Raw genomic sequence first — 133,514 nt, forward strand, 5'->3', positions numbered from 1 at the left:
ACAGTGGAAGTGAGAAATAGATTTAAGGGCCTAGATCTGATACACAGAGTGCCTGATGAACTATGGAATGAGGTTCGTGACACTGTACAGGAGACAGGGATCAAGACCATCCCCATGGAAAAGAAATGCAAAAAAGCAAAACGGCTGTCTGGGGAGGCCTTACAAATAGCTGTGAAAAGAAGTGAAGCGAAAAGCAAAGGAGAAAAGGAAAGATATAAACATCTGAATGCAGAGTTCCAAAGAATAGCAAGAAGAGATAAGAAAGCCTTCTTCAGCGATCAATGCAAAGAAATAGAGGAAAACAACAGAATGGGAAAGACTAGAGATCTCTTCAAGAAAATCAGAGATACCAAGGGAACATTTCATGCAAAGATGGGCTCGATAAAGGACAGAAATGGTATGGACCTAACAGAAGCAGAAGATATTAAGAAGAGATGGCAAGAATACACAGAACTGTACAAAAAAGATCTTCATGACCCAGATAATCACGATGGTGTGATCACTGACCTAGAGCCACACATCCTGGAATGTGAAGTCAAGTGGGCCTTAGAAAGCATCACTACGAACAAAGCTAGTGGAGGTGATAGAATTCCAGTTGAGCTATTGCAAATCCTGAAAGATGATGCTGTGAAAGTGCTGCACTCAATATGCCAGCAAATTTGGAAAACTCAGCAGTGGCCACAGGACTGGAAAAGGTCAGTTTTCATTCCAATCCCAAAGAAAGGCAATGCCAAAGAATGCTCAAACTACCACACAATTGCACTCATCTCACATGCTAGTAAAGTAATGCTCAAAATTCTCCAAGCCAGGCTTCAGCAATATGTGAACCGTGAACTTCCTGATGTTCAAGCTGGTTTTAGAAAAGACAGAGGAACCAGAGATCAAATTGCCAACATCCGATGGATCATGGAAAAAGCAAGAGAGTTCCAGAAAAACATCTATTTCTGCTTCATTGACTATGCCAAAGCCTTTGACTGTGTGGATCACAATAAACTGTGGAAAATTCTGAAAGAGATGGGAATACCAGACCACCTGACCTGCCTCTTGAGAAATTTGTATGCAGGTCAGGAAGCAACAGTTAGAACTGGACATGGAACAACAGACTGGTTCCAAATAGGAAAAGGAGTACGTCAAGGCTGTATATTGTCACCCTGTTTATTTAACCTATATGCAGAGTACATCATGAGAAATGCTGGACTGGAAGAAACACAAACTGGAATCAAGATTGCTGGGAGAAATATCAATAACCTCAGATATGCAGATGACACCACCCTTATGGCAGAAAGTGAAGAGGAACTCAAAAGCCTCTTGATGAAAGTGAAAGTGGAGAGTGAAAAAGTTGGCTTAAAGCTCAACATTCAGAAAACGAAGATCATGGCATCCAGTCCCATCACTTCATGGGAAATAGATGGGGAAACAGTGGAAACAGTGTCAGACTTTATTTTTGGGGGCTCCAAAATCACTGCAGATGGTGACTGCAGCCATGAAATTAAAAGACACTCCTTGGAAGAAAAGTTATGACCAACCTAGATAGCATATTCAAAAGCAGAGACATTACTTTGCCAACAAAGGTTCGTCTAGTCAAGGCTATGGTTTTTCCTGTGGTCATGTATGGATGTGAGAGTTGGACTGTGAAGAAGGCTGAGCACCAAAGAATTGATGCTTTTGAAGTGTGGTGTTGGAGAAGACTCTTGAGAGTCCCTTGGACTGCAAGGAGATCCAACCAATCCATTCTGAAGGAGATCAGCCCTGGGATTTCTTTGGAAGGAATGATGCTAAAGCTGAAACTCCAGTACTCTGGCCACCTCATGCGAAGAGTTGACTCATTGGAAAAGACTCTGATGCTGGGAGGGATTGGGGGCAAGAGGAGAAGGGGATGACAGAAGATGAGATGGCTGGATGGCATCACTGACTCGATGGATGTGAGTCTCAGTGAACTCCAGGAGCTGGTGATGGACAGGGAGGCCTGGCGTGCTGCGATTCACAGGGTTGCAAAGAGTCGGACACGACTGAGTGACTGATCTGATCTGATGTATGAAACAAATAACTAATGAGAACCGACTGCATAGCACAGGGAACTCTACTCAATGTTCTGTGGTTACCTAAGTGGGAAGGAAATCTAAAAACGAAGGGATACACTTTGTTGATTCACTTTGATTCACTTTGTTGTACAGCAGAAACTGACACAACATTATAAAGCAATTATAATCAATAAAAGTTAATAAAAGAAAATAAAGTCAATGTCTGACATTTGTTTCTTCTTCCAAAAAAGGGGGGAAATCACTAGGCTACTCATCTTTCTTGCTCTGCTCTCTTTTACGGAAGACAGCACCATCCTCCCCACTTCCGGTCTTTATTGTCACTGGACTTGGCCTGTGTGAGGTTCAGGCGACACACCCACCCTCACGAGCACACCTGATAAGCAGAACCTTCCTTCTCAGGGCCCAGCTGGGCACGAAGCAATGCCACAGGTGACAGAGTGGTTTGGGCAGGTTTGGAGTTTATTTGCTGCAGTTCCTTGGCGCTAGTTTACAATGCAAAAAACAAACAAAAAGAAATTGGAATAATAATTATAATTTTTTAAAAACCCTGTCAACAACTTTCAGTCATTTCTTTACATTTGACAAAACTTTTTTTTAAAACAAATACAAAATAATCTAAAAGGAGAAAAACTATACATGGATTATTTACACCTCTGATAAATAGACTAATACTGATCCAGGTGCCTCTCTGTCTGTAATGTTCATGAGAACCCGGGCCAAGGACTCAGATCACCAGAGGGGCTCCAGCACCGGCCCAGACTCCCTGGATCCGGCTGGCCCTGCCCCGGCTCTCTCACCCAGAAAGGTCAGGTTACCAGCCTGGACCCTCTTCCGTCACCTCCACAAGCTCCGGCATTAAAACGCCTGAAGCCACTCCAGGGAGGACCTACACAAAGGTGGGCCCAGAAAGCCCCCTACTCCCCTTTACCAAAGCTATTTCCAGAGATGCGAGCCTGCCTGGAAGGAGTCAGAGGAGCCGGGGTCACACAGCCTGGGAGGGGTCTGGCGACGATGGCCCGGCCGGCCTTGCTCTGCCTGGACTGGGTGCCGGGCCCGGACGAAAGTCCCTGAGAGAACAGCAGGAGAGCAGTGGCCGCGGCTCCTTCCGGCCACACGTCAGGAGTGGGGGCCGAGCCCTCACCCCCTGGCTCCCCCTGTCCTGGCCCTGCCACGCAGCAGGTGAAGGCCCACTCCCCTCTGAGGGCCACCACTAAACCCACAGCGTGGTCCAGGTGAGGGCCAGTTCTGAGGCAGAGAAGGCTGAAGCCCTCGGGTGATCGGGTCAGACCTGCTCCTTCCTCTAAAACGAGGAATGGAGTGTAGGGGCAGAAGGAAGAAAAACCAAATAAGAAACAGGTCATCCCAGAACCTCTGATGGGACTGCCTTCCTCACAGTTTTGGTTATTAGGTATGTCGCTCAAGGAAAGATGCTGACTTTCTATTTAAAAGCCCGACAAGAATGAATCCTGAAAGAGAAAGAAGAGCGCAGGCGGCAGGCGGACTCCCTTCTTCTCCCTGCAGCGCTCCCCAGGCACCAGGAAGGACAAGCACCGACTGGAGTGGCTGGCGCTACCCTGCAGACCCCAAGGCCGTCCTCGACGCATGGCCCCCTCCACCCTCTCGCCAAGCCCTCTCCCACCCAGCCAAGCCCCCACGAGCACGGGGAGGCGGTCTGCCCAGCCCCTGCCCTGGGCTGCCACCTGCAGCAGTGGTGCAGAGAGCTTCTTCTCCAGGGAGAAGCTTCCTGAAGCACACGGGACAGAACGCAGCTGCACAGCTCTACTTTCTCTCTTTCTTTAAAAAACAAAAATATATCTTTATAGTATGTGGCTTCTCTTCCATTCCCCCTTTCTCCTTAACATATAATAAGATAGATACACGTATTTATGGTGCAGGGTTGAAGGCTTCTTCCCAGGGAATAACCGAGAGGTAAACGGTCGGCTCTGAGCTCTGCTCTCAGACCTGCTGAGCGGAGACCTGCAGGGGGTGGCCTGGCCGACAGGAGCTCTGTTCTTTTTTAGAGAGAAAGGCTCAAAACCCAAGTGTGAAGGCGTCAGGCCCCCTTCCTCAGGGGTGACCACCTACCCTTCTCCCACTTAAAAAAATTAGCAAAAGCTGAAGCTAGTCTCTAGGAATTCAGGATGACGCCTGGCCAGACGCTCCCACTCTCGGAGGCTCGGCAGCCACCCTGGGCCTCACTGGCTGGGAAGCACTCGCCGGGCATGCAGGCCCCGCTGGCTGTGCAGACTCAGTGTCTTTTCGTGGAGGACACTTTCTTCTTCCGCGCGGCCAGCATCTCGTAGAAAGGGTCCCTGCTGATGGCCGCCCTGCAGCACAGAAAAGGAGAGACATCAGCGGGGACCGAGGAACAGGAAAGGAGATACAACCCCAGGCCCAGGCTTCCTAGTGGCAGCCGCGCCCACACACTCCCCTCAGCTGCCTGACCGTCCCTATAAAGGCCACGTCGTGGCATCAGCCTTCACTGGACCCACATGTGGTGCAAAAGACAAGTCTTGAGGGAGATGAGGTACAGGTAACAAGGTAACGGTGGGGCGCTTGTTGCCTGTTTCAACCAAGTAATCAACGTAGGTTCAGGAGTCCTCTTCAGCTCACAGCTGAGCTCTGACTCAGGGAAACAATCGCGATGCTTCAGTTCTGTGATGACAGTGGCGTCTGTGGGGCACTGACTGCCACACAACCCTGTGTGTCACCTGGCACATGCTGCACCTGGTTGGCATCTGCAGTCTGTACTGAGCGACTTCTGAGTCCCCAAGTGCACTAGCTCAACAGCCAAGACCCATCACTGGGCAGCAGGGGCCTGAGCAGCGGCCAGCAGCCTGCCTGGCGTCCACAGTCCGGTGGGGAGAGAGGCCGGGCAGCCCCCACACTGGCCCCAGAGACCCGCACAGGTGGTGACGGCAGGCCACGGCCCCCTGCGGCCCTTATACTGCTCCTTCTCTACTTTCAAGCAAGCTGTGAACCACTATTTGAACTTTCATTTGCTTTTCCAGAGAAGTGGTATTCCAAGTGCCGACAGTTTCCGGGCTTGTCACAAGCCCATGTGACTGCAGACTCCGCACCTGACCAGGCGCACAATGGCTCCTGCAAGCTGACCAGGCCCTGTTCACAGAGAGGACGTGTGCCCGGGAGGTAGGGGCACAGGGCCGGGACACATCCCAAGGGACTCTGCCATGTGGGTGTCTGACCACGTGGAGAGGTCGGGAGGGAATCCTGCTTCCGTCTTCGGAGCGTCAGGGCGAGGAGTCCACCTCGGCTTCCTGGGTGGGCCAAGCCCCAGGGACGCCACGGGACAGCTCCGGCCCATGTGAGGGGCTCAGGACACATGACATGCTCAGGTCTGGAAGCCCCGCCCAGCTGCACACGTAGGTGTGCTCCCCTGTGGCCATCCTCGCTCTGGTCCCGGCGATACCTGGGAGACGGCTGGGTCACGCCTGATGAACGCAGCATCAGTGGCGAGACTGAGGACGTGCTCCCAGGAGGAAGAGCCACGGAGACAAGCATAGTGATGGGGAGTGGGCATGACGGTGGAGGGGACAGGGTTTGCAGAAGCCCCAGGGGGAGTGGAGAAGAGGGGCTGCAGCAGGATACCTCCCCTGTGATAAAGTCGGTGACACAGGCAGAGCAGGGACCAGGAAGAGCCCTGGATCCGAGGCTCTGTTTACACCGGCCTTCTCCCAGACCTTCTCTTCTTCACAGCTCAGTGGGGAGTGTGGGGCTCTGCTTTATGACCCTGGATCACTGCCACATGACTTCGACAAGCGTTCACCATTTAGCCTCAACAGGCCTCAGTTTGCCCATCTGTAAATGGGACAACAGTGTCTTGCAGGATTAAGGAATTATAAAAGGGAATGGTTACAATTTCCACCGAGCTGTCACCATGAGGATGAGACCTGCTTCCAAAGACATGAGAAGGCCAGTCCAGCCAGTGGCGTCTGTGCCTGTAAGCCTGCTCACCAGTCCCCTCCATGGGGCCAGGAGCTGCTCTTGGGAAACCAATACGTGAGGTACTCTCTTAAAAATGTCCAAGGGTCAAGAATCCAGGGACCCAGTGAAAAGTCAGCTGGGAATCACAGTCAAACTACCCACTATGGATTCAGCACCAGGGGTGCCGAGGTAGGGCAGGCAGCACACAGCAGCTGGGCGGGACTGTGAGACACAAGGCCCAAACTGTCATATGTCACCTACTTGATGCACTTGATCCAGTCCTCCTTCTCCTCGGGCGTTGGGGCCGAGATACGGTAGACTGTGTGGTTCCCCTCAACCACGCGCCCATCCGCCTCTGTCTTACAGGCCTTAATCACTTGGTCTTTATTGTCGGGGATGTAAAGTTCAAAGCAGTTCTGAGAATTAAGAAAGCAAGAGAGAGCGATAAAGATCTAAGAAAGCTGCTTACCAAGAAAAAAAAAAGGTTATTTTCCCAAAAAGAAATTTTGTTAATTTCTTTATTCTGACTTTCATAAAATATAGGAAACATACATTTCCTTTGGAAAAGAGTAACCTAAAAGTGGAATCCCGGAGAACATACATTGTATATAAATAGGTCTTACTAGCAAAGATACCAAGCAGATACACATTAGCTCTATTCCTAAGGTATAGAAAATATGGAGATAACTGCAGGTAACCGAATGCCTTTTACAGCCAAGTCAGCAATACAATAATCCAAAACAAAGGAAAAATATTTATAAGCCATCTGAAGATCATAAAATAAGTGGCCCAATCATGAGAGCTTGCTAAAGTCTTTTAAGGCAGGATAATCCTATACGTCGTGTGATAGTTAGAAAGTGACACTAAAGCAGATGGACAGAATGAAAGACGTTCTTTAGTTTCTTTCACCTTTGCCTTACCTGTAAAGATAATTTTAAAAGTTAGGCTAAATTAAATTAGTACTTTTGGAGTTTTTTGAAGTCCTTGGCCCTTGAGTAAGACGGGGGTGAGCACCGACCTTCTGCACATTAAGAGACCACGCCTGACTGACAGGTGGCCTCCGTCTATGCAGCAGAGGCTCAGCCTCCGAGGACTCGGCCCAACACAGACACTGCTCTACTGCAGCAGTTACCACTGAGAACAGTCCGCTTGTAAGGGGACCTGCGCAGCCCCAACCGTGTTGCCCAAGGTCAATGGCAAACCTTTGTGACTTCATCTTGTGTCGAACAGCTGCTACGCCCATCTCTTCTGTCCCCCCGAAACAGCTCATCAAAAATACTCACTGGTTTTTTGGAGTCTTCCACCTCCCGGATGCTCAGGTTCTCTAGCGGAATAATTCCCCGGGGCTCCTTATCCTGCACAAGAGATGGAGAGAGACCTCACTGCTTCCGAACACCCGTTCTGTTACCTTCACACAGTGGCTCAGCCAGGCTCCTGCACCTCTCCATGACCTGAAGTCTACAAATCAGCTCTAGAGCCCACACCCTATGTTCTAAAACAAGAATAGGGTCAAGAAACGTGTGGGTGTTGTCAACATATCAACAGATGTAGATGAACCCCTACAACCGAGAGGCCTTTGGAAGAGGTGCTTCCGCAGACGCTCTGAACGAATGAGTGTGACAAGAGCTGTGTGGCCTTTCAATGGGGAACGTGTAAGTCCCTTTCACACAAAAACTTCTTGCTTCTTTGCCTAACTCATCTCTCAAGCCTCAGTTCTAGTGTCAGCAAAGCTAGGAAGTCCTAGTCTGGCCCTGGGTGCCCCTGTTCTGTGCCCCCAGCATCTGGACTACAGCTGTATCATGTGTCACTACCTTATCATTACTTCCGGCACCGTCTTCCTTCTCCAGGCTGTAGGATCCTCAAAGAGACACTGACTGCCTGACAACTCCACTTGGACCAAAAAGGCGCCTAGACTCCTGTCCAGAACAGAGCCCCGCGTCCCCTCACCCCCGACTAGCCCTCCTCCAGGGCTTCCCATCTCAGCCAAGGCCACTCCCACACCTGCCGGCACTTGACCAGCAGCCCTCACCTCCTCTCTCAAACGTCCAGACAGTGATGGCCAAAGACTGTGTTCCAAGGGCAACAGTTTAACTGGGTCATGCCACACTTCCTAGAGCAAATGTTCCTAAAATACCATGTGCACCCTTTTGATCTGCAGACTCAGGTTTCTTTCTCCTTTTCAGGGCAGTAATCTCATGACCTGTCTTTGCATCCGCAGGTCCTAGTGTTCTGGCACTGGGAGATTCTCACCTGTCCTCTGCACCTGTTAGCTTTCTCCCCCGCCCCATATTTTATTTGGCTGTACCAGATCTTAGTTGTGGCACACAGGATCTTTAGTTGTGGCATGCGAACTCTTAGTTGCAGCCACGTGGGATCTAGTTCCCTGACCAGGGATTGAACCCAGGCCCCCTGCATTAGGAGCTTGGAGTCTAAACCACTGGATCACCAGGGAAGTCCCACTAATTGCTTTAATGCTCATCTTTCAATCTCTGGGACTATCTCAAGTCTTTCCTCTAGAACAGGAATTACATTTCTGGCTGCTGCTGCTGCTACGTCGCTTCAGTCGTGTCTGACTCTGTGCGACTCCGTAGACGGCAGCCCACCAGGCTCCCCCGTCCCTGGGATTCTCCAGGCAAGACACTGAAGTAGGTTGCCATTTCCTTCTCCAATGCATGAAAGTGAAAAGTGAAAGTGAAGTCGCTCAGTTGTGTCCGACTCTTCATGATCCCATGGACTGCAGCCTACCAGGCTCCTCCGCCCATGGGATTTTCCAGGCAAGAGTACTGGAGTGGGTTGCCATTGCCTTCTCCAACATTTCTGGCTAATCATTCCTTAAAGTTTTAACTTATTTGTTAATAAATAAGTTATAATTCCACAATTATATAGCTATATTTTGAATATGCAGTTTTGGTTCTTATTTGTTTTTAGTCTGAAACTTCTGGAGGGCTGGATATTTTGTATTGTGGCCACTTCAGACCCTCAGGAGAGAAGTGAGTGGAGAGAGCGCCCCCCTCAGACACCCTGAGCCCTGACTCTCCCCTGAGGCTGCTGGAATCCAGCACGTGTTGGAGCTGACGCGTACTGCAGACCCTCCACGGACAGTCTTCTCACATGAACACATACTCGGAGCTTTTACTGATATAGTGAGTCCCGTTTTTCCACTTTTCCCTGGTTTCTATTCTCCCTACTCCTCCATCCAAAGCGGTAAAGGGAAGAACTCCTACTGATTTTGCTTCTCCTAGACTTGGGCACAGGGCGGGGAGGTCTGGGGTTCGTTGTGCCTGGCTGCACAGCAGGGGCCCTTCTGATGGTTCCAGGATGCATCGCGGCCCCTTCTGCCAAATGGGAAGCGTGCTGACTAAGTTCTGCTTTTTCCTTATCCGGCTGCTTTGTTCCCACTTATCTACTAGATTTTCCCTCTTTGTTAGGTAATTCCATGAAGACATCTCCACCTACCATCTCAAGCCCGAGGCCCCCCGTCAGCATCTTTGGGAGCGTTTTCTCCGGTCCCCACTGCCTGATAAAATGCTGCTGCACTGCTAGACTGAATTCAGGTACCACCAGCATGGTCGGTGTCATTTTAAGAACCACAAGATTCTAGAATCTCACTGCACTACCACTGAGACCACCGGGGGCCCAGAGGTGCACTGTTGAGATGCCTGCATTGAGCTCATTTTAACCAGAGACCAATGAAAAAGATCTAAACAACATTTAAGAGATGTCATCAGTCTAGAAGAAAAAGGGCAATACATGTGGGGGGAACAGGGGCAAAACAGAAAGAAATTTACCAACTGTTCATAGTGGTACTTTGATGGGGTGAAAAAAAATGTTCGTACTGTTTTTGGTATTTGAAATACATTACTTTCGTATTTGGAAGGATTTTCGTAACAGAAAAGCAAAGCTGCAGAATTTCTGTGGCATGAGTTTAGCCCCTGTTACACACAAAATCCTGGTCAGTCTTCCTTGAAAACTGCTGAGTGGCTGAGTCACCAGCTGACACTGTCATGACACTCACTCCCAGCTGAGAAGCCACATCCACACGACATCTACCAGCTGAAGAACCACCGTGCGGGACACAGTGGAACCTGCTTACCCCCAAGCTGCAAAGGGTCAGGCGTGGACCTGCCTCCTGGCTCCCACTGGGCGTCCCACAAACGCTGCCAGGACGCTTGTCCCATCGTGCCCCACCTTTATCATACAAGACACTTCTAAAACCCCACTCTCTCAGGAGGATCTCAGCCGCCCTGACTCAGGTGAGACAGCCGCCAGAGCTGCCAGCAGCGCGTGTTTTCTCTTCTGGTGACCAGGGGACAGGGCAGAAGCAAGGGCGCCCAGCCGCGGGGAGCCTGTCTGAGAGGGCTCCAACCTGAGGCCACCAACCTGCCAGGCCTCCTGGGGGCTCTGATAGAGGGAGCTTCAGAAAAGGTTTACTGTACCATCTTTATGCCCGTAGGTCTTGTTACAAACAGGACTTGTATGTAACAAGTATTTGTATTGTGTTACAATTTCATTCCCACTGAATAAAAACCAACAAAATTTTCAATTTAGGTAAAGGTCAGTTCCTTAAAACTCCAGGTAGTCTCTAACTCTCCTCATTTCATTTCACTTTCTTTTCCTCTGTTATACATTGTGCCCTTTGGCTGTTCCTTCTAAATCAAGTGCTTCAGTATTCCAGCTACCACAGATATGCCTTCTCTAAATCACAATACCTCTGTATCCCTTTCAGTGGGGCCACAAACTCTCTCCTGGCCATGGATCCAAACTCATTAGCTGGGCTCCATGACCCCTTTCTAACGCCATGTATGACGTTCTCTGCCACTGTCTCCCAGCCAGGCACCAGCTGGACATTGGCTCTGAAGTATGGTTCCTGTGCCCAGACACTGCACACCATGCCCAGGCCCCAGTTTTGAGATTCCTCTTAGCCCTTCCACTTCACTTAAACTCTTCTCCCGCCCTAAGATGCAGTATCCGACTGTCACCCCCACCTCCTCCAATCTTATCTGATTAGAGCTGTTTAACCACAAGGCCGGCCCACCCCTCGTCCCAGCCGACCAGCAGGCACTCACCGTCGTGTATTCAAAGTAGTAAAGGCAGTTGTCAGTCAGAATGAACCAGCGTCTTTTCCAAGTCTTTACCCTGCCACCTGGAGAGCAAAGAGAGATGCGTATTGGATAGGAGTCCACTGGCCAGGGTGTGGGATGAGGAAGCGAAGGCAGGGCGCCAGGACACTGAGACCATGGCAGATTTACATCAGTAACGAGACACAGAGCCAAAACAGAAGCACCTTTCACAGTGTGAAAGTCTGTGGGTACAAGCAGAGCAAGCAAGTTGGGTGGCCCCCTGCAGATGACATCAGGACAGCAGATGAGCGCACGGGCTGGGGAGGGAGCCGGGACAGTGATGAACCAGAGAAGCATCAGCAGAAGCCTATGGATGCAGTGGAAATGGGCGCACACAGAGGAGGGGAGAGGGTCAGCCCCCTGGCCACACTACACTGCCGGTCCACCAGCCCAGGGTTTTATCAGAAGAGGGCAGGAGAAGAACTGGGAAGTAAGACATCTTAATCCCCTCACAATCAAATCCAGTTTTCCTGGAACAAGGAACCCACAGTCCTGCAGTTTCACCTTCTAGCCCAGCTTCCTGATCGTAGTATATTTCTACTCTAGCTTTTTAGGTTTCTGGGCCAGTGTCCTAAATTCCCCCAGAGTCCTGGGTGGGACAAAGCAGGATTCCTGGAACAGGGAAGAATCCACTGGTGGGCTGAGGTACCTATTCAACTGTGGACTTCTCACTAGAAGCTTGAAACAAAAATAACTGGAAGAGGAAGCCACGAGCCAAGTGAGCTCTCAGGGGTGGCGGCGAGCTGGTGGAGGCTCCTTTAGTCCTTTTAAATGTTGCTCAATCGAAGGAAACATCAGAGTTGTGATGTTGTCCTGAGAGGACGTGAAGGAAGGGAAACTTCACCATGACCTTGGTGAGGGAAGGCACACCCTATTCTCAGCCTGCCTCTGAGCACAGCCGTTCTCCTCAGCGCACACCAGGTCCAGGAAAAGTTTTCTGAATACGAACCAAATGAAAGGCCTTCACGTGGTAAGATACGCAGGCCGTTTCACAAACACCTCACGCTGCCCTGGACAGGAGGCGCGCCCTCTGCCAACGGGACCTACAGAGAGCACCGCTTCTCCGATCCTCAAAGAAAACAAGGACCACAAGGTGTGAATCCAATGACCCCAGTCACACTTCCTCGCTTGCCCCTCTCCCCCAACAGATGAGCAGGGGCTTTAGAGGGAGTATCTCCAGCTTCCAGGATGTGGCTCCTGGTTTCCTCAAAGGATCCGGTTGCTGGAGCAATGCAAATCCTGTCCCCGAAATAAAGGGTCCAGCATAGGTCCTGGCAGCAACTCTAAGGGCTACCCAACTTTTGGGCTCCTGGCATGGCTCTGCTTGGGCGCCCAAACTCTGAGAGGTTAAGCGACTGATCATGAACCATCGAGGTTCTCAATGGCACAGACCTGGTTAGGGAAGGCGCTTGGCCGTAAGCCAGCACGCCCCCTACCCCGCACCCCCCGTCCCGTGCTGGTGTCAAGCAAAGACTGACTCTCTCCCCCATAGTGACTGCCAGCTTCTGTGAGCACGTGCTTCTGGCCCCTGAGGCCCTAGGGCATGAATCAGGAAAACCATGGATGGAAATATGACATGCATGAGGAAATGGGAGAGGCTGGGCAGAACCAAAATAAATAAGGAGAAGGAAGACAAGGATATACTTAGAACTTGAGCTGATTTGCTGTGAAAAGGAAGCCCGCCCCCGTCAGCATCTGAGGAAGTGGCTCTTCTGCCTCTTGGACCTGCACCCCACGTGGGGCCCCCTGACACAGGACACCTCAGCCCACGCCCACTGCTGTGCGCTCTCCTCACAGGACCACCCTGGGGGCCCTCGGATCTTGGGAGGTTGTGGAAGAGGGGTCAGATGCCAAAAGGAGGAAGACGGGAGGAAATCCAGGACAGAAAGCAAAGCCGGACAAAGCCTCTCCCTGGTGATGATAGCCTGGCTATTCCCAACGACCTGCTGCGTTAATGAGCTCCTACCAGGGAGCATCGTGCGGTCCCAGGGGCATGTTTTATGTTGGAAGGAGAACAGACATGAAACAAGCAGACAGACCGATGCACGCACCTAAGACAGTCCCTGAGGAACTCACAGGACCACTGCCCGGCCCGCTGGCCTCCACCCCATAGGTATAAAGGCCTGACTCTTGGCTCCCCGGGAGCTGGGAACCACCTGACAAGGCCCCAAAACGTTCTATAAACATCAGTGTTGGGGCTGTTCTTTCCTGTGTGGCTCTGCTCAAGTGCCGCTGAAGCAGACATCCAGGGACTCCTCATCTGGAAAACATGTGCCCTGAAACCAGCAAGGGGAGGGCAGATACCAGCGACATAACTAAGAGGCCAATTTGGGGGTCTGAACGATGACTCATTGAAAAAGAGGCGGGATAAAAACAAAACATAAAAAACAGAGCCGAGGTTGTAATGCCCTCCCCCAAAACAGGAAATTAAACGGAAGGCCTTCAAGAAGGGGTTTTGGGGTTTTTGTCTTCTTTTTTTTTAAACTTTACTTGGCCTCATTCTGAGTTTAAGAAACACCATTTCCCTTTTTCATGCAAAGGCAAATGCCCTACATTGTCTAATTTAATTCTTTTCCTAGTTTGCTTCTCCGGTCATGGGAGGTGTGCCAGAAGCACACGGTCGTGGGAGTCACCTCCTTCTCCTCCTCCTCTCCTCCACTTGAGAAATCTCGGAAATTCATGGGTGTCAATTTCAATCAATAATATAGCATCCGCCTAACCAATAAAGTCGAAGATAGAATTCAGTGACTGCTTTGCTTGCTTTTATAAACCCACTCTTACTGTGTTTTCTTACACTACTGCCCTCAGGAAAGTTCAAATTATTCCACATCTGGGCCCAGCTGTTGGACACACCATGCACCACCTCTACCAGGGAAAGATGAAAATCCCTCCACACCCCCAAGCCTGACCAGTTCCCGAGGGACTGTATGGTAAGTTAGAAGCAGCATTAACACTACCACCAGCAATTAAAAAACAAAATAACCAAAAATAACAAAAATAAGAAAACGCTGCAGCGATTACAGTGGCCTGGGCAGAGCGAGCGAGCAGGGTGAGGGGATTACATACCTCCTGGAGTTTGGGGCAAGGAAAAGGAGAGCCAAAATCATGGAAACATACAAATGAGGGAGAAAAGAAAATTAAAACAAAGAAATTAAACCCGACTCCTTAATCTTAAGGTGCCCTGTATTAGTCATTCATGTCTGCCTGGGTGGGGGATGGGGACATAAAAACAGTCACGGGGCAAACGCCGCTGTCTGGCGTGGGAATAAGGGGCCTGCCTCATCTGCCATGTCCTACCTGGTAAAGGCAAGATCTGAGGCACCACCCAAATCCTGGCCCCAAAGATGCCACCAATCAGTTCTCACTGAGCTGACATTTATTACTATATCCAGAATCCAGAGCAAACACAGTGATGATCACTTTGGGAAGAATTAAATGTCTCTCTTCGGATGGCTACTCCTTTTTAAAGTGTGTGTGAAAATGCACACTCACAAGCCTGTGAATACATATGTACATATGTGTATACACAAGAATACACATTCTTACAGTTATATGCATACACAGACATACACAAACAACTAGAGACGGCCGGAAGGCCCACCTTCCGTGGCACACACATGAAGGGGTGATTCTAAGTGTGCTACGATGAAAACACGACAGGAAGAGTTTAGAAGGGTTTGATGGAGGTTCAGAAAAAGTAATGCAATGACCTAAAAATGAGTTTCACATTTAGTTAAATTTTTTTCTTCTTTAAAAATATGGGATGTCTCATGAATTTACATGTCATCATGGTGTAAGAACCAAGATAATCTTCATACTGCTCTAAATTTAGTATCTGGGCTGTCAAAGCTAACACTTAGTATTAGCATTTAAACAAATCTCACTGGAGGGGAAAGCAAACCCAAACTTGGATATACTTCTTACATTTCCAGCAGGTTTCCTTTTAACTCTGTCCACTTAGCAATCAGGACGCAGAGCAGAGTGGCTGCCTCTGGGGTAAGTAATTTTAGAGCCTTGACTTCAAAGATTCTACTGGCTTAAATATATATGGTATGCTGACCAATTTGAGAGACATTAAAAACTCTGATCAGTGAGATAGTGCTTTAAGGAGAATTTATGAATTAAGTCATTATGTATAAACACAAGGACATAGTTTTAAAAGGGGATACAAATCCTCCTGAATGAGACAGAAATTGAAGATTCCATTTCAGCACTTCCTAGATGTGTCAGTAACAGCCTAGAGTAAAATAAGGACTTCTAATCTCACTGGGACCTACAGCTGGAATGGTGACAGGAGGATCACCCCAATGACACCTTCTGAGAATGCAGGAACCCTCGCATCAAAAGGCCAAGGGAAAAGAAAACGGAGGAATGTACTCTCTCAGTGGCCAAAAAATTAGCATCATTATGTCTGGGGGCTCTCTCTGCGTGCTGAAACTGTCAATGAAACAGTCAGAGGTGCATATGAATGTGCGTAAAAATCTACTGATCCTTTTGGTCACTCCTGTCCCTCTGATGGCGTATCATGACCACACATCTCAGCGATGCCAGCTCACTTTTGGCAGAGGGAAGGGGAGCAACTTTTAGTTTTTCTGAATGAACAAAATCATTAATGTGGCTGATTTGGATTGGAAAGGAGGGGGAAAAAAAACCAGCGCCCGAGAATGAGTAAGAGTGCCGTGGATCGCGCTGCAGCCAGGGCCCTGGGTTTGCCATGCACGCTGCCTGTGGGGAGCCAGATGCAGAAGGAAGTGGTGATGCACTGGGGGTGGGCGAGGCGGGAGCACGGGGCACAAACTTGTGATGGGAAGTAGAGAGGTGGGCACAGCTGGCCACCCTCCCAGTGGTCAGGGGGGCTGGGAAGGGAAAAGGACCAGGTCCTCGGGGAACCGCCTTGAAACGAACCCTCCTCAATCCACCCCAGAGAGGAAACGTGGAGCGCAAACACCCGTGGGCAATATTTATGTGGGCAAGTCTGTCCCCAGGAGTCTGTGTGTCCCGTGGGGTGCTGGCCGTGCATTCACTGTCTTTTGGGAGGCAATTCTGTTAGAACAGTAGGAACTCATACCAAAGTCTCTCCTTAAAGCCTCCTGTACCAAACCCCCTTTCCCCATAGTGCATGCATGAGTGTGCACACACACGTCCTTTCTAAGCTTCTGTAAGGAGCCCTGACCCAGAGGGCATCACTTACCGAGCTTCAATAGCCAGCCTTCTCGGTCTGGGTTGAAAAAAGTGTGGGTGAGGTCATTCCCATCATCTTCAGGGATTTTAAAGGGTTCATTTTTTATGCTTTCATACAGATTCTGGAAGAAGAGATGACATTGCATGTCTCTGATCCTAGAAAGACCTCTCCCCCCGCCTTTCCTGTCACTCATGCAACAAGCATCACTGCGTGCCATGGCGGCATGAGAACCCCTCTGCCTTCAGGACCCAGAGACAAAAGAAACAGAGGCCTAACCGGTGAGCAAGAAAGAAGAGATATCAGCCTGACCTCCGCTTGAGCCTTTAGTCTCAGAGTTATAAATCACTTTCCCCCACTGATTCCTCACTGGGCCTCGCTACCAGTTTCTTAATGCAATTCATGTAGCTGAGTGGATGGTCCGAGCAGACACTGGATTGACCCCGCGTCCCTCCCATCCCCTCCATCAGCATCGCCTGAGCGCATGGCCTTGAAGGAGAGCTGAGCTTACCCGTAGCAGCTCCTCGGGCAGGTCTCCCCCATCGTTGATGCCTCGATTCATGGCTATGAACCTCTCCACAGTGGGCTTATCTTTGACATTGGGGTTATGCAGGCTGGTGTTCAACATGATAATGGCAAATGAGAGGACGTAACAAGTGTCTAAAAGGGAAAACCAAAATCCAGTCAGAAACATCCCACCAGAAAGAACAAGAAGCGCCAAGTGAGACTGAGAATGCAAAGCAGTGCTCTCAAAGAGAAAGCAAAATCCACGCATCTGGGTCCACTAACTGCAAAGGGCAAGGCATGAGAAAGAATGTAAAGCACTCACGACTTAAAAGGGTTTTATTTTTTTCAGATTGTAAAAGAAGAACATGTACAGAAAAGCACAATATATGAAAAAGAACATATAAACTACCTACAATCCCACTACCTAGGAATAACTTATTTTGCTTTCTTACATAAATGTGACTATGTGTAACGTATCACAAAATGTACCTCGGAGGTTTGACAGAAAACAGCAAAGTTCTGTAAAGTGATTATCCTTCAATTAAAAAATAAATAAATTAAAAAAAAATGAACCTCAGAGATAAAGACTGTAACATATCTGTTAAAATTACAATAGATACAGTTTTGAAGTCTGCTTTTTGGCCAATCTTATTAGCATTTTTCCATGTCAATAAAGCCTCTTTATAAAAACATAATTTTTAATAGTTGTACACTTCATAATTCAGAGGTGCCCTTACTTAGACGCCTACTACCTTACTGGCAGACTTTGGATAGTTTCCAACTTTTTACCATTATAAATACCCTTTAAAGCGATGTTCTTAGGCAGGAACCCAACGCCCCTGGTGTCAGGAAGGCCCAGTGCCTAGCAGCGCGCCGGGCGGGCGCTGGCAGCCGGGGGCGGCCCGCACTCACCTGTGGACTGGAACACCCCGTGGTTGCACTGGCAGTAGCGCTGGGCAAACGCCTCCATCATGCGGTCGATCTTCTGGGCCTCGCCCGGCAGCCGGAAGCTCCACAGGAACTGCCTGGGGGGAGGACAGGGCGTGTGTCGGGACTGGGGGAGATAACCCGTGTGTGAGAGGTTTCTGCAGCCAAGGGGGATGTCGGGGGCTTCAGCCTTCTGTCAGATGCAGGCTAACCATGCCACATCTCTGTCCTCTCGATAGGAGGGAATGTATTTATGAAAAGAAAAAAGAGAAAAAGACTTTCCTATTCAAAAGAATGGTTCACCTCTTCAGACTGATACATAAGAACTCCAATGAAAACAACTCCAATTTCCAGAAAGAAAAAAAAAATGACATAGCAGGAAAAGAGATTTTCCATCAAAGCAGTCACAACTGAGCCCTTTAAGTCAAACAGAAACCCACGGCCAACAGGTTTAATTCTGGATTTTTTTCACCTACCTAAACAACACAAAACATGATATTATTTACACTTAAACAGCAATGAAAATACCAAATTACAATTTCTCAAAAAGCACAAAGGGACTAGATTTAGCAAAAAAAAAAAATTAAATGTTGACTTTTTTCCTTCTAATACGAAGGGCACGCTACCCATTTCCTGTTCCAGGGCAAGAAATATAAAGGATTTTCTTGAGTGAAATTGGGAAAGATTCAAAGTAGAAGTATTCATCAATTTCCATATGTTAACTGAAAGATCTGAGGAAGAGTTTTACAAATTTTGCTTTCAATTTAATCCCCTTTAACCAGGTCAGGAAGCAACAGTTAGAACTGGACATGGAACAACAGATTGGTTCCAAATAGGAAAAGGAGTACATCAAGGCTGTCTACTGTTACCCTGCTTATTTAACTTATATGCAGAGTACATCATGAGAAACGCTGGGCTGGATGAAGCACAAGCTGGAATCAAGACTGCCAGGAAAAATATCAATAACTTCAGATATGCAGATGATACCACCCTTATGGCAGAAAGTGAAGAAGAACTAAAGAGCCTCTTGATGAAAGTGAAAGAGGAGAGTGAAAAAGTTGACTTAAAGCTCAACATTCAGAAAACTAAGATCATGGCATCCGGTCCCATCACTTTGTGGCAAATACATGGGGAAACAGTGGAAACAGTGGCTGACTTTATTTTTGGGGGCTCCAAAATCACTGTAGATGGTGATTGCAGCCATGAAATTAAAAGACGCTTACTCCTTGGAAGCAAAGTTATGACCAACCTAGACAGCATATTAAAAAGCAGAGACATCATTCTGTCAACAAAGGTCTGTCTAGTCAAGGCTATGGTTTTTCCAGTGGTCATGTATGGATGTGAGAGCTGGACTATAAAAAAAGCTGAGCACAGAAGAATTGATTCTTTTGAAGTATGGTGTTGGAGAATACTCTTGAGAGTCCCTTGGACGACAAGGAGATCCAACCAGTCCATCCTAAAGGAGATCAGTCCTGGATGTTCATTGGAAGGACTGATGTCTTGAAGCTGAAACTCCAATACTTTGGCCACCTGATGCAAAGAGCTGACTCATTTGAAAAGACCTTGATACTGGGAAAGATTGAAGACAGGACGAGAGGGGGATGACAGAGGATGAGAGTGTTGGATGGCATCACCAACTCAATGGACATGAGTTTGGGTGAACTCCGGGAGTTGGTGATGGACAGGGAGGCCTGGCACGCTGCGGTTCATGGAGTCGAAAAGAGTCAGACATGACTGAGAGACGGAACTGAACTGAACCATCCAATCATTTCAATCACAGATACTCAAATCACCACCCAAGGTACAATTTAACTAAAACGCCAGGTTGTGCAGGATCCATGGGGTCGCAAAGAGTTGGACACAATCGAGCGACTGGACTGACCTGAACTGAACTGTGCAGGACAGATCTACAACCAAAGACCTGTCTCCCTCAGCAAGGTACTGGTTGCAAACATACTCACCGTAAGGCCTGGACGAGGTTGAGATCAGTGAACTCATGCAGCTCCACAAACGCGTGAAGAACTTGGATGTTAAACTCATCTCTAGCAAGAGAAACAGAAGACAAAAGTCAGACAATGATGTTGAGAATCCAAGGTCGTGCAGAGCCCCAATCAGGCTGCCTCCTAGGCTGAGCGCTGAGACCCCCCACAGCCCAGGAGGCAGCCAAATGTTAAATGAAAGATCTAAAAAAAAAAAAAAAAAGAAAGATCTGCAGCCTCTGTGTACTGGCTGAACACAGGATACCAGCTGCTGGACACCTCCACCTGTCCCAGGACAAAGCTCGGGGCATCTTGGAGTTTCTCTCTCTAGGTAACTGCCAACCAATCTTCTCTACTCGGGTCTCCCAAGGTCTTACCTCTCCCCCAGGTAGTCACCAATGGCTGTTTTGTTGAGCCCTTCACCTTTATACAAGAACTGGGCAATGTCTTCACAGGTGTTCTTCAGCAGATCATTCTCTATTAAGAACTGGATCCCCTGGAAATACAGCGAAGACACCAATAGTGCTTCAGACACCAGGAACATCCAGAAAGGAGGTGGGGGCACAGGAAGAATGGGTGTAGGTGCTCTGCACACAGAGTTAGTGTCCAATAAGTACTTCCTCAGAGTAAGTATCCAATAAGTACTTCCTATGTTCTGCAGGAGGCAGGGCTTATGACATGAGCTGCACTCTACAAAAGGGAAGGGAGGCTGTCTCAAATGCCCCAGGTTGCAGCTGACAATGTGGAAACCGCCACTTTGCAGGCTGCAGGCTCTGGATGCTGGCTTTTGACACTTACTTTTTTAGGATCCATGTTGAATTTTTTCCTGCCCATGGCTACCTGTTTGTTCCTCTGCATGTTCTTCCTGTAAAACAACCATCACAGCCACTTCAGTACTCTGGGTAATGGGGAATTTGTGAAAGACTGACGTAACTCTCACATGTGTCAGTGAAGTGCAGTGATGTCTGAGATTTATTCAGTGAAGTTCAGGCACACCTGGGTCTAACTATGGAAGGTCAACTGAAATCCTGACCCTGGTCCTAGGCTCCTTTGTTTCTTCTACTAAAGTGGGTTTCTTTTTTTTTTCATGTCATTTTTGAAACTTTAATGAGGTATAATTTACATATTATATAACATACCCATTTTGAGTGCACACCTGAACAATGTTTAATAAGTTTACTGAGTTGGGCAACTATCACCATAATCCAGTTTTAGAGCATTGTCATAGTTACATATTAACTATGTAAGTTAATAGCTCATGAACTCATCTGTTCAACCGTTCATCTGTTGGGGGACATTAAAGCTAATTCCAGTTTTGGGCTATTTTAAATAAGAACGCTATGGATGCCCTCATGCATGTGGGCATGTTCTCCTTTCTCCTGAGTAAATACTGGGAGCTGAACTGCTGGGCATAGCAGGGGTATACGGTCAACATAAGGCGGAACTGCCAGTTGGTTTTCCCCAATGTTTACACTGCTTGTTCTCACCAGCTCTCTGCAACACGAGGCACCACCTGTCTATTTAACTCTGGCCATCCTAGTGGGTGTAAAGTGGCATCTCCTCATGACTCATGATACTGAGCATTTTTCACGTGTCTATTATACATGTAAAAGCGTTCATGGGGTTTTTTTGCCTGCTTTTTAGTCAAGTTGTCTTTTTATTAGTCAGTTGTATGTGTTCTTTCTATATAGATTCCAGATACAAGTAATGGCAACCCACTCCAGTACCCTTGCCTGGAAAATCCCATGGACGGGGTAGCCTGGTAGGTCTATAGTTCATGGGGTCGCAAAAAGATGGACATGACTAAGCGACTTCACTTCACTTCACTCACTTTCTATATAGATTCCAGATACAAGTCTTTTTACAAATACAGGTAATGCAGGTATTTTCCCCTTATCTATAGCCTGCCTATTCATTTCCTTTTTGAAAAATTTATTTGGCTGCCCTAAGTCTTGGTTGCCAGACGTTCAAGCTGGTTTTAGAAAAGGCAGAGGAACCAGAGATCAAATTGCCAACATACGCTGGATCATCAAAAAAGCAAGAGAGTTCCAGAAAAACATCTATTTCTGCTTCATTGACTATGCCAAAGCCTTTGACTGTGTGGATCACAATAAACCGTGGAAAATTCTGAAAGACGGGAATACCAGATCACTTGATCTGCCTCTTGAGAAACCTATATGCAGGTCAGGAAGCAACAGTCAGAACTGGACATGGAACAACAGACTGGTTCCAAATAGGAAAAGGAGTACGTCAAGGCTGTATATTGTCACCCTGCTTATTTAACTTATATGCAGAGTACATCATGAGAAACGCTGGGCTGGAGGAAGCACAAGCTGGAATCAAGATTACTGGGAGAAATATCAATAACCTCAGATATGCAGGCGACACCACCCTTATGGCAGAAAGTGAAGAGGAACTAAAAGGCCTCTTGATGAAAGTAAAAAAGGAGAGTGAAAAGGTTGGCTTAAAGCTCAACATTCAGAAAACGAAGACCATGGCATCCAGTCCCATTACTTCATGGGAAATAGATGGGGAAACAGTGGAAACAGTGTCAGACTTTATTTTTGGGGGCTCCAAAATCACTGCAGATGGTGACTGCAGCCATGAAATTAAAAGATGCTTATTCCTTGGAAGAAAAGTTATGACCAACCTAAATAGCATGTTGAAAAGCAGAGACATTACTTTGCCAACAGAGGTCCGTCTAGTCAAGGCTATGGTTTTTCCAGTGGTCATGTATGGATGTGAGAGTTGGACTGTGAAGAAAGCTGAGTGCCTTAGAATCGATGCTTTTGAAGTGTGGTGTTGGAGAAGACTCTTGAGAGTCCCTTGGACTGCAAGGAGATCCAACCAGTCCATTTTGAAGGAGATTAGCCCTGGGATTTCTTTGGAAGGAATGATGCTAAAGCTGAAAGTCCAGTACTTTGGCCACCTCATGCGAAGAGTTGACTCATTGGAAAAGACTCTGATGCTGGGAGGGACTGGGGGCAGGAGGAGAAGGGGACGACAGAGGATGAGATGGCTGGATGGCATCACCGACTCGATGGACGTGAGTTTGAGTGAATTCCGGGAGTTGGTGATGGACAGGGAGGCCTGGCATGCTGCGATTCACAGGGTCGCAAAGAGTCGGACACGACTGAGTGACTGAACTGAACTGAGTCTTGGTTGCAGCACACAGGATCTTCAGTTGTGGCATGTGGGATCTAGTTCCCTGAGGTGAGGTGAGGTGAAGTCACTCAGTCGTGTCTGACTCTTTGTGACCCCATGGACTGTAGCCTACCAGGCTCCTCTGTCTATGGGATTTTCCAGGCAAGAGTACTGGAGTGGGTTACCATTTCCTTCTCCAGAGGATCTTCCCCACCCAGGGATCGAACCTGGGTCTCTAGTTCCCTGACCAGGGATCAAACCCAGGCCCACTGCATTGGGAGTGCAGAGTCTCAGCCCCTGGACCACCAGGGAAGTCCCTATTCACTTCTTTTAAGAGTACCCTTTGTAAGAGCAGAAATGGTAAATTCTGACAAACACCAACTTGTCCATTTCTTTGAAGCAGCAAAAATTTTTTTTTTTAATGGCAAGTAAGAAAGCTGTAATTCAGAACTGGCAAAGCAGAGACTGGACATGATAAGCTGGCTGGTTTCTGCTGGACATGCAGCTTCACTAATCCATATGGCCCTGTGCACACAAGTTTAAAATAACAAAATCCAACGGTCTCCTGAAGCTAGACGGGGAGACTTAGGCTTAGAAAAATACAGACATGCAGTGAATTAGAAACAGCCCATTTACGACATTAAGCAGTTAGAAATGGTCTGGGAACCCCATTCAAAATTAAACTCTCAAAGCAACTAACATTTCATGTAGTTAAAGGAAAAAAAGAACCAGCAGACACGCCTTGGCACTTTGTGCTATAATCTCACTTCTGTGTTCTCTTAAGTGTTAGGGAGGCACAAGCAAGCTTGCAGTGATGCCTAGACACAACTGGGCCTCCAGCCTTCTGGAGCTGCATCAGCAGCATCCGTTAAGCTTTTCCTTTATCCAAAGCAAAAAATGGAAACTCTAAAATAGGAACCCAGTGGATAAGAGAAGAGAAGAAATAGTTCACACAACAATTTAAAGGCAGTTTAAGATTTTGGGGGACCTGCCAAGTTCTCCAGTTCAGCCTTTCTAAAAACATCAAAAGCCTTCACATTCAGGAGTCCCTGCATGGAAGGCAGAAAGTATGGCTACATATGTGCTTGCTCAGAAAAGAAGGCAGAAGACGCACTTTCTCCTTAAATACGCGACATGGGCACAATTTCAGGCTGGCACTTGGCGATGCCACAACCACAAAACCACCCAGAAAAGGACAGACTCACCTCTCTTCTGTGGACCCCAGGTTTTCAATTTCATTAGCTACTTCTGCTATCTCATCCTTCAGCCTCTGCAAAACACACAGTCCAGAATCACCCGGAGGAAGATACAGATCAGATAAAAACCACAAAAATCTCCAGTAACTCTCTCTGATCAAAAAGTAAAACAGAGCAAACAAAACAAAGACAACGCCCCCCAAAACCTAAAAATTTTTGGAAAATTCGTCTGTTCAACAAATGTTTCTTGAGTTCCTACCAGACTGTAATCATTCTAGGGAATACAAAGAAGAAAAAGATAACATCCTGACCTCAAGGAGTTTAAAGTCTAGGAAAGAAGTTTATAATCATATACACTATGTAAACTATGTATTTTCCCCTGGAAAACAGCTGCCTGGACAGCCTGTCGCAGTGCATCTGCAGCTCACTGAAGAGGGGACAAACCAGGACAAACCAGTCCCCCAGGCACCCAGCGCCCAGCCAGCAGCGCCTGTACTGGGTCAACACTGCCGCCAAGTGGCCGGCAAGGAGAACGCCACTCCTGGCTGTGCCTTCCACCTCCTGCCCCTTCTAAGCAGGTCTGCACAGCGGACAGAGTTCACTGGCTTTGAGTGAAGAACTGCTATGCTTTTCCAGCATTTACCAGTGAGGTAGGATTCAAAGAACTAGGTAACAGCAAAGTACACTCACACCAGCACTGGAGCAGACCCAGTCTTTCCTCGACATGCTGCAGCTTGGAGTTACAGGGTGTGCCCCCTCCTTCCCTGCCCTTGGGCTTCCAAATGTTTTACAGAGAATTCTAAAAGAAATGGCTTCCCCAAGGCCTAAAATAATTCAACTAATGACAACCTATCAAGAGGTGTTTTCACTCCTATCTTACAGAAGAAGAAACTAAAGTTTAAAGAACCAAAATTCTCCCTCTAGAATTGCCCTGCCAGAAAATGGCCACCAGGATGTGGACGTGGGTCTGCTTAGCCTGAAGCCTGGGTTCAAGTCACAGTCAGGAGACCTGGGGTCACTCTAGCCTGACAGCTGACCAGCTGGGTGCAGCTCACAGAGCACCCTCCACTTTGAGATTCCCTTCTCCCTTGTTGAGCAAAGCTGGTTGTCAATTCCGGCACCTGGTCCGAACTGTGGTGAGAGCAAGTCAGAAGGCGTCATGAGAAGATGTCTGGTCAAGATGCTGCCCAGCTCCTACCTGGATGTCGGCCAGCAGCTCCTGCTTTCTTCGCCGAATGTTCTCCAGCTCCTGGCGCTCCTCTGCAGTCAGGTCACTGGGAACTACAAAAAAGGAGGGAAAGGTTACTAAGAAAGCTTTTACCTTACCAAAAATAAATACAATTCAGACCACAAAAGGACAAAGATACCACAGAAGAGGCAAGAAGCCTGTGTCGGAAATGACCGACTGCTGGGGAGACTCTGGCTCCCATTCACCATCAGGTTGACCAAAGTTAGAAAGGACCACGGATCACAGAGAAAAGCTCTGATAAAGGAACAGCTGTCACACACACACACACACACACACACACACACACACACAAGAAAAGTCTGCCTGTGGTGAGATGAAGTTGGCTAAGAATGAAAGAGGAGGACCATTAATCAGGCCCCAGCCATTTCCATCCCACAGGGTGGGGGGCTCAGGCCCCTGGTTAACCAATCTCTCCGGGTCTCTGCTCCCTCACTGAATCCACCCTGACACGTGACAATGTCTAGGACCCTAGCAGGGAGGGGGAGGCAACTGCAAAGCAATGTGAATGACACTCTTATGCCACTTCTGGAGCGGGGAGGCTAGTATGTACAGAGAAAAAAATCTAGAAGGATACATCCCCAAATTGAAACAATGCTTAACTCTGGGGATGGGGTTATGGGGACTTTTCTCTCTGCTTTTTTGAACATTTTTGAATAATGTTTTAGAACGAGCTCTTATCATCAGAACAATTACTGCGGGCATCCATCTTTCGAGTAGGCGCCTAAGTGAGAACTGCTCCATGTGACGAGGTGGTCACGGGCCACGTGTGGGTAGTAAGCACTTGAAATGTGACTAGCCCAGTTTGAGATGTGCGGTGTATGTAAAAGACACACCAGACTGGACAAAAAAGTAACATATTTCTTTAATACTATTTTATATTGATGACACGTTGAAATAACTTGGTACACAAAATACAGTATTTTAATTGCGCTTGCAGAGGCTGCTAGAGAGGAACACTGCCCTTGTGGCTCGTGTGACATTTCTGCTGGGTGGCACAGAGGAATAGCTCGGCTTGAGAGTGAGGTCAGGGTGCACGACTCACCAGCCGTGCTGCTGAAACTGAACCTACTGCACTCAGAGAGCAGTTCTTCTCCCCGAATGTTTCATACAAATCATGTAAGACAGCGGAAGAAGGTAGAAACAAGAGACCACCATGATTAAGTCTCGGCACAGGTTAGTTAGCTATATCAGAGTCTCAGCTGACTTCTCCCTTTTAATCCAGTTTCCACCCTTGGAGTGGTTAACCAGGGGCCTGAGCCCCTCAGCCTGTGGGATGGAAATGGCTGGGGCCTGATTAATGGTCCTCCTCTTTCATGCCTAGCCACAGAAATGAAATCCACCCTTTCATAGAAAAGCGTCTTTCAAACTTCAAGACCCACAATTACGAAACGCATTTGACTTCACAACCCAATCTGCCCCAAACACAACAGTAACAAAATAATACTCTCATCATGTGAAATCCATTGACATTTCCTACTGTTTTAGTTTTCCTAACAGTAGCTTTAGCCCATGAAATTGATTTCATAGCCTAATAAATGCACTGCAGTTTGAAACACACTCCCAGTACACTAAAGGCTGGAAGACACAGCCACCTAGAGATCCCAACAGACCACCTAAATGCAGCCCAGGCCTTCCACACGAGGCTTCAACCGTGTCTCTGGGAAGCCAGGGAGAGCATTCCAACAGCTACTTAGGGAGAAAGTTAACTAACAACAGCTTAGCTCTAGTTTGAGCAAAAACCACTCTGAGAAACAACACAAATTCTACTGATTCACACCCCATTCTAGAGAAAAGCAAGCCTAAAGGGAATTTATTCTGCTTTTTCTGGACTTAACCAGAAAAATTGCTAGTCCATGAAGATGAGACGTTCCCTTTAAGAAACTAATTTTTTGAGGTTTGAAAAGACAAAGATTCATTCCAACATAACATGGTTTTGAGAATCTGAGGTAATAGTTCATCTCTTTAACAGCTATTCCACAGGGGAATGAACAACCAGGCTTTGACTGTGAACCAGAGATGGCCTCATCAGATCACCAATGAGTCTCACCCCAATCAGAGGCAGGACTACAGTCCCCATAACAAGGTGCATTTAAAGCAGAACCATGATAAGAAAAATTTGTATCTCAAGACTGCTGGGTACCCTAAGAAGTCAAATTTTATTGTTCCAAACTGGAAACTCTCAGTGGTGGCTTTCTTTTCAGAATCTAAGCACTCAGCTATTCTGGGTTAGCCTTCACACAGGACAGTTTTTCTGGAAGGCCATGAGAGAATAAATAGGAAAGAGCTGGAGCGTTTACAATGGAAGAAGGCATCGCTGGGTCTCCTCTCAGCAGAATAACAAGGCAGCTGGAAACAGGAGAAACAGAGGAGAGAGGGCATCAGGGTGCAAGCCACAGGCCAAGGGGAGGCACGGACGGAGAGGCATGACCTTGGTGCTGGGAGCAGCTCAGGAGAGATGATCAGCGCACACTCTGGTCTTGAGCAGCGCTAGTGGAGCACACACAGAGGCTCATCCAGGCTCCACAACAAAAGTGGTATGTAATCAGCTGTCAACTTGTGGAGTGGGGAAAGAGTGGACAGAGGCGAGAGGGCTGGAGGAGGGCAGGGGGCACACGAAGGGCAAGCAGGGTCCCTGCGTTTCCTCCTACAAAGGGGCAGGAGGCACTCATGAAAGACCACAGACGGAAATCAAGGTTGTGAATGTGTGTGTGAAAATCTCAAAGATGAAAATTAAGCGACCAAACATCTGTGATAAAGTATCAGACAGGGAGAGAGTGAGGAAAAAGAATGCTGCGAGTGAAGGAAATCAGGAGAGAGTCTTTAATAAAATAATCAGCAGGACAAGAATATTAATACAGACCTGGCAGCACCTACCAGAAGATCGAAAGTCAGAAAAAGTTAATTCTGAGTGATTGCTTCTGGGAAGGGTGTGTCTGGGAATGGAGAGAGATGGGGAACATAAGCTCCTGAATATCTGCTTTAAAAAAATACAGCTAGGTACAACTGGATTTTTTCTTTTTAATGAAAAATAAAAATGTTAATCTATGGTTATGAGAAAGACAGGCCTCCTATGTCCTGGTAGTCAGATGGACCTCTGTGCAGTTAGAACCAGCAAGATGTTCATTCACCGTTACTGTGAAGCAGTCCCCTGACATTAAGCCCGTGATTTCTAAATCACTTCTCCATTCTACATCTAGTCCCCCTCAAATCACAACACTGCTTCCTTTATGGGTCAATAAATCACCTAAGAACTTACGAAAAAAAGCAGATTTATATTTCATTTTTCTAGTGGAATTTTGTTCTCAGATGAGAAAAAAAAATCCAACATTTTAACAAATGTATTTTCCTTTGATTAAACTTATCAATGCAACACCAATGTTCAACTCAAGGCTTCATTCTCATATTGCCCATGAGGAAAAAAAAATTCACAGACAAAATGCTTAATTTCATTTAACAGCATGAAGAATCAAAACCACGGCTGGAGAGTGGAAGGAAAGAGGGGTCCCGAGGATCCTGGCTGGCATCTCCAGGACCCTGCAAGCCACCACCAGGACAGGAACAGCTGGTACTCAGAACCCGCCACATCCACCCCGAGATTCTGAGGAAGTGGCAGGGGCACCTGGCAAAGGCATCTCTCTGCCCAGGCCCGGGCTCTCCTGCGTAGCCACTGGGGTTAAACTGTAAAATATCTGCTGATGGGCCAGATGGCAGAGCAACAAACAACTCCTCCCTCCCCCGACCGCCACGTGCTGCAGGCACACTTCTGTGCCAGGGAGGCAGCTAAGCCCTCTTCTCCTGAAAAGAATGGCAGCTAGGGAGGCAGCGGCCTGCACAGAAAGGACACAGAGCAGAGGGCCCGGAGGCCTAGGGAATTCATGCCTGCAAAGGTTAATTTACAAGGTGTCCTGCTTCCAGCACGGGGACCATTCCAGCAGCAGCCCCTCACCATTCCCTTGCAAGGCTCCAATCTAATGAAGGGGATTAAAGAGCCTATAACAACAAGGGACCATTGTACTCAGCTGTGAATAGGAAAGCCACACAAGGGGACCCTCTATTTATTTCTTTATTTAAATGTTGCTCTGCAGATTTAACCAGCAGAAACCCAGAGCTGCAACGTGCTCCATCCAGCACATACAAAGGAGGCTGTCTTAAAGGGACAGTGCCCTCCTTCCGGGCTAGGGGCAGGTAGAAATGCACAGGGCGGCATCGCTAGGTCCAGCTTCTCCAGCGCCTGAGGCCACAGGCAGGTGCCCAGAGACCTGCAGTGAAGTCCAACCGAAAAGAGAGATCTATTGACAGCAGTTTCCGTTCCACAAGAATACAGGCCAAAAGGGACCATGCTTGCTCTCTGTCCTTGGTCCCCAGGAGTGACATACATCAAAGTGTTGGAGGTGCGCTTTAGGGCCCAGACACAGCTCCCTCAGAGGCTCCAGCTACACTTGGTCCCACTGCCTAGATTTAAATTTGCCTTACCTTTTCCACCATAATCATTGAGCATCATCCTTCTTATACATAGCCCCTGCCTTTGGTGATAACAAGGGTCCAAATTTAAACCAGGAGAGCAGGACAACATTTTAAAGGGCAGGTCAAGAGTCAGAAGGCCGTCCCTTTCCCCACATGTGGAGAGGGTAGACAGACAGGTCTGGCCCCCATGCAGCCCAGGAGGGTGCCACTGTGCAGACGGGCTTCCATCCCTCCAGAGCCTGCGCCAGGGGGCCCTGCTAAGCAAGGCTGGACGGACCCTTTCCAGGCTGGAGCTTCATGAAACTGAAAACACACGAGGCCTCAGAAACCACCCGCCCGCCTGGAGCCACAGCAGCCGGGTCAAGGATGCCGATTAGCAGATGCAAAAACTATTGTACACAGAATGGATAAGCAACAAGGCCCTACTGCAGAGCACAGGGAACTATATTCAATATATTGTGATAAACCATAATGGAAAGAGTATGAAAGAGAACGTGTATGTATATATACACACAAATATATATATATATGAATCACTCTACTGTATACCAGAAATTAACACAACACTATAATCAACTATACTTAATTGTTTAAAAAAAGAAAGAAAGGTAAATTAAGCACTGGACCTGCCTGTACCCTCTCCAGAAACTGTTACTAGCTCCAGAGGGAACACAAGCTATTTACGAACAGCTTTTGGGCTTAAGAGCACAAATCTGGGAAGCTGCCCATGACTGAGGGCGCTCTGTCCACTGCCTCCAGAGACAAAGATCAAAGAGCCTGCCGTGTGGCGAGTGCTGGTCACACACTGGGCCCTTCCTGACTCAGCCTGTGCAAACAGATCCTCTGGTCAGATCACTTGTTCTGCCCCGCCCTGGGTAAGTCACCTGGTCTCCCAGGAGATCCCAGAGCCTTCCAGTGTGAAAAAATTTTAAGGACTAGAAAAAAGTCAGGCTTTGGGTGACACACACACAGTCAGCAAACTTTCACAAAACTCTCAATTCTGACCTGACATTAGAAATACACAAGGTCAGATATTCTTGACAGGGTAAGAAAACAACCAAAATTCACAGGGTCTTTAACAACAGGCAACGTAGAGATGAGTGAAACAGAAAGATACAATGACTAAGGGGCTTCGCTGCCAGCCTCACACTTAAGAGACAGACCTCAGGGTGTTGTCAGACCAGAGGACACAGAAGGACGAGGAAATGGGATGTGACTGAAACCGGAAACCTGGGGACACATACATGGCCAACTGGGAGCTGACCTGATCACCTCACGACTTTACAGAAAGTATCCCAACCTTGGGGAACAATTCCTTTTCCCTCTGTAAGTCAAACCTATAGCAACCCTTTGTAAAATTTAATACCATATTATTCTGCCTTGAAAAGGAATGAAATCCTGTCACATGCCACAGGACGAAGGAACTCAGAAGACATTACGCTCAGTGAAATAAGCCAGCCACAACAGGACCAATCCTGGATGATTCCACTTACATGAGGTACCCAGAGAAGCCAAGTTCACAGAGACAGAAAGTGAACAGTAGGTGTCTGGGGGAGGGGTGAACGGGGAGCCAAAATTCAACAGGGACAGAGTTTCAGTTTCATAAAAGTTCTAGAGATGGATAATGGTGATGGCTGTACAACTATGTGAATGAATGAACTTACGCTACTGAACTGTGCACTTAAAATGGTAAATTTTGTGTTACATATATTTCACCACAATTAAAAATAAATGAAACAAAAATTTTAATAGCAATATACTGAATTTCTGATTTCTGCTAAGCTTAGTCCCTTTTCTCAGAAGCTATGATCTGATTTTTGTATAAAGCACTGTAAAAGAAGTGTCTCACCACCAATTTACAGCCTGTGCTGTGCTTAGTTGCTCAGTCGTGTCTGACTCTTTGCAACCCCATGGACTGTAGCCCGCCAGGCTCCTCTGTCCATGGGGATTCTCCAGGCAAGCATACTGGAGTGGGTTGCCATGCCCTCCTCCAGGGGATCTTCCCAACCCAGGGATCAAACCCAGGTCTCCCACATTGCAGGTGGATTGTTTACTGTCTGAGCCACCAGGCAAGCAATTTACAGCCTAAGTGACTAAAAGAATGTAGACATACCAACAGGACCAAAAGGAATTAAATTGGCATGTGCTAGCATAACTGAGATTCAACATCAAAGGTGAAAGGCGCTTTCCAGCAAATTACCAATGTAAATATTTACTCTTGTAGCTTAAATTCTTTCCATATAAAAACCACTCAGTCTCCCACCTAGAAGTATATTAAAGATTTTATTCCTGTAGTCTGCATCTTTAAGGAAAACTTTATTCCTGTATCAATCTTATAGACATCTCATCTAACCACTAACCTAAAAATTCAGGCCTCCTTAACTGAGATGAGACACTGCCCAGGAGTTGAGGTTGGGCGCACCTGAGTGCGGCTTCACTGACCAGTGGTTTTGTGACCTGGGAAAAACCACCATCTCGCCCTACCTTGGTTTTCCTTAAGCAGGAATGGGCATGTCAGCATCCTCGCCTTTCCCAGTGAGAGGGTGTCTATTAAACAGCTCCATAAACTGCCTCATGAAAGCAAAGTTTTTTATCATCTTACCTTACTTAGAGAAGGAATGGACACATTTTATCTAATAAAAACGAGAACTTGAAGACAGGTTTTTGTAATCAAAGGGAAATGAGATCAAATTTCAACATAGTAAAAGAGACAAAGTCATAAAATTGTATCCTAAAAGTTTGGTTTAGAAAATAAAGTTAACATCTGCTTTCAATAAAAGCTGAAAACTAGAAAACAATCATTTAAGAACCTCAAGCTTTTTCTAAAACCTGGCAGTGGTAATACGTGGTCCAGCTGGACTTCTGCAGCAGTTTCTTCCCAGTGCTCACACATCCAATCTCTGTCTCCAAGGCTGTTTCTGAAAGGGTCTCATGGACTGAAAGCAGCGTTGGAATCAGCTTGACAAGGAGAACCACGTTCCACCTCTGGCTTCTCGAGAAAGGAGCCCTCCACTCTCAAGGCAAGCCTGGGAGCTCCCATCCCAGCAGACAAACCCCACCGTCATCCGTGCCCTTCTCCTTCCTCCCAGGCAGAGCAAGCACGCCCCCTCCCCAAGCCAGCTGCCATCTGGGCACTGCACAGCTGTGCCACCACACCCCTGCCCTCCAAAAGAGAGGCTCGGTGGGGACCCGAGGCACATGGCTCAGTTCCCTCTCACCTTACTCACCTTCCTAAAACCTACGTGCATGCTGGCCCTTTGTAAAACCCTGACTATTTCTGCAGACTGAAACATTCCCCGTCAGCCGGACAGCTGGAACAGACCCATGGCAGCAAAATAAACAAGGGACTCCAGCTCCTCTTCTACGTGCATTTTTGGGAAGAGGGCTACTCATACCAGGGGAAGGTTCCCAAGTGTTTAATGAGTAAAATAAAAACTCCATGGGTGGGTTGGGAGGGGGATCTCTCAGAATCTGCCCCTCTGCTTTCTGTCCTCCTTTTTTTAACCTCATTCTAGCAGGACCATACAAATTGGTTATTAGCTTATTCCTTTATCTGGGGCCTAGAAGAAACCACACTGAAGGCTGAAACCTCTATAAGAAGCAGCTACTGGAAAAAAGAAACCTAGGAAGAGAGAGCAGAATGCGAAACCACACGACAGACATGCAGAGAAGCAGCTGCTGCACACATCAGGCTTGCCTGGCTCCGGGCTGGGAGAGGCCGGCAGCGGCGCATAGTAATAGCAGAGGGATTCACGCTGCACAGGAAGCTCCACACTGTGGGCTCACCCGCGCCACCCACCCGGCCTCTTACCCGGGGCGAGTCCCCTCTCCGGTGGCCCCAGGATCCCGGCAGCCCTGGGGCAGCGACGTCAACGCCCTGGCAGGTGGCAGCTGTCCGCTTCAGAGGCCATGGTGGCCCGGCACCGCGACCCCCCAGTCCCAGGCCCCCGGCCGCCCCGCCAGCGCCGGGTGGAGGCAGGGACGGAGCCCGCGCGGCATGTGCGCCCGCACTGCCCGGGCAGAGGCGGCAGCCAGGCGGGGACCCAAAAGCTGAGCAGAAACCCGGGTGCGGAGGAAGTCGATCCTGGTGGGGAAGGCTGGCGTGGTTGGAGATGGCCGCAGAGCCAGCGCCAGGCGGACACTTGGAGCGTGTGCTCAGTCCTCCAGGCTTATTTCCATGAATGCAATTACAGCGCCCCGCCCACCGCGCCCCCACTCGAGGCCTCCGAGGGGGAGGGGACGCGCCACGAGCCTTTGCTCACAGGCTGCAGCGGCTTTTTTCTCCCCCTTGGAAGCAAAAGACTGATGGTGGCTTCCCTGGGAGGGTGTTAACCCTTACTTAAGGTACCTCTCCTCCCCGAGTGGATAAACAGGAGGGTAGGATCCAGAACGCAGACTATTCTGTCACCCAAAGCAGAAGGCCACTTCCCGTCTCCCCCTACCCCCTGACTCCCCCCCCCACCCCTCCCACCCCCCCCCCCCCCCGACCGCATCAGCAGACAGGGACACCGACCCTGACCTGCTGCTCCAACGTCCCCCCCCCCACGCCCCACCCCCTTCTGGTCCTCTGCAGCCCTAAGCCCCTTGTCTCCAGGTGACCTGCTCCAGCCTTTTACTAAAACGGCCTGCCTCCTACTCAGGCCACAAGCACCAGAGGCTCCAACCCAGCGCGCCAGTACACGCTGGTTAGGGTGAGTGGCCGGTGGGTCTAGGACAATACTGTAAGACGGCTGGTGACAAGAAACGTCACTACAGCCTGAGGAGTGGCTGTCCACCTCAAGGTGTGAGGATCACCAAGGGCATTGGCAGACACACACACCGGGGACCTCAGGCCCCAGAACTGGAGTCTGGAGGCTTAGGCCCCATGTTAAAGCAGGACATGGGGTGATTGCAGGCTGTGTCTGTGAACTCCTCTGGGAAGCACTGCCTTTGACTAATAAGGGAAGAGATCTAAGGATTAAAACAAGTGCCAAATACACGAGGAGAAAAAGAGAAAATAAACCACTACACTAGATGAAGTTCTCCAATCTCAGCACTTCTGAGGTTTGGGGGCTCCTTCTGTGTGGGAGGGTATCCTGTGCCTTAGAGCACATTTAACTGCACCCTGGCCTCCACTCACTGGATGCCCACAGCAGCATCCCACCCTACCCCCTGAGAAGACAGCCCCACAGGCTTCCAGATATCCCAAATCCCCACAGGGTCAAACCTCCCTGCCTAAGAACCACCACTCCAGACACACAACAAAAAGAGGAAAAAAACTAAAAACCCCACACTCTGGCCTGCCTTCCAGTGCTCTGTCCTCAGGAAACTGCTGATAGACGGCTGACAGACGACTCCCTCCCTCCACTACACTAATGTGAGTTCCTCATCACCAGGACAAGGTCACCAGACTTGACCAACACTTGGGCTTTGCAGGCCCAGCCTGTCTTTAAAGAAACAGTCACAATATGAAAAATTTTATTTTTGTGTCATAAGAGTTCTCATCTAAAAGAATCATACCAAATCTATGAGAAATAAACCCTAAAATTATGAAATCTCTGTTTAAAGCTACAAAGGAAGACAAGTTTTCAACAAACGTGCCAGCTGAGAGTCCCTACTAGATACTGGGTCTGGTAAGCAATCACACACCACCTGGCTCCAGGGAGACAGGTTTCCAACCTATCTCCGTTTCCTTCTTGTTGTTCAGAGGCTCATCCTCCCCAACCATCAAGACCACCTCTTCCAGAAAGAACTCCCTCAGTTCACACAAAAGAACCGTCACTAAAGGGCTTCTTCATCTATACGGTCTCCTCTGAACGTGTTTGTATCACAAAGTTTAACACCTGGTTGGACACTGTCCTATTCGCAGGGGGGTTTCTGTCCATGAAATGAAGCTCTTGCCTTCCAGTAAAATATCATAAATATTCTCACAGCACTCTACACAGTCCTAAGGGCTACATCCCCCTTTTTGAGGTAACATCAAAACAGGCACACAAACCCTCCAGGGATTTAAAGGTCCCAGTAGGTGGATCCTGACATCACTTCCTGTGCACAACTCGGTCCATAAGGCACAGGCTCGCTGTGGCTTGTCCTGAACCCACCAGCTACAACTGAGCAACAGAGGATCCACTGCTGGGGCTGGACTTGCAACGTGTAAACTGGCAAAGACCTCAACGTGCCTCCAGGCCAGACTCGCTGGCAGCAAAGCCTACACCACAGTCAATTCTCTGCACAAACAGTATGATCCGAGGAAGCAAGGAGACAAGAAGTGACAGGGAAAAGCTACCGACAGGAAGTCTGCAGTGTGGCTCGCCTTATATCTACAGACAGATCTCAAATAAATAGCCCCATAATCAAGTTTATGAAATCACAGCGATGATTGGAGAAAAAGACTGGGCACAGGGTAGTAATCTCAGGAAATCTACCAACAGAGAAAATAAAAGCTTTAAAAAATTACTTTCTCAGACTCATACTCCAACAATCTTTTGGGGAAAAAATGGTTACCACCCATAAACTAGGTGCTGTATTAGTTACTGCGAAAGATACAGAGACAGTAAGACGTGGGTTTAGCCCCCAAAGAGCTTCTGTGTTCCTGTTCCTTTTAAAGAAAAAGAATCAAGCAGCGTATGTGCCAATGGAACACTGGTGACAGGTGCTGCGGGGTCAGCAACAGCAAAGCCGGCAAAGCCAGTTGTCCCAGAGGCCTCACGCTGCCCCAGAGGCCTCAGGCTGCCCCTGAGGCCGGGCCAGCGGGGAGAGGGCACAAGAGGCTGGGGACAAAGGACAAATGGGGATACAGAACAAACTGGAAACTCCTGGAAAAGCTGCACTAGTCAGAAATGGTGTCTTCTGAGTCTGGCCTGAAGACATCTGACTGGTGTCTTGGTGTCCTTTGAGTCTGGCCTGAACACAACATCTGACTGTTGTTGGACAGGCGGTGAGGTAGAGTCACAAGGGGTGTGGGCGCACCAGGAGAGAGGGATAGGCAGCATTTCTGGGTGACCAGAGAGAAGTGACAGGGACACAGGGCATTCATCTAAGGCAGCGAAACTTCAGCTCAGGAGTGGGGGCACAGAACTAAGTGTCTTCTGCCCCCTGACAGCTCAGAGCTTCCACGGCCACCCACCTGTGCTTAATTCCACAGACAACTCCTGAGAGGCAATGAATCAGTGTCTTTCAAATTATCAGCAACACAAACTTGTTAATCCTACGCATCCCCAAGCCCCCCATCCTCTGGGCAAAGGCCCCAGGCCAGCCTGCACTCCCACCTGCCCTGCTTCTGCATCACAGGAAATGCAAGCATGGACTTTTCAACCATTCTACTCCATTCCTTCTGCTTTAAAATGCTGAGTTACTCTTTAGTAGAAGCTAGGAGCATATACTGAGCAACTGAACTGAGGAGCGTATATTGGAGAAGGAAATGGCCACCCACTCCAGTATTCTTGCCTGGAGAATCCCAGGGACGGAGGAGCCTGGTGGGCTGCCATCTATAGGGTCGCACAGAGTCAAACACGACTGAAGCAACTTAGCAGCAGCAGGAGCATAAATGCTTCTTCAAAGCAGCCAAGACTGGCTTCTGTTCCCGCTCTGAGAAGGGCCAGAAGCAGTTGAGGGGGTGGCAGTTCCTAACTCTAACCTCAGACTGGAAAAAGCTGGCTCCTGGTGCCAGACATCAACCCTTCTCAGAGCTGCCTGAGGTCCAGAGAAGGCTCTCAAGGTTTGAGAGAAGCCTGAGAGCGGCTGCAGGCACCGACCCAGGCCCCTGCTCTCCAGGTCCCAGCAGCCCTGAGTCCGTTCACAGGCAGCAAAGCTGGGGCAGCAGGCAGCCCGCCTTCCAGATGGGGGCCTGCTCCCAGCCCCAGCACAGGGACTCATTCCTGCTGGGGCCACTCTCGGGGTCCTCTCCCTCCTGCCCTTGGCAGAGGGCACAGTAGGGCGGTAGAAAGGAGGGAGGGAGGCAGGATGCGGGCAGCTCTGCCCCTGGAGACACAGGGCAGCTCTGTGCCCTCCACCGCCAGCTCTGGAAGGCGAGCTGACCTGGGAGAGGGCACGGGCCTCCTCCATCTAATACAAACAGATCCTCACTCTAATCTACCCCCAAAGACCAGCAAATTCCCTGCAAGCTAGCGTGATTACCATGGCTGGAGAAAGCCACCAAGAAAATAAAACGATCTGAGCACAGGCAGGAGGACCCCAGTGGGGGAAGGTGGTCTTCAGTTTGTACATCGCTTTCTAAAAATACTATTTACATTAACAACAAGAGTTTTACAGGAAGTGTGACGGATAAAACGATATTAAAGTTCACATGGAAAATGCGTATGCGAATAGCACAGGCAACTATGAAGAGGAAGAAGGGTAATGTGAGAGAGCTGCTGCCAGAGATTGAAGTGTGGCGGTGGCGGCTAAGTCGCTTCAGTCATGTCGGACTCTGTGCGACCCCATAGACAGCAGCCCGCCAGGATCCCCCGTCCCTGGGATTCTCCAGGCAAGAACACTGGGGTGGGTTGCCATTTCCTTCTCCAAGAGATTAAAGTGAGGAGTCAATAATTTGAAATTTCAGCAATAGAGAAGAAAAACAGCAGAAAAGAAACTCAAGAAATACTGAAACACTTCAAGTCATGAAGTCTCATAAAGAAAGTATTTTTAAAAGATACAAAAATATAAAGAAAAACAGGATTATTCAGTCAATGGTGGTAGGGCAATTAGCTACCCATTTGAGGGAAAGCTAAGCTGAATGCCTACCTCATTTATATCAGAATAAATTCTAGCTGAATCAAAGATTTTAATATAAAAAAAGAAACCACAGAAATTCTAGAATAAAGCATAGATTAATAAGGTCATAATCTCAGAATCTGTTCAATTTGCTATAATAAAGTGAAAGGCTTCAGAATGGAAAATCAAGTTCTATGAGCTAAAAGGTGAACAACCAGGACAGCAGATGTGCAACGCCTGTGACAGAGGCGCACGCATTTCCGAAGGAGAGCACCACACAGAGCTGTGAGACCACGGCGCACAAGCCGCGAAGGCCAGAAAAGGCAGACGCGGAAACACAGCGGCCAGACGCGAAGGACGGACGCTTCAACCCTCCAGTTAAAGCTTCCCGAGAGCTTGGCAGAAACAAGCGTCTACCAACGGCCCGGAGGGTCCAGGCTCCGCTGGGGGAGCGGAGAGGGCGCAAACTTCACGCAGTACTTCTCCATTCAGCAACTGCATTTGAGAACTTACCCAACAGACATGTTGTCAAAAGTGCAAAAGTGAAAGCTGCTGCTGCTGCTGCTGCTAAGTGGCTTCAGTCGTGTCCGACTCCCTGCGACGCCATAGACGGCAGCCACCAGGCTCCCTCATCCAGGCAAGAATACTAGAGTGGGTTGCCATTTCCTTCTCCAATGGAGGAAAGTGAAAAGTGAAAGTGAAGTCGCTCAGTCGTGTCCGACTCTTAGAGACCCCACTGAACTGCAGCCTACCAGGCTCCTCCGTCCATGGGATTTTCCAGGCAAGAGGACTGGAGTGGGGTGCCATTGCCTTCTCCTAAAAAGCTATTTACACACAATTTGGTCGTTAAAAAGAGTAAGCTGGTCACAGATGATGGCACAGAAAGATGTCCCAGACACGGTGCCACGAGAAGGAACAGGACACCACGCATGTGACACCGATGCTGGGAAAGGCACAGATCTGAGAAGGATGCACTTCAAACTGTCGACAGGGACCCTCTCCAGAGACAAGGAGTGTGGACAGGGAATGAATGGAGGCAGCGATGCCGCACTTTATACCCTTGTTTATCTGGATCCAAAACTAAGGCAAAATTTTATGCTGAAATCTCTATTCAGAAAAGAATACGGAAATGTCACCAACCAATTACCCCAAAACATTTGCTCAGCTTACACCTAAGTATTTCTTTTGTGGGAGGAACATACTTGGAGTCCTGTTATATATAATGGCGTGTGAAATCCCTGGGGGGAACTATACCATCATGCTGTGTTGTCTATGTAGGATTCCACTGGACTTCCATGAATCAGAATCCTGAACTCTTAACAGAAGAGACAAAGGAGAAGAGACTCAAGATGCCAGAAAGAGAAGAGATGCAGAAACAGTCGCCAACTTGGAAAAGAAATGTGCTATATTTTTCTGGGTCAGAAGTTAAGCTTTCATGATTTCTCTGTAGGGTAAGGAAGGAAGGCCATACAGAAGTCAAGAAATTATCTTCGGAAGAAGGGAAGGAAGTGGCGGGGCGAGTCCTGACCATGAGCAGAGCTGAGGGCAGCAAGCCTGACTTCTGTGTCCCTCCTCCCTGGTGTGGCACAACCAGCACGGGCTCAGGAGGAGGACAAGTGGGTCCCAGGAGCAGCGAGTCTCAGCAGCGCCGCCCAGTGCCAGCCCCAGGGGAGCTCCACGTGCCCTGGGAGCCAGGGCCCCACGAGCCTGAGGCCCCTCCGCACTAGTGACAGCCCCAGCTGCAAGGTGAAGCCATCTGAGTCCCCATGAGCGGAGGCTCTTCACAAGGGAGCAGGAGAAGACAGAGCTGTTACAAGCATCTTTCTAAAAAGGAAAGCTCAGCTTGGCTTCAGCAAACAGAGAAGCAAAGACAAGAACAGTGTAAATTCAGTAAAGGTGCCTTTGGAAGGCTGTCAAAATGCAAGGGAAAAGTGAGAAATGGATACTATATAAAATGTGCAGAAGGTCTAGCCCTCCACTTTTAAGGTAACCAGCAGCAACCTATATGTAGGTCGAGTCAGCCCCTCCCCATCACCACCACCAACACACTCAGCAAATCTTCCAGAGCCACAGGAAGGGCTGGGTGGCAAGGTCCTAATGCCTCCTGTCCATATCTACCGCATCTCCCTTGCCCTCGGCTCCGTGGCCCACTCTACAGGCTGGAGGATGCCAGTCCTGCGTCCTGCCAAGACCATACTCCCTGCCTGTTCTTTCCACAATGCTGGCTCCTCAGACAACTCCACCTGCTGCCCTCCACACCCCACCTGCCTCCTGGATGCTGGGTCCTGACCACCGACAGCCAGCCCTATGCTTTTATGTTCCACAGCAAAGAGAACTTGGGAAGCTGTGGAAAGCCTCACATGACATATAAAGGTCCACTCTTTTCCGAGCAGAACCTGAGCCTCATTTCTTCAACCTCCTTCATCAAGAAGAAAGGGCAGTCCTGACCCTCTGTTCAGCGCTGCAGGCACTCACGCTGGTGTGCTCCACAGACAGCCTATGAGATTGAGACCAGAGCCTAAGAAACCCAGACCAGAGAGAGGCCTCTTCAAAACCGGTCCTGGCAGATGGTGATGCAGGTCTGCTGAGATGTGTGCTTTGTGCAATGCCAAGAGCTCTTGCTTAAAAATAAAGATGTAACCATTTTTGGTTCTGAAAAATACGAACTCAACCGGTGAGGAAGGGAGTAGGGAGTATCTATGGGGTGTGCACTTGCAGCACCTCTGCTCTCCGGACTAGAACTCCCCCAGCCCCGGCAGCCTGCCCAACGTGAGGACTAGAACTCCCCCAGCCCCGGCAGCCTGCCCAACGTGAGGACTAGAACTCCCCCAGCCCCGGCAGCCTGCCCAACGTGAGGACTAGAACTCCCCCAGCCCCGGCAGCCTGCCCAACGTGAGGACTAGAACTCCCCCAGCCCCGGCAGCCTGCCCAACGTGAGGCTGGAGCAGTGCAAGGACCACACTGAGGGTGGGGGAAGGGGTGAGCTACCACCGGGCACAGCGTTTCAGATGCAACCCGAGAACCCAGTGTCCTACAGGAGAGATGCTCTACTTAATTCCATTTGTCAGTATGTTTTCCTACAAATAATACTAGCTTATACACATATAAGATCCACAGCCTAAAATATTTTTTCATTTCCATTATTTGAACTTGACGACAAAGCCCAATTGTGAACTTTGCACACTTCCTGACAATGAACTATGTATGCAGTGTTACTTCCAGTTTAGAGATGAGATAAGATTCAATGAGTATAAATAATCCAGGAACAGACCAAGTCCAACTCAAACTCTCTGGCTGAGCCGTCAGCTCTTTCTTTTCTCTCCCCAGAATAATCAATCGTGCCACGTCAGCTCAGCACTCACTGCGCATCTGCATGTGCCCGGCCAGTGCTGGGGCTGGGATTTAAAGAGCTCAGCAGGGGCTCCCAGCAGGGCAGGCGGGCGACCCCTCAGCAGCAGCACAGGCGGCCACCTCGGCCAGGCTGCTCAGGACTTGGACAAGCCTCGGAGCCTGCACTTGAGGACCGATGCAGATGCAGAGAGAATGTGGATGCACGGATCACACAAAGGGACGAGGCTAGGGTGGCTGCGTGCCTGGGGACAGTGAGCACAGCTCCGCTCAGGGCCCGGGGCACCCGGCAGAGCCTGAGCTGTGCTGGTGCGAGTCCCGTGTGCCCCTCAGCAGGGAGCTTGGATCCCAGTCCTGAGAGAAGGTTCAAAGGCAAAGCAAGGGGGTCAAACATTCCAAAGGTAACAGCTAAAAACAGCCTCAGATGGCTAAGAAAACAGTGCTCAATTCAGTGTAATGGTTAAGTCTCACACACCTGCATAACTGGACACTATCCTTACACACGTGTGCATAACTGGACACTGGTTAAGTCTCACTTACACACACCCGCGTAACTAGAGTGGAACCTGATGAGCCTAAGTAAGAGGGAAGGACAGAGGCAAAGCCATGTCTGTAACTGAAGGACTGCAGACTCTCATGCAGCAGGTAAGATCTGACTTCTTTAGAGACATTTTTTAAACCTTCATTCCCCTGTGTTGGGTGGCCCTTTGGGTGACAATCTAATCAATTCAGCTGTGTGAGGAGCACACGCTGACACTTCACCCGCCCTCCCAGGATGCTGGGGACCGCCCCGGGAAAGTCCATTTGCTCCCTTCACTTTCACACATGCCCGATGCCATCTCTGTCATCTCATCTCAGTATCTAGGAGCAAGTATCTTAGCAACACTGCACCCCCCCCAATGTCTCAAACAAACAACAAGATGAAACATTCCGGGGCAGGGGGTGCTGAGGGAAATGGAGAACCACCCATTCTGAAGACTACTTTTTCAAAGCAAAGTTGCCCATTAATTCTATCTCTAAAAATTGATTTCTAAATGCCCTAGCCCTACTCCCACCCATGAATCAAGGGCACACACACTGAGCAGTTTATGTTGAATGTTAAAGCCTCTAGGATGGCCAGAAGCTGACAGCATGGAACCCCTTGATTCTGACTTTAAAGTGACTGTTGGCACCACCTCAGGGAGTCTGAAGCCAGGCCACCAGGAAGGAGCAGCGGCAAGTAAGAGGGAAGAACCAGCTCAGTGAGCAGCGGTCACCCTCTGCTGAGGCCGGGCCAGTGCACCCTGACCACCTCAGCATCATCCACCAGTGTCCTCCTCCCCTCTCACAAGGGTCCCCTTTCAAGCTAGACACCTTGGCTACCGTGGACACACCTCTCAGACACAAAAGCTCCCACGGGGGCAGTTCAGCCCTGACGGAGAACCGCTTCATCATCATCCCCTCCTCACATGCCGGGTGTTGTCAACACCAAATCCCCCTCCCCCCCACAGGCTTTCACACACAGTATAGCTTTTCGAGCCACCCTGTCGGGTATGGTCCACAATACTGTCTGACACAAAGATGAAACTTCACATACATTTTACAGTGAACCAGATAAGGGAAAAGATAAAAACGACCCCTAAAGTTCATTATCACTTTCACAAAATCCATTTTGAAAAACAGCTTAATATTTATTCCTGACTTATTCATATCATCCAATACCAGCTACAAACCAATATATATTTTGCTTTTTGTCTTAAAGGCACTAAAACATGGCCATCTGGGACTTTCCAGGTGGCACAAGTGAATCAGAATCTGCCTGTCAGTGCAGGAAACCTCGGTTCAATCCCTGGTCTGGGAAGATTCCACGTGCTGCTGAGCATCTCAGCCCATGCACCACAACTATCGAAGCCTGCATGCTCTAGGGCCTCCAGCCCCAACTGATGAGCCCCCGTATGGCAGCTACTGAAGACCGTGCACCTAGAGCCAGCGCGTCGCAGCCACCGGGCCTGCGTGCTGCAGCAACCGGAGCCCGCACGCCTCGAGTCTGTGCTCCACAGCAGGAGCAGCCACCTCGAGGAGACGCCCGTGCACCGATGCTAGAGCACAGCCCCCGCTTGCCGCAACTAGAGAAAGCCCGTGTGCAGCAACGAAGACGCAGGGCAGCCATTAATAAATACATAAAACGTAGCAGTGTGTACGTGTCAAAAACAAATCAAAAACAAAACAAAAAATACATGGCCATCTGATGAAAGTATCACAATAAAACATACCACAGACCCACACACAAAACTTCAAGACATTGGAGAGCCCTGACCTAGGGTGCTTTAAAGCCAGTTCTTCTGCAAAGGCTTTTGGGATTTAGAATCCACAAAACTTGTCACCCCTTTACTCTTAGCTTCACTGTTTACAGTGTAGGTGTGGAGAAGACAAAGGAAGTTCCCCAGACCCTGCAAGGCTTCAGTCCTTACTTACCTAATACCAAAAGAGGAAGATCAAACAACTACGGATTCCCTCTGTTACATTTTTATTTAATAAAAAGTTATTATTCATCCTGAACCTCACGGTTATTATTCATCCTCAGGTACTTTCAAACTTGGTCTCTAACATCTTTCCTTTTTTAGTGTCACACTGGTGTACATGCAACTTTCAGCGCTTCTAAGACTGTTATTCAGACTCAGGAAGTCAGACGCCATCGCCAAGTAGGAGGGCAAACGCCACCAAGACGCACCCAGGGCGGATCCCCAGCAAGAGGCAGAGTGGGGGTGGGGGCTGGGGGACACTTTCAGTTTAAAAACACAGTCTCTCTCTCTCTCTCTCTCTCTCACACACACAAGCAAGAGCCTTTCAGTTGGCACTCCTCAAGGGGCTGCAAAACTGTCGTCACACAACACATGTCGTCACATGTTGATCAAAAGAGATACCTAAACCTCGCCCCACACACCCAGACCAGGCCTGGGACTCACCATCCTCTTCTTCGGTTTTAAGGACCATCTTTTCTGTCACAGCAGGACCCTGAAGGCTGCCGGGGTTTGTACTCCTGGGAGGCCGGGTGGGGCGGGAATACCTGTGGGCCGTCCAACACTGGGACAGCTCAGAGCTGCTTCCTGGACTGCCGGGGAACTCCCTGGCAGCACTCCTGGACCAATCAGCCTCCATCCACAGAAGCGTCACTCCCAGTTCACTGCCACCACCCAGTTCCTGAAGTCAAGCTCAAGGAGCTCCCCAGAGGTTAACCACCTCCTCCCTGGAAGCAGTCTGAGGCTGGAGTCCAGTGAGGAACAGCGGCACTTCTGGTCTCAGACTCACCCAAAGCAATAGACAGGGCTGGTGTTTCTCTCTTCACTTCCCAAGTACTTTCTTAGAACAAAATGACTTAAAAACACTGGGTTGTCTCACAGTGAGGTAACAGCGCATTTCCCAGGAGTGTGACTAAGAGATCATAATCATTACAGTATGTTATGAGGTCACAGGATAAAAATAGGAGGCAGATTTTAGAGGCAAAAAAAAAAAAAACCCTAAGACAACTAAGGGCATCATTCCCATATAAGTTCAACTTCATCCCCATTCTATGTTCTAATATATTGCACCAAACTGTTCTTTTCTGCATATTCTTAATATATTCATGACACGTTTATTGTTGAAATTAGATTATAGTAGTTGGGGGGGGGGGGCCTTAATCCTATCACTCAGGGATAACCACTGATGACATTTCAGTACATGTTCTTAATATTTGTCCAGATTTTTGTTTTCTATATTATATTCTCATTCTTACATATTTAACTCTTTATATATATATATCTCAACATCTATATCTCTCATTACAGCTGCCATATTTACTACATAACCACATATACTATATAATATATGAAATATATTTATCCTTCTCTTAAGATATATTCACCTCAAGAGATAAGTATACAGATAGTCTGTGACTTTCAATGATTGACTTTTTTTGTGGCTGTGCTGTGGGACATAAGGGATCTTAGTTCCCCAACCAGGGATCAAGCCTGTGCCCGTGCAGTGGAAGCACGGACCCCAAACCACTGGACTGCTCGGGAAGTCTCACAACGGTTGACTTACGACTTTTCAATTTTATTATGGCGGGAAAGTGATACACAGTCAGTAGAAACTATACTCTGAATGTTGCTCTTTTCTGGGTTAGCAATACATGGTCCGATCTGCTCCTGTGTTGCTGGGCAGTGGCAGCGAGCACAGCCCCCAGTCAGCACACTGTCACGAAGGGGAACAACCGACACTCTTACAACCACCCTGGACGCAGACAACTGTTGTTTCTTCTCACTGTGTCAGTACAGTGCTCAAGTCGTTACAGCAGACAGTCGACACAGGCTGCGTGTTAGGTGATCTGGCCCCACTGTAGGCTGCTTTACTGCTCTGAGCACACCTAAGGTAGGCTGTGCTAAGCTGTGCTGTTCAGTTTGGGTGTATTACATACACGTTGACCTATGACATTTTCAACTTATGATGTGTTTATCAGGATGTAACCTGAAAGAAAGCTTCCGTGAATATTCACATAATGTCTTTTTCTCAGCCTAACACCCACATCAGTCGCAATCCCAAGGAGACAGACACACACTCAGAGTGGGAGTGTGGACAGGAGAGAGGGCAGTCTAGAAAAGTGAGGGCAGGGTCTGGGGAGACCACAGGGAGAGACGCGGCCCCAGGGCCAGTGCGAGGGGGCGGCCCTGACCAGGCCAGGCCTGCCGGGTGGTGGAGTGGAGGGGACCCCTGACCTCAGCTGACTGGTGGGGAGTGTCCCCCAGCCCGCCAGCCTCCTGGACAATCCAAAGGGCCAGAGGGCTGGGGAGAGTGAAGAGAGTGGAGCTGGGAGGGCACAAACCCTCACTGACCTAACGGACCACACAACCCCCAAGGCCAGGAGCCAGCCCTGAAGTCCTCAGTCCCGTAATCACCACAGTGTCAGGACCCTCTTCCTGGGACCCTGTGCCTCTCCAGGCTCATCTCTCACCACCATGCCTAGTTTGTTCTCTAAGCAAAAGACACACACATCACATAAAGCAAGTAGTACCTAGGGTTTAAAACAGAAAACCAGTTTCCTGCCCTGCTCCCCTCTCCCCCACCTAAAATCACGCTCCACAGATGTAGGTCTCTCGGCTATTTCTTCTGCTCATCATCTCCCTGTTGTGAAATAACTAGTTATACCACTTGTTCTCGAGTTTTCAACTCTATACATCAACTGCCTGCCATGGAAGATGAAAACTCGGCTTCTGCTGCCACACCTCAGCCACGTGTGCGTGCACACACACACACCCCTGCACACACGCACACACCCCTCACACACACACACCCTTGCACACACACCCCTGGTATAATCAGGCAAACATTTTTGGTAAAATCAGTATTTAGTATTCCCATAAATACTGCTCAAAACCTAGCTACATGATGTACTATGATTAAAATAACCACATAACGGCATTAAGTGGCCTTTTTGTTTCTCTCAGTGCCAAACTCTCTACCATGCTATGAAGCCGTCAATATGGTCAACCCTGTGCAGTGGTCTGTCTTCTGAGACGGCCTCCAGAAACCTCCACGCTTCCGCTCAGCCTAGTCTTGCGGTTCTGAGGCCCAAGTTCTGGGGACCACTCTGTGCGCTCCCTCTGCTGCTTCCCACCACTGCTCCTGAGTCTCTGATTCAATGTTTTTTTTTTTTTCCTTTCTGGGGATTACTCCCTCATTTTGGTGGAGCACATCCTCTCACAACTAACAGAGGGGCTGTGAAGGAGCGGGCTTTCATCACCGGGGCTGTGAATTTTGCGCCTCTTCTCTTACACCTGGCACTTTGGCTGGGTGTGGCACTCTGAGTGAAGCTTAATCCCTGCCGCGTGGTGGAGGTGCCCCCTCACTGTTCCCTCTTCCGGTGCTGCTGTTGGCAGTGGTGCCACTCTGATGCCCAAACTTTTGTATGTGACACTTTCCCCTCTCAGGAAGATTTCAGGACCTTCTCTCTCTGCAGACTGTTATGAAATTGCATATGTTAGCCATCGGGTAGAACCTATGCCTGAAATCTCCCCCCACCCCAGTTCTTGTATTTTGACATTTTTATAAGCAACTGGACCTCTCTTGTGGATCCTTTAATTATTCTTACCTATTCACTCCTACTTTTCCTCTTCTTTTTGAGCTGCTTTCTAGGAAATATTCTTTCAATGGACCAAATGTTTGTGTCCCCGATGCACAACGTGCTGGTATGGAAATGGAGCCTCTGGGAGGTGACCAGGTCATGACAGTGGAGCCACCTGAATGGAATTAGTGCCCTTATATGAAGCGGCCAGAGAGTTAGCTAGCTCTCTTTCTGCCATGTGAGGACACAGCAGGAGTGCAGCTCTCTATAAACCAGGAAGGAGGCCCTCACCAAGAGTCCCATCCAGCCAGCACTGAGATCTTAGACTTTCAGCCTCTACAACTGCGAGAAACAAACATCTGTTGTTTAAGCCACCCATCCTGTGCTACTTTGTTACAACAGCCTGAACTAAGACAATTCTCTGCTTTATCTTCCAATCTTTCTATTTGAATGTTCTATTTCTGGTATTTGTTGTTTGGTGGCTAAGTCATGCTAGACTCTTTGTCACTCCGTGGACTGTAGCCTGCCAAGCTTCACTGTCCATGGGATTTTCCAGGCAAAAATACTGGAGTGGGTTGCCATTTCCTTCTCCAGGGGATCTTCTGGACCCAAGGACTGAATCTGCGTCTCCTGCATTGCAGGCAGATTCTTTACCACTGAGCCATCTGGGAAACCTATTTATTTTATTTTTAATCTGCAAGAACTCACTTGTAATCTCTGAATGTATCTTTTTGATAGCATCCAATTCTTATTTCATTAATATAATTTCTGAGACTCTTAAGTATACAGTTTTAAAGTTTTCTTCTATATCGTCCATGACCTGTTTCCTCTAATTTTTTTTCTTCTGTTTACTTTGTTCTATTCATGTTCAGGGATTTTCTTTAAATGTCTAGTAAACAGAGGCTATTTCTTCATATTTAAGAGAGAGGCACTGACAATCTGATTAAAAACTGTGTAGTAGCTATGGCCTGTTGAGTGGTGAGTGTCTTTGTAAAATAATAAAGCAATTAACACGTACAGACCCCACATGTAGGGCTCTGTAGGTTCTTGTCTTGAGCAGTGACCTAAAGACAAGATCTCCAATAAAGCTGGCCAGCAGCACCTGGGCAGGTAAGTAGAGAGAGAGAAAGGGAAAGGAGCTCCTAAGTAAGTACAGAGACTTTCACTCAGTCCCCTTACAGCCTGATCTCCATGTTTTACCAAAGGGAAAGAGAAATCGCCTTGCTACAGGAGACGGAAAATAACTGGGTGTCTTAACTTCCTGTCATGACTTCAGACCCACCCTCCGGTTTCTAGCGTCATTCCATATCTCCAATCTCAGAGGAATTTCTGAGATTTGAAGATATGGCATTTTGTTTCATGATGACCTCCTTCTTTGCAGCTTAGATCTTTCCTCATAAGCTGCGAATAGGAAGGGGTTGGAGAACACAATCATGCAAGTGTCCAAAAACCCACAGAAGTGTATCTGTAAGGTGACATAGAAAGTGACAAAGACCTCAACTTTCTACAGACAGAAACCCACAGTTGCCTAGAAATATTGCAAAGCTCTTTTGAAAGTTACTCTACTTCTTGGGCTTCCCTGGTGGCTCAGACAGTACAGAGTCTGCCTACAGTGCAGGAGACCTTGATTTGATCCTTGAGTTGGGAAGATACCCTGGAGAAGGAAATGACAACCCACTCCAGTATTCTTGCCTAGAAAATCCCATGGATGAAGGAGCCTGGCAGGCTAAATAGTTCGTGGGGTCGCAAAGAGTTGGACACAACTGAGCGACTTCACTTTCTTTCTACTTCTTGGGTTACCTGAAAAATATGGATTTGTACTGTTTTTCCTCATACACATGAACAGCACCAAATCACCAAAGTACAAAAACAAAAAGGCTTGAGAACAAAGGATTTACTACGCATGTATTGCAGAGAATGCAAATAAAAAATTCCTGGATGCGCACTTAACTTGCACCTCACCGCTGTTAACTGCCCATACTTTGTAAGGTGGAATTTTTAGCAGTTTTATCATCAACAGTAAAAATCAATTAGATATTTTTCAAAAGCCCTAAACCATGTCCTTTCCCTTTGCCTTACTTACACAATCTGAATTTCAATTTTTTCCAAGAAGAGTCATTAACTTTTGCAAGAAAAAAAAGAGAAAGGTGTAATTCTTCAGAGTCTGATCTTAATTTCCATGTGAAGAAAAATCACTATCAATGCCATAGAATGCCATAAACTGGGGTGGGGTGGGGGGTTCATGTGGTTTTGAGTTTCTAAGCAATTTTCCTTGAGAAGGGGGTCGACACATCACCAGGTGCTCAATGAGGACCCTCGTGCTGGGGGATCTGCACCTGGATCCAGTCCTCCAGGAGCGGGTGAGGGCAGCCCTGTCCCTGAGAGAAGCTCGGGTAAATGATTAGCGCCCCCCAGTGGTGATGGAATGATGCCCCACAGGACTCACACCTGTCGTCACCATCACACTCAGAAAAGTGGTCCTGTGTGCTTTAGAAAACATGTGCTTGACCTATTCGTGATGTTAAACAGAAACGTCTTCCTCCACAAAGACAGAGAAGCAATAGCATGACTCACAAATGAGAAAGCAATATACTATATTTGATGCTGAGGAATTCCCTGGCAGTCCAGTGGTTAGGGCTCTGTGCGCTTCTACTGCAGGGGGGATGGGTTCGACCTCTGGTTGGGGAACTAAGATCCCACATGCCTCACGGTGCAGCAAAAAAAAAAAAATTAAACTTGATGTTGAGATAAACATTGAACTATGTCTGAAAACAGTTGTTACAGCTTTAAATGTGCTTTAAAATAAAGTCAAAATTACTAGATGTGATAAATTCGAACTGTGCTGCCCTCTGCTGGTTACATGATAAGATTGTTAAAAGGTTTACAATTAGCCATTTTTGCAAATACATTACCTTTTGAATGTATACAGAAGAAAGTCATGTTCTACCTAGTATGTAGGGCATGCTCTGGTGATATTCCACTGTTCTCATTTCCTGAAAGGTTTTCGTTATATGAAAATTGGCTTGCCACTGTGATTAATTTATGGGAATAGGTGATGGCCAATGGGAATTTACGTTATACAGGCAGACACAGACAATAAACAATATTCACAATAAATAATAAATTAACTAGCACGCTAGAAAGTAGCAGGTGCTATGGGGGAAAGAAGGATCCAGGAGTGTGCGCGTAGGGTGCAGCAATTATTAAAGTACTAAACACGGGGCTTCCCTGGTAGCTCAATGGTAAAGAATCTACCTGCCAATGCAGGAGACACGGGTTCCATCCCTGAATCGGGAAGATCCCACATGCTGCGGCGCAACTAAGCCCATCTGCCACAGTTATGAAGCCTGGGCTCTAGAGCCCGGGAACTGCTACTGCTGAGCCCAGGCACTGCAGCTACTGAAGCCTGAGCCTGTAGAACCTGTGCGTTGCAACAAGAGAAGCCACTGCAAGAAGCCACCCTCACACTGCAACAAGGAGTAGCCCCCCACTTGCCGCAACTAGACAAAAGCCCGTGCAGCAAAGCAGATCCAACACAGCCCCCCCAAAAAAAGTATTAAATGTGGTGGTCAGAACAGGCATCACAGAGGTGAAATCTGAACCTCTGTGACTCCCCCAAGCCAAAACAAAAACACTGGACACAGGCTTTTTGGGTCCAAAATTCTGCAGTGTGTGAGGTGCATTCTACGGTGTGTGAACCTCCTGATTCCTGTTCCCCACCACATGGACTAATGAAACTAACCAGGCACTGTGTGCATGACCAGATTCCCAAGGCTGTTTCCCCATGAACAGACCTGAGCTCAGGGACCCAGAGCCACTGTGGTGGCTGAACCTCCCACTTCCTGTGTCCTTAGGAGAAGTCTCATCCCCTGGTAACCTGAGGGTCTGCCCGCCATGTTCTAGCTGGTGTTCACAAAACTGGTGCTCGTTATCTGAAAAACGTAAGAGCTAAGTTGCTGTTGTTCAGTCACTAAGTTGTGTCTGACTCCTTGCAACCCCATGGACTCAGCATGCCAGGCCTCCTCCCTGTCCCTCAATATTTCCCAGAGTTTGCCAAGTTCATGTCCACTGAGTCAGTGATGCCATCCAACCATTTCATCCTCTGCCCCCCTCTTCACCTTTCGCCTTCAATCTTTCCCAGCATCAAGGTTTTTTCCAATGAGTCAGCTTGTTCCCATTAGGTGGCCAAAGTACTGGAGCTTCAGCTTCACCATCAGTCCTTCCAAGGAGCATTCAAGGCTGAGTACTCTGCATTCCCTCAAAAAAGACTTGGGTCTCTACCGTGTGGTTCAGTTTGAACTGTGCTGAGTGCCACACTAGCTGGGTGCTGGGCTCCAGAGGTGATGAGAGCACAGGTCTCTGGAGGCCCCGGGTGGTGGCAGAGGTCACCTGAAACCACCACCTGGGCTGCTCAGGACTAGGACGTGAGGGTCGGGGGCTCCAAGCTCTTGGAGAAAGAACACCAAAAATGAGTCCCTGTGGGCAGCAAGAAGAATGGGGGTGTGAGCAGTCCAAAAAAGAAGAGTGACTTTTGAGAAAATCCACAATCTTAGTGGCAATATCTGGCATTTAGGAGGAGATCAGGTGATTCAAATACTGCCTTGGGGTCACAATCTTGAAGAGAAAAGTAGAGGTGACCTTTATGGGTGACCGGGCACTGTCTGGGAGAGGAAGGGCATTTTAGATACAGAACTGCCCAGCACAAGAGGCCCTTCAAGACGTGGTCCTGCCTGTCTCCCCCCGTGTCTGCTGTCACCGCGACAGAACCCCTCCACCCACAGAGACCTACCTGCATTTCTGTCATTCGCATAGTGATCATTCATCCTTCCAAGACTATGGGCCCCAAACTTAACTTCCCTCCACTGAACAAACCCTCAGTCCAATTACCTTACTCTTCTTGAAAATGATTTTATACCCAAAGTCACAGAATGACATTTGTATTGGTGGGGCTGCACATTCTCTTTCCAGCCAGGAAACCTACCTGGTAAGAAGTCTGCAGGAAAAAGAGACCTGAGAAATGCAGATTCAAAGATAAAACAATGCAGAATTCCAAACATGAGCCAGGTTCCTGGTGCTGCTGGACAGCCTGAGGTTTGTTACTGACTGAAGGGACGCGTGCTACTGCACCATAACCAAAGCAGGTAACCTTCAAAAGCTGCATCAGTTTCCAAAGAGACACAGAGATATTTTCACAGAAATACAGAATTTCTTGGGCATCAAAACAACCTGCAGGAGACCAGGCAGCACCCCAACCGCCACCATCCCCCTTCCACGATGAAGGACGCTGAAGACACGGGAGAGCTGAGGAGCCACGTAACCATGGGTGCCGACACCAAGCCCAGGGGGCCCTCCCAGAGTGCTCCCTCAGCCCGATGGACACACGCTCGGGGCACAGGGACCAGACACCCCCAGCGAAGTAGTCATCAACTGTGAATTCCCTGAACTCTGAGACTGCCTAAAAGACAGCCCCTCTCCACTGAGGTTAGTTTAAGAAACACAAATATGAACCAGTAAGAAACTTTTCCTAAGGGCTGAGTTTAGGTCTTTGTATTTTTATCAATCAGAATCACCATTCTGAGTTTTTTCTAACACACAAAAGAGGATGATCTCATTGAAGGTAGAAAATACCATACTTACTGTCTCCAGTGTTTAAATTATAGAAGGGGAGTGGGGAGGAAGATGCAGAACATGTAAAATACAAAAATAAAAGTACTTTTTTTTTTTTACTGCCTATATCACAAAGTTAAATTTAATATATGTTTTTCTGCAAGTTTTTTTTTTCATAGAGATTTTCCTATGTCAGGGCATATAAATCTACCTCAAGTTTTTAAATTGGTACATCCCACAGTAAAATCTGCATTAATGCTATACTTTGATTTTGTACTGGTGAATCTCTGTTTCCAATACTCTGCCATCACAAGCTATGTGAAATCAACATTGTTTTTTATCTATTTTTCTGAACCTGCAGAAGAGATTCGGAAACTGAACTCCAGAGTCAACAAGTATGGGCAGCTAACTTTTTATTTTGAAACATTTTAGATCTGCGGAAAAACTATACAAACATGGACTTGCCACGTGCCCTCCGTTCTCATCAACACAATACTGACAGGCAACCTGGTAAACCTATGGAACCGCCTCAGTTTTCTCAGTGAGGTCCTTTTCTTCCAGTCCAGGACCCAATCCAGGAGACCCCACTGCAATCAGTCTGATCACGACCGCTCCCAGTCTCAGGGTTATGACCTTTTCACTTCACAGAGTAGTGCTCGGTTGTTTTGTAGAATGTTCCCCAATTTGGATTTGCCCGCAGTTTTCCTCTGATGCAACTGAGGTTGTGTATTTTTGGCAAGAATTACACAGAAAATGTGGAGAAGTAAATGGCAACCCATTCCAGTATTCTTGCCTGGAAAATCCCACGGACAGAGGAGCCTGGTGGGCTACAGTCCATGGAGTCGCAAAAGAGTCGGACACGACTGAGCGACTAACCACCACCACAGAAAATTAGGCTGTCCTTGATGCATGATATCAGGGTCCACGATGTTGATTAGCCTTTTACTAGCGATGCCAACCTTGAACATCTGGTAGAGGTGAGTCCACCAGGTTTCTGTTTTTGTGGCTGTTTGTCCCTCTGTGATTCCTAAGAATCTTGTTGGGAGATGCTCTGGGAGGACGTGGGTATCTGTTCCTCGCCATCTTTTAGCATGCCCTAATTTTGGGGTCAGCAGCCAGGTGCTTCTTCAAGTTGGCTCCTGTGTCTTCCAACTTGTCCCCACCATTCTCTGAGCACTTCTTCACTTCCGGCCATCACAAGACTTTCCACGCAGGCTCACTTTGCATTTTTCCCTACCCAGCCCCAGAATCAACCATTTCCCCAAGGATCACAGGTTCCTTTTAATGGAGAATGGTATTTAGAAACCAAGCTCTGGGCATAGGATGTACTCTATAAACATTTTAAACTGGGACAGACATTACCAAACTGCCTTCTGAAATCTGGCACAAAATGCACCCCCAAACACTACGAGAATGTCTGCTTCTCCACAATCTCACCAGTGCTCTTTAACGTTCTGGTAATCTGCTGGTTGTTGTAGTTTCCATTTCCCTGTCTATTAGGATTATTGGCTGGTTGTGCTTCTTCTCTGAATCGTTTATATCCTTTGTCCTATTTTTCTACTCTTGTTTGTCTTTTTACTGGTTTGCAGGTGCTCTTCATATATTTTGGATAGCAATCTTTGCTCGTAAGTGCTGCAAATATTTTCTCCAACTATACTGCCTGTTTTACTTTTTTATGAAAGCTTTTGTCACACAAAAGAGAATATAAATAATACATTTATATATATTAAGTTTGTTCATACGATGTCATGTCTGTTGATTGCTTTTTTATGACTTCTAAGTTTCTGTGACCTGCTTAGGAAGCAGTGTTCCTTTCTCAATAAAATTAGAAAAATATTCACTTAAAAATTACATATATGTATATATTTGTGTATTTATATTTGTCATTTTATACTTAAAGAAATAAAACAAAAAACTCCAGATGGGTTACAGGTCAAAGTGTATATATATAAATAAGCGACACTTTGGCCTAATCCATCTGGAGTTCTTTTGGTTTGATTTTTCAAGTGTAGAATGACAAAGGGAATCTAAGTATTTTCTGGGTAATCAACTGTCATCACCGTTCACTGAAAAGCACATCCTTTCCCCAGTGATCTAAAATGTCATATGATCCCTACAAGGGAGTGACCGACAGTGCGGGCCCAGGAGTCAGCTGCTTGGGTTACAGTCCTGGCTCGACTGCCCACTAGCTACTTTGTTACTCTCTCCTTGACTTTTAGTTTTCTCATCCAAGACATGGAGAAAATTTTCCCACTTCATTGGGCTACTGTAAAAATGCTTAAAATAATGAGGACACCTATTAAACACTTAATATACATTGTGTTAGTCGCTCAGTCGTGTCCGACTCTTTGCAACTCCATGGACTGTAGCCTGCCAGGCTCCTCTGTCCATGGGATTTTCCAGGCAAGAATACTGGAGTGGGTTGCCATTTCCTTCTCCAGGGGATCTTCCTGACCCAGGAATCAAACCTAGGTCTCCTGAATTGCAGGCAGATTCTTTACTATAAATTTGGATGCAAACATCAGTGTGTCTAGCCAGTGCTGTCCAAAAAACACATAATATGAGCCAAATATGTATTTTACAATTTTCTAGCAGCCACAGGAAACAGGGGTTCCCTGGTGGCTCAGCTGGTAAAGAATCTGCCTGCAATGCGGGAGACCTGGGTTCCATCCCTGGGTTGAGAAGATCCCCTAGGGAAGGGAACGGCTACTCACTACAGTCTTCTGGCCTGGAGAATTTCACGGACTCTATAGTCCATGGGATCGCAAAGAGTCAGACACAAATGAGCAACTTTCACTTACACTTACTTACTTATACAGCAAACAACTAAAATATAAATGGTAAAAAATAACCTTAATAATGTTTTATTTAACCCAATAGATCTAAAACATTATCATTTCTACATATGATCAATATAATAAATATTCTGCCTTTTTTTTTGGACTAAGGTTTCAAAAGCCTGGATTTGTTTTACGCTTAGAACATACTTCAGGAACTCAACAGTGGTTACCACGTGAGACAATGCAGGGCTAGACTAGTTCATGACTTAGTTGTATAATATGTTGTCACAACAACATGACACATATACCTACAGGAAAAGCACCGGAAGAACTGAACAGCCATCCATGACTGAAAAAACCTTTTAACAAACTAGAAACAGGACGAATGGTTTTTTCAACACGATAAAAGGTATTTACAACTCACAGTAAATGTTATAGTTTGTGGGGAAATGCCGAAAGCTTTTCCCTTAAGATGGGGAAGACATGAAGGGTGTCCACACTCAGCAACTTCACTGGTACTGTGCTGGAGGGTTTTCTAGCTCAATCTTCTCAGTCAGGAAGCCCCAGCAGAAATGGGCCCAAATGCTCTAGCCAATGAAATGGGGCAAGGAAAAGGGCAGAAAGATTGTAAAGAAGGAAAAAAAAAAAAAAAAAAAAGAAATGATTATCTTCCTAGTGGATTGACTATCCACATAGAAAAGGTTAAAAAAAAAAAAAAAACCCAAACTGTTAGAATCATTCACAGAGGTTGACAAGATTGCTGGTTACAAAGACAACATATAAAAGCACAAATTAAATTGTTTAGTTTCTAAGTCCTGCCCAACTCTTTTGCGACCCCCTGGACTGTAGCCCGCCAGGCTCCTCTGTCCGTGGGATTTCCCAGGCAAGAACACTGGAGTGGGTTGCCACTTCCTTCTCCAGGGGATCTTCCCCACCCAGGGGTTGAACCCACGTCCCCTGCATTGGCAGGTGGGTCCTTTACCATGAGCCACCAGGAAAGCCCAAACATTTAACACTTGGTGATAAATCAGTTCAACAATGTGTAAGAGTTTAATGGAAAAAAAATTCTAAAATTGCGGTGAAAAACTTGAGAGAGGACCTAAATCCATGGAGAGAGAAAGCACACTCAGGACCCGGCATGCTCAGCTGTCACTGTTCCCAGAGGGCCAAGAGGTTCCATGCAGGTCTGTCACTGTGAAGCACGATCCCGGCAGGTTTCTACTTCTCTGTTTTGGAGGTTATAAGATGGGTGCTTCTGGCATGGGACAGACCATCAGAACAGAATACGAGCCCAGAAACCCTTGTAGATATAAACATTTGACATATAACAGAGCTGGAAAAAAAAAATCACAGACTGAGTTTCCCATAAATGCTGCTGGCAATCCATCATTCACATGAATGCCAGGAAATACGAACGTGAACGGTCACAGTGGCCCTTGCAGCAATAACCCCCAATGGAAACCACCTACATGTCCAGTGAGAGTGGAGCAGACTTTTTTTAATAGTGGCACATCCGAAAGATAAAACGTTTTGTATGTTTGTAAAAGTGAATATAACTACGTGAAACAACATGGATAAATCTCACAGGCAGAATGATAAGCAAAAAAAAAAAGAAAGTAAAGTCTTCAAAATCAGAAGAAAATTTTACTAGAAGAATTTTATACCAAGTCCAAAAAGTGTTAAGGGCAGATCAAGAGAACACAGACCTCCCACATACCCTTTCGAAGGAAACTTCTAGAGAATGTACTTAAGGTAAATCAAAAACAGGAAAGACACAGACCAAGGCAAAGGTGATTCAACAGAGAGGTAATCCCAAATGACTCTGGGGGGAAGTGGAAACAAAGGCCAGACAGCAGACCCAAGAGCAACTGATCTAGATTTGAGCAGAAAAGTGACAGGCACAGGCCAGGGGGACACAACTGACTGAGGCACTTAAGCAGACAAAACACATCACAGATAAGCTTACAGCACAGCTGCTGTATTTTAGAAAACAACTGATAATTTCAAAGACAACTGGGCAAAGGGAAAAGCTGAGGCAATTAACAGCTCCAGGAAAAACAAAGAGTGGTACCAAGAAGACAGAATGACTGCAGAATACTACGTGGCTTGGCAATGTCGTGCCCAACAGAAAGTCTGAAAAGCAGGTCTGAAACTGGCCATCAAGAAGCAAGAAAAGAATATTGTTAAACAGCTTTAAAAATTCAAAATGGCTGCCCCTTAGGAGGAGGATCTCAAGGTCGTGCGGGGAACTGCTGCTTTCCATTTTATTGTTTTTAGTTCTGTAACACAGTTTTCTTTTTTTCAAGATGGCAAATGTCTGTATTCGAAATTTACAAGACCAATTCTTCAAAGTCCAGCGCTGGGCCTCCTCCCATGACCCTTTCACTGTCACCTGCTACACCACACACACAGCAAACAAGCTGAAGCTGTTGGCTCAGACTGATGGTAGGTGTGGCTCAGATGGTAAAGCGTCTGCAATGCAGGAGCCCCGGGTTCGATCCCTGGGTCAGAAGATCCCCTGGAGAAGGACATGGTAACTCACGCCAGTACTCTTGCCTGGAAAATCCCATGGTAGGCTACAGTCCATGGGGTCACAGAGTCGGACACGACTGAGTGACTTCACTTTCACTTTTCACTTCCCCTCTAAACATTTTATGACTCTGTGAACTAAGATTCCCCTTCTCAAAGATGAAAAGCGTCTGCTGAACCAGCATCCTACGGTCTCAGGTAATCACAGACCAATCATGTTAGGGTTCCATCAGCTCAATGCGATACTCATCACCCACTGGATGATGAATGGATGGGTTCAACGCTGCCTTGGATCAAAAGGAAAACATTTATGGATCAAACAAGCCGAAGGTTTTGTAGGGGTCAATGGTGACTAAGCTATCAGGCAAGTTCATTCTTTAACTGTAATACATGAAAAGCACTAGCCATTGAAGATAAATTCAATTGGTATTTCCAGAAATGATCTTTCTGATACTTTTACTACTTAGGGGAATATGAACAATGTCAGGGAGAATGATCAAATTAATTCACTGGGTGTACTGTGCACTTTTAAACCAAATTCAATTAGTAGTTTTTAGAAAAAGTGGCCAGCCTTCAACAAATAGGAAAACAAGTGTCACTGCGGTGTGAAATCCACGTGAATATGAAGCAAAGCCCTCTGACAGCTCAGAGTAGGACAGGTGGGCTGGGGAGCGCAAGCGTTCGCCCGCCCGCTCCTTCTTGCCTCGGACATCAACTCTGATGCACAAGTGCTGCATATTCTCTTCCTGTTTCCTTCCCTCCCTTTCTGACTTACTAATTATACATCACCCCTTTTCTTCGTAAAACCACAAGATGGACGTTATAAAATCGGTGCACTCCACCCATCCTTTTACTCAGCTGACAGAGTGCAAAGTGAACCCGTGGAAAGGCGCCAGGGCCCTGCTGATGAAGCCACCACGTGAGAGGAACAGGAGGAGACAGACCACGCTCACCCTGCGTCACAGGGCAGGGCAGAGAAGGCGGAAGGCAGTACCACACACACGGCCAGTCCGAACTTCTTCTTGGTGCCCGTCACTGATTCTAAAAACAAACTAAGCGGAAACCATGGTTTTGTCTAAAATCTAATCTCCTTGTTTTAGAAGACAGGTGGTTTCAGTGAAATACAAAACAAATAAGAAAACTCTAATAATCTATTCTTGAAGGGGCATTTCTTCAAGATTTTCTTCAAGCTCTTAAACCACTGTTCTGAGGTCTATTTTCCCTATAAAAAGAAAAAAGCAAACCTCCTTTCCAGTCTCAAAAATATTCCTACCAGGTTTGGAAGCAGGACTGTTTACAGAAGCTACCATCACCCAGAGTGATGTCAGCGGCTCAAACCACAAAATCTTTCTCAGCTTGTTCCCTCTGGGTCCGCCTGAGAAGGGACAGCTGATCAGGTGCCCATAATGGGGAGAGCACGGGATACAAGGTCACAGTGAGGGCAACACAGGGAGCTAGAGTCACATCCCAGGAGCAACGCCAGGGGTCTCCACTCATGTGGCAGCAAGCAGAGCGCTTTAGACCATGTTTGGAGGTGGAATGGACAGCACCATTAAGAAACTGAATATGCAAAATGAGAGAAAGGGAGGAATCGGGGTTGATTTCTCAACATGCGGTTTGCACACCACGTGGGTGGACATGCTGCTTCCTAGAATGGGGACATCTGGGGGTTCTTCTGTGCCACGCTAAGCACAAGGCCCCCTTTAGACATCTCAGTGAGGAGGGAAGAGAAATGAGGCAGTGAGCCATCTAAGCCTGAAGCTTAGAGGGGAGAAAGAAGGCTAGCAATACAGTCAGTCCTCCTAATTCAAGCATCCTAGAAAGGCTCCTAGAAAAGTCACTGTTAACCCTGAACTGCCAAATACTGAACCCAGATCCCAGGGGAATACAGGGCTAGGTTCCTGTGAGCCCCTGACCTCAGTTCCCTCATGGCCCAATATGTGAGCATGTTTCAGGACACCTCACTGACAGTGAACTCATACCTGAAGGAGGCTCACCCAACACACGTGTTCTCGGTGGGTACATCACAGCTTCTTGCACTTGGAAACACCAGACAGCACTTCAGCACCGTGTGTGGGGCCATTTTAAACAGAGAAATCACCAACAGAGAGATACCAAAAACAAGGCACTAAGCAGAGTGGATCCAGGGCCCCTGCTTTCCACCTGAGCACTGAAACGGAAGGCAGAAGGTCCTGGAAGCCTGCGGTCCCAAATGTTCAAAAGATCCGATTAGGGGTTAGAAAGAGAAAGAAACCTGACCTACTTTACAAATTTGCAACCTGTTCCCCAATGCCTGGCATCAGGGGGATGCCTTCTCTTCACAAAGCCTGGTGGTTTGATCTCCAGTTTCCTCTTCCTTTCTCTATTTCCAGCAGTTCAGAACATGGCAGGAAAAGAAGAGACTGTTATTCATTGCTCTCTCTCTCTCTCTCTCACTGGAAAGGAAAGAGCTTTATCAATTGCATTTCATAAACTTCCATAGAAATTACCTTTGAAACGTATCTAATTGGAGGAGAATATCATCAATTGGGCTTCCCTGGTGGCTCAGAGGTTAAAGCATCTGCCTCCAATGCAGGAGACCAGGGTTCGATCCCTGGGTTGGGAAGATCCCCTGGAGAAGGAAATGATAACCCACTCCAGTATTCTTGCCTGGAGAATCCCATGGACAGAGAAGCTTGGTAGGCTACAGTTTGAGACACGACTGAGCGACTTCACCTCCACCTTATCATCAATTAACTGGCTTGGGATTATCAGGACAAATAATGTTGTCAGTGGTTAAGACAATGACTGACTGATAAAGATGCAAAAGCATATCAGTGAGTTTGTTAACACCGACCAAGTAAACGAAGGTAATGTCGCAAACGTCTTATCACACAGTGATGGTACAGATTGAATCCTATATTGAAAATGTAAAATGTCTAGTTAAATACAAAACTAAAGGATATTCTGTAGAGTACAAAGCTTCTTGTTTAGTAAAAGACAGTCCGGCCAAAAAAGTCACATATGATCCTGGTTGGGAAACAAGACCTCCAAGAGATACATCAAGAAAAAGAGTACACGCAGGGGTTACCAAGTCTCCCCAAAGTTTCCTCCTCCTTCCAGAAGCCTCCAGGCATGAACCTGAGGGACTGGGTGATGAGTCACCAGGAGCAGGAGGACATGAGGGCCAAGCCTCTCATCCCACCCCGCAGGCTGACAGACTGCAAACGAAGGCTCAGAGCACTGCTGGCAGCCCTTGTTTCTCACCTGGGGTTTACACAATGACTCGAGGGAATCCTACACAGCACAACCATTAAATTAAGCAGTACTAACAATCAGGACGGAAAACGGTACATAATAAGGTACTAAGTGGACTAAATCGCCAGCTCACCATGTTGCAATTATGAAAGGACCAATTTCCCAGCTCTAAGTTAAATTACTTTTCCCACCATCTAACTCATCTGGGGACATAACTCACTGATTCTTTAGAATAATCTTTAATTAATACCTTAATTCCAAAGTAGAAAACTTTCTTCCTGGTAGTTCAAACGCCAAAACCCCCTAAACAACGGAATTGTTCTAAAAAGATTTTACAGAATAATTCCTTTAAAATAAATATTAACCCCCACAGCCCTCTTTTTAAAAGATTTACACTTCGAGTGGCAGTGGCACAAGCAATTCAGTGGGTGGCAAAGGCCTGACTGGTGACTTGAGAGGGCGCCCATCCTCTGGCTGCACTGGAAAAGGAATAAAGTGACCATCAAAGGCGTGTCCACGTTGTATTTGTCTCACAAACATCATGGACAAAAGCCACGAGCTACCAGGAAGCAGCTTACCTAGATACACGGAGCAACTCTGCAAAGCACGCACAAGATACAGAGCCCCTTCCTGAGGGCTGCCCCGCCCCCACTCCGCCGCCGCTGTGCTCTCAGGTGCATTTTGCCCACCCCCAAGAATTTACACTTAGAAATTGTTGTGTGAAGCCTTCTCGCTTCCAATTTTAAGGAAGCACAGAATTGTGTACAAGAACAGGAAACAAATACTTTCATTTACTTTGTGATTGTTTCAAGTTTTATTGTCACTTTTTTCTAGGAAAATCCAGTATTTTTTGATTGATGCAAAATGATAACATATTAAAACATACTTTAACTGATTTGCATATTATACTTACATTAAATAAAAGCTGTTCTGAGACATTTTAAACTAGTTACATACTATTTGTACATACCATTCCTTACATATAATACCATTTTACATATAATAAAACACTTTTTAGGAGAAAATTAAACCCTACCATACAACCCAGCCATTCCATCCATGGATATTAATCCAACAGAAATGAAACATGTCCACACAATGACTTTTCACGACAGCTCACGGCAGCTTTGTTCACAATGGCCTCAAACCAGAAACAATGCACACGATCAGGCCAGGTGACTGGATAAATACAGACAGGGGAACACCACTCAGCAGTAAAGAGGAAAGACGGACATCCCAACAATGACCTCAATCACTTCATGCTGAGGGAGGGCCAGACACAGTAGAGAATACATTGTATGATTCCATTTATACAAAATTCTGGGGGACATAAACTAATCTGTAGGGACAAAAAGATCCAGGGTGCCTAGGGTGGAGGGAGGGATGGGCTGCAAATGAACTTGAGAAACCTTTTTAGAGAAATGTTCTTTGACTGTGATGGCAGTTTCAACAGCGTATAAATCTGCCAAATGTATCTCATCAGACTGCACTTCAAAGGGATACAGTTTACTGTATGTAAATTATACCTCAATAATTTTTTAAAAACTACAATAACGGGGAACCAGAAAAGTTTTTAGCAAAAAGATAAAAGGAAATGAATGTGTTTATTATCACTGAGTAAGATGTTTCGACATCACCTTTGGTATCCTAGCATCTGTGGCGGCCCTACCAAGCCCTCCAGTGCGCGCTGATGACAGCCATCACTTCTCTCCCCAGGCTCCCGCCGTGTGTCGCCCCCGACTGATGTACACAGAGCATCTCACTGGACCTTTCACGATGACCTGCAAGGCAGGTGAGACTGTGTCTCTACCCCAAGTCTGTGCCCCTGAGAGAAGACAAGATAATTTGCCCAAGCCACAACATGGCCTTGGGCCAAAGGGTAAAAATTAAGGCTGACAGATGAAAGATCCATGACAATGCATTTGCTCTTTTTCTTTTTTTGGCCATGCCATGCGGCTTGTGGGATCTTAGTTCCCCAATCAGGGATCAAACCCAGACCCTTGACAGTGAAGGCATAGAGTCCTAACCACTGGACTGCCAGGGAATTCCCAGTCAGTGCACTTTGGAAAGAGTAGTAAGAGACAAAATTATCAAGCCAAGTTTAAGCTTCTTTCCACCAGAAAGTCCCTAAACAGGCACTGTTCTCCTTATCCTCACATAAAAGGATTCTAAAACCTATCTGTTCAGGATTAAATCGTGCTTTGTGTAGACTCACTTTCAAAAGTCTTTAACACAATCTGTGGATGCAGATGTCTTATAAAAAGGCCTTGTCAGTTGCAAGGGGACACATGAATGCTGAAAAGTCAGGAACACAAAGTTCAACTGCTGACCTGTGTCCAATAAACACAGGGTGGGAAGCAGATGAGTTCTCACCCTTACTTAACTCTTAAGAAACCTTTATCTGAACTCCACATACAGTTGGATGAAACATACACTATCCAGAAAAACCAGCTCCTTTTCTTGCTTAAAGGTCAAAGTTCTCCTTCCATCTAGAATGCCAGGTCCCTGAGATTTCACGTCTAAATCCCAAGACTCACAGAGTGCCCAGCTTCTAGTTTGTCCTCAATAAATATTTGTTGACTAAATTAACAAGAAATGACCTGGGAAAGAAGCTGCTATAAATCCCATTCTGATTTATACAAACACTAGGCCAAGGTCTTAGAATAAAGCTACCCTACTAACACTGAGAAGAGACAGAAAATATTTAAAAGTTACATTAAAAAATAATTCAATGTTTAGAAGGATAAATTAACAAATATCATCATATACTAGTATGAAATGTAAATGTGACAGAACTTTCTGGAAAATCACTAGGCAGTACATATCAAGAGACTAAAAAATAGTTTTTAGTCACTGACCTAGTGATTTCACTTACAGAAGTCTAGCCTAAGAAAACAATTAGAAATGTGGGCAAAGCTTTACCAACAATGATGTTACAGGGTTAACTTGTTACAGAACAGAGAGGAAACTTCTAAATGACCAACAAGAAAGGACAAGTAATCAAATCATGGTGCAATCATATTATACAGCCTGGGGCAGAGTCAGGCCACCATGGGGCCTGAGCATCCTTGCACATACTCTGTCACAGCTGGTCGGCCAAGGAGGCCAAGTGTGACCAGGCGGCTCCCAGGGGAGGGCTGGCCTGTCTGCTGCGGAAGGTGCTAAGCCCTCGGCACCTGGTTCCTCAGCTGCAGACTAACCCAATTCGAGCGTGGCCATCCTCTGGGCTCACCCTGTCACCCCGTGGGCCTTGGTGTCGGGGAAGAAGCACGTCCAGCCTGGGTTCCGGTTTCTGCTGGGCTCCACGTGACAAACTGTCTGACCCAGTGCGGCCCGCTCCCTGCCTCCAGCCCCCACGGAGCCGAGGGGAGACAGCCAGCTGCTAGCACCCGCTTTGAAGTCTTGCTTCTCCTGCCGTCCCTGTGAGAATGGGGTCCTTCCTCGGCAGATGCCATCAAAAAACTCATCCATATATACATTTTAAGGGCAGAGAAAAATGTTCATTTTTCTTTAAAAAGCTACAAAACATTTCACAGAATGACTAGAACTAATTTTTAAACTTTTTGTTGTTATCATTGTTGTAAATAAAATCCACACATATAATCCCCGAGCTTCAGTTGATCTAGTAATTTCAAATTTCTCCTTATCAAATTTTATACTTCACTTTTTTTCCAGCTGTTTTATGTAAATTACTTTCACATGCATTGTCTTATTTGCCCTTGCAACAACTCTGCAGGGCAGGTAGAAAAGATACCATTGTCTACATTTTCAGGGGACTTGGTGATGCCAAGTGACTTGCCCAAGATCAAAGGGCCCTTAGAGACAGTACCAGACCCAGAAGCCAGGCTCCATGCCCAGTGCTCTTTCTACCAAGTCACCTGCTCAGCACTATATGACCCGGCTGCTGAACTGTGATCAATGGAATGGATGCCCTCCTCCTCCTCTCTGCTAATCCACTTCCCTTCAAGGTGGGAACTTTTCTGGACAGCTGCTCTGTCTTCTATTTCACTGATTTCTGCTCTTTTATATCTTCCTTCTGCTTGCTTTGATTTCATTTTCTCTTTTTTGCTAGTCTCTTAAGGTGGAAGCTGAGGTTTAAGCTTATTTTTTAAATCCTACATTTTCCAAGAAGGACTTAAGGTTGGTGAACATGTAGAAATATACATTAAAAAAAAAAAAAAAAGACTGAAAGGAAACTACACCAAAATGTTTGTGTTGATGGGCCCACAGGAGTTCATTACACTCTTCCATCCACTTCTGCGTGTGTTTTAAAATTTTCCACGTTAACTTTTCAAAGCTTGTCCAAGTGCTACAGTAAGAAGGACATTACAATTACAGCCAGCCTATCCACCAACGCCTGAGGAGAGGCTGAGAGCCACTCGGAAGCTGCTCTGGCAGGTGACTGGGCCTCAGCCCTTCCGCAGGCCTCACATGCCTGGCAATCCACGTCCCGAGAAAGAGAGGGGAAGGCTCTTTTCAGGTCACTTCCTCTGCTGTGCAAATCAGGACTCCAGGATGGCGCCTGGCCAGCAGCTGCCCAGCAACTGAGCAACACACAGGGAAGGTATCTTTCTAAAAGGAGCAAAAACTAAAACCATACAGACACTTGAGGAAGCTGAAGCGGGGAGGCAGATGAACTTGGTAGCTATTATAAAGGAGTAAAAATAAAACCCAAGCTTGGTTATTTTTTGCTTCTTTGATCCGTGGAGCCTTTTCTTATGGACCTCTGCTTGAAAGCTCAAAACCCTCTAAGGGGAATTCTGAATGGCCTAAAGAAAAACCACATCAATTAGATGGTTACAGTTGGAAAAAAAATGCATTTAACACTCAGTCAACCCTTCCTATAATCCTGGACACAAATCCCCACACCATCATTTAAAACAAACACACGCAATGAAGAGAACCATCTCTAACCCAAGACAGGAGCAAGCAACGTGACCCCATAGAGAGCAGTACAAGCTTCCCAAGAACTGGTCTTCTACATCTGGGCTCCTGAATTCAGGTGCTTTGAAAATACATGTGTGCACGTGTGTGTGTGTCTGTACTCATTCACTCATCCCTGGATCCTACAAGCCATGGCTAGAGCAGGGCCCCAGAGTAAACTGCTTTTCAAAATGACCCCTGCGATTCTGTAGATAAGCCAGGTATGGGAAGCACTATTCTAACCCCTGTTTACTAGATTCCCAGCTTCAGGTGGGCAGGTCAACAAGCAACTTTTAAAGCTTCAGTCTGACCCCTGCAGGAGCGCCAAGGACACATTCTTCCTCTCATGGTCTCTGACACGTGAGATCCCCTGACCTTTGCAACCAAGGGGTTCTGAGGTTCTTATTTTCTCCAAGCTGCCGATCTCCAAGAGGTCCTTATTTTCTCCAAGCTGCACACCTCCAAGAGCAATTCAGTCTCACAAGGGCTGTTTTCTTCACTTCTACTGCACAGGCAGGAATCAGGGATGATGTGCAACATATTTTTGTGTGGAAATCAACTGACCTTGGAGGTAACACAGAGAACTAAAATCACGCAAACTTCCTAGAGTCTCATCAGTTCAGTTCAGTCACTCAGTCGTGTCTGACTCTTTGCAACCCCATGAATCGCAGCACGTCAGGCCTCCCTGTCCATCACCAACTCCCGGAGTTTACCCAAACTCATGTCCATCGAGTCAGTGATGTCAGCCAGCCATCTCATCCTCTGTAGTCCCCTTCTCCTCCTGCCCCCAATCCCTCCCAGCATCAGGGTCTTTCCAATGACTCAACTTTTCTCATGAGGTGGCCAAAGTACTGGAGTTTCAACTTCAGCATTAGTCCTTCTGATGAACACCCAGGACTGATCTCATTTAGGATGGACTGGTTGGATCTCCTTGAAGTCCAAGGGACTCTCAAGAGTCTTCTCCAACCTCATAGAACCCTTTAAAAGTCAAAAGTGACTTTTAACTATAGGCTTTTCTCTATCAATCACATTTTACTAGAACGATAAGTTGCTGTGCTGTGCTGAGTCGCTCAGCTGTGTCTGACTCTTTGTGACCTCATGGACTGTAGTCCGCCAAGCTCCTCTGTCCAAGGGGATTCTCCAGGCAAGAATACTGGAGTGGACTGCCATGCCCTCCTCCAGGGGATCTTCCCAATCCAGGGATCAAACCCAGGGCTCCCACACTGTAGGTAGATTCTTTACCATCTGAGCTACCAGGTAAGTTCAAAAATACTGGAGTGGGTAGCCTATCCCTTCATCAGGGGCACTTTCGGACCCAGGAATCGAACTGGGGTCTCCTGCATCACAGGTGGATTCTTTACCAGCTGAGCTACCCAGGAAGTCCATAAAGATATGTTACTTCTATAATTTTTTAAAGTAGAAATTGAAATTCCTCTTATTAAAAAAGTTGTACGTATACATATTTATATGTTTGAGAAAATGAAAGGTAAACAACAAGATCCAAAAATGGAAAGAACAGTAGTATTTAGCCAAAAATTCAGTTTCGTAGGAGATTAAACCAAATGAGCCTTTAACATCAATTTGTGAAAGAGTGTCACACCTCGCCTGCTTCCTCTACACGAGATGCCCATCATGTGACATGAAGAACAAAAGCAGGTATCTGGAAAAATAATCACCAATGTCATGTCAAGATCTTCTACAACAAGGAACTCCTTTTTCCTAACAAGCTCCTTGTTCAGGGATGTTTTCATTACCTGAAACCAAAAAAAGAAAAAAATTCTCTTTGCTACCAAATTAAGTATCAACACAAAACCATTCAAGAACAGGCAGCAACAACTGAAGACATTCTCTGTTCTAGCAATCTGATGACAAACAGGGCTGCTAAGGAGCAGAAACAGGACACCCAGGTCAGAGTTTGCTGCTGCTCTGCACGTGTGCTACCTCTGAAAGAGGAATGCTCTTCCAGGACGAGAAATGCTTAAAGCAATTAGAAAAAGCCCACACAACACTGTAGTCCTTTCTATCCATATGGAACATCTCCTCAAGAAGAAAGAGGTCCCGCCTCACAAGAAACAGCCAAGGAACAAAATCGCTAGGGTGATCTGGTCTGCAGAACAGACCCCAAATCTGTGGATCTGGTAAATTCCATGGTGAAGGGGAATTAACATTGCAGATGGAATTAAGGTTGCTAATCAGCTGACCTATTGAAGAAAGTAGGGGAAACCACTAGACCATTCAGGTATCAGATCAGTCACTCAGTCGTGTCCGACTCTTTGTGACCCCATGAATCGCAGCACGCCAGGCCTCCCTGTCCATCACCAGCTCCCGGAGTTCACTCAAACTCACGTCCATCGAGTCAGTGATGCCATCCAGCTAATCTCATCCTCTGTCATCCCCTTCTCCTCCTACCCCCAAACCCTCCCAGCATCAGAGTCTTTTCCAATGAGTCAACTCTTCGCATGAGGTGGCCAGAGTACTGGAGTTTCAGCTTTAGCATCATTCCTTCCAAAGAAATCCCAGGGCTGATCTCCTTTAGGATGGACTGGTTGGATCTCCTTGCAGTCCAAGGGATTCTCCAACACCACAGTTCAAAAGCATCAATTCTTCAGCGCTCAGCCTTCTTCACAGTCCAAGTGACTTAAATCAAATACCTTATGATCATACAGTGGAAGTGAGAAATAGATTTAAGCGCCTAGATCTGATAGATAGAGTACCTGATGAACTATGGACGGAGGTTTGTGACATTGCACAGGAGACAGAGATCAAGACCATCCCCAAGAAAAAGAAATGCAAAACAGCAAAACGGCTGTCTGGGGAGGCCTTACAAATAGCTGTGAAAAGAAAAGAAGCGAAAAGCAAAGGAGAAAAGGAAAGATATAAGCATCTGAATGCAGAGTGCCAAAGAATAGCAAGAAGAGATAAGAAAGCCTTCCTCAGCGATCAATGCAAAGAAATAGAGGAAAACAACAGAATGGGAAAGACTAGGGATCTCTTCAAGAAAATCCGAGATACCAAGGGAACATTTCATGCAAAGATGGGCTCGATAAAGGACAGAAATGGTATGGACCTAACAGAAGCAGAAGATGTTAAGAAGAGGTGGCAGGAATACACAAAAGAACTGTACAAAAAAGATGTTCACGACCCAGATAATCACGATGGTGTGATCACTGACCTAGAGCCAGACATCCTGGAATGTGAAGTCAAGTGAGCCTTAGAAAGCATCACTACGAACAAAGCTAGTGGAGGTGATGGAATTCCAGTTGAGCTATTGCAAATCCTGAAAGATGATGCTGTGAAAGTGCTGCACTCAATATGCCAGCAAATTTGGAAAACTCAGCAGTGGCCACAGGACTGGAAAAGGTCAGTTTTCATTCCAATCCCAAAGAAAGGCAATGCCAAAGAATGCTCAAACTACCCCACAATTGCACTCATCTCACACACTAGTAAAGTAATGCTCAAAATTCTCCAAGCCAGGCTTCAGCAATACGTGAACCGTCAACTTCCAGATGTTCAAGCTGGTTTTAGAAAAGGCAGAGGAACCAGAGATCAAATTGCAAACATACGCTGGATCATCAAAAAAGCAAGAGAGTTCCAGAAAAACATCTATTTCTGCTTCATTGACTATGCCAAAGCCTTTGACTGTGTGGATCACAATAAACTGCGGAAAATTCTGAAAGAGATGGGAATACCAGACCACCTGATCTGCCTCTTGAGAAACCTATATGAAGGTCAGGAAGCAACAGTCAGAACTGGACATGGAACAACAGACTGGTTCCAAATAGGAAAAGGAGTATGTCAAGGCTGTATATTGTCACCCTGCTTTTTTAACTTATATGCAGAGTACATCATGAGAAACGCTGGGCTGGAGGAAGCACAAGCTGGAATCAAGATTGCTGGGAGAAATATCAATAACCTCAGATATGCAGATGACACCACCCTTATGGCAGAAAGTGAAGAGGAACTCAAAAGCCTCTTGATGAAAGTGAAAGAGGAGAGTGAAAAGGTTGGCTTAAAGCTCAACATTCAGAAAACAAAGATCATGGCATCTGGTCCCATCACTTCATGGGAAATAGATGGAGAAACAGTGGAAACAGTGTCAGACTTTATTTTTGGGGGCTCCAAAATCACTGCAGATGGTGACTGCAGCCATGAAATTAAAAGACGCTACTCCTTGGAAGGAAAGTTATGACCAACCTAGATAGCATATTGAAAAGCAGAGACATTACTTTGCCAACAAAGGTCCGTCTAGTCAAGGCTATGGTTTTTCCAGTGGTCATGTATGGATGTGAGAGTTGGACTGTGAAGAAAGCTGAGCGCTGAAGAATTGATGCTTTTGAACTGTGGTGTTGGAGAAGACTCTTGAGAGTCACTTGGACTGCAAGGAGATCCAACCAGTCCATCCTAAAGGAGATCAACCCTGGGATTTCTTTGGAAGGAATGATGCTAAAGCTGAAACTCCAGTACTTTGGCCACCTCATGCGAAGAGTTGACTCATTGGAAAAGACTCTGATGCTGGGAGGGATTGGGGGTAGGAGGAGAAGGGGATGACAGAGGATGAGATGGCTGGATGGCATCACCAACTCGATGGACGTGAGTTTGAGTGAACTCCGGGAGTTGGTGATGGACAGGGAGGCCTGGCGTGCTGCGATTCATGGGGTCGCAAAGAGTCTGACAAAACTGAGCGACTGAACTGAACTGAATCAGCTGACCTAGAGATGGAGAGATTATCCTGGATTATGGGTAGGCACAATATGATCACAAGACTGCTCAGAAGTGGAATTGGAGGGGAGGGAATGAGGAAGTGGGGCAGAGTCAGCTTCAGAGGGATGAGATGTGAGAAAGCCTTGATCAGTCATTGCGGGTTTTGAGGATGTAATGAGAGGAATAAAAGAGAACAAAATGAAGGAAAAAGATGTAACAGGGCCACGAGCCAAGGGATGCAGATAGCTTCTACAGGGTGCAAAAGGCAAGGACATGGATTCTCCCCTGGAGCCTCCAGAAGAAACAAAGCTGACACCCTGACTTTAGCCCTGAGACCCATTCCAGACTGTGACCCCCAGGACAACAAACAAATTAGCATGGTTTTAAGCTACTCAATTCATGATACTCTGTTACAATAGCCATAAAAAACTAATACAGTGAAGCCACTTCTTTTGTCTACCATGCAGACAGCGCGTCCAGAAAAGATCCCAGTCAAAGCAGCATCCTACTAACATGTCCAGTTGTCTTCCTGATTTTTTAAATCACACACAAAAAAACAATTACCAATTTGTAATCCCTGTCAGTTAAACCACTAACTACTAATGGCTGAGTGGGTAAAGAACCTGCCTGCAAAGCAGGAGACTCAGGAGATGCGGGTTTGACCCCTGGGTCAGGAAGATCCCCTGGAAAAGGCAATGGCAACCCACTCCAGTATTCTTGCCTGGAAAATCGCATGGTCAGAGGAGCCTGGCAGGCTACAGTGCCAAAGGTCACGAAGAGTCAGACATGACTGAGTGAGTAAGCACTCTGTGCACACCAATCCTTGTCAAGATGCATACATGTGTCAAAATACCTTAATACTTCCTAACTCACACCAGAAATCACCTTACTATAGGTGATAGTGGCCCTCTTAAAGAATTTTCTTGCCACACTCATCTTTCAAAAATAGAATAATCATATGCTTTGTCCACATATCCCTTTTTTAAGATTTGTACTGAAATCTCTGAATGCCTCGAAACCGTACTCATAACCTTCCCAGCAAGCCAGCGGTGAGAAACTCCCTACCTGGTTATCACCACAACCAGCTGTAGCAGGAACCAAGCCCACAGATAAACCACAAAACACAGAAGAATCAAACGGGACAGCGCACGTGTGAGGTAAGAAGGCTAAATTCTAATTTCAACAGCTTCCAAGTTGACAATCCTGGTCCCCTACATTGGGAATGCAGAGTCTCAGCCACTGGACCACTAGGAAGTCCCCCTGAAACACAGTCCTTGTGCAGGCAGCTCCACGGCTGGGCTGAGAGCAGTCAATTGACCAAAGGCTGGCTTTAAAAACTTCTTCACAAACGCCACCATAAATCAGCATGCTCGCTTAGGAATCTGAGCCCCAAAGTCTTTTTCAGCCCGCAGAGCTAAGTCTTGCATCAGAACCCTCGGTGATCCCTCCAGGGGATGGTCTAACAGACAGCCCCTGACAGGAGGCACACCGATGAAGCTAGGGTGGTGAGATGGATGCTGGAAGAATGGCAACTGCCCTTCTCGTGAAGAAACACGGTGCCTCCACAGCGGTCTCCTGTTTCACTGCTGAGTGTCGTCTCTCAGCACCTTCTTTTAGTTCATCGTAAATGGTGAGAGGTGAAGAGCCACACCAGAGGGCCCTGGAAGTGGTGGGCAGGCCAGCTTCAGGACAGATCTGTAGGAGGCAGGACTCCTGTATTAACCTTCACCTGGTTACCTGGCCTTCCCACATAAACTCTGGTTGCCCAACCACAAGACGGGTCTGGCTCCAGGGAATCCTCAAAGGCCAGGAGGGCCATTCCTGTCACCACACCAGCCCCCATTCACCAAAGGCCCCAGGAGAGACCAGCACAACCGAGCAGACTAAGAAAGAGAGGGCTTTACTATACAATCCAACAAACCCCTCAAATCTCAACCCTAACAGGAGCGACAGGCTCTTTCAATATTAATCTGTTTAACAACCTGTAACATAGGTTTTAATCAAAAAAGTAAACAAAATGTATCAAGACATGGAATCATGGAATTGGAACTCCTAATTCCAAGAGAAAGTTTAGAAAAGGTATGTAAAAGTACAAGTATGTAAAAGTAAAGACAGGGGTGTGAAATAATAGGAAATGTAAATAAGCAGGCTATTTGGAGCAACGTGGATGGGCCCAGAGACTAACATACTAAGTGAAGTCAGTTAGACAAAGACCATATCATAATTATCACTTATACGTGGAACTTAAAAAGTAAAACAAGTAAACTTATTTACAAAACAGAAATTCTCACAGAAAACAAACATATGGTTACCAAAGGGGAAGGGGGCACAGGGATAAATCAGGCATTTGGGATTAATATATACACACTACTGTACATAAAACAGATGACCAATAAGGACCTACTGTACAGCACAGGGAACCATATTCAATATCTTATAATAATCTATAATGGAAAAGAAGGTAAAAAAGAATATACATACAAATGTATGTATAACTTAACTGTGCTGGAGGTGCTGGAGAAGACTCGTAAGAGTCCCTTGGACTGCAAGGAGATCAAGCCAGTCAATCCTAAAGGAAATCAACCCTGAATATTCATTGGAAGGACTGATGCAGAAGCTGAAACTCCAATACTCTGGCCACCCGATGCAAAGAGCTGACTCATTGGAAAAGATCTTGATGCTGGGAAAGACCAAGGGCAGGAGGAGAAGGGGGCGACATAGGATGAGGTGTTTGGATGGCATCACCAACTCAATCCACATGAGCCTGAGTAAATTCTGGGAGATAGGGAAGGACAGGGAAGCCTGGCATGCTGCAGTCCACAGTGTAGCAAAGAGGTGAACATGTCTTAGCGACTGAACAACAACAATAACTGAAATCACTCTGCTGTATACTGAAACTAACACATTGTAAATCAATTATACTTCAACTAAAAAAAAAAAAAAGAACGAGCAGGCCGTGCGGCAGAAGTGGTGAGCACAGGGGCTCTGAAGTCTGAGAAACCTGCTTCCAATACCAGTTGTACAGCTCATCAGTCAGGTCACCTATTATAAATAAATCTCTCAACCTCTATCTCCTCACCTGTTAAGTGGGCGTGGCCACTGTACCTCCCATCCAGGATTAATGTGAGGATTAAGGAAGAACATACGAAAAATGTTCAACAGTGAACTTAGCGCACAGCACAGTTACCTGCTGGAGGTACAGGGGTAACATGTAGTCTGTGATGTTCCCACCTCATTTGATCCCAAGGTTAGGTGTTTTACTCAAAAGTATCTCTCACCCAAAACACACTGAAGACTGGAACCCTCCAGGCTCGTACAGCATTTATTATGTCTCCATCAGAGCATCTGTCATATATCCATATATTCTGACTGAAATTTTTCAACTCATCAACTACCCTGCACTTTGAGTTTCTTGAAAACAGGGCCCATCTTTTAAAATTCTTCACAGCCTTGGCATCAAGCAAATGCGTAACACAAAGAAGATAATGAAAAATGGGATGGATAGATGGATGGATGGTTGGAAAACTATTTAGAAGGCAAGAAAGACAAAGGAATCAAGCATTTTTTTCAAGCCTCAGTAACTGAAGTGATAAGAAAATGGGGATAAAAATAGAAAAAAAAAGAGTCTGGAGGAGAGAGTAAGACAGGAGAGAGGCAGAAGGCTGTGTTCCGATGTTGAATTCAAGATGATGATAGGATACCCACAGGGAAACATCGAGTAGGCAACCGGAAACACAAGAATACAGCTAAAAATCAAAACATTCTCAATTTCAATTACTAGGGCTGTTGGAAACAGTATTTCAGGGAAGCAGAGATCATAACAGAAAGTAATTTAAGCTAAAAAGGTTGCAAAAACACATGCAGTCCTGCAGCTGCTGTGTATAAAAGCCTCAACAGACAAAATGAAATATGAGTCCCATCCTACGTGGCATTCACAGCACACAGTCCATGAATACCTTAATCCAAGGCTGGTTCAGAGTAATTTTCAAAAAAAGAGGCTGCAAACAGTCTTAAGTCTCCCCAAATTAAAAACAAGTCTCTCCATTCTGCACTGCCTTCTAGCTGCTGCCCCCTCTCTCTAGTTTCCTATAAAGAGCCATCTATACACATAATACAACTGCACAGTCCCGTCCCCTTTCCGGGCCACTTTCTCTGCCCAGCCCTTCAACGGGGACATGTCCAAGACGATGTCCCTGGACCGCTTCTCAGCACGCCACATGATCCCCTCCCTGCTTCCCCTCCCACTGAGTGCCGGTTCTGGACCAGCGGATGGTCTGTACAGATCTCAGGACTCCACTCAGTGTGTCCTCACCTGAGCTCGTGTTCAACTCTACACACTCAGTCTACACACGCTGTATGCAACTGCTCTCCCCAGACTCATTCGGCTTCCTTACCTTCCTTGGATGCTGTCTCTCCCAAACTCTGGCAACCACATCCTATTGATTTCAGGTCCTCACTCAGTCCTGCAGTTGTTCGCCCCTTCCCCCCACCCCTAGTGCCTTAACTCAGGCCCCATCCTCTCCCCCACCTGGACGCCTGCAACAGCTCCCAGAAGGACTCTGGCTGCACCGCACCACAGGGGGTCTCTCTGAAATGCAAAATAATCACCTGGACACAGCCTAGCCTCACCCCCTTTACAGAAGATCCCTGTGGCACAGACAGGAAAGTCCTGGGTTCTAACGCAGGAGCCCATCCAAGCACACAGAGCCACTGGCAGCTTCCCAAAGGGGCCAGATTCTCCAGCCACGCTGGTTCATCCTTGGCTTGAAATGGATGTCTTTGCCATATTTGCCTAGTTGGCACCAACTCATCTTTCAAAGTCCAGCCCAAATGCCAGCTCCTGCATGAACTGTCTTCTGCCCCATTCAGTTCGACCCCAGCTCCAAGCAGAACTGCTCTCCTTTCTGTGCCTACATTTTCCTGCACACTTGCCACACCCACTCTGACACTCCCCTTCACAGCCTCCTTCTACATCTGTCTCTTCCTGCTCGGCTCCAAGCATCTGTGATAGCAAGGGCTGTACGATGTGGTCGCGAGTGCCTGCTGACTGAGTAAGCCTTTACAAATTGCTCACAGAGCCCAAACCAGTTTCAGGACTACTGGAAGGGGAAGTCTTTCTAACAGCATTAAACCTATTCCATCATTTATACCCAACTTTAATAATTACAATGTAGACTGCAACAATGTCAGATTAAGACATGTTTTTGAAAGAGAAACCTTTTTTTTTTGGTCTCGCAGCTTGCGGAAGCTTAGTTTCCCAACTAGGGATGGAACCTGGGCCCTGGACAGTGAGAGCTCAGAACCATCAGGGAATTCCCAATGAATCCTTCCTGAAGACTTTAAAAAAAAAGAGAGAGAGAGAGAGAGATGGAAGACACAGAAAGCACCCGGCTAAGGAAGGGGACATCCCGACCCTTGCTAAAGGAGCCAGGCCTCACAGGAAGCAGCTCTCAATCCTCTCACCACCACAGCAGCAGAAAGACACAGGCTCGCGCCATCATGGATAGTGAAGAGTAGCAAAAATCCCCTACAGCCTTCACCCTGTATTACGTGTTTGGTGTTTTTTTTTCTGTCCATGCAAAGAGAGAAGCAAAACAACACCACCAGCAGTTTCAGAGGATGTGGGATTCAATTCTTAAAACATTTCTAAATAATTTTCCACCTCCTCCAGGCCTCTTATTGCAACTGAAACTGAGCAACATTAGACAGTTGAGAGGCTGTGTGGCAGTGGAGCAGAGGGACAGGCTCAGGCAAAGCAATTTTCTTTCGGAGCCCCCCGCCCACGACTTAGTCTTGGAGGGCGAGCAGGAAAAGGGCGGAGAGGAGACTCTGCAGGCAACACGGATCTCAGGCTCAGGCTCTCCACCCTCCGCCTCACCGTCTCTCACACACATCCCCACTCTCCTCCCCACCAAGTGACCTCCATGTTTGCTCTCGCCCCTGGAATGAGAAGGCGTCCTCCTCCTAGTTCATACGGACAGCTACCTAATTCTGAAGGCATGAGATACACAAGAAAAAACTCCGTTCGGCAAAATGGCTTTTGACTAACACAGGACTCTCAGAAAGGGGCAAGTATGTGTCCTAAGATCCCACAGACTGAACTATTTATCATTGTCACCCAACCAATAAAAACTACAGAACTCACAATTTTCTCCCCTAAAGGAAACATTTTGTTTGTCCAGAAGACAATATATTGGTTGAGAGATCCTCAATTTTTAAGAGAAAAACAAAGGAAAGGTAAATGAGTGACTGCTACAAATGGTCAAAATCCGACCCAAACCCCAGTCAAATTCAAGTATATATTTTCCCCATGCTTAAAACATCAGAGTGAGAAAAACATAAATCTGTTGATGTAATAGAGGCCTTAAAGAAGGAGTTAATCTCAGTTAAATCGATGAACCATTATCTTACATGAACAGCCATAATACAGGTCATAATACACAAATAGACAAAAGAAATTTTTTTAACCTAGCTAGTAATCAACAGATATAATGAGGAACCATTTTGTAACCATTAAATTAGTCTTCTTTAAAAAAGCTTTCATATGCTAATCCTCACCAGTGGCACACTGGTAGTGATACTGGAACACATACCCCCGTATATCGCTAAGAACAGGGTAGCTTGATACAGCCTTTTGAAAAAGCAAATTGACACCACCCATCAAGAATTCCCAAAATGTTTATATCCTCTGACATGTTAATGTCACCCCTGGAAATCTACCTTATAGACCACAAAATGTGTAATTATGGTAACCTTGTGTTCCAGATTTTCTAAGAAAGCCCTGACTTTATGTAATTGTATCCTTTTCAATAAACGCAAATCACTGAGTGGAACTACATTTGGGAACAATGAAAGTCATCAATATCATAGAAAAACGAATAAAATTGGTTTGGCATAGGGTCAAGCACATTCATAAAAGTGTTCCAGTTTCTGTTTGGGATGGGGGAAGGAGGAAAATTCAAGTTCAGCAAATGTTAACTTTTGCCACATAGAAACTGGCTCAATCTATGATTCCCTCCAGAGTCACTGAGCTGCTTCCACTGGGTACCGGGCCCCACGCTTGTTCTTAAGGCACAAAGACCAAACAGCAGATCTCTCCTGGACGCAACAGGCTCCCACGCACAGTCAATCCCGCAGCAGCACCCATGCATGCCACTGCTACACACACCACTGCCCACACCTCACTGTTATCATCTGAGGACGGCAGGTGTGCCTGGTTAAGATCAACATCTCCACTCTCGAGAGAGAGGCTTATTTCTTAAAGGCTGCTTCTCCCTCATGCAGCAGAAAAGGGATAAGCCGAAGCTAATAAAAGCCGAGAGGAGTAAGGTCTGTATCTGAGAAGTAAAGGTCTTGAACAGCACCATGGGTTCAAGGAGCTTAAGAACCTATGGTCAGAAATCCGATTATTTCGTTAGAGTTGTGATATAGAATCGTCACCACTAACATTTCCCATGTTACTACTGGATGGACCCTGCCCATCTCCACCTCAAGACCTTTCATAAGAGAGACGCAGGCAAACCTCTGGAGCAGCAATTTCCAGAGTCAGAGCCGCCATTCGAGAACTGGATTAAAGCAAAAGACTCTCCAAAAATGCACATTCACAAACTCTCACATACAATCTCAGAGGGGCCTGAAAGCCCATTAAGAAGCAGACTGCATGTTAAAAATGTCTGCTTGAATTCAGAAGTCACAAAGAGGAATACAGTCACTGAGTCCTTTCGTGGGCAGGGAACCCTATGAAGGCAAAAATACCTCTTCCTTTTGCAAGTGAGAGCTGTGACATCCAGGAAGTACAGTCATCTAATAAGAATGTAAAATGACCCCCCAAAAATCCCAACTATTTCAGGGTTTAAAAAGAAGCTGGGGGGGGTGGATAAAAACCAGCCAACCACAAGCATTAGGGACCTCTTTCTTAAAGTGTCAATTAAGCTTTTAGAAAACCACTAATTCTACATTTTTCCTAAAAGAAAAAAAAAACAACCTTTAAATTTTGTTTAACCTCTCCCCAACTTTACACAGGTGTTCGCAGTACGGTTTATCACACCACGTGTGTAGTTTGAACCATGCTGTACGGATCTAGTGCATTACAACTAGACCAAATAAACAACTCAGGATCAAAGGGAGTGTACAAGAGAAAGGGCTGTTGAACTCAGTGGTGTGGTCTCTGGGTTAGCACAGGACATCAAAGAGTATACAGTTAGGAAAAGCCTTCTGGTAAGTTTTCGAAATTCTCTTTCGTTGAACAGACAAACTCTAAGACACATTCTCTTTCTTTAGCTTATTATAAATGAGTTATGTTTCAAAGGTTTTTATCTAGCCAGGTGATAGCATGGAAATCATAAACCATGTCCCCTAAGATACAATGTTAAAAAAATCATGGTAGTGACCTAGGCTGACTCATGAACCACCGATGGAGGTTATGAGGGAACCCCCTGGACCTGGCATTCTCTTCTTTTGAAATGTGGAATCTGAATAGTTGTCTTATCTTTTGAGGTAAATTCTCTGTAAAACCTAGGAGAGAAATGGCAAGTTCTGGAGACCGAGGCAAACCTTAAAAAGAACTAGGAACATTTTTCTTGTTATGATCATCTTGAACCATTAGGTACTTTTTGTGTGGTAAACCCAACGAGTGGGGAAAATCTTTAAATTAACCTTTCTGCTTCCTCCAATATACAAAGAATATGATTTTTTTTTAAGTTGTATAAATAGAAAGAAAAGAAGAACTTCTTCTTCATCTTTATGTGTGGTCAGCAGAATAAAGGGCCCCAGAGATGGCCCTGTCCCAATCCCAGAACCTGGAAACACGTCGCCCCTACATGGCAAAAAGCGGATTACCATTGTAGAACTAAGGCTGCTGATCCTTATCCTTATTCAGGTGGGCCCAATGACATCACAGAGCCCTAACTAGAAGAGGCAGAAGTCAGAGAGAACTGAGAAGATGCTACCTGCTGGCTTTGAAGGTGGAAGGTGGCCATCAGCCAAGGACTGTGGGCAGTCTCTAGAAGCTGGAAGAGGCAAGGAAACGGACGTTCCTGTTACGACCTCCCGAAAGGAACACACCCTGTAAGCACCTTGATTTTAGCTTAGTGAGACCAAATTTGGACTTCTGACCTCCAAAACTGTAAGATAATAAGGTTATGTTGTTTGTGCCAATCTGTTACAGCCACCACAGGAAACAAATACACCCTGCTTCCATTTACCCTTTCTGAGCACGAATTCATGCCATGCCTGGTGGCAAAGCAGTCATTGTGTTCAAGGCAACCAGACCAACAGCTTCCTGCCTCCAGCGTTGGGTAAGAACACCAGGAGAACGCATGAAGAAAGCCTGGATTAAACAGCAAGAGATGGTACAGCAGCACGCAAAGCTGGAGAAGGCTTCTCCTGGGTGGGCAGAAACAGAGAAGCCTAAGGGGGACTGAAAAGTCCTTTGGGATCAATCTGTGGGGGGGTGTGTGTGTGTGTTTTTTCAATCACAGAGGAAAAGCACACACTGCTTTTACTTGGAAGGTAACCAGGGGACATCTGATGGATACCGATCCCACGTGCTCTGGATTTCAGGCCACAAGTGTCGGCCTTTCCCCTGTCTGCCACTGTGGGTCATAAACCCACCTATCGCGGTCAGCGGTTCCTCAATGACTTACTCTAAATAAACAGAAAAGTAACAAGGTGCTTCACCTTTCACATTTTACCATACCCCACAACAAAGCTTGCTCCCTCAGAGCTTAAAAAACAAACGTCACCTATGTCACTTAGTCAAGAAAGCGGATTCGCTTCCACTAAGCCACACAAGCATTTCAAACTGCTGTCTGTACTCTGCTTACCAAACCACAAACTTCACCACTTGTTCTATCTGCCATTCTTTCATCTCTTGGGAATAAAACGTTAAATAAATTAACTAAAGCATTCCATATAGCCTTCTGCCACCCTGGCAATCTGAAGCCATTTGACAGACGAATGCCCTGCGGATGGCCAACAGTTCCCAGGTGAGGTCGGCAGAAGGCGGCTTTGGAAACGAGTAGTTTTGTCAAGTGTTCGCTGTCGGTGTGGCGTGAGAGCTGTGCCGCGTCTCTGGGCACAGATGAGAAGGCAAAGTTGGATTTCTCGGCGCCCCTCGGGCTCGCCCCGCAGGCGTTGGGGGAACAGCAGCCCAGTTTCCGCGGAGCGGCGGTCAGCCTCGGACCTTGGGGTGGCCGGCGGCCGGAGATCCCGGCCCCGACGGCACCCTCAGGTGGCAGCCTGTCCACTCGGGGTTCGCTGCCTGTGTTTTCTCATTTTTGTTTCTGAACAAAGACATGGACCGGGGTACATAACTTGCCAGCACCGAAGGGGCCGGAAACTACGGAGAACGGCCGGGGGAAGTTGAGCGTTCGCGGGGGAGGCCGGGCCTGCGCGGGACAGCGGCCGGAGACCCCCGCCCGAGACCCCGACCCCAAGACCCTCCTCTCCTCGCGAACCCCGCCCTAGACCCCGGCCTCGAGACAGACCCTCACCCTGGAGGATTTCCGCCCCGGAGACTCAGGCCCCGAGACCCCGGTCCTAGGACTCCGGCCCCAGAGACTCGAGCCCGGCGACCCCCAGCGCCGGCCCCCGAGACCCGGGCACCCCGACGTCGGCCCCCCAGCACCCCTCAGCCTTTAACACTCCGGGCCGCCGGTGACCCCTGCCCTGAGGAGGCCCCCGCCCCGCTCGGCTCGCGTCCGGCACCAGTCCCCGGGAAACGTGAGTCTCCTGAGGCGCGGCCAAGGCGCCGGGCCGGTGAAGGGAGGAAGCGAGGGAGGGGGCGTCCGCCGGCCGAGCCGAGGGCCGTACTGACCGTAGCTGTCGTCTTCGTCCATGGTGCCGGCGCCAGGCTCCGCGCCTGGGCTCGCCGCTCGCCCCGGGTACCGCAGCTCCCGGCCCCGTTCGCCCGGCGCGTCTCAGAGCCCCGCCCCCGGCCCCAAGCCCGCCGCCCGCCTCCCGCCCCTCGTCTCCCGCGGGGCGCCCCGCCCGCCGCCTGCGCACGCGCGCGCGCACACACACAGACACACATACACACACACACAGACACAGAGCCCAGCACGCGGCCGCCCCCCGGCCCGCGCCTGCGCACGCGCGCCCGTCCAGACCCCGCCCCCGGGCCTGCGGCCCCGCCCCCGTCGCCCGCGCGCGCACCCCTGGGGCCGCGTCCTCTACTCTGCCCAGGACTGCGTACGCGCGCCCGCCGAGGCCCCGCCCCTCCAGCTGGCCCCTGGCGCCAAGGCCCCGCCTCTGACCACGCCCCAACCCGAGGCCCCGCCTCGGCCGCCTCCGGGGGCCCAGCAGGTTTCGGATTTCCTAAGGGTGGCGCAGGCCTGGGAAACAGACCAGAGCCTGGCTGCCCACAAAGGTACCAAGGTCGTGTCCGGCCACTCAAGGGCAGGGTGGTCCTCGCTGACGTTAGTTTCGCAGGTCCGGCTAGTCCTTGGCCGAATACCAGAATATTTTGAGTTCATTTTTTCTGCAGTCTGAACCTTAGCTCCGTGAATGTCACCAGTTCATTGCCTTTATATACTTCCTTTTCTTTGTCCTCTGAATTTACCCCGATCAAATTTCAAAGAGAGGCACCTCAGCCTCACAGCATGTCAGGATTTTGGTGACCTTGATTCCTGCGACTCTTAGATTCATACGTTTCTAGGCTGTGCCTTACATGTTTAATTTGCCTGCACTGGGCCGACCGACCAATCCCCACCCACTGGTTAGACTGAGCTGCCCTTTGAGGAGCCTGGGCAGTAGCTCTGCACCTGGAGGTGGGGACATCACCAATTTTTAATTTAGAAAAATAAAGGAAAATGCTGCTTTTCTAGTTGTTCCTGGATGGATATGCTCTTTCTTGGTTTGGTGCTACACATAAAAATTATAAGTGTGTCATTTAGAAGGATCACACAGGGATGGTCCAGGACCCTCCTGTGGACCCTGGACCCCCTAGCACAATGTGCTGTACTGGGGGGTGCTGCGAGAGAAGAGCTCAGCCCAAGGTCCTGGCAATGCCCCTGAAAGGTCGGGGAATATCTCCATCAGGGGGAGTTGTGACCCTCCTCAGCAGTCTGTTTCCTTACAGACCGTTCCAAAATATGCCTCCCAGGAGACAACAAAGGAAAGTCCCTTTCCTCTCGTGGAAAAGGAGTAAATGAATGAGGAAACTCTAGGTTTTCTTTCCACATCTGCTTCCTATTAGCTCTGTGATCTGGGCAAATACCTCAGCCCCCTGGACCTGTCTCACACCTATGAAATGAAGTATCTGCCTATAAAATCCAGGCTTCTGCCCAGTATTGATCTCTGATCTGTTGCTGTCTTCTACTTGACTAAAGCACAGCTGACAATGTTTTTGTTAGATGAGACGGATTCCAACATTATCAGTCTAGGGATCCCAATCTTCACATTCCATCAGGGCGCAGCTCTGGCCCACCTTTCTGGTGGCTAAGAAAACCATGCATTCACAAACAAAAATATCCCTGTTACTCCCTGAGCTGTCTGATGCCCAGGCTTTGATGGTGAAGCTTGATGTCTTCGGTATGTCCAAGAAGATGGGCTTTATTTCCTTAGGCAAGTGTTTCTTTCCAATAGCTCCAGAAATCAGACACTTCCCTCAGAGATTATTTTACCCATAGAAGGTTGATTCTGGTGGACCTAGGAGTTTAATCTTCACTGATTTTACATAACTCTTGCTCTATGACCAAAACTTGGGCAGAAAAGCAACTGAGGCCACAGGTTAATTCTCCCTGTGATCTGAACTCCCAAACCTTTGGATGGGAAGGGCATGAATGCTAATCACTTCGATTAGCCTGGTTTTTGACTGTAAACAAATTCCCTTAACTTACATTGTTTCATTACAACAGTGTTTTCCAATGGCAGGTCCTGACTCTGCTGCTCCTGCTAAGTCACTTCAGTCGTGTCCGACCCTGTTGTGACCCCATACGGCAGCCCATCAGGCTCCCCCGTCCCTGGGATTCTCCAGGCAAGAACACTGGAGTGGGTTGCCATTTCCTTCTCCAATGCATGAAAGTGAAAAGTGAAAGTGAAGTCGCTCAGTCGTGTCCGACTCTTATTGACCCCATGGACTGCAGCCTACCAGGCTCCTCCGTCCATGGGATTTTCCAGGCAAGAATACTGGAGTGGGGTGCCATCGCCTTCTCCGGTCCTGACTCTGAATGGTTGAAAAACCAATCTCCATTGAAGGAAGAGAAGATAGAATAAAAGAGAATCAGCGTCCACCTCGTACCATAAGGATGTTTGGTTTGGTTGTAAATGAATGCACTGGGTAGGGATGTAAAATGTATTTGACAACATATGCATGGTCAGTCGTGTCCAACTCTTTGTAGCTCCGTGGACTGTAGCCACCTACATTTGACAACATATGCATGGTCAGTCGTGTCCAACTCTTTGTAGCTCCGTGGACTGTAGCCACCAGGCTCCTTTGTCCATGGAATTTTCCAGGCAAGAATACTGGAGCAGGTTGCCATTTCCTATTCCAGGGGATTTTCCCTGACCCAGCAATGGAACCCATGTCTCTTGCATCTCTCACAGTGATAGATTCTTTACCGCTAGCGTCACCTGGGAATCCCTACTTGACCGATGGTGACTGTCAAAGACCCTCTGTTAGCTCACGTTCCTGGCTCAGGGGCTGGGGGTGTCGGGGCCGGGGGAGGGGGCATTGTTGAGCTGTTATCTCCATACTGCAGATTTGGGAACTGAGGCCCATAGAGGTCACAGTATAAAATGGGAGCCAGCAGGTCAGCTTCTCTTACTACTTGTGTCCTCAGCTCCTGGGGACCTCAGAGGGAGACCTCTGAGGGACAGCCTCAAAGGGAGGACGGAGCGGAGGAGCCGAGAGGACCCAGCATCTGGAATCCACTGGTCTGCTGCTTCCCCTGACCCCCTCCCCACCCACAGCAAGAACTTTTTTAAATGGGCTGGGGCTCCCTGCAAGCCTGTCACTGTGATCTGTTCTCTTTAGTGGGTTGATCAGCCTGACAACTTTTTTTAAGTTGATGCCTCCCTTCCGAAGTCCTTGCCTTACATAATAATCTCAAATATTAGAATAATGAGGGACTTTGTCGGCAGTCCAGTGGTTAGGACTCCAGACTTCTATTGCAGGGGATGAGGGTTCGATCCCTGGTTAGGGAACTAAAATCCCATATGCTGTGCTGCCCAGCCAAAAAAATTAGAATGATGAAGGGAGGCTTTTGAGCAGAGGTAACCCAAAATATATCTATTTTTTATCCCATGCTTAAACTGTGATGTTTTGAACTTTTTTAGAAACAAGTGTTCAAAAAGGGACAGGTTACTAGATACCAGTACTTTCATGCAAGGGAGCACCCACAGTCTTTTAAAAGACTGAAGCTGATTTCTGCGTTTACCAAAGTAAGCCAGTTTGCAAGCTGTGTGAAGTGGGAAAAGCTAGGACAGAACACGGGTGTATAATGTATTTCTATTCCTAGCAAAAATGCATCTACATGTGATGTACATTTACACTGCACAGTCAGCCATTCCACATATATGCAGGACGGGGGGACAATGCTGTGACAGGCACGGTTCAAAATACTGAGGACACAGCAACAACGCGAACAGCTGTAAAGCCATGTCTTCTCAGGGCTCCCAAACTAGTGGACAAGCACAGACCATGGCTAAGAGGGCACACGGGGTACTGGGGGCCACCCTGCCTCTGGGAGGAAAGTCAGCCGCCAGGGAAACAGGAGTGGGAGACTCTTCGTTACATACACCATTCTTAGGGATTGAATTGGGAGCCCAAAAAGATATGTTAAAGCCGTAACTCCAGCACTTGTCAACTGTGATCTTATTTGGAAATAAGATCTTTGCAAATGTAACCAGGTTAAGATGAGATCATAAGGGTGGCCCAGATCCAATGACCGGTGTCCCTCTAAGAAGGGGAGATCAGGACACAGACACACAACAGAAAAGGCCATGTGGAGATGGAGAGCCATTTGAGAGGCCAACAACGCCTGGCTCACCAGAAGCTGGAAGAGGCAAAGAAGGGCTCGTTAGAGAAAGTGGGTCCTGCCAACACTGATTTCAGGCTTCCAGCCTCCACACTGTGGGAGAATAAATTTCTGTCATTTTAAGCCCCCCAGTCTGTGGGACTTGGTTGCGGTGGCCCTGGGAAATACACAGCTTTTAAGTGATGTACCATATACAGGTATTACCTGTTTTAATTTATTTTTTATATTATTTATTTTTTATTGAAGCAGAGTTGATTTATGATGTTGTATTAGTTTTGGGTATACAGCAGTGATTCCATTTTATATACATATATATATTCCTTTTCATATTTTTACCATCATGGGTTATTATAGGATATTGAATATAGTTCCCTGTGCTACACAGTAGGGTCTTGTTGTTTATCTATTTTATATATAGTAGTTAGTATCTATTCATTCCAAACTCTTAATTTATTCCTCACCCACCCCCTTTCCCCTTTCTTAACCGTAAGTTTGTTCTGTATGTCTGTGAGTCTGTTTCTGCTTTGTCAATGAGTTTATTTTTGTCATATTTTAAATTCCACATGTAAGTGATATGATATTATTACCTATTTTAAATAAAACTTTTAGAGTGGACTTAGATATAAGATACGATGGCAAGGGATTTTACTGTGACCTTTCTGTTCTTCCTCATAACCATATTTTTTTTATCTGGTTCCTTTTTCTAAAACAAATGATTCTATTTGTTCTCTCTCTCTCTTCTCCCATCAAGGTGAATAATCCCTGATCCAGGAAGATCCTGCATGCCAAAGAGCAACTAAGCCCATGTGCCACAACTATTGAGCTCTAGAGCTGAGGAACTGCAGCTCCTGAGCCTGCGTGCCCCAGAGAAGCCCGTGCTCCTCAGCAAGACAAGCCTCCGCATTGAAAAGCCTGTGTACCACATCTAGAGTAGCCCTCACTCGCTGCCACTAGAGAAACGCCCGCACAGCAACAAAAATCCAGTGCAGCCAAAAGTTAAAAAAAAAAAAGGATGAGGCAGCAGGGGCCCCAGCGGGTGGTACAAGTTGGAGGTTCTCATGAAAAAAGGGAGGACAGTGTCGCCTCCCTCCATGAACACCGATACCCCTTCCAAGTGCCAAAGGAACAACTCCCGCCACCACCACCCACCACCATGGGGTCAAGGAACACTGTCTGCTGAGGCCAACAGACCCACAGACCCAACAGAACCGCATCCTAAGCCCTCCCCTCCGTACAGAACCATAATCAGCTGCCTAATGAGCCACAGCTCAGAGCTCTGCCAAGGCCAGGGCCGGGGTTTGACAGACAGCTACGTCCGATAACACCTGTTTCACAGACGAGGAATGCACTCAGCTGGGCCTGCCAGCAGTCACCCACCAACCACTCTGTGAACCCTTCCTTCTCCTGGAGACCAAGGTGGGAGGCCTGACTGAGGCTGGCCAGAGGCCCTGCTAGAAGCCAGCCTCGGACCCCTGCCCACCCAGGTTTAGACAGGAGTGTCCTTTGTAATACAAGGCAGGGCATGGACACCCTGGCCTAGGGAGAACCCTTGCCAGCTTTGCCAGCCTCCCCCAACCCCCTAAGCCTACACTCAAGAGGGAGGTGGGGATGGGGAAGGAAGTGTGGTTACAGAGAGAGGAACTAAACCGCTCGCACGGGCCGAGGCTGGGGCATTGTCTTGCTTTGAAAACCCCCAGATTTTATTTTGCTAAAGCTTGCAATTTCTTCTGTGTGTGAATGGCACTTGGAAATCTGTTTGTAATGGATCTTGATTGTATCCAGCTGTCACCAACTGTTCCCCTGCCGCCCGAAAGACAGCTGGCCACGTGCCACACAGTCCAGGCTCTCACTTCAAATAGAGGAGCTAATGCTCTGGTTCCTGCCAGACCTGCCAAAATGTTTTCACTTGCGGAAAAAAAAAAAAAACCACAAAAGTGGGGGATGGGGGGCAGGGGCTCAGAGACGGCAGCGTCAGGAGGACTGGGCAAGGCCTCTGGGCCAAGGACATCGACGGAGGCAGGCTGGCTCCATTCTGAGCTGTGAATAGGGGCTTCCCTAGTAGCTCAGTTGGTAAAGAATCTGCCTGCAATGCAGGAGACCCCGGTTCAATTCCTGAGTTGAGACGATCCACCGGAGAAGGGATCAGCTACCCACTCCAGTATTCTTGGGCTTCCCTGGTGGCTCAGCTGGTAAAGAATCCCCCTGCAATGCAGGAGACCTGGGTTTGACCCCTGGGTTGGGAAGATCCCCTGGAGAAGGGAAAGGCTACCCACTCCAGTATTCTGGCCTGGAGAATTCCATGGACTGTATAGTCTATGGGATTGCAAAGAGTTGGACACGACTGAGAAACTTTTACTTTCAACCAGGGCACAGTCACCAACCACACTCCTGTCTGACTCACCCCTTCCACCAAGACTTCTTGTTGGGGGGGGGACTGGAAAATGAGACCTGATAGAATCAACGCCCACTGGTCTCTGCCAAGGGAAAGCATCTCACCAAGGCCATGCAAAGGTGACTCTTTGTGACCCCATGGACTGTAGCAACTCTTTGCAACCCCATGGACTGTAGCCTCTCAGGCTCCTCCGTCCATGGGATTTTCCAGGCAAGAGTGCTGGAGTGGATTGCCATTTCCTTCTCCAGGTAATACACATAAGAAGGGAGAATAAAGTGCATGAAACACGAATCATTTCTAATACTGTAAGAGCAAAAAAGCCACATAAAGGTGCATTTTAGCAGTCCCCACAGTTAGCACAGGATAAAGACTGACACGTCCTTTCAATAACACAGTGTGACTGGTGCTGGGAACACCTGAGGACAGGAGTCACTGGATTAGGGCTTCTTGTCTTCAAGGACTGTCCTGGGGGCCAGGAATGTGGACCAGAAAGCTGGTCTCCTTCTCTAGGGAGAACTGGTTAGGAGACAATTCGAATCCAAGAGAAACATGGCTGTGACTCAAGCTGAGAGCCAGGCAGTGGGGACAGGAAAGAGGACTTTTCCAGACAGCTGGGTGGAAAGATCAGAATTCCATCACTGATGCATGGGTGTCACGTGAGGACGGTGCTGAGCCTGGCAGGCACATTTCTGGCTTTGGCATCTGGGTGGACGGTGGGCCCCCAGCCTCGGCGGGGACACAGGAGTTGGACACAAGTAGGAGGAGGGCAGACAGCTGTGAACTCTCTCTGGGCCACAAATTTGCCAGTAGGATACCCATGAACATCCTCTGGATACATTGATTAGACAATGGGGTATATTGATTGGAGTAGATTGATCCTGGCTCCATCTAAGTATCCAGGGCTCACCAGATCCAACAGATTTAACATTTAAGGGACAGAAAAAGAAGAGCTCTTCAGGGAGAGGGGGATGAACAGTGTCAAATCCTGAAAAGAAGTCGTGGCAAACGCTCATCAAATTTGGGAATTGGATCACTTGAGTGGAGTGATGTGGGCAGAAGGCAGACTAAGAGGAGAATGAAGCAGAAGGCAAATCAAAGCTAGCAGTTGAGGGGGAGGGTGGCTGGGAAGGGACATGGAAACAAGGGGTCTCTTTTAGGATGGCAGACACTTGAACATGTTCATGAGAGAAGGAAGGGGGAAGAGCAAGACACAAGAGGCAACTAGGAGGTGAGGTCCCCAGGGGTGGAAGAGATTGGTCTGGAGAGCACACTGAGGTCCCCACAGAGGGTCCTACTGACCATTCCATGTCAGAACTGTTAGATCAGAACTGTGAGTGTGGTCCCCACCCAGCAGTGGGGTAAGCATCCCTAGGGGCTTCCCTGGTGGCTCAGATGGTAAAGAATCTGCCTGTTGATGTAGGAGACCTGGGTTTGATCCCTGGGTTGGGAAGATCTCCTGGAGAAGGGAATGGCAACCCACTCCAGTATTCTTGCCAGGCAAATCCCATGGACAGAGGAGCCTGATGGACTAGGAGTCAGATACAACTGAGCGACAAACACTTTCACTTTTCAGGAACATGTTAGAATCACAAATTATAAGACCTCAGCCCAGACCTGCTGAACAGAATGTCAGGGGCTGAGGCCCAGCAACCTGTGTTTTCACAACCCCCTGGTGATTCTGACCCTCAAACCTGGGACTGGCACAGCGGCTCTCAACACTGGCTGCCCAGTAGGATCACTCAGGAAGGGTTCAAATGCCAATGCCCGAGCCTCACCCTCAAGAGTCTCCTTTCCGGCACATTCATTGTCAATTAAATTAGTATTAAATAACTCTCCCAGGTGATTTTGCTGCTCCGTGAGTGTTGTTACCACTATGTTAGAAGGGGAATAGATCACAAGGGGAGGGAAAGCAGCTGGCTTCAGTTTTGGGTTCCTCGTGTTTCGCTGTTTTACTTTTGGAGTGGGATGAAAATCATTTGCAAAAGGGGCACACAGGCAGTTGAGAGGGGACAAATATGCAGTAACTGCAGAAGGGATGGGAGAGCGGGGCTGTCTAAAGACAGAGCCTAACGGAGCATGGCTACCAGCTTCTGCAGCCAGATGGTCCTCCCCAACAGAAGCAGTTGGTCCTGAGGGAGTGGGGAAGGAAGGGGCAGCACGTGGCTGGGACTGGACCAAGCAGGGTGTGTGCAGCAGGGGCCCCTCCAGGCCTGTGTGTGCCTGCTAAGTTGCTTCAGTCGTGTCCATCTCTTTGCGACCCTGTGGACTGTAGCCTGCCAGGCTACTCTGTCCATGGGATTCTCCAGGCAGGAATACTGGAGTGGGTTGCCACGCCCTCCTCCAGGGGATCTTCCCAACCCAGGAATCAAACACATGTGATTGTGGGTTCAAGGGAAGGAGCGGTGCAGGTGACTAGCCACAAGGTCCCAAAGGCCAAGAAGGAATCATGTTGCTGAGCTCCCACCAGGTGTCACATGACACATCCTCAGGCTGCCCCCCCAGTGAGGGGAGAGGATTCCCAGAACCTTGTTTCACCCAGGTCCTGTCTATACCGAGGCTGTCCATGCTACCAAGACTGGGCAGGATTCACACCCTGGCCTTCCCCACTCCATCACACTGGCCAGCCTTTCACTGCTCACTCCTGACTCCCGAGGTTAGGCCGCACTTCTAATGGATGCCCGCCTAGTTCCCCAGATGTTCAGATAACTGCGCTTTTTTCTTAATTGGGTCACGTCCTTCTCATACCTGTGGTTCTCCCCATTTCCTGTTCTGATAGCATGCTAACACTGCAGGCTTGTCTGTATCATGGCCCCGGAACCTGTCACCCGCCTGCCTCTCTGGTACGACGGTGCCCTACCACTCGATTTCCCAAGCCAGTGGTCTTCCCCCGGCCCTGAACTTTCCACATTTGTTACCTCTGCTCTTGATTCCAAGTGCCCAGGTGGCCCCACCTGTCTAGTTACTGCCATGTCACAGTTCCAGACAGGAGCACTTCTTGGCCAGCCTGTTGGACTGGTCATCCTCGCCCGTCTTCTCCACCCCCACCCCCTGGCCGGCACACACACTGTCATCTGGCTCGGGTGTGTAAAGAGTGAATCAGACCTTGTATTCTCTTGCTGAAAATACCACAGGCACTCACCAGAGCCTGAAAGACACACTAAGGCTGGAGGGACGAAGTTCCTGCTGAAGTTATCAAATGAGAAATAGCCTGGGCTTTCACTTTGTCACCTGATGATGTCAGTCAAGGAAGCCCGGCTGGCCGGAGCCTGCTCACCAGCCAAGGATCCGTTCACAGCGTCCCCTTGTCTCTGAGGCCACATCTGGTAGAGCTGGGCCTCCTCCTGGTTCCCACTGGAGACAGCAGCTCTGAGCTTGAGACCACAGGCTGACGGGGGAAACTTGGCTGTGTTTGTCTTCCATGCACCCAGAACCACAATATGGATAGAGCTATGGTCTTGCTTGTATGACCCGTGCCCAGATTTGTGGTGGATCAACTCCAGCCGCCGCCCAGCCTGTGATGTGCAGCCTTTGGACAAAAGCTCGGCTGGTCAGACAGGCCTGTGAACTATAATCTGTCACCCCAAACTCTCGCCCACCTGCCGAGCACCCCCTCTGGTTTGGGTCCGGTTGATGCCTCGCTTCACCTCTTCCTTTGCTGTCATTTTGAGCCATCTGGCCATACTCCAACGGTGACCAGGGTAGAGTCCTGTGTCTGAGGGCATCCCTGAAGGCAAGGAAGGGGTGAGGAGCTGTGGGGCTTGGCTACCAAAACCCACCCACTGGAAACCTGCCCCTACCCCGGACTGTCATCCACTCACTGGTGCTGCCCTTGCCACCTGTAACCTCCCAATCACAGGGGGCTCTACAGGGTCCTGGGCCCCTCCAGGCCATGCACCAACTTCCAGGACTCGTGCAATCAGCCAGACATGATCTTCCTGCTCTTGTTAGGCCCAGCCTGACCAGACCAGCAATGTCCACATGGGCCACTGAATTCCAGTGCTTGCTGGAACCAAGCCTTCCTTACCAGGGCCTCCAGCACGTGGCTGAGGCAGCAGCTGGGCACGTCCAGGGCTGAAGGTGACCTGACTATATCACTGTACCCGGGCCAGGCTGGGAGCAGGGGCAGTGTCCCCAAACTGGAGGCCTGCGTTACCCTTGACAGCTGTCAAAAAAACTCAGTTTGGTAAAACCTATGAAGTCTCCCTCATCTTTACCTGCAGAAATCCAAACATTCGGTTACAAAAATTTTCAAACAGACCTCAGTGGAATGATACTGTTTCCGTGTTTCAATCTGATGTTCATCCACAAAGCTCAGGGAGCCACTTCAAAGGATTCTTGCCTTCTTAAATTCGGATAAGTGTATGTATAACATTAAGACATTCAGATAAACCTCTTTATTCCTAATTAAATAGGAATGTGGTCTAAGCTTTCCTGCACAGACTGCCCAAAGTGCCTGGTTCCCACTCACGGACAGGTGACAGAAAGCACCCAAGGCTGACCTCACATGTGAACAGGGCCAGCAGACTGAAGTATGGGGTGGGAGGAAACCAAAAAAGCGAAAGGGAAAAGACAGGCAGGTCCCACAAAAACTTGTTATTTTATTGCACTGAGATCTTGGCAACATCTGTGGCCCCCTCGGTCCCTGGCCATGAGCTGCGGGCTCATCGCACACACGGGGCCTCGGTATAACCAGGGCCCCCAGCGGAGAGGCAGGGGGAGGACTGGGACCACCAGGAGAGGTGCCCCCTTCACAAACATGAAGTTAAATTAAACCCACGTTCTCAGTCAACAACCGTCACCCTAAAAGCTTCAGTTCTTCACCTTGATGTGTACGCACCCAGGATCTGGGCTCGCATTCTGGGCCGCTCCTTTCCCTCAGTTTGGCTGATGCTTCTCCTTGAAAGGGGAGGACTCGCCTAGCTAACAGTGATAAACACTGTGGAGTCAGGCCAGTGCTCATCACTGCCTGGGAGAAAACGGGTGATGTTTTCCTCAGAAAAAGGCATTGTAATTATATAGTGGAGAGAGAAAGAGACTGATTTAGAGAAGAGGGAGAGAAAGAAAAGGAGATAAATTTTGTGCGAGCAGACAACAGAATTTTTCTTTTTCCAACTAACAACACAGGACAAGAATATGGTCGGGGAAACAGTTCACACAGGAATGAATGCTGACATCTTGAGACGGGGAGAAGAAAACCCTGCCCATGGAGGCACCTGCCTTCCCTCCTGACGTGACAAATGACAAAGTCACAGGGCACTGGGCGGGCCCCTCAGTTCTGAGCAGGCGTGGTTGACATGCAGGAGTCAGGCCTCCAGAAAAAGGCTCCCTGGCCAGTCCAAGCAGAGCTTGGTTCCCATTTGCTGGCGCCAGAGCAGCCCCAGCTCAGGCCATGGGGTATCATCCTCCCCACCTTTTAAGAGAGAAATACAAAACCAGGAAAAACAAAAACAACAACCCACATGAAAAAATTAATTTATCTCCCCGTATAAAAAATGTCTAACGCTTTTTTGATACCACCTGGGTCCCCCAGGTCCCAGAACAAAGGGCAAAGCTCAGTGAGGAGGAAAGCAGGGGCTGGATGAGTGCACTGGGGCTCAGGCCAAGGAGATCCCCTGGAGCACAGGAACAGGCCAGACATTGAGCCACGCCCACCGGAAGTGATCCCAAGAGGAGAGGAAGTGATCCCAAGAGGACATGTGCTGAGGGATAATCTTCAGACTTAACCTCTGTACCTTCTACCACTGGGACACTGGTCTTTTTTCTGGACAATATCAGCTCACTGAGGATTTCCCGTATTTATTAAATTACAAGTTCGCAGGCACAGCTTGAGCAGGATAAAAAAAAAGGGACAGTGATCGTCTCCAGTTACACAATCATCTTCAATTCAAAAGCACTCACAAAATTGAGCAAATGAAGCCGGTATTTGTATATGAGGGAAAGGAGACATATTGCTAATGGAAGCCACAGTCCTGGTCAAAAATAAACGTTTTTTATCAAGTAGTAAAATAAAAGGAGGAATCTACCCCAAGAACACCACCTCGGTAAGGACCCCGGGGTTACTGCAGCTGCAAGGGCTGGGGGCAGGAGAGGGGAGGTCCAGCAAAGCCACCTCGGAATAGTAGCAGCCTGAGCAGCAGATGTGTTGTCGCATCTTTTCGGCCCCCACCCCGCCCCACCTCAGCCGTCTGCTCTCCAGAGGAGGTCTAGGAGTTTCTTGAGATGGAGAGATGCATTGCCCTCCACCCCTGCTGCCCAACTCCAAAAGAAGGGAGAGGCTGCAGCGTGGGGCCAGCCTGGCGCTCTGACTTTCCGAGGATGGACTGGTAAGGCATACAGAGCCCCCGCGGGAGGAAGTGGGAGCCGCACGGTCCATGCAGAAGGGCAACCGGCCGCACGCTGTCGCCTCCGGAGCTCGAGGGCGCCCTGGAAGGCTCGGCCGCGTCCTCCCCGCCCTCCCCTGTGGCCCCAGGCTGGCCGCTGCTGGCCAGCCTCACAGGGCGCCGGCCCCACCCCGCATCCCTATCGCTGTGCTGCCCCTGCTCCGTGCGTCACCATGCGGTCTGTCACAGTGCACGTCGTGTTCACCTGAGCAGAAGCCCAGGGCCTCCGCGGGCCGTCCCCCCACTGACAGGCCAGCGAGTCCATGGCAAGCGGCTCTTCAGTCCAGACAGACCGTCCGCGGGGAGGGATGCCATGTCTCTGGAGGCTGTGGGAGCAGAGAACATGGCTCCTGATGGAGAGAGATGAGACCCTGAGGGTCCCACCACCATCCCTGAAGTGTGCGTCCCACACAGGCCACAACATGTGACTGAGAGGGAGCCCAAAGACACAGCACACACACCACACTCCACACACATGTGTAAACACCCCCCCCCCCCCCGCCCCCACCGCCACACGCACGCAAACTGACCTATCTTGACAGCAGCACGTTCAGCGGCGATAGCTCAGACTGGAAGCCTTAGCTGGATGAGTCACAGACCAAAAATTCCGTCTACTCTGAAGTTTTTGGAAGGCGTTGAAGTTTCTTTTCTTCTCTCTCTTGAATTTTTTCAATTTCTTCTCCTATGTCAAGAATCACAGTGTCACAATTCCCACAAAGGCCTCCCCCAGGTCCTGGTGGCTCCTTCCAAGTGCTTACCGCACACCAGCTCGAGTCTCACCGTGTGACCTAAACAGATCTATCCTCCACATGGTCCTCGAGAGGTGTCCCCATGACCCCAACCTCACTGATGGCAGAGCAGGAGCAACTGCAGGACGGAGACCCTGCACCCAGCCACGTGCTGCCAGGCAGCCAGGCTCCAGCCTTGCCCTTGGCCACTTCAAACCGCCCGAAAACCCAAGTCCCCCCTGCCAGGTGCCACCACACATCACACCTTCCCTCGGTCGAACTCTTCGTCCCAGTCGTCAATGACCGTGGCCGTGCGGGCCAGCCTGCTGTCCTGAATGGCGTCCTGACTGACGGCCGACACCTCGCCGTCCCACGTCAAAACTGCAAGGCAGACACATGCGTCAGGACCTGGGTGGGCTCCCAGCTGCCCTGGCGATTTACTTCAAGGGTGAAGTTTACATACGAGGCTGGTCTGCTCCTAACGATTCACCGTTTTTGAGGGCCACCTTCTGGTGAAAATGGACACACAGAAGGAAAAGGAAGAGGGACAGGGTGGTCTCTGATTTGCAGGACAGTCAGTCAATGATTCTGTCACACGAGCAAACACTGTTAACTCTACCACCGATCCTCAAAGTTTAGTTTTTATAAACCCCTGCTCTCATTTGAGAGACAAAGATCTTGTGTTCTCCAAGTCCGAATTAGAAAAATAATGTTCTAAATGAGAATGTACAGCACGCGAGCTGGACGAGCCATCCCTGCCACAGCCATCCCCGCCCCAGCCATCCCCGCCCCGAGACACACACTCATCCTTTCCCCGCTCCTAGAGCCCAGGGGGAAGCTGTTCTGGATCCTTCCACAGACTAACCCCAACTGCAGGGTTCTTGACCTGCATGCAACGGCTTCCTTTTCCTGTCTTCAGAGCCAAGCAATCTCTGTGCACAAGGCTCAAAACTGCAGGCCCGCTTCAGGCCTCTTTATCTCCTACGGAAGCCAATCGCAGAAAAACAGGAGTCAGGTCTCAAAACAGTACCTTTTCTCCCATAAGCTTTATCAGATGAATATTTGAGCAATTCTTGGACCACATCGGATTCTTTCTCTCTGTCCCAGGATGCAAGTGGAGCTGGTCCCAGCCCTGCAACCAGAGGAACAATTTACATACATTTAAGTCACCAAGAAAATGACCACACACCTTTTATTTACAACAGCATTGCAAAACTTACTAATCACAAATTACTGAAAGGATGTGTAAAAGCAAGCTGTTTCTGCCTGCCTGTGGCAAGAGAATTAATGATTTCTCTTCCTCGCCTGTAGGGAACTGGCAGAAACATGGAGCTGAGGGAACTGGAGGGGCGAGGCGCCTCTCTCCACCGCCACCACCGCCACCGCAGCTTGGTGGGGCAGTTCCCATCTGCTGGCCCTGTCCTCAGAGAGCCTGGCCAGCAAGAAAGGACATCTGCACAGACAGTACTGACTGCCCCTCATCATGGCTCTAGAGATGACATCTGAGCTAGCCCTGGCCTCTGCCCTGCCCCTCAACCAACTCCAACCGCCTGAATGGACTCGCCGTCCTAAACACAAGCCTCATCTCGTCTCTCCGGGCTGCCAACTTGGCAGTGACCTTGTGTCCTTCAGGCTCAGTGCTCAGAGCAGGAGAGCTCCACTGTCCACCCCCAGCCTGTTCCCACCAGCCGCACTGGCTGCTCCTCAGCACGGCTCGGGCCCAGCGGTAACGCGGAGCCCTGGACAACTGTAGCTCCAGCCAATTCTCGGCCACCGACACCCGTCCCCATTTTGGGACTGTGAGCGGGCACGCATGGCGCCCCCGGCCTGGCCAGCAGGCTCACAAAGCGATGCCGTGGTCTGGGGGCGGCCACTCTCTGCCGCCTTTTCTCCAATTATGCTCTGGCCGCCTGCTGCAGCCACTCCTCACTGCCTAGCAGTTAGCGCTTTGCTATGTAATTATCAAAACCCCACATTCATTCATGGCTGCGTTTCTCTGGAGTCCGATACAAACTCCAGGTCAATCCCCAGGGTGGTTGTGCCCCCAAAGAACTAACACAACAGCTGATGCCCTGAGATCTGGGCCCCTTCCAGAGGAGCTGAGGACCTTCTCCTCCCTCGTGTAACAGACACACTCCACCAGGAAAGCCCAGTGAGTCCCACCAGCCAGAAACAAAGAGAGAAGACAAAACACGAATGAGCTGCTTGGTGGGGGCCTCAGCCGAGGCAGACCCACAGCACACGGAACCCCAAATGCAAGAGGCCACATGATCGTCAGACAGGCTCACAACTGAGAGAGGCAGAGGGAAGTGAGCTTCTGAACTCAATGCTCCAGGGTCAAGTGGCAAAGGACAACATCAGGCTGGACGGCCAGGAATCATTCCAGTGGCAAGGTCCAGAAGGGAACAGCCCTGAATCAGAAGAAACGCTGGGCTCACGAACGTGCTGACATTTACGTGTGTCCTGCGTTCTCCTGTGGGGTAGATCCTGCTGAATGATCAGCCAGGTGAGGAGGCCCAGTGGGCAGACGGCTCGCACCAGGGCAGAGGGCTCCCCAGTGAACTGCATCTGCCTCTGGACACACACGGCAGGCTGGCTCCTACCCTTAGCGCCCCCTCCTCGTCCCATGCACACCTGTGGGGCCCCTAGGAGCCTGGCCATTCACAGCTGGCAGGGGCCTGCACCCAGGGACAGCCGGGCCCCTCTGGCCCACGGGCTCCTTCTCTTCTACTTCTTGTCGTGGCTCTTGCTTCTTTTTTTTCTTTTTCTTTTTCCTCGGTGATGTTGCAACAGTCTCTGGCTGGACAACGTCCGAGGGCGCGCAGCTCCTGGGAAGTCAGACTGGACAGTCAGCTCCGAGCAAACCAAAGCCCAGACACCTCGAGAACTCTGCTGGCATGTGCCCAGCCCTGCAGAAGAGCCCCGGGAGACACCACCCGAACCCAACCAAGACAGAGTGTGCCAGCGATCCATGGCCACAGCCCAGGAGAGCACACGAGCGCATTTTTAATCCTCACTGAGGCAAGTCCTACAAACTGGACAACAGGACCCCAGCCCAGCCCAGCCCGGGTCACGTGACCTCCCAGCACACATGGTACTGGACAGATCCGGGACATGCCTCCACTCGCCAAACCCCGGGACAACATGGTCGTATCCCAGAGGTCTGGGCACCTGTATTTCCAGACAACACCCACCCGGAGCAGACTTTGTGTGAGTGAGTGGAGGTGCAGGGCCCCTGGCTCCTTGCTCTCACCCATGCCAAGGTGGGTCCCCGGGGAGGCAGTCTTCTTCATCACAGCTCTCTGGTCCCTTTCTCCTCCTCTTCCTGCTGCTCACATGGGGGCCATTGGTCATGCATCCCACGGGCCAGCTGTTCTCCAGGCACTGGCCACTCCCTGGCTGCTGTCTGCCTTCTTCCTCCGATCTGTCTGCTGGTGGCTCCACCTGGCCCTCCTTCCTGCGTTCAGGGCTCCAGGGCGGCCCCGGTGTCCGCTCGTCCTGCAGGGGGGTGGCGTCCACGTCCCCCGTGTGCTTCCTCTTCCTCTTCCTCCTCTTTCCGGGCAGGGCTGCCACGGCTGTGCAGGTCTCCGAGACACAGCCCCCTACTTTCACACGGGTCTTCTTCCTCTTTTTACCAAGGCTCTGGAGGGGCTCACTGGCCTCTGGCAGCTGGTGTGGGGGGGCCCGGAAGGCCCCATTGACCTGAGGCAGGGGTGCAGAGGCGGGCGAGCAGCTCTGTGGGTCTGATGTCCCAAGAGGTTGGGGGCTGCTGGACAGTGATGGGGGACAGGGGCCGAAGGGGGGCTTCAGATGGCTGGAGGGTCTGGGAGCAGGCGAGACAGCCCTGTAGGGAGAGGCAGGCAGTGAGGACAGGCTGAGTTCTTCACCCTGCCCTCCTTCGGCCCCCTCTCTCTCAAGTAAGAATTTTCAATGATTTTCCCCTGTAAACCTCAAATATGTACATGTTTCAGAGAAGTTAGAAAACACAGGCTAACAAGCAAATTCAAACCTCAAGATCAAAGTTCATAAAAATCACTACGTATCTCAGTTTCTTGTCACCAGTTGGTCCAAAGTACTTTTACAAACTCCAGTGTTTTAACCTTTCAATACAAATGTGTTCAGAGGAAAGCTCCACCCAGCAATAAACGTCCAGCCTCCACAAGCATCACGTGTCTGAGCACAGGCAGCTGAGTCTTACAAGAAAAGCAGATACAAGCCTACCTGTCTTTTGCTATTACTTTCCTAGGATTTTCCTCTGAAACCTGGGGTTTATGAAGATCAGGGAGACAGACTTTCCAGCCAGCTATACAGCAAGACAAGCAAGGGGTAGGACCGGACAGGCGAGACTCTTGGCTCTCCTTCCTGTCAAATGTGTGTGTTGCTAACTTGTGTCTCTCTGTGTGTTTAGTAGCTAAGTCACGTCCGACTCTTCTGCGATCCCATGGACTGTAGCCCGCCAGGTTCCTGTCCATGGGATTTCCCAGGCCAGCATACTGGAGTGGACTGCCACTTCCTTCTCCAGGGGATCTTCCTGACCCAGGGATCAAACCCGGGTTCCCTGTTGGCAGGCCAACTCTTCACTGCTGAGCCATCTGGGAAACCCTTCTGTCAACTATGCATGCACCCATGGAAAAGTCAATTTTCCACCCTGAGCCACAATTTTCTCATCTGTGAATGAATGACAATAATGCCTACGTCCAAGGGTTATTAATTAAACAGAACTGTCTCATCACTGTCTAAATCAGAACAAACTCTGATGGTCACATAAATTGCATTACTATGTCACGTTACTCTGCATTTTTTGAAATTAAAAAAAAAGTTGTACGTCAAAGAAACACAGAAAAAAATACCAAATATATGTTGTGAACATTTAAGGACATTCCAAGTGCAAAACCCCTGTGCCAGCAGTGAGAGTAGGAGGAGGGGGGCTGGGGGAAGGGAACAGCGGGCCCTGAGTGCAGGGCCTCGAATGAGGGGGGCAGGGAGGGCATGATGGTGCCATGTAAATGCTGAACCCGTCCAAACCACCTCGCGGCTTTGCCTCGTCTTCCTTCTTTCCTCCCTCCCTCCACAGCTGTCAAAGGCCTTAAAAGTCTCTCACTCCTCAGCCAGCCATTTATCAGTAACTCTGGGCCTTCTGCCCTCGACACGTGAAGGGACTCAAGCGTCCCTGTGCAGAGTGGGCCTGGAGGCGACAGCCCACGCCTCTGGGCCATCTCCCCAGGATGCTGAAAATCCCCACGGAGCCACGTCCGCTGCAGCGGCCCCCGGAGCCCACTGGGAGTGCCCTGAGGGCCAGGGCAACAGACCCCACCTTGCCCCAAGATAAGCCCTGGAGCGCTGCTGGGAGACACAACCTGCATGCAGGACTCTGAGCTCACACGGCGTCTGTCCAGACACCACCACCCCCGCAACGCCGGCCGTCTACTCTGGGGTCCTGTCTCGGCGCTGGGGATCCCCAGGCACATCAGTTCATAGCACACCCATCACCAAGGGCATGTGGCAGACAGACGGGAGATGAAGACAGAGTCAAAAAGGCCAGGACCACAGAGACCAAGCTGCCCGTGCGCCGCGGAAGCCTTTCGGGCAGGAGGAGAGAGGGGACACTGGCAGACCTCTGCGCCGGCACCACGGGGAGGAGCGGCTGCCCTGCTTACCGTATCGCACGGACAGGCCAGGGGGCGGCGACGATGGGGTGAGTGGGTTTCCGGGGGTAGGTGAGGTCGGAGGATGGAGAGAGGGCAGGTGGACGGAGGTCATTGCCGGTTGCCCTCCGCAGGGTGCTGGCCTGCAGTTATTGACATAAATAAAAACTTGGTGGTCTAAAAAAGGTTGCCGTGAGTGAGGAGGAAAATAAAAATAAAAGTAAAAAAAAAAGAAAAGAAAAGAAAAAAGAGCCCAGAAGGGAGGATGAGAGGACAGGAGAACAAAAAAAGAGAGCGTGAGGGGTGGAGGGGGGGCATGATAGAAGAAGAATCAGAAGTGTTTTTGGTTAGAAACAAAAAGGAAAAAAGGAAGGACGTTTAAACAGAAACTTCAGTACAACAATTACATCACAGCGCGTCAGGCTGCACACAGAGGTGCCGGTCAGCTTTGTGCCCCTGTGCTGGGCTCCCGGCCAGGGCCCATCCCCGAGGCTCCCTTAGGACGTCTGTCCACAGAAGCGGAGGCCCATCGGCCCCCAGCCTCATCTGATCACACTACTGCTGCCCCGGCCCGGGCCAGGACAGCCCTCCAACGCTGGCGGACACCCTCAGCCGCTGTCCCACCGCCCTCCCCAAAGCTAAAAGCAGCCCCACTTCCTGGCTCCTACCAACACCCTTCGGGGTCGAGCTGCCCACACACCCACCTTCTTGGCAGAGAGGGCCAGCTTTTTGGCCGGAGGAGGAGACATGGTGTTGGCCGGCTCAGGGCTGGTGCCGCTCAGGACGGGGCACTTGGCCTTCTCCAGCTCGGCATCCTGTCGGGCCGGCAGCACCTTGGTGGGGCCGGCAGTGACGGAGTGGGTTCCCTGAGAATCTCCGAGGGGAGTGACTCCGCTCTGGGGGGCCTGGGGGGGCCTGCTGGTGGGGTGCTCGGGGCTGGAGCCCCCCCTCTCAGGGGTGGGGCCCTCGTCGCCCGCCTGGGGCCCAAGCCCGTTGGGCGTCCCCACAGCTGGGGCCCGGAGTGAGGTAGAGACAGCGGCCCGGCCGTCCCAGGAGCCTGGCCTGCGACCCTCGTTCCTGCTGCCTCCCGGCGCACTGGCACTGGGTGGAGGGGAGAAGTGCTGCAGGGAGGCTGGTTTCTTGACTTTCTTTCCAGGCTCATCCAGAATGGCTGGCGCGTGGGTGGGTGTTTTGCAGACTTTAGGAGAAGGGGACGCCAGGGGGGGCTTGGCAGGAGCATATCCATTTGGAGACTTCAGGCCCAACACAGAGCCATTCCCGGCAACGGGTACTCCAAGTTCTTCAGGTGTCTGTGGCTTCTTCATCGTCACAGGGTCTGGTCTCTAAGAGAGGAGCAAAGCAGAGAATGTGATCAAAGCCAGAGGGAGCGGGGCCGGCCCCTACAAGGAGACAGAAGGCGGGAGCTCTGGAGGAGCCACTCCAAACAAATTGACATGGGCACATGATACAGATGTCGCTGCTTCTTTTCAGCAATTCCTGAGTTCTGCACAAGTGGGCGCATCTCCATAAGCATCTCGACTATGAAAGCAGGACGTTTTCATCAGGATTTGAGTTATACAAAAATAGTATAACGAGAAAAAATTTACCAAGTTCCATCACCTAAACATAACCCTTGATTGATATGTTGGCTTCTTTGCCGACACAGGGGCACCTCGGTTTTAACCATGTGCCGTATCACTTAAATACTCAGGCCCTCAACAAAGGTCTTAACGTTTGACTAGCAGACAGCTTGGAGAAGGCAATGGCACCCCACTCCAGTACTCTTGCCTGGAAAATCCCATGGGCGGAGGAGACTGGTGGGCTGCAGTCCATGGGGTCCACAGAGTCAGATACGACTGAAGCGACTTCACTTTCACTTTTCACTCTCATGCATTGGAGAAGGAAATGGCAACCCACTCCAGTGTTCTTGCCTGGAGAATCCCAGGGACGGGGGAGCCTGGTGGGCTGCCGTCTATGGGGTCGCACAGAGTCGGACACGACTGAAGCGACTCAGCAGCAGCAGACAGCTCACTGCGTGAAGAGCTTATAAACTAGACTGGCTCCAGGTAGCCTTGAAATGACCAGCCAGGTGCTAAGTGCCCCAGCCTTCTCTGTAGCACCTTTACACCCAGGTCTATACCACCAACACCCTGAAACGCTCCCCAAGGCCTGTTCACCGTGACCGGTCACCTCCCCCTCCTAACAGGTCAAGGTCCTACGCTTAGTAACTACCTGTCAATGAAAAATCAAAAAACTGAATCTTCTCCTGTATTTAGTACTCCATACTCATTTTTTTTTAGAAATAGAATGACTAGACTATTAATATTTTCATAAATTAGGATGCATATTGCCACACTGAATTTACTATCCTCTTACCAGCAATGAGGTTTTCCCAAAACGTTTGCTAAATTCATACTACTTTGAATCATTAAGCACCCATATCCTTTGCACAGGCCACAGAGTGACTTGAAGTTACTGAGGTCATTTTTTATCTCTTTATTAATTTTCCTCCTAAAGGGAATACACCTTCCCACTGTGCTGCACAACCTATTCAATTGTTGAGCGTTTAAGTACCTGGGACCATACAATGTTATTTAAAGTAAAACGATTTCTGGGCAACTACAGTGTATTTGGAAAGTTGCTTTCGTAATGAAAACACACACAGTCAGTGGACTGGCCTTGCTAACCCAGCCTAACCCAGGGCTCCCCACGCTCACCCTCAGGCTCCCCTGCGCCCCTCGCTGTTCCTCTGAGCTGTGACTGAGGTGTCTGGCTTTCTTGCTCTGGCCAGAGTGACCATCACCCTTGCAACTGGGTCATAGCTCATCACTGCTGTGTCAATTCCAATGCTTCTATTTCAGCTTCTATTTTCTTCAACGTTGGCGGGGAAACAGATTTTCGTAAAAGACTAAAAACCCTGCAGGCTGTGGAGGCCATTGACAGTCTGGGTTTGATCTCATCTTCAGACTGGGATCACAGAAGCAGTCAACAGAGATGGTTGTTCTAGTTTGAATTACAAATTATGTTGTAATAAAGGAAATTGCTATTTATCTTGGTAATAAAACCGAGTTTAACTTTTTCCAATACATATGAAAAAACCTTCAAGGGATATTCCTTAACTTTACCACATTTTCTTGCTCTCTCTCCCTGCATATACGTATCAATATATGCATGTGTATGTACCTATATATTTTTCTAACCATTTGAATGAATTTTAAACAAGACGTCCTTTTACCTCCATATACAGCAAGTATTCCTCAAAGGAAAGGATGTTCTCTTACCACCACCATAGTAAAACTGCAACAGTTATGCCCTGGTACAATCTACTCACATTTTCGGTATTAAAGCGTGGGGGTAACGACTTTTCCCGGCGCTTAAGGTGTGCCTGGGGGGCCTGTCATTGCACTTGTATAAGGCAGCTGGGAGCTAAGTCCTGATCTGCTGAGTCGCGTCTTCTATTCACTGTTCCCTCTTCCTCACCAGCATCGGCCCTGTAACCCGCTTCAGAAAGAACATGGAACACAGCAGGACCGTGTCTGTGCTCTCCTTCAACTGGGCCAAGCACCCTGGCATACAAAGGTGGGGGGTGGTGCTCCATGATACCCCAAGAGGCACAGGCGGCAAGAACAGCAGGGTTTACATTGATCCTCTTAAACAAGTACCTTTCCAGTCATTGGAGAGGCCGCGGTTCCGTTGCTGACATTCTTCCGGACATGGTCCGGAACCACGCTGGGGCGGCTGGAAAGGGAGGCAGTCCTGGAGATGGAGCCCTCGGGACTCTTCTTAGAGCCTGGAATCCTGTCAAAGGGACAGAAGGAGGCAGGGACTGCCTTACTGAAGCTGCAGAGGCTTGACCCAAAGTGAGTGAGAGAAGGAATCAGAATACCAAAGTCAAGTTGGTAAATACCAAAGTCAAAATACCCCCAAGTCAGTACAATTTCATGGGGGGGCAAGCAGGGAGTTCCCTGGCGGCCCAGTGGTTAAGATTCCAGGCTTTCACAGCCATGGCCTGGGTTCAATCCCTGGTCTGGGAACTGAGTCCCTCAAGCCGAGTGGCACGGCCCCCCCCCCAAAAAAAAAGCAGTGGGGACCAAGCAAAGGCAGACCACGAGAACTTACTACATAGCTCTGGATTCCGCTCAATATGAGCAGAGAGCAAATTACGCGAGAGCTCTTCCAAAACTAGACTCTCAGTTTATGAACGCCATCCCAAAGCAGCAGAGCACTGCCCTTCGCCTCGTCCTCATCCTCCAGGTGGCGACCACCAGTCCCACAAAGAAGCCCCTCCTGAGGCCTCCACCCTCTGATGGCCCACTTCCCTGCCCACCACGACCACTCCCCGCAAAGAGGACGGGGTGGGGTGAGCCGATATCCAGGTGGAGCGCAGCTATTCGGGGGCAATAATGTAAAATGCCGGACGGCCTTCCCATTTATGTGCCGAGTCACTTCCATGTGGGGCAGATGGACTGCACTCAGTCCGACCTTCTCTCAGGCTCTGACTGAGCAGCCAGGCAGACGCGGTCTAAGCATCGTTCCCGGTGGCTGCGCTGTTACCCCTGACTGGCCGGAGGACAGCTGTACGTCCTTCAGATTTCTCGGTTACTTTCACGCAGGAGAAGGCCAGGGAGGCCTGTCAGGTCGAGAGTGGGTGCGGGCTCTGGGGGAAGGGGGTCGGGTGGGAGTCAGTTACCTCAGGTAGAAGAGGACGTAGGCCTGCTGGTTCAGAACCACCTTAATGTTGCTGGCGTGGACCAAGGAGTCATTCATCTGGTACCACTGTCCATTGCTTGCCTGAAGCAGCAGAGGGTGAGGACGAAAACCAATGATCAACACTTCTGTGATGCTTACTTTTTTTTTTTTTTTTGATGCTTCATTTTTTTATTTCCCTTCTGCCCTCCCACCCACCCTTGGTGATGGCTGTACCCATTTGAGCATTTCTGAGCACAAGACCAAAAGTAAGTCTTAAAACAGAGGAGCAGAATTCTTGTCTAAACAGTAACAGAAGGGGATTAGCTGCAAGGATAGCATAACTGTTGTGCAGTAACAGAAGCTGCCCAGATCTTCTTGGTGGACAATGCATTTTAACAAGGGAAGGACAAATCTTTTAACTGCCACATATATCCGAGTTTGAGTTAGCAAATGCTGCTGTTGAGTCGCTTAGTCATGTCTGACTCTTGGTGACCCCAGGGGACTGCAGCACACCAGGCTTCCCTGTCCTTCACTGTTTCCCGGAGTTTGTTTAAACTTACGTCCATAAAGTTGGTGATGCTATCTTTCCCAGCATCAAGGTCTTTTCCAATGATTTCACATGAAAATACCAAATAGCTACCTCTGAATATGCCCCCACAAGTGTGCTGGAGACCCCCCTTCCTTCCTGGCACCCCCAAAGATGCAAGCTTTCCCTCCTGAAGGCTCTTTTGGAAGGTCTCCTTGGCACAGCCTCTCCCACCAACCACCAACATCTGGCCTTCTGAGACTTCCTCAGGGGTCTAAGAACAGGGTACCGAAAGCAGCCCCCCTCGTCTCACTGCTAGGCCTTCAAAAGTGGGGCCGATCCGAGTGGGACAGGTCAGAGGGACGCCTTTGTGCTCCGCGAAGCAGCAGCAATAGGACCTGGACGTAACACAAAACAAGGCCACTTCCCGGAGTAGAATGAGGGCCCACCTGGAGGTGTGCAAATGGGCACTGCCAACCTGCCTCTCCTCACCCCCCGGCCAGGAGGCAGTGCATACACCACCCCTGCGGCAGCCAGACACCGACACCGGAGCCACTGACCTTCACGTAGCAGTAATAGTGCCCGGCGTGGCAGCTGTAGCCCGAGTGGACGAGGACAGCGTACAGCCCATACATGACAGGCTCGCCACTGCTCTGGGACATGTACGGGCGGATGTTCAGGAACTCTGGGTAGCCCACATCCTGTTGGAAGAGCCAAGGAACAGGAAATTACAATTCATCAGTGAGAGTAAGGGTCAACTCGCCCTCCCAATCAGTGGGTCTTGAACTATGTGGGGCGACAGGCACGCAAGGCTGAGGCAGGAGCCTCCTCTGGTCAGTGATTTAAAAAGAAAGCAGAAAACACATCCTTTTTAAGGGAGTTTCTCTGAGAAACTCTTCCTTTATTGTCCTGTCAAGCGATTTACGGTCTCCTGTCTTGGCCGTACGCCCAGACTGGTTCTCTTGCTACCTGGGTCCCACATGCAGGAGGAGGAGAGCTGTTCGTTCTCCCTCCCGCCCCCAAGCAGAAGCCTTTGAGGGGAGGGCAGGGGACAGGGCAGGGACCCAGGGCTTCAGAAAAACAGGCTGACCCCATATGGGCAATTGCAACAGCAGGTTAAAATTTTAATGGATCAGAACAAAGGTCATGCCAAAGTTTATTTCAGGAATGAACAATCTTTCGTAAGCAAATACTATCAGAAGTGCGTCTTGAATGACAAGGGTATAATGTACTGCGATTACTGCCTGTGCTCGTACGGACTTTTTTAAAAAACGAGGCACAATTCACGTGGAGTGAAACAGGTAGCTCTTTGAGGAGCTTCCAGTCTGCTGAGTTCGGACCCGTCTCCACTGATGGTAACCCACGCTCCGTTCTAGAGACAGACACAGACCCAGAAAATCCTCTCTCTCCAGTGAATGCCCCCATCCTGCCTGTTCCGAGCCCACGGCCAGTGGTTAGTGCTGCCTGTTCCTGGGATTCGCACAGTCGGTACCTGTTTGTGTTTGGCTTCTTTAGATCAACAGAATGTCATGCTATTCATCAACATGTCTTTTCTCATCTACTGACAATCTCAGAAATCTTAAAGGCAAACACACCCAGTAGGCTCAGGAACCCCAGTCCAGTCTTGCCGGACACAGGGCCAAAATCAAACAGACCAGTGTCTCTAAAACTGTGTTCTAACAGCAAACTGGTTCCAGGAGGTGTTATGGAGAAATGTGAGCTCCTCTGGGCAGAAGCAATGTGACCTCATTTAGCACTGATCATCTCCCTGATTTCCTAGAGCCTCGCATGGCGAAGTGCAATGTGAACACATGAGTGTCAGTAAAACGGAGGAATGAGTGACTCCCTCAATAACTGAGTCTAAGAAACTCCTCATAATAAATTCCCCTGGGAGATTCAAAATGCAACACAGCTTAATAAAGGCTCTGAGAAGGCCTGCGATCAAAAACAACTGTTTTAGGGGCTTCCCTGGTGGCTCAGTGGTAAAGAATCTGCCTGCCAATGCAGGGGACATGGTTCAATCCCTGCTCTGGGAAGATTCCCATGCCACGGAGCAACTAAGCCCGTGTGCCCCACCTACTGAGCCTGTGCTCTAGAGCCTAAGAACCTCAACTACTGAGCCCACATGCTGCAACCTGTGAAGCCCAAGAGAAGCCACTGCAATGAGAAGTCTGAGCACCGCAACTAAAGAGGAGCCCCTACTCCCTGCAACTAGAGAAAAGCCCAAGCAGCTGCAAGACTCAGCTTAGCCAAAATAAACAAATAAAAAAAAGAATTATTTTAACGTTGGGTGGTGGCTCCCAAGCTCAGTTGAACACAGAATATCTTTCAGGGTACCATGCAACCGTTCTGCAGAACAGCAGTTTGGGAAATGCTGACCTAAACAAGCCCCTACGACCACCAGTGAGGACACTGAAGCTGAGACAAGCGCCTTGCCCGAAATCACACAGCTAGGCTCCACCAACTGAGAACAGGTCTTCAGAGCCTTATAAAACAAGGCACCATCTACTACACCACCACTCTGCAGAAGCTTTTTCCTCTACATGCCACAAAGAAGTGCAGCACGGAGCTGCCCCTGCTCTGGGGCAAACAGGACACGGGAGATGGGAGCTACAGAGTGCAGCCTTCATCACCTTGATTCTAAGGCCACCTGGACCCTCCATTGCAGGAACACCCCAAGCACAAGCAGAGTTTGGGGGGGGGGGAGTCATTCTTGAACTTGACTGCCTAACAATCGTTTAGGGATTTTTGCAGAAATGCAGGCTCCTGGGCCCTGGCTTCCAGAGACTTGAATCCACTCTCTGAAACAGAGCCTGGAATCTGAATTTTAAACAGCGCCGACCATGAAGTCCAGGGCACTGGCTTGCGGGCTCACCTTGGTGATCTTCCCCCCACTGAAGTTGGCAAAGCGCTTGAGCGAGAGCGTCAGGACGTTGGACGTCCGGTGGATGGTGAACCGCTTGCTGGCTGGAACCTTCCTTTTGCATCTGCGAGGAAGGGGAGAGGAAGAGCTATTGGCCTGTGCTCTGAGGACTCCTGTCCTCACACAGGGTTAGCATCAGGACCTGCTTTTTTAAAAAATTGTTATTTATTTGGCTGCATCGGGTCTTAGGGGCAGCAAGTGGGAGCCTGTGTTGTGGTGCAAGGATGACGCTCTAGCTGTGACACAAGCGCTTAGTGGCTCCCAGGCCACGTGGGAATCTTAGTTCCCCGACCAGGGATGGAACCCCCGTCCCTTGCACTGCAAGGCAGATTCTTAACCACTGGACCAGGGAAGTCTCCTGAGACCTGCTCTTTAACAAGGAGTCTTCTTGAATGAGAAGAAATAGTCGTGGTTGTCCTAGCTGCCACTCACGTGGCACTTAACTCTGCATCCCTAAAAATCAAATCAACGTCACTTACGGAAAGGAAAGCAACAGCAGGACAAGGACTAGAAAAAAGGTGGAGATGCTAATACCAAAACAAAGCGCTTGTCCCACCGGAGACTAAGTCAGATGCATGGAGAAATAACGGGCTAACACAGGAAGAAACAAATGCAAGCAGATGTGGCCAAGAGATAAATAGGCAGGCAGGAAATCACCGAAAGCAAAGCCAGAAGAGGAAATGAAGGGGGAGAAGAGGCTAAAGTGAACAGCGTCTAGAGCTGAGGGGCGTGAACTGAGAGGGACAAAAAGCAGGGTTCTGGCACAGAATCATAAACCTAAGAAAACACAGGGAGAGAAACCTTCTTTAGTGATTACGGCTTTTAATGACCTGGATATAAGGTAACATACCCATACCCTGAGACTAGACAACCCTAAAGAGAAGAAGGTTAGAGTCACGTCTGCTGAAATCAAAAAATGACCTGGATATAAGGTAACACACCCACAGAGACTGTACAACCCTAAAGAGAAGAAGGTTAGAGTCATGTCTGCTGAAATGGAGAAGTCCCGAGGACCACTCAAGTCCAAACCGGAAGCTGCAGAGCACGGCTCATGGAGGCGGCAGGATGGCCTCCACATGCAATCACCCCACTTCTGGGCCTCAGTTTTTCTTCCTGTGGAATGGGGTAACAACAAGCCCTGCCTCACACGCGCGTGCATGTGAGCTCCTCAGAACAGAGACCAGCCTGGGGTAAGTGCCACATGAGTGGCAGCTAGGACAGCCACAATTATTTCTTCATCTGTGCTGTTTCAAGGCTTTTAGTTTTAAGACATATTACACCACTCAAGACCGTGGATGGTGTTAAAAGTTCCCTGGCCGTCCAGTGGTTACGACTCGGCCTTGTCACTGCCGTGGCCTGACTCAACCCCTGCTCGGGGAACCGAGATCCCACATGCCACAAGGCTTGGCCAAAGAGAGAACGTGGATGGCCGTCGCCTGCGGGGGCGAGGGAGGGGACGGCACCTGGGTCAGGTTAGGTGACGTGTTTTACCTTGCTGGCTGGCTTGATCTTTTTGGCCACGATCAAACTGAAACTTACTTTGCACACATATAGGCATTCTCTCCGCTCAGGACATCTGGTTTCACAAAAAGTTCCAGAGCACGCACGATGTTTGCAGCTTGCTGAGAAGGACAGAAACAGGGAGTACAGTGAACAGCGGAAGAAAAAGGCTGACTCCAGAAATGCCAAATGTAAGGTCTTTTTCACGCTGAGGCAGCAGATCACGGCACTTCACTTGCCTAAGAACTGGTCTGCTCGCTGCCACCTTCTGGGAGTCAGAGCATCCCATCACAGAGGCAACAGGGAGCCAGGCTGTTACTCCTTCTCTGTGGACCAGGATCACAGCCCCAGGGGTTTATCACGGCTGCCGTGGGTCTGATCCAAACCTCAAGCTGAGGTGAGCTCGGCTCCGGCAGCCTCAGAGCAGGGACAGAGGAAGGCCGCTCGGAATTGTGCGTCCTCTGTGTGGAAGCTCCCCGCACCACGCGGGCCTCTCTGCTTAAGCCCTGCACGTGGTGGGGTCGCTATTCACATCTGAGGGCACAAACTGTCTTTTTTTTAACCCCTTTTTTTTCGGAGAAAGAAAAAAAGGAACACAGAGGAAGATGGCTAAGACAAAACACACAAGAATGGAGGATTCCAAGTATCTCTTTCCTGATCTACCTGGATCACATGCCCTGATCGGTTTTCCTGTTTTGGGTTTTCTGCCCTCTGGCCTCCCCATCCTAACGTGAATGAACATCGATCAGCATGAGGTATGTACCCGGATTTCCAGCGCCACATCCAAGTAGGGGTCATAGGTGTCTGAGACGCTCTTGCACATGGAGCACTTCACTGCGAGAGAACAAGGGAATGGTGGGGTGGGTGCAGGGTCCCGGGCCACCACCCCCAGGTCACCCAGGTTTTCAAGTCTGAGAACTGGAGGCACACTCCCAGCTCACCAGCTCCCCAAGATCCCGGGACAGGAAGTGCTCAGGAGGAGAGGAGGGCAAACCCTGAGATGCCTGGCTGGCCTGGCCAGGGGCACTCACCCCCACCCTAAGGGCAGCAGCCACGTCTGATTAACTACAGAGTCCAAGGAAAAGCAACACCAGCATGTCTACAGACTCTGGACTCTCTGCTCCTCCAAACCCCTTCCCAGGAAGGCTGCAGGCAGGGCTGTGAGGCACAGACCAGGCTGGAGGCCTCGGAGGCCTGGCGGGTCGGCCTGGGCACTGACACGAAACATTTCGGGTTAATACTCTAACCCCGGCCAGAAGGGACACAGGACATTTCTCCACTTACCCCGAGATCGGAGGTAGCCTCCAAAAATCTGATGGACCAGGGTTGTAGCCTGCGTCTGACGATCCAACCTGGAGAAAGGCCACGGCCTTCAGGTGGAGGACAGGGACCGAGAAACAGGCAGGCACCCCACCAGGCCCCATCCCATCACCTACTCAGCGGCAGCTCTGCCTGGAGATCTCCCCTAGAGCAGCCACCTCCCGCGGGACGCCCTCCTGCCCTCTCAGCAGGCGGCCTCACCTCCCACTGGGAGCAAGAGGCCCGATGGGCCTGCAGGCCAACCCTGCCTCAGTGCTCCCTGCTCCCGCTCCAGCTCTGCCCTCAGTCCCGCGTGGGCACCACACTTTCTGGAGGCTGCACGCGTGCTGCTAACCCTGCTCCTCTCTCCGCAGGTGGCCCCTTCCCGCCTCCTGCAGGGCGAGCCAGGGCGCCCTGGTCTCAGCCTCCCATCCAGGCCACGTGACTGTCCATGGCTGTGCTGCCCACACATGGGCAGCTGGCTAAGGAGTACAGCCCAGACACACGGGGGCCAACACTGGGGCAGCAGACTTCTGCTCTGCAAAACTAGGAAACAGAAAGCAACTGCCACCATCTGTCACCAGCACTCATCAGAGAAGGGTCATCACAGGTCCAAACATCGGCAAGGACATAACTTCAAACACACCCAGACCCTCTGGGTGGGATGCCCCCAGGACAACAGGATCCGTCAGGACAGGAGCCCGGAGGACCACACAGGGACATACTCTCAGCCCAGCCGGGATGCAGGGACAGCGCAGACATTCAACTACCCAGAAGCAGGACAGCAGAGTCAGACCAAGAAGCTATCCGAGACACTGCCACCGAGCGTTCCACCCGAGACTGAGGTCGGGAGGAAACGGGAGGGACTACGGGACCCGAGGCCTGTGTGGCACCTCCTGTGAGGGGAGGCTCCTGGGAGTCCTGGCAGCCGGACTTGCCGGGGAGGCAGCCCCTGGGGGCAGCAAGGGCAGACAGGCTCCTTGGGGGGAGGGGGAGGCAGGGCAAGGGGAAAAAGGAGTGTCCTGAACAAGAAACAAACAAAAAAAAATACCAAGGCCACACCCCTTCTCAGTCGGGATAAGAGCCACCCACCCCCAGCGTGCGCTTCGCTGAGCGGCCAGAAGGGGGCACCCGAAGTAAGAACCAGGCCAATCGCCAAATCCTCATTAGTATCTGAAAGTTACCGGCGCTGCCAGTACAAAATAAGAACCAGCCCCCGGGGGCAGCAGTGCCAAAACTCCGGGGTGAACTGAAGACCCCAAACGAGAGCATGGGGAGACGGAAGACCACTGTGAACAAGCCTTAAAACTAATATAACATGACCAAAAGGAGAGAAAGTTCACTGAACTAGGAAAAGAAATGAGGATTGAACTTCGAGGTGCCCATGGGGGAGGGACTGAGGGGCACGGGAAAGGGGAGAGTGGGGGGGCTGTGTGTGAGTGTGAGTGTGGCAGGGACAGCTGAGATGCGAGACCACCAACAGCCCAACACCCAGAAAGGGAACCGTACCATCAAATACATAAACCAGAATACAAGAAACACTCGCAGGAATTAAAGGGAAAAGGGACCTCTAACACCAGCAAAAGCAATGCCAGCTTGTTTTCCCGAGGGGAGGGTTACTTCCCAGCCAGGGCGAGGTCACCGAAGACCGATGGCTTCACCAGGAGACACGTCAGGTACAATTCCATCAGTCTCATCCTCCGAAACAGAGGTTTCCCATCCTCACGGCTACAACTCAACTTAACCTTCCTGAAGGGCGTTCCAGACATGACTCCTCAGCCATACTTCAGAGTCCCGCACTCAGTTCCATTCCAAGCCCAGGCAGCAGCACTTCCTGCCTGCTTTCTCTCAACTGAACCCACAAACCCAGGAATGATACAAAAACATTCTTGCAGCAGCTGTTTCACAAAAGGGAACACTGGTCTGTGCACTCAAATTTGGGCGGAGCAAACCTCAAAAATCATCATCTCCTTACCCTTGAGTTTTCCTGCAGACTTTCAAGTTCTTGCCTAAAGATTACACTTCCCACTGCCCCATCCTTGGGACTGAAATGACAAGGCAGTTTTAAAAAGATGGGGAGAGCCCCTGTCAGTAGAAGGTCCTTGGAGAGATCTATTAGAGCAAGTCCCTCTGCAAGCTGCTGGGGCAGAGACGCCGCCACCTGACCTGCAGCAGGAGAGGCCCTTTCTGGGGAAGCGGTGGATCCGCTGCTGGACCGCTCAGGGGCCCAGTGTGGACGTCCACAGAGGTAGCATGGGGGGAGGGCAGCACGTACTTGGCACAGCCGCTCAGGCAGGCCTTCTGCATGGCATCGATGGTATACCGCAGAAACTCGTGTGCATCCTCCTGGTTCCCAAAGCGGAAGTGCCGGGCGATCTCTAAGGAGGGAAGGAAGACACATCAGTCCAGCGGAGAAGAGCCCCCGCCTTCTCTTCGAATGTCCCATTCCCGCTGGTCTTGTGGCCATCTCTTAGTGGACCCAGGACTAAACCCAAGTGAGGAAACGGAGCCCTGCGAGACGCCCTACGTCCCAGGCACCTCCCTGATGGCAGTTATCTTCCCAGTGAGACCCTCTACAGGTAACAGAAAGCACGAATGGACGCCAAGCAGTAAGGATATGAGCTCCGCTAATTAATTAAGCTGGCTTTTCAAGAGCCAATACAGACTATGGCAGATCACCACCATGTCAGCCCAATACAACACACACAGGCTTCAAAAAACCAATGGGTAGGCTTCCCTGGTGGTCCAGTGGTTAAAAATCTGCCAACACAGGGAACACAGGTTCAATCCCTGGTCCAGAAAGACCCCACGTACCATGGGCAGCTAAGCCCATGCACCGCAGCGACTGAGCCTGAGCGCAAAGCCTGCAGGCCCCAACCACGGCAGCGCGTGCGCCCCAGAGCCTGGCTCAGCAACGAGAAGCCACTCCAAGGAGAAGCCCACATGCCACAACCAGAGAGTAGCTCCCACTTGCCACAACTTGAGAAAACCGGCAAGCGGCAACAAAGACCCAGTGCAGCCCAATAAAGACGTAAATACATGAAATAAAACAAAAGCAACAAAACTAAGGGCCCACCTCTGCCAAGCAAAACAGAAACCTGACTTTCACAACACATGGACCCTGGCTCCTCAGATGCTGAGAAAAGGTCTCCCAGCACTTCCTCACCTACCTCCCTGCCCAAAACACACAGCCCCCGGCCTGGCCAACCCACAGGATCTTGGGGGAAGGGGCCGGGGGTGGGGGTCGCCACTGGCTGACATGGACTGCCCCATGTCCATCCAGCCCCAGGGCCGGCTTTAGTCTGCTCCACTCTGTGCACGAGGCCTCCAGGCTCGACCCCACTCCCGCCTCCTGACCCCCACCAGCACCCCCCGGCAATGCCGCCCTCCCCAGGAGGAAGCCGCTCTTACTTCGCAGGTCCCGGATGAAGGACACGGGCTTGATGGCGTTGCCACTGTTGGCGAAGGCCTGGATGATGTGGTTCTGCATGACGCACAGCATGCAGAAGCTGCCCTGGTGACCTGCGGGCATGGACACGTGGTCACAGTAGGGCCCTGGGAATTCCCAGGAGAGCTGACGACACAGCCTCCTGGCTGGCAGAAAGCAGAGCTCCCCAGCCCGCCCAAGCCCTGCAAGGCTGGCGGCACCTGGGAACCCATCTCTCCGTGAGACCTAGCCCAAGGACTGTGAGCTGCCAAGCTCGGTTTAGAACGTGTCCTCTGACCTGCAAATCGCATCACATGGTCAATGACAGAGAACATTTCGGACTTCCCGACAGACACCCCCTTCACTCGCTCTTCAGCGTGGAACCTCTGCTCTGCTGCCCTCAGGAGACATCAGGGCTCAGCCAGCTCCGGGGAGACCCCAGGCACCTGCTCCCTCCCCACCTACCTGCCCAACTCTTCGGTTCTGCTGCCCCAGGGGACACATACATGGAGGCGGGACCAGTTGGTTGCTGACCAGATGGTGCCCCCTAGGCTGGGGCAGCCCCCTGCTGGGATAAACTATTTGTTCCCCCAGGCATTAGGCTAGACAGTGCTATACTTCTCAGTGTGTGTGTGCTCAGTAGTGTCTGACTCTTTGTGACCCCCTGGACTGTATGTAGCCTGCTCCTCCGTCCACGCGATTTCCTAGTCAAGAATACTGAAGTGGGTGGCCATTTCTTCTTTCAGAGGCTCTTCCTGGCTCAGGGAGTGAACCTGCATCTCTTCCGTCTCCTGCACTGGCAGGCAGATCCTAGCTACACTTCTAATTATGAACTATCTTAAATACAAAGAGAAGAGCAAAGACGACACCCCATTTTAGGTGATTTGTAAGGCAAGCACAGGTGTGACAGCTGAACTCCCCTCTCAGCCTCTCACACCCCCGCTCCCCACGTCCTCTGTCTGTCCCTTGACCTCGGGCAGCAGGGACCCGCTGACAGGTCAGGCTGTTCCCAGCCATGGATTCGCCCTACTCCACGTGTGGCACTCGCCAGCGCACTGCAGCTGCACGTTTAAGCTCACTTTCTATGAACTGTACCAAGCTGCCCTTTAGCCCTCCCTCCAGACCACAGTCTATCCACACAGTCCCCTACTCACTCACGTCAACCCCTCCCTCTTCCTACAGTCACAACGCTGGGGTGAATGGTCCCGTACCCACCTCCTGTATGTGTGAGGGTTTCTCTAAGGCACACACCTACAAGATATACTTCTGGGTCCAAAGGCAAGCACATCTCTAGTTCTACAAGAAACTGTAACCTCAAATATAGTGCATGTCCTTCCCAAACAGATCCGACCAGGGATCAAACCTGGGCCCTTGGCACTGAAAGCTCAGAATCCTAACCACTGGACTGCCGAGGAATTCCCCCAATTTCCAATCTGTCTATGACTTCTGCTGCAGGAATATCATTTTCAACCAAGGAGAGCGTCACTCCCTCCTGTCTCCTGCGTCACTGCTCTGGCCAGGACCAGCACATCATACATCAAACACAAGTGCACAGAGCGGCCCTCCTTGCTTCTCTTCTTACTTTAAAAATGTGCTTCTGGTATTTTCCTAATTGGAATGTTTTGTAGTTTTTGCGAGACACCTTTTATAAACATTAGTAAAAATTCTTTCTATTGCTACTGTGCTGTTTTCTTTTAATCATAATTTTTTTGGGGGGGACATCTATTTCCAAGTTACCTTTCTCTCTTAATCTATTAATTAAGTGATAGCAATTAAGGTAGCAAAATTAACAGTCACGTACATAGAACCTGAGGATTCCCTGGCGGCCCAGATGTTAAAGAATCTGCCTGCAATGCGGAAGACTGGGGTTCGATCCCTGGGTTGGAAAGATCTCCTGGAAAAGGAAATGGGCTATCTGCTCTAGTATTCTTGCTTGGACAATCCCATGGACAGAGGAGCCTGGCAGGCTACAGTCCATGGGGTCGCAGAGAGTCGGACACGAGTGAGACACTAACACTTTGATGTAGAACTTACTGTGTGCCAAGGGCTATTCTAAGCACTGTATGTGATTCACTTAAGTTTTATAAAAACACTACGAAGGCGATATTATTATTAGTTCGCAGATGGGGGACCAGTCAGGTGATTTCCAAGGACACACAGCCACTGGGTGGCAGAACCAGGACGTAAACCAGGCAGGCCGGCCTCGGGGGTGCTCCCGTAGCTGCTGTGCTCCGCTCGCTCCACAATTACACGTGGAGACTGTCTGACATCAGAACATCCCTGCGTTTCTAGCATGAGCACAAGGTGCTCACAGTGGTTACAAGACTCCTGAATTTGCTGGTGCTTTACCTAGAATTTTTACATATATATTCACAAACGAGATGGAACTATAATTTTTCTCGTATTGTGCTGGTTTAATTTTGTTACCCAAATCAAGAGAACCTCACTGAATGAGCTAGGAAGTTTCTCTCTTTTTCTTTTACTCTGGAAGAGGTTGTGAAGCATTGAAATGATCTGTTTCTTAAAAGTTTCAGTAAAACTCATTCGCTAACTGTCTCAGCCTGGTGTTTTCTTCATGGGAAAAAAGTTAACCACTGATTTAATTTTGTTAATGGTTGAAAGGTTAGTCAGACTTTCTGTTCTGTTCTGTTTGGCGAAGTTATCTTTTCTTTCATCTTTAGTTTACTGATATTCAATTTACACTTTGGAGAACATTTTATGATGCACGAAAAATGGTGCTACTATAATGGATGTGATAACTGAACGTACGTATTTTGGAGGTGTTTTCCAAAAGCCCTTTCTGCTGTCTAGGTGATTACTTTCAGATCAGTTTAGAGACCGTTACTCTACCTGGATTCTCTTCCACTGCCCATCCTGCGGTGGCGCACCTCAAATTTACGATTTATCAGTCACTACGTAGCATGAACCTGACTCCTAAATCTGACCCAGGCTAAGAATGGCAGCACCACGAGAACACGGGTTTGTCCAAATAAGGGAAAGTCTGGTCCTGAGCACCCACAGCGGCTCCACGGCAAGGGCACGCTCAGAGCCGAGCACGTGTGCAACAGCCCGCCCCAGCCCCGCGCTCACTCACAGCCCCGCGTGTGCTCCTTGGAGAGCAGGTAGTTGGCCAGGGGCGGTGTGTAGGTCAAGCACTGCACGGTGGAGTTGAGGAAGCAGGTGTTGCCGAGGTTGTGCAGGCCAGCGCCCACGCGGTACACACGCCCCCAGCGCAGTGACAGCCGCTCCACCGGGAAGAGCACCTTCTGGGGCGCGGGGACCCCGTCGCTACAGCTCTCGTAGGCGCGCTCGCTGCCTGGAGTGGGGGGACAGGATAGAGGAGAGCCTGATGTGCAAGCCCCAACACAGTCCACAGGCGCAAGCTCAGGAGGCAGCATCTGGGGGTACCTGGGTCCTCACTCCAGAGCCCAGGAGGAAGCCTGTGACCCCACAGCTCTCCTCAATGGCCTTGGCCTGGAGCCCCAGAGCCCCTCTGTGCACGAGCTTTCGAGGACAGCTGGAGTCAGCAGGCCCTGGCGCTGACCCCACCCACGTCGCCTTCTAGTTTCCAAGCCCTGTTCCTGAACCTCTCGAGACAGAGCTCGCTCTCTCACCAACCCTGTTCTGTTACTTCTGCGGCTAAAAGCTACTGGCCCCATGCCCGACCCTCACAGCTGACCACACTGTTGTTTCTGTTCCCACTACCAGTCAGTGTTTCGTCCCTCTGCCTGTCAGCACACAGCTGGGCCCCCTTGGCACCACCCTCTGCGTCTGTACCCTGTCTCCGGGCCGGCGGTTCATCTCCGCTCCGGTGGCACCCGGCTCCCTCTGTCCTGGGGTTCAGCAGCACATATTTGCTTTTCAGTGACTCCAGCTGGTAGGAGAAACTCTTGCTGGCCGGCTCAAACTCCAGCTTCTGCAGAAGGACCTTCTTGGCAGAGGCGGCCAGAAGCTTCCCCAGATCCCCATCATCAGCCGAATCCCTGCGGCCAGGCTTGAGGGCTTCCTTTAGCTTGTCCACGATGGGCATGGTGCATCACTGGGGGACTAGGAGAACACAGAGCAGCAGGTAAGCAGGCCCCGGGAGCAGAGCATCCCTCCTCTGACAACCCCTCCTGGGCCTTAGGGATGGGTCCCTCCTCTGACAACCCCTCCTGGGCCTTAGGGATGGGTCCCACCATGAAAGCAGCTCTGGATCAGCCGCCAACCCTACAGAGCAAGCGGAAGACATGAGACCGCTCAGACACAGCAGCATCCACCCCTCTCCTCTCAAAACAGACACAGTGCCTCCGCCAACAGCGCTAAATAGACAGACCTCCCCGAGGAGGTCAGACTACCCTCTTGATGTCATCTCTTCAAGAAGTAGCATGGAGTAGGGACTTCCCTGGTGGGCCAGTGATGAAGAATCTGCCTGCCAAGGCAGGGGACATGGGTTTGATCCCTGGTCCAGGAAGATCTCAGACTCCTCGGGGCAACTAAGCCCCTGTGGCAAAACCACTGAGCCTGTGTGACGCAACTATTAGCTTGGTGCAAAAGTAACTGCGGTTTTGCACTGTTGCACTTTGCTGTTTGATACTGGAAATACACTCTTACATAAATGTGATTATGCTATACATCATTTTAATACATATTTCTCGCTTTCTGGTTTTTTTTTTGCTAATGAATTAAGTTATTTGCTATTTTACATTTAGACTATAGAAATGTTAGACAAAAAGCAAAATCGAGCCTTTTTTTATTCACATTCAAAGTGGGTCATAAAGCAGTGGGGACAATTTGCAACACCAACAATGCATTTGGCTCAGGAACTGCTAACGGATGTACAGCGCAGTGGTGGTTCAAGAAGCTTTGCAAAGGAGACGAGAGCCAGGATGATAAGGAGCGCAGTGGCCAGCTGGTGGAAGGTGACAATGACCAATTAAGAGCCATCAACAAAGCTGTTCCTCTCACAACTACACAAGAAGCTGCCTAAGAGCTCAACGTTTCAGCATCTGAAGCAAACTGGAAAGGTGAAAAAGGCTCAGAAGGTGGGTGCCTCATGAGCTGACTGGAAAAAAAATGTCATTTTGAAGTGTCATCTTCTCTTATTCTACACAACGAACCATTTCTTGATTGGATTGCGAAGTGCGACGAAAAGTGGATTTTCTATGACAACCAGCAACCATCAGTTTAGTGGCTGGACCGAGACAAAGCTTCAAAGCACTTCCCAAATTCAAACTTGCACCAAAAAGAGGTCATGGTGAGTGGTGGTCTGTGGCTGGGTCTGACCCACCACAGCTTTCTGAATCCCAGTGAAACCATTGCATCTGACAAGTATGCTCCGCAAGTCGACGAGACGCACCAAAAACAGCAACGCCTGCAGCCATCACCGGTGTAACAGATAAGGGCCCAATTCTTCCCCACGACAACGCCCGACCACGTCGCACAACCAACGCTTCAAAAGGTGAACGAACTGGGCTACAGTGTTTTGCCTCATCCACCACCTTCACCTGACCTCTCGCCAACTGACTACCAGTTCTTCAAGCATCTGACAACTTTTTGCAGGGAAGACGTTTTCGCAACCAGCAGGAGGCAGAAACTGCTTTCCAAGAGTTCGCTGAATCCTGAAGCAAGGACTTTTTATGCTACAGGAATAAACAAACTTCTTTCTCATCAGCAAAAATGTGTTGATTGTAAGGGTTCCTATTTTGATTAATAAAGACGTGGTTAAGCCTAGTTATAATGATTTAAAATTCACGGTCTGAAACTGCAATTACTTCTGTACCAACCTAACACTAAGCCCACGCGCTGCAACAACCGAAGGCCGTAAGCCTAGAGCCTGCGCTCCGTAACAAGAGAAGCCACCGCAATGAGAAGCCCGCGCTGCAACTCGAGAGCAGCCCCCGCCTGTGCGACTAGAGAAAACCGCATGCAGCAACGAGAAGTAACATACATACACAAAACTCAAATAAAAAGAAAGAAATACCATCGAGTGACTCTGGACATCACGCCTGGTGTAGTCTCCCTCAAAGGGCGGCCACGTGGGCTAACGTCTGCTCAAAACCAGGGAAATGCTAACCTTGTAACCAGAGTGTCTACTCTGGTCACACACACAAATCCACGTAATAAAGGAATTCCCAAGATGAGTGAGATAAGAGTGTGTGTGTGTGTGTTCAGACCCACAGTCTTCAAAACCAAGAAGGCCATGAGCCTTTAGGGGCCACCAAACACAAGAGAGGAGGCTGGTCCAAACTGGGATGTGCTGGAAGTGTAAAACACGTGGACTTCGAAGTTTGCAAATGTAAAACGTCTCAGTAATTTTAAGACTGGTTATATGCCAAAATGTAATTTTTATTTTATTCATTTATTTATGGCTGCTCCGCGTCTTCTTTGTCGTCCCCGGACTTCCTCTAGTTGTGGCGAGCAGGGGCTACGCTGGTTGCGATGCACGGGCTTCGCACTGCAGTGGCTTCTCCTGCTGCAGAGCGCAGGCTCCAGGCGCTTGGGTTTCAGTAGTTGTGGCTCGTGGGCGCTAGAGCGCCGGCTCAGTAGTTGTGGCACACCGGCCTAGTTGCTCTGCAGCACTGGGGATCTTCCCAGACCAGAGATCGAACCCATGCCCCCTGCACTGGCGGGCTGATTCTTAACCACCAGACCACCAGGGAAGCCCTGAAATGATCATATTTTACATATACTGGGTTAAATAAAATTCATTCCACCTGCTTCATTTTCTAATGTGGCCAATGTAAAACCCGATGATACCTGTTGCTTCCGTTATCAGATAGCGCTTGTGCAGGCTATCTTTTTTAAAAGTGAGAGAGGAGACATATGATAGTAACAGGACCAGAAAAGTATACCCAAGATGTGGAAGCTTGAGGCGGTGGAGCAGGCAGGGGCGTGGCGGCAGCCTGGACTCTGGAATGCCTGCGTTATTCCATCTTGGATTAGCTATAAACTCCAGGGAAAAAAATCACTGTGACTGCCAGAGCCTATTCTTTATAAAATAAGAATAAGAACGGCATTAAAGGTGCCTGTGAGGTTAATGGGGAGACACACACTGGATAAGAGCTGAGTACTAGCTGAGGAACCGCAGTGTAACAAACCAGAAACCCCCATCACCCCTGACTGCTACACGTGGACCTACCACTTTTCCTTTCCATCCACTACCTCTCAACCATCTGGCCAAAGCTCAAGGACTATTTGAGTCACAATTAGATAAGAGGTTCCTTATATAACTCACTCCCATCAGAAAAAAAAGATGACTCCCTTGGGTATGTGGTCTCTGGCCAGACCCAGGAGACCCAACTGTCTCCTGATCAGGTGGACCCAAAACTCTGCTGGAGTGAAAAGGCTCCCTCCAGAATCTCTGATGAAATCACCCAGATTTAAGTTATGGGGCACCTAATTCTGTATATGGATCAAATTTCTTTTTCTATAAAAATTTCTATAGAGAACAGAAATGTAAAAACATTTAAAAAAAAAAAAAAAAGCAAGCAAGCACAAGTTCTTTGACATGAAAAAAAATAAAAGAAGCTTTCCTAAGGAGAATTATCTACGAGAGCCCACCAAACTGAATAATGGCTGCTGGACCACTAGCGGGCTTACCTGGGGTGTCTGAACTCGGGAGTGCTGTTCCTGCAGCGTGGGGTCAGGTACTTGGCCGGACTAGGTAGGCAGGGTGCTGGGCCCTCAAAATCACGTGCTTCCCAGATTTGGGCCCGTTAAATCATCAGAGCCGCAAGCGTGTTGTCCAAAAGGGGCGTCAGAATCTGTGGGATGAAAGCGCACCACATGAAGCCACCTCTCTTCCCAACATCTCACCAGCCCTCCTCCGTGGCTGTCAAGCAGGAAGGCCAACCATCTTCCGGTAACAGTCAGCATTAAGGCAGAAGGAATACGGATAGTGTGAGACACAGGAAGAGCGGAGGACAGCTGAGCTAACTAGCTGCAAACGATTTTGATGGATACAATACGAAAACCCTGCCCTCCGCTAGAGATCCTAACCTTCATGCCAGCGACAAGCCCAATGAACAAATATCTCCCTCACACTCACTAGTCAACTCCAATCTTCATTGCATTTGCAAAGAGTAAGAGATAATAATCATCTCCAACATTCAGTTTTCATGAGCCAGTAAGACTTCAACAAAAAAGAAAGAAACCCGAACGTGCAATGACAGTTGCCAAATTTTCACTCTAGCTAAGTCTGTGGGTTTTTTCCTGAATTACCAACCACAATCACTATGATTACAGAAAATTAAGGTACTTAAAAACTTTTTACTGTGAAAACATTCATATACAATGTAGAGAGAACAGCACAGGGAACCGCCACGCTCCCCTTATTCAGCTTCAATAATTACTGGGTGGGATCAGGCAATTCCTCTCCTGTCCCCATTACTTCAACAGCAAGTTCTAGATACTATACCATGTCTGATGTCCATAAATAAAAGCATATTAACTCAAAAAAAAAAAAAAAAAGACACAATGAACACAATCTCAGAATGAAGTCAATGTGTAAAGATTTTTCTCATGAAAACACCCTACAATGTCCCTCTTCTTGTCAACATCCTGTATTGCTGAGGACTGTCATGAGCAGAGACATGGGTTCGGGAAACTCTTGAAGCTAGAGGATAAGCAGAACTTGGGAGATTTAACATTTCATTTGAGATAAATAACTCAGAGAACGCCTACCCTACAGAGCCCACTCCTCAATGTGTAGTCAAGAGACTGAACAAATCAAATTTTTCCAGTTTTGACAGAAAGATGAAACCTCTACATCACCAATCCCACCCGAAACATTAAGCAACAACCTACAAATGATTTCTCTCCAAGGTGCAGCCACCTTGAGAAAAATGCTCTTGTAATACACCATCAAAAGGCCTCTGATATACACACCTGGTAACACGCTCTTCAAAACTCTGCAGGATGCTCTTTCCAGCCCACGTTTCCCACTGTCCAGGAACGGCTCATACTTAGGCTCGTACTTTTCCATGCACATTTCTACTTCTACTCAAACAAAGCTTTCTCGATCGCCATTCAAACACATTTTCTCTCCCTCCTCCCTGTAAATGCACTTTTCCAGCAAAAAATGTGCTCAAGACTCACAGGGTCAACCACGTGCTGGTGGGGAGGAGTCCCAGAGGCTGGGGCCTCCCTGAGGCACTTTTACAGGGGCCTCTGCAGCAAAGCCAGCTCCGGGCCCCAGCCAGTAAAGAGCAAACTGAATGTCCGTCTCCCCAGAGACCTGATTCTCCACCTCCCTTACAGACGGTGGACTGAGGCAGGATCAGGATGTTTTTCCTTTCTTCCATCTTTATTTTAGGAGGCTGTTCTAGCTCCGGGAACCCCAGGGGAGACCTAATACTGCCAGACCAAAGAAATGGGTATTTTAAAAACTCACCATCTTGAACCCACCCCTTAACCATAACCATGAGGAACATTATTCTCTCCAGGAGTGAACCTTCCCACATTTCTTACAAATAAGATAAAGGAATAAGACATCAGCCCTGCTGCCAAACCGAATGCCCTCCCTCTGATTCTAACTTAAGCCACTCCAGAGAAAATCTGAACCCTGGATAAATGACGTTTCTGTTCGTAACGACCGTGCCCGACACCGTCACAGGCTGCTGCCTCCTGGCCTGCCTGGGCTCCTGACCGGGCCAGCTCTCCCCTGCACCGTGGGTCGCTCTGGAAGTGCAGGAAAGAGCAGAGAGCAGACCTGGGGCAGCCCGGACGGAAGGCACACTTCCTGGGCCTCCCCGTGGACTCCCGAGCCCTCGGGGACGGCGCAGCCCTAGGGCCTCCCCAGAACCCCTCGTGGACAGGCATTTAGGGGCCTCTCCGTGGGCCCCAGAGCCCCTGGCGTACGCACGCCCCAGGGCCTCCCCGTGGACCCCGGAGCCCCTCGCGGACTGCGCAGCTCTGAGAACCCGTGGACCTCCAAGCTCCGCGCAAACACCCATGTCTCCCCCCGAGTGTCCACGGGTGCGCCCCGCGTCGGGCGGCAAACTCCCGGGGTAAGTCCCACAGCCAGCCTGCGCGCCGCCCCAACCTGGTCCCAGCTTACCCGGCCCTCAGCCGGCCCGGCTACAGGCCAGCGGCGTTGGCGTCTACTCGGCACGGGCCCCGCACACGCACCATCCGGGTCTCCAGCGCCTCACACACGTGTCACGGCGACTCTTAAAGCAGACGCGGCGTGAGGCCCGCACGGCGGAACCCCGAGAGGCCCCCGGCGGCTTTAAGAGGCGGTGCTATCTTCCGCCCTAGTCCCTGGGTCCGCCCACAGCCGCTTGACGCTCCCAATACGTCATCTCCCCCATCTCGCGGCCCCGCCAGCCTACGCGATGACGTAAGCACGCAGAGTCGGAGGCGCCCCACCCTCTCGGCCGGTACCTGGCAAGTTCTCGCAGGGCACGTGAAGTGCCTGCTTCCGGGTCCGGCGCACGGGGCGTTCCTTGGGCTGCGTCTCGAGGGCTGCTCATTTTCGCCTGCGGTCTCGGCGGTGGCCTGGGGCGGGCGCTTCGTCGCACCCTTCAGGGCATTTAGTGACCGAGACACCGATCGGGCGACAAGAGGGTAGCAGGCCCAGTAAAGCCCGAGAGCGGACCGAGAGCTCTTGGGATGAAGGGGTCGGGAGTGATGGCATTTGACCTTCGCCGTGTTCCGGGCCCTGATCAATTTCCTGACCCCACTCCCTTGCTTCATTTCAGAACCGTCATCCCGTGACAACTGCGTTAAGGTTGTGGTTGAATGTTTGCAAACACGTTTCTCTTTCTCGTATTTTAAAAAATTCTTTTCACCTGAATCCTCTTGGTTGCCACCCATCCTGGTCTCCAGGGCAGGTGGAGGTGGTGTGATCCTAGGCCTACCTCCAAATACTTAACGGAAGCAAAGGAATATTGTTATTCCACAGTAAACGACTTTTTCCAAAAGGCAGCGCTGGAGTACTCAACCCAATCTGCTGTGTCTTTGGGAGACAAATGTGAAAGGCAGGATGGACGATACCGGGTGAAGCAACTAGAAGCCTTGAACTAGTTGTCATGCTCCTTCCCGCCCAGTCCTTCAGGCAGAGGGGGGTGGGGCTGGCGATGGAAAGAGAATGGGTGTAATTGGGACAAAATTTACCTGTAGTTATCACTTGGGGGGTGGGGGTGATGTTTTTTTGAAAAAGCAAACAAACATAAGCTGGCAAGAGCCTGAGGTTGAGCTCTGCCCTGTCTGTAAGAATCCTCAACTACAGAGATTCAGATTGGAATTTGTCACTGAGTCCATTCTGTGTCCTAAAACAATGATTCAGACAAAGATTGTTTTCACTAGTCCAAGCCTGATACAGTGTATAAATGAGTGATGAAAACCTGGAGACAGGTGGTCAGAGGGCTAGTAACTAGCTAGAGAATGAGGAGACCTCAGTTTTATCCCAGCTCTGTGCTAATTCACAGGTTGGAGACTTAACTAACCCAGACCTCCATGTGACCATCTATGAAATATAGATAATCTCCAGCAGATCTTTGATTCTAATAACAATGCCAATGACATTTGCTCCTGTTAACTGAGTTCATATTATATGCCAGATACCGAACTGGCCATTTACCCACACTATCTGATTTAATCCTCATGGCAACCCTACAAAAAGATACTGTGCCCATTTTACAGATGAAAATACTGAGCCTGCCGCATCCCAGCAAGCAAGTGGTGGTTTAAACCTAGGTTTCTCAGGCTCCAAGCTCACACCTTTAGCTCAGGCCCTCAGAGGTAACCCCCAAATTTTTCTGAGATGACAAGCCTGTTGCCTGAAAGGCCCACATACTGCTTTAAAATGTGATGTGAGACCTCAAAGTTGGGAGGAACCTTTGGCCACACACATTTCCACCCTACTCCCCTTTCAAATACCCTCCTAGAAACCTTCTGAGTGAAATCTAGAGGTGCGTTCACATGGCCAATATGCAAGTCTTTCCTAAAATGCTCAATCTCAAAGGTCACCAGAGAAATGCAAATTAAAACCACAGTGAGTTAGCGTTCCACACTCTCTGGAACTGCTGGAAACTAAAAGACTACATGTTGGAGAGAATGTGGGGTGGATAGATTGTAAAACTGCAGGGACTGGAAAATGATGCAAACATTTGGGAAAATAATTTGAATGTTTCTTTTATGTAACATACTTGCCCTATGAACACATCCATTGCTGTCACCATGGCAACTGAAGTACTGCCTGTAGGCTGGTAAATTCCAAAGGTGCAGACCTCTCCCGCCCTTATCCAGTTCCTTCTGGACCCCTCTGCTGAAGGGCCCATGAGCATCTTGAAACTCATCATGCCCAGAAACGGATGCTCCCCACGCTCCGCTAAGCTTCCTCGCCTTTCTGCCCTGTTGCCCACTTGGCCTGGTGTGCTGGAGTTCAGACCAAATCCTTGCCCTTTTCAGCTGTTTTCCGAGTGAGTCTGGCCACATGGGGGCACTGCTGAGACTGGCAGTGGCTTTCTGGCAGTGGCTTTGGCTCCATCCAGGGAGGCACACTGCGGTTGCAGCCTCCCACCTGTCCTCTCCCTGGGCTGTGATAGGGCAGCCTCCTGTCTCTTCCCCTCCACCCTCGAGGTGCTAACAGCTTCCTGCTGTTCCCTTGGCTTCTCAGAGTTTCTTCCATCAGAATGTAACCAGTCCCTGCCTTAATCCCTGCTGTTTTAAAGGCTGTGCAGAGTGGTTTGGGGGTTCCTGGTTGGACTTGGACTGATGCAGACTGTAACCCCAACATCCACCTGCCTGGCTAGCATCCTGGGTTCCCCTCTCTCCCTCACCCCCATGTAAATTCTCAATGAATTTTGCTAATTTTACTTTCCAAAGATTTCCTCAAGCCATTCCCTCCACTCCATCCAATTGCCCAAGGAAAGCCACTCTGCTTTCCCCTACTTTACTGGATTATAGCTGAGTCCATTGCTCAAACTGCCAAACAGAATGATGTACTTAAAAGGCCTACCCAACCCATTTCACTCCTGTCTGAAATCCTTTCCTGAAACTCCCTGCCCTGCTAATAGGAGAACCAAGCTCCTTAGCATGGTCTCTAATAGCCTGGGGATGGTGGTAGGGGCTGGCTCCTGCCTGCCTTCCCCCCTCCTCCCCAGCTACTCCCTGCCTTGGCTCCTTCAGCAGGTGTTGTTCAGTCACTAAGTCATGTCTGACTCTCTGTGACCCCACAGGCTGCAGCACACCAGGCTTCCCTGTCCTTCACTATCTCCTGGAGTTTGCCCAAACTCATGTCCATTGAGTCAATGATGCCATCCAACCATCTCCTCCTCTGTCGTTCCTTTCTCCTCCTGCCCTCATTCTTTCCCAGCATCAGGGTCCTTTCCAATGAGTCGGTTCGTAACATCAGGTGGCCATCAGGTGGCCAAAGTGTCAGAGCTACAGCATCAGTCCTTCCAGAGAATATTCAGGGTTGATTTCCTTCAGTAGAGCTAGTCCGCCCCCCCCCCACCCCCCCCCCACCTTACCAGGCCCCAGTCAGGCCATCTCTACTCCAGGCTCAGGCTGGTCCTTGGCCTAAAATTCCCTTGCCTGCCACCACCTCCTTCGGCACCACCTTCTCCGAGAAGTCTTTCTGGATTCCCCCCATCCCTGTCATTTGGTTGGTGCTGCATTTGGCTGGCAGAACATTCCACTTATACATTCAGCTGGAAATTTTCTGGATTTCTCTTCCCTTCCCCACCATACCTTATCTCATCTGTGTGTCCGCTGGGCCTGGTGCACAAAGGTACGGTGGATAAATGTGAAATCCAACTAAATGGCAAATAAAATGCTATAGATGAGATAACTGAATAATCCCTAAATCCTGAAGGAGGAAACCAGAGAAACACTGAAGATGAAAGAACGAAGTATTCTCAGTTAAAAAAATAAAGCTGTAACTGAAATGAATCTAATTAGAACTTACCTTTTTTAAAAAAGGGCATCCCTTGTGGCTCAGTTGGGGTCTCAAAGAGTCGGACATGACTGAGCAACTGAACTGAACTGAACTGTGGCTCAGGTGATAAAGAATCTGCCTGCAGTGCAGGAGACCTGGGTTCGATCCCTGGGTTGGGAAGATCCCCTGGAGAAGGGAAAGACTACCGACTCCAGTATTCTGGCCTGGAGAATTCCATGGACTGTATATAGTCCATGGGGTCGCAAAGAGTCGGACACGACTGAGCTACTTTGACTTTGACTTTAAAAAAAGAAGTGGGTTAACAAATTAACAGTATTGTTGCCCAGAAGTCACCTGGGGGTTCCTTACCTTGGAGGTTGAGGTAAAAGGGACTAGATGCTCCCCCCCCTCCCCCCCCCCATTTCACAGCCTGTAGATGACCAAAGATTTATGCTAATTTATGGAAATATCTACATCACATTTCTAATTGTAAATTAATCATTGTTTCTTTTACATCAGACATTGTTAAGTTTTGGTTCCTATGAGCTGCTCCTGCTGGGCCTACACAACCCTTACAATTTCCAGTTTCTAGAAACTGCCAAATTAGATCTAAACCCGGTCTGGTTGAACTCACCAAGGAAAAGCCATGTGGCAGGGCTCCCAGAGTTTTGCTTTAGCCCTTCTTTCGCCTGCATGCAGATATCCTGCAATGGAACTGGGCCGGCATTTGGTGGTTTGGCCAAAAAGTAGCCGATGGGCCTTAAATCCCTGTGCTGGCCGTGGCCACACGCTTGCCTCCTCCTTCCCTACCCAGGCAAAGCTTCCTCTCTAAGAAAACTCATCCTGGAACTTCCCTGGTGGTCCCGTGGCTAAGGCCCCAGGCTCTCAATGAAGGGGGAGCCCAGGTTCGATCCCTGGTTGAGGAACTAGAGCCCACATGCCACAACTAAAAAGACCCAATGCTGCCAAATGAATAAATAAAATGGAAAATTCACCCAGAATAAATGCCATGGGTGTGTATTTTCCCTATGTGTTTGGGAGTCGCTTCCCTCACCTGCCAATACTGAAATCCTGCTTGAATCTTTACAGAAACCGTGCGATCCCCAGTCCCCATGGCTTTCATCACGCCTCCCCCTCCTCTCTGCAAACCCATCTCCCTTTCCCAAACTCTCCCACAAGGCCTTATCCAGCTGAGTGTTGCTCCTGCTGCTGGGTCTGGTCTGGTCCGCTCCTTTCTCCTCAGGTGGCTCTGGTTATTCTTTGTAGCACAGTGGTCCTTTGCATGGCTCTGCTACTTTCCTCAAAGCATTGCGTGCGTCTGTTTGGCCTCAGGACTAGACTGCATAAACTTTTCAAGAGTGTTCAAGACACCACCTTGCTTGCAGGCCCTTACCCCCAGCACTGCCCAGGGAACATATAGTAGGCCCACCAAGACTTCTCCGTGCCATCTGGGCTTACTTGGGAAGCAGGTGGGTAGAGACAGAGGGGCCATGGGCAGAAGCTGTGTGTTGAATGTTGTTGAATGGCTGAATGGTGACTCAGTCTGTCCAGGGCCTGCAAGAGGAGGTGGTAGGGGTCACTCCCAAGCCAAAGAGTCTGAGAATCTCTGGTGCCTCCTTCCCTCCTCCTTCTGGCTGAAAACAGAGGCCTCCAAGGCTCTGGAAGGTAGTGGGGGACACCATGGGAAGGAGTCCAGTTTCCAAATCAGCCATGGAGGAAGTCCGCCAAACGTCTCCATTGGTCTTGGCAGGAAATAAACTCCTTTGTGTTAGTCCCTGGGTTTCTGGGGTCATTTGTTCTGGCATCCAGAGCTGCCTTAGCTGGTACACCTTTGCTCCCAGATCACAGGGCAAGCCTTTTGGGTCTCAGGGTTGTGGGAGTGCTACATCTGAGGATGAGCCCTAGCACCTGGGAATACAGCATGGGGTGGCGGGTGATATTCCTTTTGTGGTTGGAAGATGTCCCATAATGACAGGGTGACCCTGCATCACAGTTTCCCAGGACAGGCGGCTGGACACCTACTGGCCCCACTAATTGTTCACAGCACCCCCTTTCTCTGTCAAAAGTGTCCTGGTTTGGAAGATGCAGAATATAGAGATGAATTTCCCAGATCACTGAACTTTATCCTTTAAGTTTGGAAATTACAACTCGCAACAAGGCATCTTGATGTGATCAAGTGTCCTCACTGAGACTAGGATTTTGCTGTCATCGTTGCTGCAAAATTCATAAATAAAGAAGAGAAATTTGCCTTTGTTCTGAAAACAAACACATTAAAAACAAACCACTCACTACAAGCCCTTCCTAGAAATGGAAGGCACAGCCAAGAATAAATAAAATTATTTTAAAAAATTATTCAAGCTCTGCTCACTTGGTTTAAGTTAGATCAGCTAAACATGTCCAGGAATAATTTAGGGGGGGAAAGAAAACATCTGAAGGGTTTTCACCAGCCCGGGTGGCTCCCCCACCCGCTTCCCACCCTCTGCCCCCAACCCTCATCCTAAACTGGGTCCTCCAGAGGCTTCTGTGTTTCCACTCTGAACCCACATGTGTCTGTTGTGGGTTCCGACCCGAGCGCCAGGCTGTCCTCAGTTGCCCCCAATGCTTTTCTTTCACAGAATGAGCAAAGCTGAGGTGGGGGAACAGTGGTGTCTGGTAGGATCCCTAACAATCTGCTTACCCCATATGTGGGTCTTCAGATGGACTGAAAACTGTTTGCGAAGATCAAGAAAAGGGAAGATTGTTGAAACTGGATCATGGATGCGTGGAGTTTATGATGTCATTCTCTGCATTTCTGTATGTGTTTGAAAATTTCCATAAGAAGCGCTTTTTAAAAAGTCACGTTTGACCTAAATACATAAAATAAATGAAATGGTTGTGTCTAGACCCCAAGTGTGGCCTGCAGGTCAGAACGGGCACCAATGCCAAGGAGGGAGGGGGCAAGGAGGAGATCTGTAAACATGGGACTTGAGGGGGCGACTGCAACGTATGGATCTTATTTGGATCCTGATTCAAAGCAACAAACTGTAAAAAAGCATTTATGAGACCATCAGAGGTGTCTGAACACCGACTAGTCCATGACATTCATGAATTATGTTCTCAAGGTGTGATTTAAGTATTTTGGAAAGGTTTTAAAAATTGTTTGTTTGTTTTTAGAGATACGTACGGAAAACAGACAAAACTGATGTCTAGAAACTTCCTGATGACCTTGGGCAGGTGGTTGGGCAAGTAGGTGCAGAGAAAGAAAACAGTGGGTCGATGGTGGGAGAGGCAAGACGGATGCAGGTCTGTGTGCGTGCGTGTGTGTGTGTGTCTAAGATATGCTCCACAACAGAAAGGCAGATGTATGTGGCAAACGAAGGGATCCTGTCCTGCCTCTTGGCCAATTTAAGAAACCACATTCACTGTCGTCTGCCACATCCCATGTAGACCTCCAAGCCCTCAGGCTTGTTGCTCAGGAGATAAACCAACCCATAGGCTTCCCTGGTGGCTCAGTGGTAAAGAATCTGCCTGCCAATG

At 49.0% G+C, this 133,514-nt stretch overlaps 2 protein-coding genes and 1 long non-coding RNA gene across 7 annotated transcripts; 1 reads left to right on the forward strand and 2 right to left on the reverse strand.

Annotated features, from left to right (window-relative positions):
- Positions 1-2,483: 2,483 nt before the first annotated feature.
- CYTH1 (cytohesin 1) lies at positions 2,484-82,843 on the reverse strand. Of its 4 annotated transcripts, none has more exons than XM_055575281.1 (13): positions 82,802-82,843; positions 25,238-25,320; positions 24,049-24,113; positions 20,498-20,564; positions 20,077-20,195; positions 19,682-19,762; positions 17,706-17,818; positions 16,798-16,946; positions 16,298-16,410; positions 11,054-11,132; positions 7,271-7,342; positions 6,249-6,403; positions 2,484-4,369 (listed from the first exon to the last, which is right to left on the reverse strand). In XM_055575281.1, the coding sequence occupies exons 4-13, from the start codon at positions 20,555-20,557 to the stop codon at positions 4,291-4,293; spliced, it is 1,020 nt and encodes a 339-aa protein (XP_055431256.1). In that variant the 5' UTR covers positions 20,558-20,564; positions 24,049-24,113; positions 25,238-25,320; positions 82,802-82,843; the 3' UTR covers positions 2,484-4,290. The 4 variants fall into 4 exon arrangements, with proteins under 4 accessions (XP_055431256.1, XP_055431254.1, XP_055431253.1 ...); XM_055575279.1 differs by lacking the exon at positions 82,802-82,843 and adding an exon at positions 82,464-82,606; XM_055575278.1 differs by lacking the exon at positions 82,802-82,843 and adding an exon at positions 44,737-45,096 and having other exon boundaries at positions 11,054-11,130; positions 16,299-16,410.
- LOC129648710 (uncharacterized) lies at positions 79,680-80,952 on the forward strand. Its single transcript, XR_008712852.1, has 3 exons — positions 79,680-79,864; positions 80,526-80,713; positions 80,814-80,952. It is a non-coding gene; the product is annotated as an uncharacterized LOC129648710 (long non-coding RNA).
- Positions 82,844-93,595: 10,752 nt separating the features above from the next.
- On the reverse strand, positions 93,596-126,330 carry USP36 (ubiquitin specific peptidase 36). 2 transcript variants are annotated; one of them, XM_055575282.1, is made up of 21 exons: positions 126,174-126,315; positions 123,716-123,879; positions 119,912-120,181; positions 119,229-119,450; positions 116,119-116,229; positions 114,983-115,085; positions 112,693-112,760; positions 112,172-112,242; positions 111,448-111,530; positions 109,861-109,972; positions 107,546-107,686; positions 106,461-106,561; positions 105,433-105,568; positions 102,475-103,113; positions 101,783-101,913; positions 99,379-99,969; positions 98,760-98,953; positions 97,156-97,257; positions 96,391-96,506; positions 95,928-96,079; positions 93,596-95,723 (listed from the first exon to the last, which is right to left on the reverse strand). In XM_055575282.1, the coding sequence occupies exons 3-20, from the start codon at positions 120,162-120,164 to the stop codon at positions 95,948-95,950; spliced, it is 3,306 nt and encodes a 1,101-aa protein (XP_055431257.1). In that variant the 5' UTR covers positions 120,165-120,181; positions 123,716-123,879; positions 126,174-126,315; the 3' UTR covers positions 93,596-95,723; positions 95,928-95,947. The 2 variants fall into 2 exon arrangements, 1 of the variants encoding a protein (XP_055431257.1); XR_008712853.1 differs by lacking the exons at positions 93,596-95,723; positions 95,928-96,079; positions 96,391-96,506; ... (14 more) ...; positions 119,229-119,450; positions 119,912-120,181 and adding an exon at positions 122,441-122,779 and having other exon boundaries at positions 126,174-126,330.
- Positions 126,331-133,514: the final 7,184 nt, after the last annotated feature.

Source organism: Bubalus kerabau, chromosome 4 (assembly GCF_029407905.1).
Source record: "Bubalus kerabau isolate K-KA32 ecotype Philippines breed swamp buffalo chromosome 4, PCC_UOA_SB_1v2, whole genome shotgun sequence".
NCBI classification, from domain to species: Eukaryota; Metazoa; Chordata; class Mammalia; order Artiodactyla; family Bovidae; genus Bubalus; species Bubalus kerabau.

Bases quoted from the DNA above. Each gene is read 5' to 3' on its own strand.
- USP36 (XM_055575282.1), bottom strand. From the start codon at position 120,164: ATGCCCATCGTGGACAAGCTAAAGGAAGCCCTCAAGCCTGGCCGCAGG. The intron at 105,569-106,460 runs GTAACTGACTCC...TCCCTTTGACAG, and splicing joins TACGTCCTCTTCTACCTGAG to GATTCCAGGCTCTAAGAAGA. The intron at 96,507-97,155 runs GTACTGTTTTGA...TCTGCCTTGCAG, and splicing joins TAAAGCTTATGGGAGAAAAG to TTTTGACGTGGGACGGCGAG.
- CYTH1 (XM_055575278.1), bottom strand. From the start codon at position 44,929: ATGGAGGCTGATTGGTCCAGGAGTGCTGCCAGGGAGTTCCCCGGCAGT. The intron at 24,114-25,237 runs GTAGGAGCTGGG...TGTGTTTTGCAG, and splicing joins AGCTGCTGGCCGACATCCAG to AGGCTGAAGGATGAGATAGC. The intron at 4,370-6,248 runs GTAGGTGACATA...TCTGTGCTGCAG, and splicing joins GACTGGATCAAGTGCATCAA to GGCGGCCATCAGCAGGGACC.